At 38.3% G+C, this 144,179-nt stretch overlaps 2 protein-coding genes, 1 long non-coding RNA gene and 1 pseudogene across 3 annotated transcripts; 1 reads left to right on the top strand and 3 right to left on the bottom strand.

Moving 5' to 3' along the window:
• Window positions 1-62,222: 62,222 nt before the first annotated feature.
• LOC145080620 (U6 spliceosomal RNA) lies at window positions 62,223-62,331 on the bottom strand (annotated as a pseudogene).
• A 603-nt stretch (window positions 62,332-62,934) lies between these two features.
• LOC145049091 (serine carboxypeptidase-like 16) lies at window positions 62,935-69,646 on the top strand. Its single transcript, XM_078997699.1, has 14 exons — window positions 62,935-63,119; window positions 63,201-63,346; window positions 64,665-64,741; window positions 64,855-64,977; window positions 65,067-65,169; window positions 66,082-66,119; window positions 66,225-66,326; window positions 66,415-66,507; window positions 66,594-66,662; window positions 66,754-66,825; window positions 66,994-67,142; window positions 68,216-68,329; window positions 68,475-68,529; window positions 69,276-69,646. The coding sequence occupies exons 1-14, from the start codon at window positions 62,989-62,991 to the stop codon at window positions 69,369-69,371; spliced, it is 1,368 nt and encodes a 455-aa protein (XP_078853825.1). The 5' UTR covers window positions 62,935-62,988; the 3' UTR covers window positions 69,372-69,646.
• Window positions 69,647-74,718: 5,072 nt separating this feature from the next.
• Window positions 74,719-75,905, bottom strand: LOC145072473 (uncharacterized). Its single transcript, XR_013691036.1, has 3 exons — window positions 75,841-75,905; window positions 75,103-75,270; window positions 74,719-75,020 (listed from the first exon to the last, which is right to left on the bottom strand). It is a non-coding gene; the product is annotated as an uncharacterized LOC145072473 (long non-coding RNA).
• Window positions 75,906-88,194: 12,289 nt separating this feature from the next.
• LOC145049059 (serine carboxypeptidase-like 13) lies at window positions 88,195-92,531 on the bottom strand. The gene is made up of 14 exons (XM_078997697.1): window positions 92,301-92,531; window positions 92,084-92,229; window positions 91,284-91,360; window positions 91,049-91,171; window positions 90,859-90,961; window positions 90,372-90,409; window positions 90,175-90,276; window positions 89,993-90,079; window positions 89,844-89,918; window positions 89,680-89,751; window positions 89,349-89,497; window positions 88,971-89,084; window positions 88,755-88,809; window positions 88,195-88,409 (listed from the first exon to the last, which is right to left on the bottom strand). The coding sequence occupies exons 1-14, from the start codon at window positions 92,528-92,530 to the stop codon at window positions 88,314-88,316; spliced, it is 1,467 nt and encodes a 488-aa protein (XP_078853823.1). The 5' UTR covers window position 92,531; the 3' UTR covers window positions 88,195-88,313.
• Between the last annotated feature and the right edge of the window lie 51,648 nt (window positions 92,532-144,179).

Raw genomic sequence — 144,179 nt, forward strand, 5'->3', positions numbered from 1 at the left:
GCCCAAGGCACGAGATGTAGAAGTTTGAGCATGAGCTTTGGAATCTAAAGAGGAAAGGTTCCGACATTACCTCCTATATAGGTAGATTCTGTGATCTGGCTCTTCTCTGTCCGAGAATGGTCACCCCGTAAAGCAAAAAGATAGAGAGATACATTTGGGGATTGATGCCCCCCAAATCAAGGGAATGTGTTGGTTGCTAAGCCTACCACTTTTTACAGCTCCAAGTGCCTGGCGCAGACCCTGATAGATCACGTGGTTGATCTTAACGAAGTGGCAGCTGCACCTAAACCACCAAAGGAAAGTGGTGGGAAGAGAAAGTTCTGGAACAAGCGGAAGGGCCATTCTTCGCATGAGCCCTCCAAGAAACAGCAAGTAGTGGCATTTCATGTTGCTACCACTCCTGCCACTGTTCCTACAACTCAAGCATCTTCCAGCAGATATGTTTGTTCCGACAAGTGCAATTATCATAATCACGGACCATTTCGTGAAACGTTGTGCAACAGTTGTGGCAAGAAGAGGCACACAACTCGAGTTTGCAAGACACCAGTCCAACCAACCAATCAGGCTCCTAGAGCAGGTGTTGGTCAAGTCTGTTATGGCTGTGGGGAAGTCGGGTACTACAAGAGAAATTGCCCCAAGGCAACAACAGCTGGAAACACAGGGAGAGTGCTATCAATGGGCCAAGAAGAGGCAGTTGCTGATCCCACCGTTGTTACGGGTACGTTCCTCCTTGAAAACTCTTATGCACGCAGTCTTTTCGATTCTGGTGCGGAGAAAAGTTTTGTTAGTAATGCATTCAAGCATCTTCTCAAACATAAACCCGAACCCTTAACCAAAACATTCACTATTGAGATGGAAAATAGAAAGAAAGAGAGCACTAACGACGCATTCATCGGTTGTACCCTTACCCTAAAAGACCATTCATTTCGAATCGATCTCATGCCAGTTTCCATAAAAATCTTCGATGTCATCATCGACATGGATTGGTTAAGCCTCAATCGCACTGATATCCTTTGTTATGAAAAATCTGTTCACCTCAACCTTCCCTCTGGCGAAGCCCTCATGATTTCTAGCGATAAACTTAGCTCAAACCTCCGTATCATTTCATGCATCAAAGCTCAGAAATATCTGCGAAAGGAATGCCATGTATTCCTAGCCCATGTCATTAATGAGCAGTAGTAAGTTAAAGACCTCGAGAGCATCCCCGAAGTCTGCAACTTTCCAGATGTCATTCCCGAAGAGCATTCGGGAATCCCTCCTGAGCGCCAAGTCGAGTTCCGCATCGACTTAATCCCTGGAGCTACCCCCGTAGCTAAATCCCCCTACCGTCTAGCGCCAGCAGAAATGCAAGAGCAATCCAGCCAGCTCAATGATATACTCAACAAAGGATTCATCAGACCAAGTTCCTCACCCTGGGGATCCCCGGTCTTATTTGTGAAAAAGAAGGATCGATCTTTTCGGATGTGTATCGACTATCGCGAATTGAACAAGCTTACCGTTAAAAATCGTTACCCTCTTCCTCAAATCGACAAACTCTTCGATCAACTTCAAGTAGCCAACTACTTCTCGCAAATAGACCTAAGACCAGGGTACAATCAACTAAGAGTCTGTGAGGGTGATGTTCCTAAGACATCATTTCACACTCGATATGGTCACTACAAGTTTGTAGTAATGTCCTTTGGTCTAACCAACGCACCGACGGTATTCATGGATCTGATGAACCGGGTGTGCCGCCCTTTCCTAGACAAGTTCATGATAGTGTTCACTGATGATATACTTTTCTATTCTCAAAGCGAGGAAGATCATAGGAAGCACTTGAGGATAGTGTTGGAAACTCTAAGGGCGGAAAATCTATATGCAAAATTCTCTAAGTGCGAATTCTGGATTCGAAAGTTAACTTTCCTTGATCACGTGGTAAGAGATAAAGGCATACATGTGGACCCTTCCAAGATCAAAGTGATTTGGGGTTGTTTAGCACCGGAGACTCCCATAGAAATCCGTCAATTCTTGGGTCTCGCTTGCTACTATCGCAAGTTTATCCATAACTTCTCCAGGATTCCTAAGCCTCTGACCACCCTGACCCAGAAAGGTGTACCCTTTTGTTGGGAAGAAAAGCAAGACACTACATTCCAAACATTAAAGCAGGCCCTATGCAGCACACCTATCCTGTCTTTGCCCGAAGGGACGAAGGACTTCGATGTCTACTGTGATGCATCCAATCAGGGCCTAGGCTGTATGGTCATGCAGTGAGGAAAAGTCATTACTTATGCGTCAACGCAGCTGAAAGAACACGAAGTCAACTATACAACTCATGATTTAGAGCTGGGAGTAGTGGTCTTCGCATTAAAGATATGGAGACATTATCTCTACGGAACCAAGTGCACTGTCTTCACTGACCATAAAAGCTTACAACACATTTTCGACCAGAAGGAGTTGAACATGAGGCAATGGCGATAGGTGGCGCTACTCAGTGATTATGAGTGAAAAATACGTTATCATCCTGGAAAAGCCAATGTGGTGGCAGATTCCCTCAGCCGGAAGGAGTACTCGGGTCGTAGAGTGAAGGCACTAACGATGACCATACATTCCAATTTATCCACGCAAATCAAAGAGGCTTAGATGGAAGCCTTAAAACCAGAGAACATGTCAGATGAAGCCTTGAGAGGAATGGAGAAGAATTTAGAAATCAAGGGAGATGGAGTTTATTATTTCATGGACCGGATCTAGACCCCAAAGTTCGGTTGTTACAGGGTGGTTGTCATGAACGAAGCTCATGAGACCAGATACTCCATTCATCCAGGTTCAGATAAGATGTATCTGGATCTCAAGAAGTTATATTGGTGGCCAAACATGAAAGCAGAGATCACTACCTTCGTGGGCAAGTGTCTACTTGCGCCAAGGTGAAGGTCGAATATCAAAAGCCCTCAGGTTTGCTTCAGTAGCTGGAAATACCTGAGTGGAAGTGGGAGAGGATTACTATGGATTTTATCACTAAATTTCCCAAATCTCCGAATGAGTACGATACCATATGGGTAATTGTCGACCGATTGACCAAATCTGCCCACTTCCTGCCTAGGGGTGATCGCGGTTCAGTTTGAAACCGTGAAACCGGCCAAACCGTTCATTAGTTTGGTTTTATGGTTTGTATTTTTATTTATGGTTTGGCTTGCGGTTTTGAACTTTTCAAACCGTAGTGAACGGTTTGGCTTACGGTTTTTAAGATTTCAAACCGTCTTAAAACCGGACCGGACCATAAGATTTATATATATTATTTTTTATATGTAATTGTATTTTATTATATTATATGTTAATTTTTATTATAAATAATAAAATTTAAACCCACAACATTTAATATTTTAATTGCAACAGCCCAATACTAGTTTAACTCAAATTGAAAAATGAGAAGTGCCTATTTCCTAATCCCAGAGTCCAGTCCAGACAAAATTAGGTTGTTTGATTGTTTCTCCCTTTCTCTTACCCAATCACAAACCACGCAGCCTCATTCCTCAGATAGAAGACTCAAAGTCATTTCCTTATCGTTGTTCATCACTTCTTCTTCACTTATCTAAGATGTAAACTGATTGCGTATAATTACATACCTCCGATTGCATCTCAACTCCTCCGTTGCAGTAACTCCGACTACACCTCAACACCTTGCTTGCTGTAAGTCCGCCCCCGGCTCCGTTTGCAGGACCGCTTCTCGTAATTCCTTTCTGAACAAATCCTTCGATTTTTTTAATTTTAATCTTAGCTCTAACTTCTGATCAAAAGTAATTTTGATAATCTGATTAATACTCAAATAGATACAAGTTTGCGCCAAATCAACTGTCGACTAATATGAAAGATAAATCAATTAGGGTTCAGACAGAGTTAGTTGTAAATCAGGCTAAGAAATTAACAGTGTCCTATTGTAGAATCCACTTAGGTGATCCCGATATGTTCGCCGATTCCTAAAGAGATAAATTGAATGTTTCTCCATTTTTGCCTTTGATTTTCTCTGAAGTTTCTAGTTCAATCGATACTTTTGGTAGTGGAAACGATCTTGAAGCAGTTGTATGAGGATTTAAGAGGGACTGTGGTTAAGTGCTCATATCCAAGGCTCATCTTCAACAAAAAATGCATCAAAGGGCTCATATCCAGATAAAAAAACTTTTTAGACCATAAAGGCATAATTTATCTATCCAGGTGAAAGTTTTATTAATATTGGATAATTTGTGATTGGTGATAGGTTGATCATATGTCTTCTGCAAGTTCAGGCATGTTTGTGAACCTTAGTGTTGTTACGCTTTGATTGTGCAAGTAAGATACTCTTATCTCTTTTGGATTTCAAGTAAGATACTCAAGAAACAACAAGTTCTAGTCAGCCAAGTCACTGGTCTTTTTCTTTAGCAGGATGATTTTATGAACTTGATTATCATGTTCATGGCAAGTCTAGAGTACATAAGGAACACTTTCTTAAGAGCCAAAATGTGTGAAGTCTTTAATTTTTGGATGCCTCATAGGTATTTATCAACTTATTTGTTAATTCTGTCATCTTATGTTATTTGCTTACAAAGGGTATTTACGTCTTTTTACTTGTGTGTGTGTGCAGTTGCTCATCTTCTGCTACCAATATACTTTTTTAGGGGCACCAACTCTCTGTTTAGTATATTGTGAAGAATCTTTTGAAACTCTATGTTGATATCGAGTTCACAGGATCCCACACTTAGGTGATTGTTTTGTTTCCCAGATTTAACTGTTAATCTATTGATGAAATTCGTTTTTATTGATTGATAGTTCTGATCAAATTTGATATTTATTCTAATTAAATTCGTTATTTATTTTGATTGATTTATTTTTATCAGATTCACAGATTCACGGTTTCACAGCTCCATCACATATTCACGGTTACACAGTTTCATAGAGATTTACAGTTTGGAATGTTTGATGTAATGGTTGCGTGTATTAGTCTAATCTTTAATGTAATGAAACAATATTTGATGTTTTCATTTACTGCTTTTTATTTACTCTTTTGGTAGTTTTTTAGTTGTTTTGACAGCTTTAATATTGCAGTTTTTTTAACAGTTTTTGGCAGAATTGTAGCTGTTTTAATAGTTTTAATTATGCAGTTTTTTTTACTAAATGAGTTAAATAATGGACTCAACTAAAATGGGCCTAAAAAGCCCAAACTGTGAAACCAAACCGGAGCCAAACCTTTAGTAACGGTTTGGTTTGGTTCGGTTTTAAATTTTCAATGGTTCAGCTTCGGTTTTTGCTTAACAAAAACCGTTACTAACGGTTTGGCTTGGGTTTGACCTAAAAACCGAAAAAACCGGACCATGAACACCCCTATTCCTGCCAATCAAAGAAACATTCAAGATGGAAAGACTTACATGAATCTACATCCAAGAGTTAGTTCGTCTGCATGGTGTGCCTGTGTCCCTTATCTCCGATCGGGATAGCAGATTTACCTTGAGAATTTTGGTAATCACTGCAAAAAGTTCTTGGAACTAAGTTGGATATGAGCACAGCTTACCATCCCCAAACAGACGGGCAGAGTGATAGGACCATTCAGACCTTGGAAGAAATGTTGCGAGCATGTGTCATAGATTTTGGTAAGTCGTGGGATACCCATTTGCTCTTGGCTGAGTTCTCCTACAACAATAGTTATCACACCAGTATCAAGGTTGTGACGTTTGAAGCCATGTATGGCCGTAAGTGCAGATCCCCTCTGTACTGGGCTGAGGTCGGTGACACATAGCTAGCCAAGGGGCAAGTCCCTAACAACACTCCCATAGTCCCAGAAATCACCCGTGAAACCACAAAAAAGATCGTAGAAATCTGGGAACGACTAAAAGCTTCGAGAGATAGATAAAAGAGCTACGCCGATAAGAGAAGAAAACCCTTGGAGTTCCAGGTTGGAGACCATTTTTTATTGAAGGTCTCACCCTGGAAAGGCATGATACGCTTTGGAAAGCGTGGAAACCTAAATCCAAGATACATAGGACCATTTGAGATCCTTGTTAGGATTGGTCCCATAGCATACAAACTCCGTTTACCACAAGAACATAGCAACGTACATCTAGTATTCCACGTGTCGAACCTAAAGAAGTGTCTATCCGATGAAACCCTTGTGACCCCTCTCGACGAGATCGAGATCAACTAAAACCTTAACTTCGTGGAAGAACCAGTCGAAAACATGGATCGGGAGATCAAACGAACGAAACAAAGTCTCATGCCAATAGTGAAGGCTCGCTGGAATGCCAAGCAGGGACCGGAATTCACTTGGGAGCGCGAAGATCAGATGAAACAGAAATATCTGCATCTCTTTCCGAGTCCATGATTTGTATTCTATGTTTGAATTTCGAGACGAAAGTTCCCTCTAATGGGGGATGATGTGACAACCCGAAACTTATTCCGTTATCTTTAACAGATTTCCGTTAATAAAAATTTGATTTTTATTGGAATTCCATCAACCTCCTTGTTTTGGAAGAATTATATACGAGTCGGAACCCAAAGTCAATTGAAAAACCTGAAAAGTCCCAAAATCAAATAGTTTTTGGCCCAGGTGGGTGTACGGGTGTATACCTGTTTACGGCCGTATACTTGTTTATGGCCGTAAACCCATTTGCGGTTGGGCCTGGTGGACCCCACCACCGACCATGCCCCCAGCCTAGAATTACAGGACCCCCAACTTCATTTGAACCTTCTTGGCCAAAAACTCTCGCATTCTCTCTCTAAGACCTCTGACCGTAAACACCTAAAACACATATTTTCTTCCGAAAACATCAAAAATCGTCATTTGGGGTCGATTGGGAATATCTGGAACACGTTTTCATCGAAATCAAACATCCTTGTTTTTGAGTTTACGACCGTACACCCATCAAATCTGCTCGGGCCGTATACCCTCGAAAGAGGAGTTCACGGCCGTAAACTGCCTGTTGGCCGTTAACTACTCTTCACAACCGTAAACCCTTATTCACGGCCGTACACGCCTCCTAAGTGGTGAAAAGCATGTTCCCTCGATTCAATTAAGTCCCGGTAACATTCCTTAAGCGAAAATAAGTGTTCTTCTAACACTTTATCTAACGAAATCGCTAATTTAGATACATATATGTATTTATTTGATATTAGGATTCCGTTAAGTGCCACGTACAACAACTCGAGGATCTTCCAGTTCAACATTTACACCCGACAAATTGTGAGTTCACACCCCTACGCTTTTATGATTTTTTACGTTTTTATGGGGGGGGGGGGGGAATACAAGCAAAACTCAAATATCTTTGTGAACTAAAACAAAAGGGATTTCAACAAGATTAAAACTTATGCAATTAATACAGTCTAATGAGTTTCATAAGATATATAGATATTGTATCCTTTTTGTATTATGCAGAGCATAAGGGACATTTTCTAAACATAATTGCATAGTTTTCAGAACCATTCACGAACATAACATTTCAGTCAAACATTAGTAGGTATAGTCTGGGGAATTCATAACCAGTTTTATCGATACACACTACTTACTTAGTCAATCATATAAACTATAACATATTTAGTTTATGATATTCATTACTACGTTCAGATAACACGAGTATAACACTAAACAATTATTTTACGTATAATTATTTATACTCTACCAAGTATACAAACAATTTCAATTATGAGGACACGATACAGAACAACACGTAAACTAGTTAATACGGGATTGTGGGACATCTCTTCATTTGTACCCTTCGGGGTACTGGGAAAATCCTCTAGATTTAGTATAGCCAGAGGCTCCTGGAGGGAGAGCGTGAGATTTGTGAATAGATCTATTCGGGACTGACAATGCTACACCTAAACTGCTAGCTAGAGTAAAGCAGGCATATCTGGGGTGACAAATATCATATCGTACGACACCTGAAGAAACGTCGCTGAGGTCACTAGTCATATCAAGCATGGTTATACGAACTCATAATAGTATAAATTAACCTTTGTTTAAGTGATTTCATTCTTCATTAGTTTTATTTTAATTAATAAAACTACCATACATTACACTGGAGGATTCCAGGGATACGTTACTCGGTTTTATTTCAATTAATAAAACTACTATACATACCGGTGGTATCCAGGGTTTTCAAACCGAGCATACACTAAATACTGGTGGTATCCAAGGTTTTCAAACAGAGCATACACTACACACTGGTGGTAGACAGGGTTTTCAAACAGAACATGTACTACATAGTAGTGGTAGCCAGGGTTTTCAAACAGAACATACAATTCAAACTGGTGATACTAAAGGTTTTTAGACATAACATACTATACATACAATAACGAACAAACATGTTAGAAAATATTGGATTTTATTGGGAAGCATGTATACATTTTTCATAACTCGATAACATGGTTTTCACTACAAAACAATCTTAGGAACTCACCAACTTTATGCTGATACGTTTTAAAAAATCTCTTGTATTCTCAGGACGACAGTAGACAGGCACTCTTGCTGACTTTTGAGAAGATGAAACATTCGAAGTCTCCTCTTTATTATTTTGCTACTTTTCATGTATACAAACAATGAGACAAACAGATGTAAATATTCATATTATATTGTAATGGTTGTGTTTACTTTGATTATTATGATGCAATTATTGTGATACTACACATGATGTCCTCCACCCCCAAACGTTTCCGCCATTATTCGGTTTGGAGGTGTGACAAGTCATGAAGCCTTGACGGACTCCATGATCTACTACAGAATGTGCCAATTGTTTAGCACTGTCGAACGTAACAGAGTTTGAAGCTAACACACTCCCTTCAAATTGAGGTGATAGTCCCCAGATATATCTTTCGATTTTCTTGCTCTCGAAAGCAACCATTCCAGGACATAGGATCACCAGATCATTGAATCTATCGGTGTAAGTTGCTATGTCTGTACCTTTCATGGTAAGGCCCCAAAGCTCTTGCTCGAGCTTTTGTATTTCTCCCCTCGGGCAGTACTCTTGCATCATCATCAATTTCAAATTCTCCTAGCCCATTGAGTTAACCACTATAAGAGTCAATGACTTAACATGACTGTTCCACCATGTGAGAGCTTGGTCAGAAAAGGTGTAGGCAGAAAATTTCACTTTGCTCCCTTCCGGGCACGAGTAGATTTCAAAGACTGCTTCAATTTTCTCAATCCATTGAGTTAGAGCCATGACTCCCCCAGTCCTATTAAAGATTCTAGGTTTTCCATTTGTAAAATCCTTATAAGTACACTCATGTGGGTGTCCGTGACTTTCACCATGATTGGAGGGATAAGCACCACTCCTTGTTCATCATTACGTGCAACTCAACGAACTAACACAGGGAGGGCTCTATCTGCTGAGCCTCTTTCATTAAGGTTGTAGAAGATTCAATCTCCATTGTAAGGATGGTCCTGACCCTGCTCATGACTCCACCTATCTGAGTTCACTGCCCACTGAGGCGTCGGACCTTGGATGTTCTGACGAGGATTGAGGTTTTAGGCAACTTGAGTTGGATTATAGACTTCTGGTTCTGATTCAGAGTCTTGTTGAATGTTCTCTTCATCTTCAAATCAGCCACCATTTTCTGGATTGGGAAAGTACGGGTCTCCCGGTAGATGAAATCCAGCCATGTTATCTATGCGAGAAAAGGGATATAAGAGACATTTAATAGATTTAGTAAAGACAAGTAAAAAATTTCAAGTTTCCATATAAGAAACTTATAATTCATCAGTTAATGTATTTTGTGATGGGTTTTGAGCATTCTAACACTCCTATGATGTATATGCAACCCTAGAAACCTTGGATCTATGTTTTACTATGATACATGCAAATTTGATTTTTCCAAGGTTTATAACCTATCTATCATTCATGGGGAACTTTTAACCATAAAAGTGATGGGTTTTGAGCATTCTAACACTTCCTAAGTGTACATGCAACCCTAATAACCTTGGATCTATGTTTGTCTAATTATCATGCAAAGTTCATTTCCAAGGCTATGATCCTATCTAGCATACATGGGGAACAATTTTAACTTAAATAATAGATAGAATTACATACCTTGTTGTTGTAAATGTTCCTTGAAACCTTGTGAGCCTAGCACCCCAAGTGTGATGCGTCAAATGCTTCACACAACACCAAATGCTATGGAGTAAACTTGGAGAGAAAGTATAACACACTAAAATCGGCCAAGCCCTCTTGTTTCACTACTAGTCCGATTTTAGGAGAACACATGAGCTTTATATAGTGTTGACATATCTAGGGTTACACCATGTAAACCCTAATGTGTCATGACTTTTCATTTCCATGACCCATGGGTTTATAACTCCCATGAAGCATCCAATGGGTTTAACCCAACTTGATTATCCATGGCGCCTCTTAGCCCACTATATAAATTATGGATGATTTACATAATCAACCCATACGTTTAATTAGTTATCTTTTGATCCCTTAATTAATTCTATGATTAATTCTTGATCAAACTAATTAAATAATATTATTAATATATTAGAACTTATAATATATTAATAACCACAAGTGTTATTTCTCTCATTTAGTCTATCCAATTGCATGGTGCCATGCAACCCAAATGGACCATGTCGGGTCGGGTCAAGTACATACCAGAAATAGTTATGGACTTAGACACCTTATCCAACAGTCTCCCACTTGGATAAGTCTAATAACTATAACTGCAAGTATGACTTCAGGAACCGATCGGCAATCATATCTCTTTCAAGGTTTCTCGGAACTGAGAAGATGATGGTACGCCATTTCAGATAAGGGATCATATAATCCTCTGTTCTAGATATCAGCCGGACAAACACATGGAACATAGTCTTGCTTATTGCCCAACAGTTTGTTTCCCGATTTCTGATTTGTTTGACAAAGAACTTAATTGAACACATCAACTTAGTTCTGACCGGGCCCGGTACGTGGGTCAAAACAAAATCATCGAGGGGCCCAAATATCAGCTTCTAATCCAAGAAGGAACAGATAAACTTCGACTCATATGCTTGTTCTACTACTTGTTAAATTACACACAAACGCACGTTTTATAACATCGAGCTACCAATGCGGTTTCGCACGTTCAATGTATAACTAACTCATAGTTAACAAGTCATATCTCTAGGTTTGAAGACTTATATGATATTACCGTCTCGCGATCACTCGAGATAAATTCCATGAAGTGATACCAGCAAGCGTGGGTTGAATCTAATACTCAGAACTTATGAGCACTCATGAGTGTTGAGGCCATGTCCAACATCTTAGACCTCTACAACCAACTCATGACAGTCTTACTTCATATCTACTTCCAACATATGACTGACTGTGGATAATTTGAATAATATGTAACACAACATAAATATTCTGGAAGTCAAAACATGCAAAAGAAATAATAGTAAACGATTGACAAAAGATAGTAACACTTTACTCATAAATAAACACAACTTTTATTCATCATCAAATGTCAATTACATTTTACAAATTTCAAAGTTATCTAACTACTAAAACTAATATCATCCTTCAGCCCTATGCTCCTAGCATGCTGAAGATGTGATGAGATTAAAACTTAATCTGAAGATCGATTAGATCTTAAACAGGTAAGTAAAGATTAAACAGCAAGAACACGAAAATAATGAACAACTCAAGAATGAATCAAACGTGTCGAATGATTATAAAACAACCCTCAGAAGAGCTCGATCAAGAACATCAACTGTAGAGGGTTAAAAGGTTTACAGGAACGATAAAGAAAATCAAAGCTATCGTAATGCTCTATCTTGTATTCTAGATCGTTAACCTAATATGCATGCAAGCACATTATTAAATAGTAAACCTAACAGGCTCACGGTTAGACAGGCCCAAACCGGAGTACAAAATAATTGGACTAATAACCGAGCCCAATGACGCAATACTTGAACGTATCTTCAACCCAACAATCTCCCCCTTTGCGTCAATTGGAGCGAGATCTTCACTTCTTACTTGGGCCAGCAGCAGCAGCCGGTACCTTCTTCTTTACAGTCTGAAACAGACGAGTGATAAGAGCAAGTATCGTTTGTCTGAATCTGATGTACCATTGGATCATATCGTGGAAGTATTTGACATCGTCCGCTGCATTCTCTTTACACCGACGGATAATCGATAGCACATGCTCAAGACAAGCAGTGGTATAAAGATGTTTATCCGCTAAAGCAAAGAGACATTTCTGTCCTTCTGCTCTAGTGAACATGACCGAATTACGCTTCGGGTCAATCTTGCCCATCTTCATTTGATTGAGATCACTGGCCGATCCAAGAGGAGATATCTTCGGTTTCTTCTTGAAGACAGTGGCTACCTCCTGATCCATCAATGCTACCTCCATGATATAACATACCAACATCCTTTTGAGATGGTCAATAATCGGACCATATTCAGCTTCATTCGTCAAGAGGATGTTATGCAGAACAATCCAGTCATGGGGGTTGAGGTTCGGTAGATCTGCTAAAGATATGTGATGTTCGGTTCTTGCAGACCCTCGGATCACCCTGAACCGAACGTTGATGAATCTCCCTTCGGTATACGGCTTTAAAACCCGAACATTAACGATCTTTTGAGCGTTCCATGTTTGGTACTGTGGTTGAGCGGCCTTCAGATAGAATTCGATTAACTCCCTATCAACCTCAGGATTAGGATGAGGGACTTCAAAAATGCTGGAGAAGGCGTGGAAGATAAACGCCTTTTGGGTCAAGGGCATATCGAACTGCGAATCGACAGAATTGTAGCAGTCGAAGGAGATCACCGGTTCGAGCCATAGGATGCTAGGAGTATCTATGGACTCCTTTATCATTCTCTCTCGAGTCCAAGCAGGGAAAAGAGTCTTCCTGCTCTTGAGGAGATCGTGGGCTTCTTTTTGTCTGCGTTCAGCTTCTTCAGCTTCTCACGCCACACGAATGTTATCATTATCAACATTGCGACTGTTTTTGCGTTTAAGCAAGTCAGCAATGGTTTCTTTATCATCTTCATCTTCTTCCTCAGCTATTTTCTTTCCTTTATCCTTCACACCCGAACCCGAAGTTTGACCAGTCGGAGATGGTTCGGTTGTGTGAGCAGCTGTTGAGGAAGGAGGTGGTTTCGATCCGGACTTCACTTCTCCCCCTTGTTTCGGATCGGACACGAAACTAGGTAGCCCTTCAATTTTGCTAAGGAGGTCCAGGGCAGGAGCAAGTTTTTCAGCAAGGGTTCGCCTCACCGAATGATTGAGAATTGGATCGTGTGCTTCCAGGATGTTGGATAGGGCAGAGTGTACATCCGAAACACATGTTTTGATAACCTCCCGTTCGGATCGAAGAGCGTCAAGTTGTTGCTGAGAGTTGGAAAGCTGAGCGCTCTTGACCTTGAGCGCGGTGGTTTTGCTTGCAAGGGCATCCATCAACGAGTTTTCTGCAGCGAGATCCTCTTGGAGTTTAGAGAGGCGCTCGTCAATGGAGGCACGAAGGGCCGAGTTGTCGTCACTAAGTGATTGGCGAAGGGTAGCGAACGACTTCAACTCCGTGGAGACGAACGTGGCCAATTGTTGAACGATTGGTTCCAACGTTGTCTTTGTAGCATCAGCGCTCTCCTGTAAGGACTTCAACAGGGAAGAGGCTTCAGAGAATAGTTTATCGACTTTTGCGGTCGCAGCCTCACAAGCTTTTGTGGAGGCGTCAATTGCTGCAGTGGCTGAAGCGACGGAATCATGCTGAGCCCTGGAAAAGGCATCAATAATCTTCTGAAGAGCGGCTTCAGAGAGAGAGGACTGAGTGTTGGAGGATGAAGCAAGAAGCAAGTCAACCTTCTCGTTTAGCTCCTTAAAATGTTTCTTTCTAACTGGAGCATCATCCTCGTCGTCACTTTGAACCTGAAACGGACTAAAGTAGACCGAATCGAAGGTCATATTTTCCCCTCCAAGGAAAGGGTTATCTCCGTCAGAGGCATGACCAGGAGATGGGGGTAATGGTGAAGCTGGTGGTGTAGTGGTGTGAGTGGGTTCAGGTTGAGTTTGAGAAGGGGTAGGTTCGGTTGGTGTTGGAGTGGTAGTAGGTTCGGGTGGTTGTTGGGTTTCGGTTGTGTGTATGGGTTCGGTTACTGGTGGTGGTTCGGTTGCATCGGTATGAACCCCCGTATCAGATACGTTGGTTAGAACCTTTGCAGTAGCAGTTGTTGCATCGGTGAAAATGGGTGGTGGTATAGGGAAAGAGGTTTTAGGAATGTTGGTAGTGGGGATTATGGTGGGAATGGAAGTGGGGATTGTGTGAGTAGGTGAGGGAATTGGTGAGACATGGATATCCATGTCTGGGGTAGGAGATCGGGGTGGGGTGTTGCCTCTGGGAGGGGTTTCGCCTCTTTGAGAGCCGTCCGAACCCGAACTCTCGCCTTCTGAGTCACTCGAAGAGGAAGCGAGTACAAGCTTTCGCTTCGGTTGAGTCTTCCGTCTCTTCGGCTGTGGGGACTGTGCAGCTTTGGTTGGTTTCCTCTTCCTAGGAGAAGGACCTTTAGCAGCTTTGGTCACTTGCTTCCCTTTATCCGCCTTTTTGCCCCTATGAACAGGCTTGTCAGCATCATGGATGGACTTGAGCATTTCCTGTGTGAGTTCCCTCGGTCCAGACGTCTTGAACTCCTTAATCGTCCAGATGAGCCTGCTGTCAGATGGAACATCGCCGTACATTGTCGCTGGAATTGAGCCAATGAAAGAAAACTTGGATGCATCAGAGATGATGATCTTCGTGGTATGAAAAGTACCAATCGAAGACATCGATGCACCGGCAGCAGTTGGAATATCAAATTTATCCATCGCCCATTTTGTGATGAGAGTCCAGAACTGGGCATACGACACCTCAGAGTGTCGTGAAGAAGAAGAGAGGCTTTGGATGAGTTGTTGCCAGAGAACAAACCCATAGTCAAGATTGACTCCGTTGTAGACGCCATACATAATCGACAAGAACAGTCGACTAGAACCATCAGATCCTGAGCTCCGTTCAGATAAGCCCTTGAAGAGGACTGTAAAGATGCCGTTCCATTGTGGCGGCAAGCAGGATTTTTTAAACTTCGCGACGAAGGGGAGCGCCTCCGTGTACCCCATATTGTAAAACATGTTGTACAGATGCCCAATCGGAATCGTCTCCAGATTAATTCTTGAAGGGTCAGCAGCCAACCCTAGCAGTGTGCCAAATCGTTGTCTAGAAATGGAGGTCTTGTGATCAGAAACTTCGAAGAACACCCTATCAACTGCTTTATCGTAATGTGCAGTCGCATACACCTGCGATAGGAGCTCCATGGGCACAGACTCAACCCTAGAAAGTGCAGGAGCGATTTGTGAGTACTTCAGGCACTCGATGATCGGAGACATATAGGAATCGTACGCCAGAGGGGTTAGGTCAATCACCAAACACTGTTGAGGGCGAATGGGAAGAATGTGGGAGGTGGCATGGACTGAGGATGATTCTGCCATTGTTGAAGGTAGGAATAAGAAGATGAACAGGAAAGCTTTAGGGAATTTTTGCTCTCTTGGAAATTCGGATGCAGTAAAGAGGTAAATGGGAGTGTAGACTGCCTTTTATAGTGGGTGAAAGGAGAGAGAAAAATCGGTTCAAATCTTCTATGGAAATACGAAAAGGTTTTCCGGAATGACAGATGCGTGATAGCTAAGGCATGCGATGATCATGTAGGAGAGAGAGTGTCAGATTCCTAGGAACACGCCGCCCAACAAGCGCCGTTTCAGAACAAACCGTTTCAAATCCACACGCGCCTTTAAGTGCCAGAGAGGAACCACTTAAAATTCGCACACGCGTCCATTATGTCAGTAAAAGAATGGGCGTTTCAAATTCGCACGCATCCCTTTTTAACCGTTGTTTGAAATTTAATCCTTTGATCTCCCGCCTGAGTCAGCAACCCTTAATCTTATTTTTGAAATGGCATCTTTTGAGTTAATTTCCCACGTTGATTATTTTTTACCACAACTTGTAAATAACCTCCAATTCAGTAAAACAGCCTGTAATTATTAGTACTAGAATTGTGGAAAATCAGAGATTTTCGTGCTAAGCGTGTAAAAAAGAAAAGAAATAAAGCAACTCTTTTTAGGAATAAATGTGATGTCAATAATGACACGAAACAAATGATCCCGGGCACGAATCTCTTCCTTCAAAGTCAAGAGAGACCTTAAAGTGTTAGTGTGGTGTCCCGTTGAATTACGATCAAACACTTATTAAGAAGTGTTGAAAGGCTTCTTTTAATTAGGCTCCTTAGGGTGGCTTTAGCTTTGATTCAACAGTTCTAATCTTGAAATAAGATAGAAAGTGAACAAAATACTTGTGAGACCGGTGTAGTCTGTTGAACAAGTAGGTAGGAATTAATTTTAAAGTGGCTTGGAAAATAGAAAATCTCAAAAAAAATTAAAAACTGGATCACAAGGGAAGAAATGTTAGGGTGTTTAACAATTTCATAGGAACCACACAAAAATAAAAATTTGAGATTTCAGTAAGATACATCCGTCAATTCTTTGGTGAAAACTTGAGCAAATTTATTGTTCACCGTCAATTCAGATTTGGTGTTGAATTTTGGGTTTCACTCAGCTCGTAGTGGCACGAAACTGAGATCATAAACACAGTTGTTGTGTAACCATAAACCTCAGTGGTAATTTCTGAGAGTCTCAAGGGTTACGTTGATGAAACGAATGTAATGGAGAAATGTAATGGAGATGGTGTAAGAAATTAAAGTACCTCTGCTGCGAAAATAAGGACCAAGCAGAAAACTCTTATCTCATGTGAGAAGAGAGTGAGGTAGCTCATGATTAGAATAAATATGATAGCCTAATTGGGAAGACAAGGTTTGTGTATACCATGTCATTAAGGCTATTATTCAGAATCTTATGAGGCTTGGGGCACATACAGCAGCATGCTTCTAGGGACACTTAACTAATCAAGCAATTTTTATCCCCATAGACGAACGAACACACAAATAAAATAAAAAAAATATTTTTGGAGTTTTTGATATATAAAAAAAAATTAAATTAAAATAAAAAAAACAAGCAAGAAGAAAAAAATAAGATTTAGAAAGATTAAAAAAAACTTTGGAAAATTTGGTAACCGAACCCGAACGTTCGGTTGGTTTCGGTTGAGAAAATTTTTGAATAACCGAACCCGAGCATTCGGTTGGTTTCGGTTTTGAAAAATTTTGAAAAACCGAACCCGAGCGTTCGGATGGTTTCGGTTTTGAAAAATTTTGAAAAACCGAACCCGAACCTTCGGATGGTTTCGGTTTTGAAAAATTTTGAAAAACTGAACCCGAGCGTTCGGTTGGTTTCGGTTTTGAAAATTTTTGAAAAACCGAACCCGAACCTTCGGTAGGTTTCGGTTTTGAAAAATTTTAGAAACCAAGGAATTTTGACATTCAAGTAGGTAATATTTTAGACGAATAGATAAACAACTTTGTACAAGAAATTTACAACCAAGAAAACTACCTTTGAAATGATGAGCGAGTGCAGATGATGCAACCGAACCCGAACGTTCGGTCAATTTCGCTTCTTACGTTTGAGATCGAGAGGTAGTTTGTGGTACTGATTCTGATTCCATCATACCTAGCCCTTGTAGAATTTTGTTGAATGAGGCTTCGGGAAGAGCTTTGGTAAAGACATCAGCCAGTTGATCAGTGGTTCTAACAAAGTGAACTTCAACATTTCCATCTTCCACATGATCTTTGATGAAGTGATACCTCAGTGCTATGTGTTTGGTTTTGGAGTGTTGCACTGGGTTATGACAGATCCTAATTGCACTTTCAGAGTCGTAATATAGTGGGATCTTTTTCATATTGAGTCCATAATCTCTGAGTTGACTCTGGATCCAAATCACTTGAGAGGTGCAGGATGCAGCTGCAATGTATTCAGCTTCTGCAGTGGACAAAGACACACACGTTTGTTTCTTTGACTGCCAGCTAACCAACTTCCCGTCAAGGAATTGGCAGCCACCAGTTGTGCTTTTTCTGTCGAGTCCACAACCTCCAAGGTCCGCATCTGAATAGGCTTGAACGAAGAAGCCTGACTTGGAAGGATACCATAGACCTAGAGAGGTGGTTCTCTTAAGATAGCGTAGAATGTTCTTCACTGCAAGCATGTGAGGTTCGCGTGGGTTTGCCTGAAATCGAGCACAGTAACACACAGAAAACATAATGTCAGGCCTACTAGCAGTGAGATACATCAGTGACCCTATCATTTGTCGATAGAGCGTGATATCAACAGCCAGTTTGTCCAGGGATGGGGTGAGCTTGGTGCTGAATGCCATCGGGACTTTGACTTTGGAGTCTCCCATCATACCAAACTTTGCTAGGAGAGTCTTCGTGTAAGCTTCCTGATTGATAAAGATGCCTTCGGGTCCCTGTCTAATATTTAAGCCAAGGAAAAAGTTAATAGGACCCATAGAGCTCATTTCAAATTTAGTCTCCATCAACTTTCTGAATTCAGCTATTAGGCTGGGATTCGTTGAGCCAAAGATGATATCATCGACATAAATTTGAACGATCATAAGGTGGTTACCTTCCTTTTTGCGAAAGAAGGTTGGGTCAACCGAACCTTGTTTGAATTTAGACATCTTTAGGAATTTAGTTAGCATTTCATACCAGGCTCTCGGAGCTTGTTTCAATCCGTATACAGCTTTATCCAGAATGTAGCAATGATTTGGATATTTTTCGTTCACGAACCCAGGAGGTTGCTCCACATACACTGTTTCTTCGAGTTCTCCATTAAGAAATGCACACTTTACGTCCATTTGGAAAACTTCAAAGTTTTTGTGGGCAGCATAGGCTAGAAATATTCTTACAGATTCCAGCCTTGCTACGGGAGAGAACGTTTCTTCATAATCAATCCCTTCCTCCTGACAGTAGCCTTTCATGACCAGACGATCTTTGTTACGAATTACGTTTCCTTCCTTGTCCATTTTGTTCCTAAAGACCCATTTAAGACCAACAACCGAGGCATCTGGAGGAGTTGGAATAAGACGCCAGACTTTGTTCCTTTCAAATTCGTTCAGTTCGTCTTGCATTGCTTGAACCCAATCAGAGTGATCAAGAGCAGTGTTAACTGTCTTTGGTTCAACTTTTGATACGAATGAGTTAAACATGCAAAATTCAACTTTGGAAAATAAGGATGTTTGTTTCGCCTTGAGTTGTGATCGGGTTAGAACCTTTTCAGAAACATCACCAACAACTTGAGAAATAGGATGATCCCTGGTCCATTTGGTGAGAGGAGGGTAGTTTGGATCAAAGGTTGGATCTAATTCAGCGTTTATCATTTCTTCTGGTTCGGAATGGCTTTCATCGTCGTAAGACATGTCAGCATGCTCCCCCTTGAAAGATGAGCTTTCAGGAATGTTTTGAGCTTCAGAGGTTTCTTGAGGTGTGGAGCTTTCAGGCGTTGATGCACCGTCGGATGGTGTGGCACTTTCGGTTGGTGAAGTTCTTTCGGTTGGAAAAGTGCTTGGCTCCCCCTCAACTTGTGAGGTCGGCTGAGTTGACGATGGTTGATCCTCCCCCTCGACTGAAGTATTATGTGATGGAGGTTCGTCAGAGATTGATCCTCCTTCATTTATTCTCCTTGTAGCTTCTTCAACAATTTGCCTCATGTGATCTACTTTATTATCTGCTGCGCCTGCTTCTGAGAGAGTGGCTTTCTCTGGTTCGTCGAATAGCTCCAGAAACTTCTCGTATAGATTAGCGATCGAGACCGTAACCTGGCCAGTTAGAGGAAAGATTTCCCCTGCAGTGTTTTCACTGGCCTTTAGCTTTTTGACATAACTATCATCGAAGGTTACGTAGTAAGTCTCTTCGATTTTCCTCGAACGCTTGTTTAATACCCTGTACGCCTTAGAAGAGAGAGAATATCCCAGAAATATCCCTTCGTCGGCTTTGACATCGAACTTGTTTCGATGTTCTTTGGAATTGAAAATGAAACACCTAGAACCGAACACATGGAAAAACTTTACATTGGGCTTCCTGTTGTTGAGAATCTCATAAGGAGTGAGCGAGAATCGCTTGTTGAGATATGACCTGTTCTGTGTAAAACAACCAGCAGAAATAGCATCAGCCCAAAAATAAAGAGGTAAGGAAGCAAAACTTAGCATGGTTCGGGCGGCTTCACACAAAGATCGGTTTCGCCTTTCGACAATCCTGTTTTGTTGAGGAGTGTAAGGAGCTGAGAAGTTGTGACTTATTCCCTTTTCTGCCAGGAATTCTTCGAATTCTCTATTTTTGAATTCCAGACCATTGTCGCTCCTGATGTTGCGAACGACCTTCTTGAGCTGTACTTCAATCTGCTTGATGAACACTTTCAGCTTATGAGTCGCTTCAGATTTGAGCTTTAGAAAGAACACCCATGTAAATCGTGAAAAGTCATCAACAATAACAAGAATATACTTGTTACCACCGATGCTTTCGATAGATGATGGACCACACAAATCAATATGAAGTAATTCGAGTGGTTCAACAACTTTCGTGTTAATTATAGATGGATGACTTTGACGACTCTGCTTCCCCATTTCACATGCAGCACACAAATGATCTCTATCGAAGTTGAGCAATGGAAGACCTCGAACATGACCTCCAGTAACAAGTTTGTTGATATCTTTAAAGTTGAGATGAGAGAGTCTTCGGTGCCACAACCAGCTTTCGTCAGATTGTGCTTTTGATAACAGGCATATAGTTGGGTTTCCTTTGATGGGTTTGAGGTTTAGAGGAAACATTTCACCCTTACGCTCTGATTTGAGAATTACTTTCTTCATCTTCTTCTCAATAATTTCAGAACCTTCATCGTCGAATGAGACTTTGAGACCTGTACCTCCAACAAGCTGAGATACACTGATGAGGTTGTGTTGTAGCCCTTCCACGTATGCAACCTTCCTTATCGTTAAATCACCGTTAGTAATCATTCCATATCCTTTTATGGTGCCGAAGGAGTTGTTCCCGAACTTGACGTTTCCACCATTTGAAAGAGACCTGTATTCCCTTAGTTCTTCTTTCCTCCCTATCATGTGACGCGTGCAGCCACTATCAATGTACCATTCTTCGTCAAACTGCTCGTCACTTATAACCTGCAAAATTAAGCAGATTTAGGAACCGAAAGTTTCTTGGGTCCTCGTGAGCCTTTCACAGGAACAGGAATAGTAAGAGAGATGTCAACAAGATATGTTCGTTTAATTAGAGTTGTTTCATCTTTCTTTTTGATGGTAAAAACTTTAATTTTATTAGGATTTGGTTCTTTTGGTTTTGACTCTGGTTCAAACACTGAAACCTTCTGTTTTCCCTTTTGTTCTGCTGACGATTGAGATTTTTGAGAAAGAGCAGAATGGGATTTAGAATGAGGTGAAGAAGAGTTGGAAGAATTAGTAGAATTAGATGAGTGAGATTGAGAGGGCTTAGATTGAGATGACTTCTTGGCTGGAGACTCTAGGTGACCCTTTTGCTTTTGATCATTTGTGGGACTGACCTTAGAGTTTTGATCTCTTTTGATTTCAGAACCGAACCTTTGCTTTCGGTTGGTTTCCTTCTCTGAACCGAACCTTTGCTTTCGGTTGGAGTTATTCTCAGAACCGAACCTTTGCTTTCGGTTGGTTTCCTTCTCTGAACCGAACCTTTGCTTTCGGTTGTTGTGGCTCTCGTGCATTTCAACAGGATTTTTCTCATACTTCAGGTTCTTGTCTTGATGAGAGAAATAAGCATTCTGGGATTGACAGAACTGTTTTCTTTCAGAGAGATTCTTCCTGTATCTCTGATTCCTTTGACGTTTCTGATTTCTCATTTGCTTCAGTTGATGATGGATATTAGCTTTCGGTTTCGGTTTTTCTATGGCTGGTTCACTCTGAACTAAGGAAGTTTCACTTGAAGTTGTGACTTCTTTTGCTGGAATTCCTTTTTCTTGAGGAATGTCTTTCGTACCGCTTGTGCTTGGCACATCGAAGTTATCAGGTTTATTCAAGGGTTCTGGTACGTATCTCCCTTTGCTTTTCCATGAGGTCCTTTCAAACAAACCTACTGTTTCATCAGCATTATCGATTGGGGCTGACCAGAAGAACTCATCGCAGCCATCAGCATTGTCTTCGTTTACAATAGCTGTGAGTTCAGCAGTTTGATGTTCGGTTACTCCTGTGACCTTGTACACTTGATTTGGAGTGGTCCTAACCTTTTGAGATACAACGGCTTTTTCTGCTAAGATCGGCGACTTTTGTTGGGACAATCGGGCGAATTCCACTGAATTTTCTGAAATTAAATTCTTGTGGTTTTCTGGTTCGCTTTTCACAAATTCTGAGCAGTCAACCGTGTCCTCTACAGAAATTTCACTCATACTGTCGTCCTCATTAAGCTCAGATGCATTTTCAACATCAATTTTTTTTCTAAGCTCAAGTTGGAGTTTAAAGAGTCAAATTTTTGTATGGTTTCGGTTCTCAATTTAAGTCTATCATTTTCATCCAAAAGGTTTTTAAGCATGTCCTTATGGTCCTTGGATTTAATGAAAGATTCTATTTTGTCCAGTCCATACATATAGGTCGGATTGACATCATTAGATGATATCACACTCTCACAATTGTAAGCTTCAGCATCAATTTCATCCTCCTTAAACTCAAGGAAGGGCAAAATCATGCGATGAATCTTTTGTCCTATTTCACAATCCAAGTGAAGCTGAGTAATATTAGTGTAAAGACGTTTGGCAATTAAACAAAATTCTCTGTTTCAACAACTTTAAATTGTCTCTTTGCAAATAAATGTTTTCATCTTTTATTTTGACTAATTCTGACTCCTTCAATTCGATCCACATGCGCCGTTCCTCACTCTTCGAAGACACCCTGCTTAATTGATCAGTTAGGTTAGAATTGGTGACTCGAGTTTGAGTTAAACTACTATCTAGATGAGAAATTCTTGAATTAAAGCTTTTTAGTTCTTTTTCATATGAGCATTGTGGGACTTTAAATGAAACAAACACCGATTGTACCTTCTTGATGACTTCATCGAGCTCGTTGAACTGCACGTTGAGCGGTTTGGCTGTAAAGCACATATCCTGCTGCTCCTTCAGTTCATTGCTTCCACCATCAGTGTTGTATCCCCTCATATGAGATACTTCAGACACCATCAAGCATCTTCCTCCACTGTTTTCCTCTTTTGCCACACAAGCCTTTCCATGAGAAGGCTTCCTCACTTCATCGTCTTCAGAATCGGTTGACCAAACCTCCACGCCACCGAACTCGTCATCAGCAACCGAACCCTGCACAATTAGAGCGTTCATAGAAGGGTTAGTGGTAGATTTCTTCTTCCTTATTTCATCAAGCTTTTTCTGCAACAAAGCTTCTTCATCCTTTTCCTCATCCTTTTCAGCCATCTTTTTGAGGACACAATCCTTAGCATAGTGGTTTTTCCCTCCACAGTAGTAACAGCTTACTCCAGAATCACCTTCTGCCTTCGGTTCCTTCTTAGACTCATCAACCTTCGGTTCATCTTTAACCTTTTCTGAGCTATAACTCCCCTGCCAGTTTCGGTTTTTGTTGTTGGAGAATCTCTTCTTGATGAACCTCTTGGGGTTAGATACCATCATAGCATAATCATCAGACGTGAGATCATAATCCTCAAAGTTGAGGTCTTCGTCCTCCATTACAGCTTTACTTTTGGACAAGAGGGCTAACGAACCTAGGCTTGAAACCACATTCTTCTCCTGCAACACAATCTTCTCCTGAGATTTGAGAATGCCCACCAGTTTCGCCAAGGAATATGATTTAAATTGCTCGTGGGCTTTAACTGTGGACACGACTGCCCTCCACTCTGATCTTAGACCATTTAAGAACGTAACCTTCTGCTCAATAAGCTTTCTTTCGATGTCATGTTTGATCATCTTGCTAAGAAGATGATTGAAGCGATCGAACGTTTGGGTCACGGTTTCTTCGGCTCCTTGCCTGAATTCTCCAAACTCAGACAAGAGTAGGGTTTGGATAGAGTGTTCAAGATCTTCGTCTGTAGAGTACAGTTCACGTAACCTGTCCCATATTTCTTTTGCCGTCTTGCATGAACTTACCAGCCTGAAAGTGTCGGACTGAAGGGCGAATCTGATCAATCTTAACGCCTTGATATTGCACTGAAATTTATCCTTTTCATCTTGCGCAATATCTTTAACATCTTTCAGAAGATCATTATACTCCTTTTGAGTTTTAATAATCCTTGAAGTTGCAGAATGAGAAAACGGTCCATTAATGATTGCTTCCTAGATGAGGTATCCATTATCCTCAGATCCTATAACATAATCTTCAAAGTGATGCGCCCAGACTTCATAATCATGGGTGTACAGGATGGGAATTTTCGTGGTAGATCCAATGCTGTTTGAAATATTGATGGGATTTGATTGCGACTCGTCCATAATGATCGAATAACCTGTTTAAAGATCAGACTTGTAATAAATTAGATTAGGGCAAAACAATAAATATCAAGATACGTCAATAATGAGATGACGGCTCAATAAATATCAGTAATTGCGGAAAACCCTAATTGAAACCTTTTTCACAGAAAAGAAGTGTATCGATTACATAGCCTCCTGCTCTGATACCAATTGATGAGATTAAAACTTAATCTGAAGATCGATTAGATCTTAAACAGGTAAGTAAAGATTAAACAGCAAGAACACGAAAATAATGAACAACTCAAGAATGAATCAAACGTGTCGAATGATTATAAAAAAACCCTCAGAAGAGCTCGATCAAGAACATCAACTGTAGAGGGTTAAAAGGTTTACAGGAACGATAAAGAAAATCAAAGCTATCGTAATGCTCTATCTTGTATTCTAGATCGTTAACCTAATATGCATGCAAGCACATTATTAAATAGTAAACCTAACAGGCTCACGGTTGGACAGGCCCAAACCGGAGTACAAAATAATTGGACTAATAACCGAGCCCAATGACGCAATACTTGAACGTATCTTCAACCCAACAAGATGCTTAACCCTACCCAGTCCCTTCGTGAGGGGATCTGCCGGGTTCTCATCCGATGATACCCTCTATGCCACGAGAAGTCCTTCTTCTATACGATTTCTGATGAAATGATATTTTCTATCAATGTGTCTGGATCTCCCATGATCCCTTGGCTCCTTTGCTAAGGCAACTGCACTTTCACTGTCACATAAAATCTCTATAGGCTTCGATATAGCTGGTACAACTCCAAGGTCTCCAATGAAGTTCTTTAGCCACATAGCCTCTTTTGCCGCTTCTCTTGCCGCTATATACTCTGATTCGCAAGTTGAATCAGCCACTGTCTCCTGCTTGGAACTCTTCCAAGAAATTGCTCCTCCGTTTAAGGTAAAGACCCAGCACGACTGAGAGCGGAAATTATCCCTATCAGTCTGGAAGCTAGCATCACTATACCCTACAACTCTCAAGTCATCACTCCCACCGAGGGTAAGGACCCAGTCCATAGTCCTCCGCAGGTACTTGAGAATGTTCTTTACCGCTGTCCAGTGAGCCTTACCAGGATTCCCCTGATACCTGCTAACCATGCTTAAAGAAAAGGCTACATCAAGACGAGTACAGGTCATAGCATACATGATCGAGCCTACTGCTGAAGCATAAGGTATCCAACTCATTTCTGCTATCTCATCCTCAGTACTCGGGCTCTGAGTCTTACTCAGTCTGGTGTTACTCTGGATGGGTAACTCTCCTTTCTTGGAATCTTGCATGCTGAATCTCTTCAGCACCTTATCCAAGTATGTACTCTGACTAAGTCCAATTAGTCTTTTACTCTGGTTTCTCAAAATCCTTATCTCTAGAATATAGGCAGCTTCTCCTAGGTCCTTCATAGAGAAACACTTCCCAAGCCAGGACTTAACTTCCTGCAGAGTTGGGATGTCATTTCCTATGAGTAGTATGTCATCCACATACAGTACCAAAAAGCTAACTATACTCCCACTAGCCTTTACATATACACGAGATTCATCTTCACTCCTACAAAATCCAAATTCCTTGACGTTCTCATCAAAGCAAAGATTCCATCTGCGAGGTGCTTGCTTTAATCCATAGATGGATTTCTCAAGCTTACACACTCTATTAGGGTACTCTGTGCTGACAAAACCCTCTGGCTGATTCATGTAAACATCCTCAGCCAATTTTCCGTTAAGGAAATCGGTTTTGACTTCCATTTGCCATATTTCATAGTCATGAAATGCAGCTATGTCTAGCAATACCCTAATAGACTTAATCTTGGCTACTGGTGAAAAGGTCTCATCATAATCAACTCCAGGAGTTTGAGAGAAGCCCTTTGCTACCAGTCGTGCCTTATAAGTGTGTACATTACCATCCATGTCGGTCTTCTTCTTGAAGGTCCATTTGCACCCTACAGTCTTACGACCTGGTACACTCTCAACCAAGTCCCAGACCTGATTGTCATACATGGATTGTATCTCGCTATCCATTGCCTCTTTCCATTTAGCAGACTTAGGGCATGCCATGGCTTCCGCATAGGTGTTAGGTTCATCCAGACCTACTAGTGTCTCATCAATAATAAGTGTCTCACCTTCCGCAGTAATATGGAAACCATAGTAATGCTCAGGTACATTCCTAACCCTTGTGGAACGCCTCAGAGGTACAATTGGAGGTATAATTGGATCAACAGGAGGTTCCTCCTCAAGTTGACTGCTAGGGTTTGAGGTTCCTTCACCACTTGACTCTTAAAGTTCTTCAAGGTTAATTAGCCTCCCACTGTCTCCTTGGCTTATGAACTCTCTCTCTCTCTCTCTCGAAAGACAGCCCTCCTTGCTACAAAGACCACATTCTCACTCGGTCTGTAGAAGAGGTAACCAAAGGATTTTTGTGGGTAGCCGATGAAAATATACTTCTCACTTCGAGGTTCGAGCTTGTCATGAGTCTCACGTCTCACGAAAGCCTCGCAACCCCAAACTTTGATGTGGGCTAGACTAGGAACTTTTCCAGTCCACATCTCGTGAGGTGTTTTGGCAACCTTCTTTATAGGGACCAAATTAAGGATATGGGTGAAAGTCTCTAAGGCATACCCCCAAAATGAGATTGGTAGTGTAGCTCGACTCATCATGGAACGAACCATGTCGAACAAGGTTCGATTACGCCTCTCAGCTACACCATTCAATTGTGGTGTCCTGGGAGGTTTCAATTGTGAGACAATCCCACATTCCCTAAGATAGTCGAGGAACTCAGAACTAAGATACTCACCACCTCGATCGGATCGAAGGATCTTAATGTTACTGCCCAATTGATTCTCGACTTCCTATTTAAATTCCGTAAACTTTTCGAAGGTCTCTGACTTATGCTTGATTAAGTAGACATGTCCATATCTACTATAATCATCCGTAAAAGTCACGTAATAACGATTAGCATCCCTTGTGGCATGTTTGAAGGGTCCACACACATCCGTGTGTACAAGATCCAACAAACCTTCACCCCTCTCACACGAACCAGTGAAGGGTGACTTTGTCATTTTTCCAAGTAAACATGATTCGCAACTATCATCTGACCTTAGGTCAAATGACTCCAAGACTCCATCCTTTTGGAATTGGCCTATGCGTTTCTTGCTTATATGTCCAAGACGACAATGCCATAATGATGCTTTATCCAAGTTATTATTATTAGTAGAATCAATACACAATACATTATTTCCTAAGTTATCTACAACAGACACAGCGTCATACACACCATCACAAGGTAATGCTTTAAAATAAAACACATTATTAAAGAAAGCATTTATTCCACCAGTTTCATTATCAAAAGAAAAGGTAAAACCTTGTTTATACAAAGCATGAAAGGAAATAACATTTCTTGCCATTCTGGCAAGTAACAACATTTATTCAAATCTAAAGTAAATCCACTACTAAGCAACAAAGTATAAACTCCAATCTTGGTGACAGGTGAAACTTTCCTATTCCCCATGATTAAGTTTATCTTTCCATGCTCCACATTCTCACTTCTTCTTAGTCTTGCATTTCAGAACAAATATGAATACCGCAACCGGTATCAAGGACCCAAGAGTTAGAATATAGTAAATTATTAGATGAGATAATGTAAATACCTGCATGGTTGGGTTTAACTTTCCCATCCTTCAAATCTTGCTGGTACTTTGGGCAGTTACGCTTCCAGTGCGCCTTTTCATGGCAGTAGAAGCATTCAGCCTCTTTGGGATCAGAAGAAGGTGTAACGAAACCTTTCTTGGTTCCGCTAGAAGAGGAGCCATCAAGGGTCTTACCCTTGGTACCCTTCGAAGGGTTCTTTCTCTTCTTCCCTCTACCTTTCCCGATTGCCAGGACAGGTGTTGAGTTTGGAGTAGTAGCAGGAGTGGTCACAACCGACTTACCTTTAAGACCTGATTATGCGGTCTTTAGGAGTCCCTGGAGTTTGCTAAGCGTAACTTCCTCCTTATTCATGTGGTATGTCATGCGGAATTGATCATAACACGAAGGTAAGGAATGCAAAATAATATCTATTTCTAACTCCTCAGGGAAGTTCATATTCAACTTCATCAATCGAGCCACATACCTTTGCATTTTCTGCATGTGGCTTGTGATGGGTTTGCCATCTTTCATTCAGGTTGTGATCATAGAGGAGATGATTTCATATCGCTCTTGCCGAGCACTTTGATGGTAGCGGTCCATAAAATCCTGGTGCATCTCAAAAGGATAGTAGTCCTCATAGGACTTTTGGAGCTCGGCTATCAAGGTGGCCATCATGATACATGCCACTTTGGTAGCATCTCTTTCATGTGCCTCATATTCAGCAAACTCCTCAGGAGTAGCAGTTGGCTCAGGCACCTTGAGCTCCTTGTCAAGAACATATTCCTTGTTCTAGTAACGAGTGACCATCCTGATGTCTCTGATCCAATCACTAAAGTTAGATCCATCAAAGATGACTCTCCCACAAAGGTTCATGAGAGAGAAGGAACCTATAGGGTTTGAGCCAGGAGTAGCATTTTTGGAAGACATCTGAAAAGAAGGAAAAGGTTTAGTTTAGATATTGGGATAGTCCTTAATAAAACACCCAAATGTAGAATTAAGGCTAGGATCCAATCAAAATATATTATAACCTAGAAGAGGGATGCCGTAATCCAAGTTATAACATATTTGAAAGGTAGGTGGATGACGATTCACCAATTTCCACCATGAAAACGAAATATTAATTATTAGGTTTTATTTGGTTTTTTAGAAATTCCTAGATTCTTTGAGATTCATTGAACTTTTCAATGGCATGTTTCAATCTCGAGTGTGCCCTTCAAGTTTTGTGACTGGGATACCAAGGATCACAAAACAACGTGTGAAGTAACCATGCAAATTACTTGGTACCCTTAATGTTTTTCACTTAATCGTAGTGCCGGTAAACCACACGCGCTCCTTCCGACCTCATGAAAAACTTAAGTCACCCTTTGCCTTCCTTGTTAAGTCCAAGTTAGTGTGTCGGTAAACCACACACACTCCACCAACGACTTAGACAAGGTGCAAAGTGTAATTTTATGGATTAGCACCTTATTCAAATTTTCCTAAAGTAACTAAGATTGGGAATTTATAACACATTTAGTTACTTTATAATAATCATTATACTTTTAATGAGAATTTATAAGTCCTTGTCTTACCCGTTCGGCTAACGACCCTCCACCAATGAAGCAAGCGGTGGGTGAGAGTGGACACCCATTAAGTTGCCATTTTATAGGCAACAACCTTATACCCACCTTATAGACCGACTTCGTGAATGAGGCGTACTAGCGGTAAAACGACTTTAATCTTATACATATATATATTATTAATAACTTTATAATATTATAAGTATAAGGGTAGAATTTTAACTTTTAAAAATCTAAGGGTTGGAACTAAAGTTTTAATCAAGACATTACTTGTTCAAAAACTTGAGGGCAAGTTTTGTAAACTTTCAAAACTTTTCATTTCTTGTAACTTATGAGTTAAATAAAGTAATAAAAATGAAGACTCTTCATTTTTCTAACTCTTGTGTTCTTTTAATGGTTTTAATTCAAGTGTGGCTCTTGGTTTTCCATAACTTGAGGACAAGTTATGGACTCCATTTAAACACATTATGATCAAATATTAAACTACCAACTAGGTTACAAGTAATTCCTATGATCATCTAAATTCATAAGATCAAGAACAAGAATATTCATATCAAAGTTTCAAGACCATATGAACACATATAATCATGAAAAATTGATATTTGCCATTGTAAATGGATTAGAATAAACATTACACCATCTAAAACAAGTTTTATAACACCAAAACAGTTTAGGGTAATGTTTCTAGTCCATTTCCAGCAGCAAAGGTCAAAAATCTGCACTCTGTCGCTGCTACTCGCCGAGTGCATGAACCTACTCGACGAGTAGGTTGAAGATACACATGAACTCGGCGAGTCCCCCCATGGACTCGGCGAGTTCATCAGGCAGACAACAAGTTTTTCGACTTTTTTCAACTTTTTAGCACAAATAACAAACAAACAAGCCTAGGCTCTGATACCACTGATGGGTTTTGAGCATTCTAACACTTCCTAAGTGTACATGCAACCCTAATAACCTTGGATCTATGTTTGTCTAATTATCATGCAAAGTTGATTTCCAAGGCTATGATCCTATCTAGCATACACGGGGAACAATTTTAACTTAAATAATAGATAGAATTACATACCTTGTTGTTGTAAATGTTCCTTGAAACCTTGTGAGCCTAGCACCCCAAGTGTGATGCCTCAAATGCTTCACATAACACCAAATGTTATGGAGTAAACTTGGAGAGAAAGTATAACACACTAAAATCGGCCAAGCCCTCTTGTTTCACTAGTAGTCCGATTTTGGGAGAACACATGAGCTTTATATAGTGTTGACATATCTAGGGTTACACCATGTAAACCCTAATGTGTCATGACTTTTCATTTCCATGACCCATGGGTTTGTAACTCCCATGGAGCCTCCATGGAGCATCCAATGGGTTTAATCCTACTTGATTATCCATGGAGCCTCTTAGCCCACTATATAAATTATGGATGATTTACATAATTAACCCATATATTTAATTAGTTATCTTTTGATCACTTAATTAATTCTAAGATTAATTCTTGATCAAACTAATTAAATAATACTATTAATATATTAGAACTTATAATATATTACTAACCACAAGTGTTATTTCTCTCATTTATTCTATCCAATTGCATGGTGCCATGCAACCCAAATGGACCATGCCGGGTCGGGTGTAGTACATACCAGAAATAGTTATGGACTTAGACACCTTATCCAACAAAAAGCTAGTAAGAAAAACATACCTTTTGTTGCTTGAATTCCTTTGAGATCCTTGTGAACCTAACACCCCAAATGTGATGCCTCAAATGCTTCACACAACACCAAATACACTTAGAATAACTTAGAGAGAAATGCACACACTTAGAAAATCGGCTAGCCCTCACTTGTTTCACTTAATCGTCGATTTTGGTCTACGATATGATGCTTATATAGGGTGTCACAATTAGGGTTACACCGTGTAAACCCTAATTGACATGGCTTTTCATTTATTGGATCCATGGGTTCAAAAACACCATGGATCATCCATGGAGCATCTTATGGGTTTTAGCTCTACTTGATAAACCATGCAACATTAGCCCACTATATAAGAATAGATGATTTACACAATCAACCCATATATTTAATTAGTCTCCTTTTGATCGCAAAATCAGTTCTAAATTAGTTCTTGATCAATACTAATTAAATAATATTATTAATATATTAGAACTTATAATATATTAATAAACCATAAGTGTCATTTCTCTCATTTTAGTCTACCCAAGGGCATGATGCCATGCAACCCAAATAGGCCATGCCAAACCGGGTCAAGTACATACCATAAATAGTTATGGACTTAGACACCTTATCAAAGAGTCTCCCACTTGGATAATTCTAATAACTATTACTGTAAGTATGACTTCAGTAACCGATTAACAGTCGTAGCTCTTTCAAGGTCTCTCGGAACTGAGATGAGGATGTTACACCATTTAAGATAAGTGATCATAAAATCCTCTGCTCTCAAGATATCATCCGGACAAATACATGGAATAATGTCGTACTTATTGTCCAGCAGTTTGTTTCCCGATTTCCAATTTTTGTGACATAGAACTTAATCGAACACATCAATTTAGTTCTGACCGGGACCGGTACATAGGTCAAAACAAAATCATCGAGGGGCCCAGATATCACTTCTAATCCAAGAAGGAACAGATAAACTTCGACTCATATGCTTGTTCTACTACTTGTTGAATTATACACAAAAGCACGTTTTATAACATCGAGTTACCAATGCAATTTCGTACAATCAATGTATAACCAAATCATAGTCAAAAACTCATATCTCTAGGTTTGAAGACTTATATGATATTGCCATCTCATGATCACTCGAGATAAATTTCATAAAGTGATACAAGTGAGTGTGGGTTAAATCCAATATTCAGAACTTATGAGTACTCATTAATGTTGTAGCAACTGTTTGCTATGTCCAACACCTTGGACATCTACAAGCCAACTTCATGATAGTCTTGATTCATATCTACTTACAACATATGATCGACTATGGAGATTTTGAATAAGGTAATTATTCTGGAAGTCAAAACATGCAAAGCTGAAACAATAGTAAATAATTGACAAAGATAGCAATACTTTACTCATAAATAAACAACAACTTTTATTCATCATCAAATGTCAATTACATTTTACAAGTTTCAAAAATACCTATCTAATCTGTAAAACTAATATCATCCTTCAGCCCGATGTGCCTCGCATGCTGTAAATGCTTAACCCTACTCAGTCCCTTCGTGAGGGGATCTGCTAGGTTCTCATCCGATGATACCCTCTTTGCCACGAGGGAGTCCTTCTTCTATTTGACGTCTGATAAAATGGTATTTTCTATCAATGTGTTTGGATCTCCCGTGATCCCTTGGTTCCTTTGCTAAGGCAACTGCACTTTCACTATCACATAAACTTTTCATATGCTCCTTTATAACTGGTACAACTCCAAGGTCTCCAATGAATTTTTTCAGCCATATTGCCTCCTTCCCTGCTTCACTCCATGCTATGTACTCTGATTCACAAGTCAAATCAGCTACCGTCTCCTGCTTGGAACTTTTCCAAGTAATTGCTCCGCCGTTTAAGGTAAAGACCCAGCCTGACTCAGAGCGGAAATTATCCCTATCAGTCTGGAAGCTAGCATCACTATACCCAACCACTCTCAAGTCATCACTCCCACCGAAGGCAAGGACCCAGTACTTAGTCCTTTGAAGACACTTGAGAATGTTCTTTACTGCAGTCCAGTGAGCCTTGCCAGGGTTCATGTCACACCCCCGAACCAGACGGCGGAAACGTCTGAGGGCTATTGTGACTCAATTGAATACCATCACAATGAATATACATGAAACATAACATCATTCATCACCATGCATTGAAATATTACAACCGGTATTGTTTACATTTAGTACATTGTTTCAAAACATTGCATTTCCAAAACGTAAATTGTTCGATACTAATTAAACAAACAACATGACATCACTGGGTACATTTTTCCTTCGATTTACCTGTTACCTGAGAATACAAGTATTTTGGAAAAACGTCAACATATGAAATGTTGGTGAGTTCATAAGTAAGGTTTGAAAAGAAATGATTTGAGAAAATCCGATATTTTCTAAAAAGAAATGTTGTACATAAGAAAAAGTGTGAAGATCCGAAAGTATGCTTGTTGATTATTATGAATGTGAATAATTGTTAAACTTTGTATATATCACATAGTTAAGAGCGTTGAATTTCCCAGGAAAACCCGATGTTTTCCCAATACATTAAATTACGTAACTGAGTTAGTATTATTCCGATACGACGTTGTTTTCGACAATTCCAGGTGACATTGGATTAATTACGGGTTGTGAGTCGTTATAATCACGCATTAACGAAAATGACTAGTTTACAACTATACAAACGATCCCCTAGGCGTCGTCCGTACTACTCACTTAATCCAACCACCCTGACTTCTCATAGCCCCACAACCGAGGAGAAAAGAGGGTACGAAGCCCCCGTTATTTCCATGAGTCGTTCAAGGCTATCGTGAATGCGAAAGGCCCTTGGCCCGACTCGCATTTGACTTCTTGACTTTGCTAGCAGTACCAAAGGACCCTTGGGGCCCAACAGCACAATAAAGCTATTGAAAGTCCTTTTACACAAAACTAGGTCATATAAGGCCCAATAACATGTAAGCGTGTTCCGTTCGGGCCTAAAGATCATGTCATTGGGCTAGCTAGGCCCAACAAGCACGATTTGAAACTTTTGAGCCCAAAGATGGTGTATTGACTTCTCGTGAATTTTCCGCGTGTGTATTGAAGTACCATCGTTTATTGATTTTTGATTCGTTATTGATTCGAGACCGAATCAATTCGTTTGATAATGATTTTGATGTTGAAGGTGTATTTATTATTACGTTTCGCCGGTAGACGTAGTACTAGTATTTTTATCTTAAGGGATTTGTTGTTTTAAGAATTAGAGTTTATCTTTTTAAGCCCTTTCTTGGATAAAATTTACACTTTTAACCCTTTGTGTATAAAAGAATTTCCATTTTAGTCCTTAAACTATTTTTCTTGACACTTTAGTATCAAAACTTGTTGGAAAGACATTTTTAGCACAAATTTACTTGATAAACAGCTTAAGTCCTTCAAAAATGAAATTTTCTCGGTTGAAACCTCCATTTTCGCAACTTTTACAATTTTGGCCCAAAAAGGAAAATTTTTGCATCTTTGGTCCCTTTTAAATTTGAAAAGCATTTTTGACCCTTGAAATGGACTTGGTACACTAGAAATCCCCTGTTTTACAGAAATGTGCAGTTTCAGCCCCTCTAAATACAAAATTTTGCAATTTGGGGCTTTATTGGGCCGAAAAGCCCATTTTGGCCCATTATGTTTAAAATTCATATTTTTAACCCCTCAAAAGTGTTGATATTCACAAAATACACATTAGAAACTGTTTAGACTCATCTCAACCTTCAGAATTCATATATTGTTGTTTTGGGCCCTTTAGTTTTGTATTTTTAGCATTTTGAGCCCAAAAATGGGTTTTAAGTCCAAAAAATGTTCATATTAACCAACTTGGTTATTTTTCTAGACTTGATTAGTGTGAAATGGTATAAGTTATACTTATTTCATTCATCATATTGTAGATCTCGATTTTTAGGTTCTTTTTGGCTAGTATAAACATCACAATCACATAAGATCATACATATAAGCATAAAAATCATACAAGGCATACATATACTCATAGATCTACACATTTGCTTGTATTCTCCCCCACAAAACTTATAAAAACCGAAAAAGAGGGGGGGTATGAAGCTCACCTTTGGGTGTGGTTTCGGTTTTTGGGAGAAAATGAGAAGAAGACTCGACCTTAGCAACCTTCCTTGGAGATCTCGAACTTAGAGGGTTTCTAAGAGAGTGATCATGATTTTTACATGGATTAGAAGGAGATTTTGATAAAACAAAGAATCTATATCATAGATCAAAACTTTATCTTACCTTAGATGAAGTACTTGTGTAAGAATCCCCTTGAATCCTTCTTAGATTTCGTAAATATGGAGGAGATATGAGGGAGTTTTCTTGAGAGAAAAATGAGTGAAATGTGTGTGTGTGTGTGTGTGTGCTTGAACTCGGCCGAGAGCAAGAGAGATAGAGAGAAGGAGAAAAGAGTGGCTAAGCTTGGAAGTATGTGAGTGCATGGATGTTTGAGTTCTCATGCATGCATGTCCCATGAATAATGGTGAAGTGTCACTCACAAAGTCAACTCCTCTTTCTCTTGGGCTTGGGCCGAGAATGGGGAGGGTGAGAGGAGGTTTTTGGGCTTTTTGCCCTTAAGCCCATGTTATAGTTAGGTTGAATGATTTTTGGCCCTATAAAAATATAAATGTGATTTTTATGCTTTATTAGGCTAGATTAGGTTAATTATGGTCCAAAATGGTTCATATAATTAATCTATTTCATTCTAGGCCCAATATGGCCCAAAATATTGAATTAAATGGAAATGGGTCCAATTGGAGCCCATTTAAGAGTTCTAAGCCCAAGGTAGTCAAATTGGAAGCTTATTGGTCCATTGGGCCCAATAAGGAAGTCCTAGTCCATAATGGACTTAAACAAGAACTTCTAGGGTTTCCAATTGCTTAATGACTACATTGAAATGCTTGTATGAGGTGTTTGATTGAAATTATGTTGTTATAGAGTATGCATCATACATGCTCTCATGTCTTTGATTCATAATTTGGCTTAAGTGTTGTAGTTACAAGGCACAAAAATTTCTAGTTGTGACATCATCCCCCCGTTAGAGGGAATTTCGTCCCGAAATTCTTTTTGAAAGCTAGATTTGAGAATGCTAGAATAGATGAGGGTACTTTTGCTTCATTTGGTCTTTGCGTTCCCACGTGAATTCTGGCCCACGCTTCGCATTCCACCATACTTTAACGATCGGGATGCGACTTTGCTTAGTATGCATCACCTCCCTGTCCATGATTTCGACTGGTTCTTCAACGAACAGGAGATTCTCGTTGATTTGAATCTCGTCAAGGGGAATGACGAGTGTTTCATCTGATAGGCACTTCTTTAGATTGGAGACATGGAACACGGGGTGTACACTGTTTAGCTCCGCGGGTAGCTGCAATTTGTACGCTACTGGACCTATTCGGGCCACGATCTCAAAAGGTCCAATTTATCGTGGGTTCAGTTTTCCCTGTTTTCCGAAACGAATGACTCCTTTCCAAGGTGAGACTTTTAACAGCACTCGATCCCCAACCTGAAACTCTAAGGGCTTTCGTCGTTTATCGGCGTAGCTCTTTTTCGGTCGCGTGATGCTTGTAATCGAGCTCTGATTTGAACTATCTTTTCCGTGGTTTCACGAATGATCTCCGGTCCCGTTAGCGCCTTGTCCGATGCTAGTGTCTTTGCTAGCTGGGTGTCGACCACCTCAGCCCAACACAACGGTGATCTACACTTACGTCCATATAGTGCTTCGAAAGGAGCGACTTTGATGCTCGAATGGTAACTGTTGTTATAAGAGAATTCAACTAAGAGTAAGTGGATGTCCCAAGACTTCCCAAAGTCTATCACACATGCGCGAAGCATGTCTTCGAGCATCTGAATGGTTCGTTCGCTTTGACCGTCCGTTTGTGGCTGATAAGCGGTGCTCATGTCGAGATGGGTTCCAAGTGCTTTCTGAAGTGATTGCCAAAAACGTGAAGTGAATCTACTGTCTCTATCTGAGATGATAGACACTGGTATTCCATGAAGTCTCACGATTTCTCGAATGTATAAACGCGTCAGTCTCTCCATCTTGTAGGATTCTTTTATTGGCAGGAAATGGGCGGATTTCGTCAGTCGGTCAACTATTACCCATATAGTGTCTAATCCGTCCGGCGTCTTGGGTAGCTTGGTCACAAAATCCATAGAAATCCCATCCCATTTCCACTCAGGGATCACCGGTTACTGTAATAACCCCAAGGGCTTCTGGTACTCTATCTTTACTTTGGCACAAGTAAGGCATTTACTGACATAGGTGGTAATTTCTGCCTTCATGTTAGGCCACCAATAGTGTTGTTTAATATCCAAATACATCTTGTCCGAGCCAGGATGGATAGAGTATCGCGTCTTGTGAGCTTCATCCATGAATACCTCCCTAAATCCTCTGAGTTTAGGGACCCAAATACGGTTCATGAAATAGTATACTCCGTTCTCCTTTACCTCTAGATTCTTCTCCATCCCGCGTAATGCTTCGCTTGCTCTGTTTTCCATTTTCATGGCCTCTGACTGGGCTACCCTGATCTGAGTGTTTAGGTGAGATTGGATGGTTATTGAGAGAGTTTTCACACGACGATTAGAGTACTCCTTCCGACTCAATGCATCAGCTACCATGTTGGCCTTGCCCGGGTGGTACTTGATTTTACACTCGTAATCATTTAATAATTCAACCCATCTTCGTTGCCTCATATTCAGCTCTTTCTGATTCAAGATATGCTGGAGACTTTTGTGTTACGTGAAGATGGTGCACTTCGTACCATAAAGGTAATGCCTCCAAATCTTCAGATCAAAGACCACCGCTCCCAATTCCAGATCATGGGTTGTATAATTCACTTCGTGTGTCTTTAGTTGGCGGGATGCGTAAGCTATCACCCTTCCACGCTGCATGAGAACGCAACCTAAACCCTGATTTGACGCGTCACAGTAGACCACGAAATCTTCCGTTCCCTCTGGTAGAGATAGTACCGGGGCGCTGCAGAGCATCTGCTTCAGGGTTCGGAATGCAACTTCTTGTTTGTCCATCCATTTGAATAGTACGCCCTTTTGTGTAAGTGAGGTAAGTGGCTTGGCGATCTTAGAGAAATTTTGAATGAACCTCCTATAGTAGCCCGCTAGGCCTAAGAATTGACGAATTTATGTGGGTGTTGTCGGAACGGCCCATCCTTCAACGGCTTTGACCTTAGAGGGATCCACATGAATTCCATCTTGGCTAACAACATGACCTAGGAAGTTCACGCTACGGATCCAGAACTCACACTTGGAGAGTTTTGCGTATAGCTTTTCTGATCGCAGAGTTTCTAGGATTTGTCGGAGATGTTGGCCATGCTCTTCCTCGTTTCGGGAATAAACGAGAATGTCGTCAATGAAGAGGATAACAAAGTTGTCGAGGAATGGTCGACAGATTCGGTTCATCAGATCCATAAATGCGGCAGGGGCATTTGTTAGACCGAAGGGCATTACGACAAATTCATAATGTCTGTAACGAGTTCGGAAAGCCGTTTTAGGAATATCCTCTTCCTGGACTTTGAGTTGATGGTATCCGGACTGTAGATCTATCTTAGAGAAGTAACTAGCTCCTTGGAGCTGGTCAAATAGATCGTCGATTCGTGGGAGTGGATAGCGATTTTTGACAGTGAGTTTATTTACCTCCCTGTAATCGATGCACATTCTAAAAGATCCGTCCTTCTTTTTGACAAAGAGGACCGGAGCTCCCCATGGCGAGTAGCTGGGTCGAATGAATCCCTTGCCCAGGAGTTCGCTGAGTTGGCTGGACAATTCCTGCATTTCAGCAGGGGCTAGCCGGTAGGGCGATTTAGCGAGAGGGGTTGCTCCTGGAACGAGGTCAATTCAGAACTCAACTTGTCTCTCTGGGGGTACTCTAGGAAGATCTTCAGGAAATACGTCTGGGAATTCACGTGCTACGGGAATGTCTTGAATGTTAACCTCTTCCTTGGTTTTATCCACTATGTGAGCTAGAAACGTCAAATCATTCTTTCGTAGATGCTTCTGTGCCTGGATGCATGAGATGAGGCGAAGGTTCGTGCTAGGTTTGTCTCCGTAAATAACTAGGGTTTCGTGATTGGGGAGGTGAAGGTGAACGGTCTTCTCGTGACACATAATTTCAGCATGGTGGGGGCTTAACCAGTCCATGCCAATAATCACATCGAAACTCCTAATGGAAACAGGCATTAAGTCTATTTGAAAGACGTGTTGATTTAAGGTTAGCGTACATCCGGTGTAGATTTCCCCAGTGGATTCGGTTTTCCCATTGGCCATTTCCACCGTAAAGGTTTCATTGAGCTTCTGGGGTTGTTGTTTTAATAAATGTTTAAACTTATTGCTCACAAAACTTCGCTCAGCTCCGGTGTCAAATATGATGCATGCATAAGTGTGGTTTAGGGGAAACGTACCGGTAACAACAACGGGATCCTGAATCGCCTCCCCCTGACCCATAGCCAGCACCCTTCTCGTTCCTCCATTTCCGGGATTGTTGTTGTTAGGGAAATCGTGACGAAAATGCCCAGTCCTTCCGCACCCATAGCAGGTGTGGCTAGGTCCGGCATTGTTGCCGCCAGCATTGATGTTGTTGTTGTTGCGGTTGTTGTTGTTGTTGCTTCCCTGTTGTTGATTCTGAGGAGGGTAAGTCCTGCAGTACCTTGCCGTGTGCCCCTTCCGATTGCAACTAGTGCACTGCAGCTCCTTGCATTCTCCATTGTGATGGAAACCACATTTGTTGCACTTGGGAAGATTACCGGAATAAGGTCTGGAAGCATTTGGAGCAGCTGAGGCTAGAGCATGTGGTGTGGCCGGAACTTGTGCGGTGGCAGCATTAACTGCCACTGTCTGCTGCTTCTTAGAAGTCTTGGGGCCTTGACGCCCCTTCCTCTTGTTGTTCTTCCCCTTCTTGCCATCACCTTCCTTCTTGCCTTCAGCCTCCGCTGGCTTCTCACCCTTCTTGTTGTTGTGGTCATACAGCTTCTTTTCCAATCTCTTAGCACTGTCGAAAGTTTCGGGGTTTGCAGCTATCACGTTTCCTTGGATCGGAGAGGTTAGTCCCCAGATGAATCGCTCAATCTTCTTTCCTTCCGAGGTGATCATGCCCGTACATAACAGAGATAGTTCACTAAATCTGGATATGTAGGCATCGATATCAGCATTCCATACAGTGAGGTTCCACAGCTCTTGCTCCATTTTCTGAATCTCACCACGAGGGCAGTATTCGGCCATCAGCATTTCCTTCATTTCTGTCCATGGCATGGAATTGGCTACGGGGAGTGTCATGGCTTCCACGTGCCCGTTCCACCAAGTGAGCGCTTGGTCAACAAAAGTGCATGCAACAAACTTTACTTTCATCTCTTCAGGGCAATCGCATATCTCGAACACCGATTCCACCTTCTCGATCCATCGTTTCAGGGTGATCACTCCTCCGGTGCTGTTAAAGGTTCGTGGTTTGGCGTTCGTGAAGTCCTTGTAGGTACAGGTTTTGGTGGGTCCTTGATTCATTCCATTGTTCGAACTCCCGACCCTTGCCCGTTGCCTCCTCCGTTGTTCCCTTGGTGAATTTGTGCCATAGTTGCGGTGACCGCAGCAGATACGACTGCCTGGAATGCAGTGGAGTCAACTTTGGGTGGGGTTGGTCCAGGTTTTCCGCAAGTAGGTCGGCGAGGCATCTTTCTGTCATGAAACGGAAAGATGTTGAGTGTTTGTGGGTTCTGTGAGGTTGTGATCCTACTGACTAGGTGCATGGTACGAACTTAAGTACTTCTACAAATTAGCATACAATCATGGATTCGCAACACATAGCAATTTGTAATGTCATAATAAAACACGTAAAAGTTCACTAATATTATCCGCATTTGATACATGAAAATTTTGCTCAAAGATCATACATAAGTGATATTAGTTCGGCAGCATAACGGCTCTATGAGTAGTGTAGTCACTTAAACATAGAGTCGGGGTACATAGCATAGATCCTAATGGCCTAGTCAGATAAGCCTATCCCTAACACTCCGTGGTGCGTCCTATATAGTGGCGGGGTCATATGCCAAAGTGTTGAGCCAGCAACTGAGCCATCTCAGTCATGTCTCCAATAACCTCATCCCTCTCATGCTCAGCTTGCACTGTACGTGCTTCCATGGCGTACAGTTGTTGCCTCAGGGCGGCGATCTCAGCTTCGGGAGAGCGGTTCTCCCTTGGGGGGGGTTCACTGGTGGGGCGAGGTGGTCTGGTTGCGCCTCATCTACAGGTGGTGTGGTGTTATCCCTGCCCGAGTTTTGCCCTTCTTCCATGTCATCATCACTCTCCTCAAACTCGTAGTCGGTGTCTGTGTATTCTTCAGGTCCGACGTCGTGTGCTCCCTCTTGATTCCCTTCTGGTTCCTCTTCAAGCATTCCGTGAGCCACTAGGACTTGATGAAACTGGATACCCTGCTGCTCTCCCTCCATGAAGACTGGGGGAAGGTATAAACTATCGTTACTCCTATGACTCTACAACTATGGTATAGACTAAACAGACGTTCTCTTTTTGGAGATAAAGGGGTATGTTTTTAGGTTCTCTAGCTATCACGATCTCCTCAGGACGTGTGGTAGTGATACCCTCGTAAGAATGTAGTTGATCAAGCTACATCCGTTCCTTGATACAACTAAGAATAGTCCTGGATTAACCGAGATACTAGTATTATCTTGTTTGATTCGGTCTTAGGTTCTCGTTCCTAATACAAGCAAGGGTGTTTTATTGTTGTGTTTTACTTGTTTTGTTCAGAGTTGTGTTAGTCCCTCTTTTGGTTTATAGTTGCATATCAATGTGTGGCTAGATATGCTAGTTCACTATAAACAGAGCTCTAATACCAACCTGTCACACCCCCGAACCAGACGGCGGAAACGTCCGAGGGCTATTGTGACTCAATTGAATACCATCACAATGAATATACACGAAACATAACATCATTCATCACCATGCATTGAAATATTACAACCGGTATTGTTTACATTTAGTACATTGTTTCAAAACATTACATTTCCAAAACGTAAATTGTTCGATACTAATTAAACAAACAACATGACATCACTGGGTACATTTTTCCTTCGATTTACCTGTTACGTGAGAATACAAGTATTTTCGAAAAACGTCAACATATGAAATGTTGGTGAGTTCATAAGTAAGGTTTGAAAATAAATGATTTGTATAATTTTGAAAACCACAGAAAATCCGATATTTTCTAAAAAGAAATGTTGTATATAAGAAAAAGTGTGAAGATACGTAAGTATGCTTGTTGATTATTATGAATGTGAATAATTGTTAAACTTTGTATATATCACATAGTTAAGAGCGTTGAATTTCCCAGGAAAATTACGTAACTGAGTTAGTATTATTCCGATACAACGTTGTTTTCGACAATTCCAGGTGACATTGGATTAATTACGGGTTGTGAGTCGTTATAATCACGCATTAATGAAAATGACTAGTTTACAACTATACAAACGATCCCTTAGGCGTCGTCCGTACTAAAAACTTAATCCAACCACCCTGACTTCTCATAGCCCCACAACCGAGGAGAAAAGAGGGTACGAAGCCCCCGTTATTTGCATGAGTCGTTCAAGGCTATCGTGAATGCGAAAGGCCCTTGGCCCGACTCGCATTTGACTTCTTGACTTTGCTAGCAGTACCAAAGGACCCTTGGGGCCCAACAGCACAATAAAGCTATTGAAAGTCCTTTTACACGAAACTAGGTCATATAAGGCCCAATAACATGTAAGCGCATTCCCTTCGGGCCTGAAGATCATGTCATTGGGCTAGCTAGGCCCAACAAGCACGATTTGAAACTTTTGAGCCCAAAGATGGTGTATTGACTTCTCGTGAATTTTCCGCGTGTGTATTGAAGTACCATCGTTTATTGATTTTTGATTCGTTATTGATTCGAGACCGAATCAATTCGTTTGATAACGATTTTGATGTTGAAGGTGTATTTATTATTACGTTTCGCCGGTAGACGTAGTACTAGTATTTTTATCTTAAGGGATTTGTTGTTTTAAGAATTAGAGTTTATCTTTTTAAGCCCTTTCTTGGATAAAATTTACACTTTTAACCCTTTGTGTATAAAAGAATTTCCATTTTAGTCCTTAAACTATTTGTCTTGACACTTTAGTATCAAAACTTGTTGGAAAGACATTTTTAGCACAAATTTACTTGATAAACAGCTTAAGTCCTTCAAAAATGAAATTTTCTCGGTTGAAACCTCCATTTTCGCAACTTTTACAAATTTGGCCCAAAAAGGAAAATTTTTGCATCTTTGGTCCCTTTTTAATTTGAAAAGAATTTTTGACCCTTGAAATGGACTTGGTACACTAGAAATCCCCTGTTTTACAGAAATGTGCAGTTTCAGCCCCTCCAAATACAAAATTTCGCAATTTGGGGCTTTATTGGGCCGAAAAGCCCATTTTGGCCCATTATGTTTAAAATTCATATTTTTAACCCCTAAAAAGTGTTGATATTCAGAAAATACACATTAGAAACTGTTTAGACTCATCTCAACCTTCAGAATTCATATATTGTCGTTTTGGGCCCCTTAGTTTTGTATTTTTAGCATTTTGAGCCCAAAAATGGGTTTTAAGTCCAAAAATGTTCATATTAACCAACTTGGTTATTTTTCTAGACTTGATTAGTGTGAAATGGTATAAGTTATACTTATATCATTCATCATATTGTAGATCTCGATTTTTAGGTTCTTTTTGGCTAGTATAAACATGACAATCACATAAGATCATACATATAAGCATAAAAATCATACAAGGCATACATATACTCATAGATCTACACATTTGCTTGTATTCTCCCCCACAAAACTTATAAAAACCGAAAAAGAGGGGGTATGAAGCTCACCTTTGGGTGTGGTTTCGGTTTTTGGGAGAAAATGAGAAGAAGATTCGACCTTAGCAACCTTCCTTGGAGATCTCGAACTTAGAGGGTTTCTAAGAGAGTGATCATGATTTTTACATGGATTAGAAGGATATTTTGATAAAACAAAGAACCTATATCATAGATCAAAACTTTATCTTACCTTAGATGAAGTACTTGTGTAAGAATCCCCTTGAATCCTTCTTAGATTTCGAAAATATGGAGGAGATATGACGGAGTTTTCTTGAGAGAAAAATGAGTGAAATGTGTGTGTGTGTGTGTGTGCTTGAACTCGGCCGAGAGCAAGAGATAGAGAGGAGGAGAAAAGAGTGGCTAAGCTTGGAAGTTTGTGAGTGCATGGATGTTTGAGTTCTCATGCATGGATGTCCCATGAATAAATGTGAGGTGTAACTCACAAATTCAACTCCTCTTTCTCTTGGGCTTGGGCCGAGAATGGGGAGGGTGAGAGGAGGTTTTTGGGCTTTTTCCCTTAAGCCCATGTTATAGTTAGGTCGAATGATTTTTGGCCCTATAAAAATATAAATGTGATTTTTATGCTTTATTAGGCTAGATTAGGTTAATTATGGTCCAAAATGGTTCATATAATTAATCTATTTCATTCTAGGCCCAATATGGCCCAAAATATTGAATTAAATGGAAATGGGTCCAATTGGAGCCCATTTAAGAGTTCTAAGCCCAAGGTAGTCAAATTGGAAGCTTATTGGTCCATTGGGCCCAATAAGGAAGTCCTAGTCCATAATGGACTTAAACAAGAACTTCTAGGGTTTCCAATTGCTTAATGACTACATTGAAATGCTTGTATGAGGTGTTTGATTGAAATTATGTTGTTATAGAGTATGCATCATACATGCTCTCATGTCTTTGATTCATAATTTTGCTTAAGTGTTGTAGTTACAAGGCACAAAAATTTCTAGTTGTGACAGTTCCCCTGATATCTGCTGACCATGCTTAAAGCAAAAGCCACATCAGGACATGTACAAGTCATAACATACATGATCGAGCCTACATCGGAAGCATACGATACTCAACTCATTTCAGATATCTCAGCCTCTGTACTCGGGCTCTGAGTCTTACTCAGCTTGACGTTACTCTAGATCGGTAAATCTCCTTTCTTGGAGTCCTACATGCTGAACCTATTCAGCACCTTATCCAAGTAAGTACTCTAACTAAGTCCAATTAGTCTTTTACTCCTTTCTCTTAATATACTTATCCCTAGCATATAGGCAGCTTCTCCAAGATCCTTCATAGCAAAGCACTTCCCAAGCCAGGACTTCACCTCCTACAGAGTTGGGATGTCATTTCCTATAAGTAGTATGTTATCCACATACAATACCAAAAAACTAACTATACTCCTACTAGCTCTGACATATAAGCAGGACTCATCTTCGCTTCTCGATAAACCAAACTCTTTGACCTTTTCATCGAAACAAAGAATCCAGCTGCGAGATGCTTGTTTCAATCCATAAATGGATTTCTCAAGCTTACACACTCTCTTTGTTTCAATCCAGCTGCGAGAGGGTTTGGTTTCGCTTCTCGAGAAACCAAAACCTCTGGCTGACTCATGTAAATTTCCTCAGCTAACTTTTCATTAAGGAAAGCGGTTTTGACATCCATTTGCCATATTTCATAATCATGAAATGTAGTAATGGCTAGCATGACCCTAATAGACTTTATCTTTGCTACTGTTGAGAAGGTCTCATTATAATCAATACCCTGAGTTTGAGTAAAACCCTTCGAAACCAGTCGCGCCTTATAAGTATGCATTTTACCATCCATGTCGGTCTTCTTCTTGAAGATCCACTTGCAACCGACTGTCGTACGGCCGAGTACATTATCAACCAAGTTCCAAACTTGATTGTCATACACGGACTATATCTCGTTGTCCATGGCCTCCTTCCATTTAGCAGACTTCGGGCCTGCCATGGCTTCCTTAAAGCTGTTACATTCATCCAAATTTACCAGTGTACTATCACTAATAAATGTATCTCCTTCCGCAGTAATATGGAAACCATAATAATGCTCAGGCAGATTTCTAACTCTAGTGGAACGCCTCAGAGGTACAGACTCGTCAATTGGCTCAACAGGAGTTTCCTCCTCAGTTTTATTGCTAGTGTCTGAGGTTCCTTCACCGCTTGAATCCTGAATTTCTTCAAGGTCAATTTGCCTCCCACTGTTTCCTTGGCTTATAAATTCTCTCTCATGAAAGACTCCTCTCCTTGCCACAAAGACCACATTCTCACTGGGTTTGTAGAAGAGGTAACCAAAGGATTTCAATGGGTAGCTGATGAAAATACACCGCTCACTAGGAGGTTCGAGCTTATCGTGAGTCTCGCGCCTCATGAAAGCCTCGTAACTCCAAATCTCTATGTGGTCCAAATTGGGAACTTTCCCAGTCCACATCTCATGAGGTGTTTTGGTAACCTTCTTTGTAGGTACTAGATTAAGGATATAGGTGGCAGTCTCTAAGGCATACCCCCAAAAATAGATTGGTAGTGAAGCTCGACTCATCATGGAGTGAACCATGTCCAACAAAGTCCAATTATGCCTCTCAGCCACACCATTCAACTATGGTGTCCTGGGAGATGTCAATTGTGAGACAATCCCATACTCCTTAAGATAGTCGAGGAACTCTGTACTAAGATACTCACCTCCATGATCGGATTGAAGCATCTTAATGCTCCTGCCCAATTGATTCTCTACTTCATGTTTAAACTCTTTAAACCTTTCAAAAGTCTCTGACTTATGCTTGATTAAGTATACATAACCATATCTACTAAAATCATTAGTAAAAGTCACATAATAGCGATTAGCATCCCTTGTGGCGGTTTTGAAGGGTCCAAATACATCAGAATGTATAAGGTCCAACAAACCCTCACCCCTTGCACAAGTACTAGTGAAGGGTGATTTTGTCATTTTCCCAAGCAAATAAGATTCACAACTATCATCTGAATTTAGGTCAAATGACTCCAAGACTCCATCCTTTTGGAGTTGGCCTATGCATTTCTTGCTTACATGAACAAGAAGACAATGGCATAATGATGCCTTATCCAAGCTAGTAGAAGAATCAATACACAACACATTATTTCCTAGGTTATCTAAAACCGACACGGTTTCATACACACCATCACAAGGTAATGCTTTAAAATAAAGAACATTATTAAAGAAAGCATTAATACGACCACATTCATTATCAAAAGAGAAGATAAACCCTTGTTTGTACAAACGTTGAAAAAGAAATAATATTTCTCGTTATTTCAGACGAGTAAACACATTTATTCAAATCTAACTTTAACCCACTACTTAGCAACAAAGTATAAACTCTAATCTTGGTAACAGGTGAAGCCTTCCTATTCCCCATGATTAGGTTTATCTTTCCGTGCTCCACATCCTCACTTCTTCTTAGGCCCTGCAAATCAAAACATATGTGAATACCACAACTTGTATCAAGGACCCAAGAGTTAGAATATGGTGAGTTATTAGACAATATATTGTAAATACCTGCATGGGATGGTTTCACTTTCCCATCCTTGACATCCTGCAAGTATTTTGGGTAGTTTCGCTTCCAATGCCTCTTATTTTGGCAATAGAAGCATCCAGCCTCTTTAGGTTTGGTGGAAGAAGTGATAGAACCACTTTTGGTTCCAGATGAGGAGCCTTCAAGAGACTTTCCCTTGGTACCCTTTGAAGGGGTCTTCCTCTTCTTCCCTTTGCCTTGCCCGATAGCCAAAACAGAGGTAGTTGTAGGAGTAGGAGTAGAAATAACAACCGACTTACCTTTAAGACCACTTTCTGCGGTCTTCAAAAGTCCCTGAAGTTTGCTGAGAGTAACTTACTCCTTGTTCATGTGGTATGTAATTCGAAATTGGTCATAACAAGAAGGTAAGGAGTGCAAAATGATGTCAATTGCCAACTCCTCAGGAAAGTTAACATTTAGTTTCAACAAACGGTCCACATTCCTTTTGCATCTTTTGCATGTGGCCTGTGATGGGTTCACAATCCTTCATTCGGGTTGTGATCATGGAGGAGATTATTTCATACCGCTCTTGACGAGCTCTTTAATGGTACCTTTCCATCAAATCCCGGTGCGTCTCAAAAGGGTAATAGTCCTCATGGGACTTTTGGAGCTCGGCTGACATCGTAGCCATCATGATACATGCCACTTTAGTGGCATCTCTCTCATGTGTCCTGAATTTAGAGATCTCCTCAGGAGTAGCTGTAGACTCATCGAGTTCCTTAAGCTCCTTGTCGAGGACATATTCCTTGTCCTCGTAACGAGTGACCATCCTGATGTTACAGATCCAATCCATAAAGTTTGTACCATCGAATATGACTCTCCCACAAAGGTTCATGAGAGAGAAGGAGTCGGTAGGGTTAGAGCCCGAAGCATTGTTGTTGGAAGACATATGAAAAGAAGAAAACAAGTTTAGATTAGATATATAGAGTCCTTAATAAAACACCCAAATGTAATATTAAGCCTAGGACCCAACACAATATATTATAACTTAGAAGAGGAATGTCGTAATCTAAGCCATAACATATTTGAAGGTAGGTGAATGATGATTCACCAATTCCCACCACAAAAATGAAATAAATTATTAGCTTTTAATTGGTTTTGAAATTCCTAGGTTCTTTTGAGATTCATTGAACTTTTCAATGACATGTTTCAATCTCGAATGTCCCCTTGAAGTTTTGTGACTGGGATGTCGAGGATCACAAAAACAAGGTGTGAATAACCATGCAAATTCACTTGGTACCCTTAATATTATCACCTAATCAATGTGCCTGTTACCCACACGTGCTCCACCGATCTATGATAAACATTAAGTCACCCTTTGTTATCCTTACTAGTCCAAGTTATTGTGTCGGTTACCCACACACGCTCCACCAACAACTTGGTAAGGTACAAAGTGTGAATTTCATGGGTTAGCACCATATTCACATTTTCTTAAAGTAACTAAGATTGGGAATTATAAAACATTTAGTTACTTTATAATAATCATTATACTTTTAATGAGAACTAAAGTCATTGTCCTACCCGTTCGGCTAACGACCCTCCAACGATCAAGGAAGCGGTGGGTGAGAATGGACACGCATTAAGCTGCCATTTTATAGGCAACAACCTTATACCCCCCTTATAGACCGGCGTGAATGAGTCCGACAAACGGTAAAACGACTTGGTCTTATATATATATATATATATATATATATATATATATATATATATATATATATATAATTAACCATTAATGTTATAATAGTATAAGGGTTGAATTTTAACTTTTAAAACTCTAAGGGTTTGGAATTAAAGTATTCTTAAATGTGTGCAACTTTACAAATTCCAAAACTTGAGGACAAATCTTGAAACTATTCAAAACTCTTCATTTCATAACTTATGAGTTAATAGTTCATAAAAGTGAAGACTCTTCATTTTTATGTAACTTATGTGTTTTAAATGGACATTAAAAGAAAGTGAATTTTGGTTATCCATAACTTGAGGACAAGTTATGGATCCCATTAAACACATAATTGATCAAGAATTAATCATTAAACAATTTAGCAAGTAATTCCTATGATCTAACAATAACTCATAAGAACATGAACATTCATATCAAAACTTCAAGAATCATATGAACACATATAAACATGGAATTTTGATATTAGCCATTATAAATGGATTAGCATAACCATTACACCATCTAAAACAAGTTTTCAAAAACCAAAACAATTTAGGGTAATGTTTCTAGTCCATTTCCAACATTAAAAGTGAAAAATTGTAGTCAGAGCCTCCTACTCGTCGAGTGCAAGAACCTACTCGACGAGTAGGATGATTTTTCCCTTGGACTGGTTGAGTCCCCCCATGGACTCGGCGAATCTACTGTCCAAACAGCAAATTTTTTGAGTTTTTCAACAAGTTTGCATCAAATATCAAGAAAACAAGCCTAGGCTCTGATACCATTGATGAGTTTTGAGCATTCTAACACTCCTATGGAGTACATGCAACCATAGAAACCTTGGATCTATGTTTTACTATGATACATGCAAATTTGATTTTCCCAAGGTTCATAGCCTATCTAGCATGCATGGGGAACTTTTAACCATAAAAGCTAGTAAGAAAAACATACCTTTTGTTGCTTGAATTCCTTTGAGATCCTTGTGAGGCTAGCACCCCAAATGTGATGCCTCAAATGCTTTACATAACACCAAAGACACTTGGAATAACTTAGAGATAAATTCACACACTTAGAAGATCGGCTAGCCCTCACTTGTCTCACTTAGTCGCCGATTTTGGTCCACAATATGATGCTTATATAGTGTGTCACAATTAGGGTTACACCATGTAAACCCTAAGTTACAATGCTTTTCATTTCTTGGATCCATGGGTTCAAAAACACCATGGAGCATCTTATGGGTTTTAGCCCAAATTGAAAAACCATGCAACATTAGCCCACTATACAAGAATAGATGATTTACACAATCAACCCATATATTTAATTAGTCTCCTTTTGATCACAAAATCAATTCTAAATTAATTATTGATCAATACTAATTAAATAATATTATTAATATATTAGAACTTTTAATATATTAATAAACCATAAGTGTCCTTTCTCTCATTTTAGTCTACCCAAGTGCATGATGCCATGCAACCCAAATGGACCATGCCAAACTGGGTCAAGTACATACCAGAAATAGTTATGGACTTAGACACCTTATCCAACATTTTGTATGGTATGACTCATACTGGGTCCTTCTATAACCACAAAGTGTATACCAATTACATATAACTTGGGTCGAATAGACCTTCGAATAAACGATCTTACTCTATATCCACATCCAAAAAAGGAAAAGTAGGTAAAGCTAAACCACACATTCTAAGTCTATAAAACCTTAATTATATATAACCGTAATATATACACTTAGTACTTATAGATCTACTAGCAAGGGTCCTTTGATTTCTCATAGTTAATTCTTAGTATTATAATGCCTAAAATACTCATATAATATTTTAACTTTATGTTCAATTCTAGATTTCTTTTGTATATGTAGAGTTGGTAAGTTTTAGACTTGTCGCAACACTACCATCACTCTCAAACACATGTTGGTCATATCTCAAATAAATATAGTTGACCAGGCTATATTTACCCCATATATGATTGCATAATTGTCCAGGTTTAACTGCAGTGTCCAACATCCAAATACTTTTATGTTGTCACTCACTGTGATGTTGTTCTTGTATGTATGAGTGTTAGTATACCTCTTATAAAATACTTATATTTTAAAAAGTATACTCATAATCAGAGCTCTTTAGCCCCAATGTATTTATAGTTGTATAGCTTTTATGAATTGATATACTGAGTTCACTATAAACAATGCTCTGATACCAATCTGTCACACTCCCAAACCGGAGTGACGAAAACGTCCGGGGGTGGATGACTTCATGTTAAGTATCACAACACATGCATCATAGTAATCAAAGTACAACAACCATTGCATTTATAATGTATAATTTTTTATATGTGTGTTAAATCATTGTATATTGTCACCAAAAAGTTATATACAACAAAAGATAGAAGACAAGACTCTATACTGCTCCGTCTTCTCAAAATCCTAGGAATGTACTTGTCTACTGGTGTGACAATCCGAAAAATTTTCCGTCACGGTATCCCGTTCCCGTCAATAAAACCGTTTGTCTTGCAATTTTTCCGTTAACATTTTGGATTAGGTCATTTAATTTAAGACTTTTATTATCACCTCGTGAGTATCCAAACCCGTTAGAAACACGTGAAAACGCCCCAAATAATTATTTGGAAAATTTTTTAGTTTTATTCCGTCGGGCTACAAACAATTAAATCGGGTACGACCAAAAGCCTCGTTTAACGTCAATATCAGGTAGAATTCCACCGGGCCTCAAACTCAAACCATATTTGAAGTTGAGTGGACCTCATTTGAGGCTTTTCCACTCTCTACTCTCTCTCATCAAATCCAAGTTTTGATCCAAAATCATCCATTTCAAGCTCCAATTTGGTAAGTGATCCATCCTAGCTCATAGATTAGCATGTTCAGCTTTCAAAATAGTGTCAAAATCATCCTAATGTGTGAAAGACTTGTGTTTACGGCCCTGGAGCACTCCAAAACCGTAAACACACATAAATGGGGTTTTGGAGCCCCAAATCCCTTCCAAACCACTTCTGGAGCTTAGATATGACTTAGGGGCTTACAAGATTGGACTTAGAACACCAAAACCTTAACATTTGAGGGGTAAACATGAGTTTACGGCCCAAGAACATGCTTGGACCGTAAACACCCTTTCATAGGCCGTAAACACCTTTTAAGGTGTTAAGATGCCCCTTAAACACCTGTTAAGCCTTAGAAAAATGTCTAGAACCATCCACCAATGTGTTAAGGGCCTTCAACTTGAAAGAAACCATCCCCTTAGGAGTTCATGGCCGTAAACCCCCCCAAGGAATGGTTGATGGGCCGTAAACTCCTATAAGATGGTCAAATGGTGCCCTAACTTCCTTCCATGGCTTGTATATTGAACTAGAATCACATGTGATTAACCTAGGACCATCAAAACACATAAGGAGAGAGTACTTGAGAGTTTACGGCTGTAAACTCCTTAAATGGTCCATATGTTGATCAAGTCCCCTTCCAATGCCCTAGAACTGAACCTAGCATCATCCCTCAAGTGTTATAAGACCATTTAGCAACCAAGAACCCACCACCCATGAGTTTACGGCCGTAAACTCGTGGGGATATGGTCTTAGGGCCGTAATCTCCATATGGAGTATACTCTTGAAGAGCAAACTCCATGTCTAAGCCATACACCCCCTTAGATGCTACCCAGATCGCTCCTAACACTTGAAATGAAGTGTTTTCGTGCCTCAGAGTGTATATTCTATTCTAAATAGTAGTTCAAAGTCTAATTACATACAATTATGTATCTCTTCATATTACATAGGAACCTCGCGTGTTTTCAAGCCCCGAACTGACACTTAACATCCTAGCCGACACATTTCTCGACTGGTGAGTTCATACCCTATACCTTTTTCCGTGTTTTTCAATGTTCTTAGGGGGGGGAATACAAGCAAAAGTACAAGGAGATCTTGTACTCAAACTTATTATTTCATTTTAAAAGTTTTCATATTCCTTATGCTTTTAACACTGAAACCGTATTGACCAACCGTTTAACTTGCAGAGTTAGCTTTCAGATTAATTGTAGATCTCTTTATAAAATGTTATAATCTATGTTACATTTTATAATTTACGAAGGATTCATGCTAATCATAAATTAGGATTATTACTAATAAAATACGCCTTTGGATAGTACCGGAACTTCGAAAATACAACTAGTGTACGTCTTTGAGTGTCACCAGAGTTTCGGAAATAATTTGAAAGTACGCCTTTGGATATCGACAAAGTTTCGAAAATACATCTAATATACGCCTTTGGATATCGACAGAGCTTCGGAAATACGTCTAAAACACGCCTTTGGATGTCACCAGAACTTCGAATATAAAGCTAGTGTACGTCTCTGAGTGTCTCCAAAGATTCGAAATTTCGGATAAGTATAGTAGATATTCAACATTCATGTATAGGATAACCAGAATTTCAGAATACTTATCTAATACTACAAGTATGGTAGATACTAGTACATTGCATTCCGAACCAAGAACTAACCAAGACTTTTAGGAAAATAAGGGTTTTTCCTGTGATAACATAACTGCTCTTAACCACACTGTGTAACAAATGGATAACTAAACTTTCCTTATAAGAAAATATGGGATTTTCTTGGATAACGACTTTTTCAGAAAACCAAAGGAAACTTGTTATTTTACGAAAACAAACCGCTTATGAACTCACCAGCTTTATGCTGATTTTCAAACTGTTTGTATTCTCAGGTCCACATTAGACAGGTACCCTGCGATCTTTTGGAGAAGACGGAGCGTATAGAAGACTCGTCTTAGCTTTTATTCATATGATATATATGTATAACACTTGTAACACTTTGTTTTCAGACAATGTAAATATTTCTATGCAATGTAATGGTTGTTTTTGCTACGCTTACTATGTACATTGGTTGCGATACTACATGACGTCCTCTGCCCCAGAACGTTTCTGCCATCGGTTTCCGGGTGTGACAACTGGTTCCCTAAGAATACAAGTATTTTGAAAAAGAGAGTATCACCATTTAAGTTGGTAAGTGCATAAGTATTCATGTTTAAAAGCTTGTTTTCTGTTTCCTTGAAATAATGACTATGTTTATTGTTCTAGAAAATCCAATATTTTCTATTGTAACTAAAAATTAGTTTTAATATCATAAAATCGTTCTGTATAAGTGGTGTTGTACTATAAAATAGTATGACATAGTTTTAGTTCACAATAAAACTATAAAAAGAATGTTTTCTGTATTGTTTATGTTTTCCAAGTTCTGTAATTGTACTATTTGAAAACCCTGTAAAAGTGAGTATGTCTGGCTCCACCAGTTGTAATTGTAAATCGTAATGTAATACTGTGAATCGTATTATTGTAAAACCAGTACTTTGTATTCATACTCTTTGGTTTAATTAATCATACACTAATCGTATTTTTTTCATATCTTTTTGTGAGTTATTATAACCATGTTATGACTACATGGTCTGATATGACACTTTGTAGGCACCAGAACTGTTAACGACATTTGTCACTCATAGGCATACCAGCCCAACTGTAGCGAAATAGTCTGAGTGTGGAATTGTCAATCCCGTATAGATCTATACATATTTGTCTCGCTCTCTGTCTGGATATTCTGGTTATAATATCAGGACTTGAATAGTATTGCCTAAATGAATAAGAAACTTAACGTTGTCTCACAAAAACCATATTGACGATTATGTATATAATAAATGATGAAAGTCATTTTGAAATAAATGTCTGATAGTATGATCTTTCTCTAGTATACTTGAATGTAAAGTATTTGTATGAGAGTATACGGTTAAACTTTGTATACCTAATTATTGAAAATAGTTTGAAAGTTCCATAAATTACACCTATTATAATTTATAGTTTGATAAGTGATATTCATGAAAGTATCCCCTTTGCTCAACATGTTACAAAGGGAATATAAATCTGATTGAAATCACTTTTATATTCATATATATATATATATATATATATATATATATATATATATATATATATATATATATATATATATATATGTATGTATGTATGTATAATTAAATTTAAAACGACATTCAGACAAATAATTCTACTCTAAGCCCACATCCAAACAAAGAAAAGGAAATAAAGCGAATTATTAGTCCAAAGTCCTTTAAATCTTATATATATATATATATATATATATATATATATATATATATATATATATATATATATATATATATATGATTTTGGCAAAATATAAGTTTAAAAGAGTTCGACAATATTTAAAAGAGTTTCAGTAATTTAAAGTCGTTATAAAAATGTTTAGAAATAATTTGATTGTAAACACAATATTCTTGTGTTAGACTTGTATCCCCCCCCCCCCTTAAAACAGTGGAAAATAGTAAAAATACAGGGGTATGAACTCATCTTGTATGTGAGTTCCTGGTTGGTTTCGATGTGGTTGCGATGATTCCCGATATAGAATACGTGTGATTAATCACAGCCTAATTATATTTTACACATAATTACATGTATAAATTAGATAACTAGTATTTTACAAGGTAAATGATATTAGTTCATATGGATTACTTACAAATAGTGAAGAAATTATGGATGCAGATACGAAGTGTTCTTGAGAGTTTGAAGTTTAACTGGGTAGATACTTGAGAGCATATGAAGTGAATAAGGTTTGAAAATTTAAGAGAGAATGAAGGTCTTTATGTTTGTTGAATGTGCAAATGAATTCATTTGTTCCTTAAGTATGAAGGATACTCCTAAGGCGGTGAATGAAATGTTTACGGTGTAATCACATTGGGAAATCAACTTTGGATAAGATTATGAATATATTTAATGAGGGTTTACGGTTATACACTTCCAAAATGAAGTGTTTACGGCCTAGACATCAAATGGAATTAGAGTTTTCAAATCTTAAAGTCAAGGAAGAGGGGTTTACAGTCAAAGATCTTCTAGAAGAAGGGTGTTTATGGATTTGAGTCAATAGAATAAGGGTTTACGGCTTGAATTTCACCCCTTAGGGGTTTACAGATTTGATTCCACCTTTAAGGTGTTCACGGTTTGGGGTTTACACCCCTTTAGGGTGTTCATGGTTGCTTTTCCTTCAAAAAGCAAGTGTTCATGGTTTGGGTGACCCCAAATCCGTAAACACATTTCAACCCCTTTAAAATTTTAATTAATTCAAGTTTAGCCCCTTAACTTGCACTAGTGAAAGTTTGATTTGTTTAGGAATAATTTTATGTTAAGTATGAAGTTTATACTGCCCTATTTCAACATGGTTTTTACTATAATCATGCATATATGTTAAATAAACATACATGTAGTTTAGAGTTTTTTTTAAAAGGAAATAACGGGGTGTCACATCAACCCTAAGAAGTGTCTGATTGTTGAATCTCTTGTAGTCCCACTCGACGAAATCCAGGTAAACGAAAACATACACCCCAAAGAGGAACATGTGGGGATCATGGATATGGAAAACAAAAGAATGAAACAAAGTCTGATACCAATAGCGAAGATCCGCTGAAATGCCAAGTAAGGACCCAAGGTTCACTTGGAAACACAAATCAGATGAAATGAAAATACCCCCAACCTATCCCTAGGAGTGCCAAGAACCCACTCGAGATGCTAATTTCGGGATGAAATTCCCTCTAACGGGGGGGGGGGGGGGGGGGGATAATGTTACAACCTGAAAGATTTTGGATCAAGCAAGGTCTAAACCTAAACCATATACAAATGAATTCACAAATAACCTGATGCCCTATAATATTGAAAGCCATGAAGGGCATGTTTTATATAAGTTATTATACAATTATACTTTAAAAACCATATGGTAAATAACCTCTCGAAAGTAAACATGTTTTAACAAAACAAGACTACTCAAATAGTGGGAATAAAAATCATGAAATTTGAACATTGTTGTATAATATCTAGCCTAGTACCCCACCCACCCTAAAACACCTCATGACCGAAATCACCAAACTAGGATATCTTAGGACAGAAATCTCCTATATAGGGTATCCTAGGACCGAAAACACAATTGCCTAAGTCCATCATCGCCAAAAACTCCATGAAAAGCCCACTAAGGCCGAAATCATACTAGTGTGGGGGTGTTAGGACCAAAATCACCAAGAGAATGGGGTGATTTCGGTCAAGCAAATAAGTTTTAAAGGGTTTTCAGCCAATTAAAGTAATTTCCAGTGGGGATTTTCTATTAGATATTATGTAAGTCAAGATCTACCTTGGAAGGAAAAATTCAGCTTTACACGATTTTACCCAACGAACAACCATGCACCACACTCCCTTACCTTCCAAATAATCATGCACAACACTCAATTATCTATCAAATATCCATACCCATTCCTTTCATTTAAACCACGTCCAGAAGGCATATTCTTCACCATTTCCTTTCACTATTTTACCTCTCTTCACCTTCATTCTTCACAAGAAATTCTCTCAAGAACAAGTTAGGTTCTCTTCAAAAATCATCATCATCTAAGTGGTCCTAGAGTATTTTGTAAGCCATTTCGAAAACCCCTAGTGTTTTTACACATTATTTTGTTAATTTCATCTCATTTAAACATATTTTTCATGTGTTAAATCCCTAGGACACCAACCTTTCCAAGAAGCACTTCAAAGTCCATCACCTTGATTCTAGGCTCTAAATCTTCCCCATCATCCTTCCTACCACTCACGAAAATAACCAAGGTGAGTTCATACCCCCACGTTTTCAAGTTTTTTCATGTTTTAGGGGGGAATACAGGTAAAACTTTGTTTATCCCACAAATAATTACATGTTTTCATCTTTATGTTAAAGAAAAGCTATTATTTGCATAAGTTATGGTTTATACTAGTTTTGGTATAAATATTTGCGATATACATATTGTTAAAACAAGCATAATCTATGTTATAAAATCATAAGAAAATTTATTGTAGTAAAACTACATGGTTTTTGGAAACTTTTTCTAAAAGATAGCTTTTCTAGCAAAAATGATTACATTATAGCCATTTACTAATTTAGTGGGTGTTAACCCAAAATATTATGTTTTGATTTCATATTTTCATACTAAACGAAAATACACATTTATATTTATATAAAAGATTATATAAATAGTTTCAAACAAACAAGATAAACTATAATTGGTATAATTTGGAAGACACCAGCCACACCTTCATTTTAGAAGATACATATAATTGTTCAAAGATATACTTATTTCATTTTACAAGAAAAAGGAGTCATAGTTCACGTAAATCAGTTAATGCTCTTATGAGACATTCTCGTCACTGTACCTACCTAGCATACACTTTAAGTCCTGCATTATAACCCGAGTCTCTTGGAGGGAGAGCGAGATAGTTGTGTATAGATCTGTACGGGATTGACAACCCCACACCTGAGTTGTTCGCTATAGCTAGACGGGCCATTCTAGGGTGAAAAATATTTTACCGATTCCGACGCCTGAAGAACGTCGTACATGTATAACAGTCACATTAGCATGACTATAATAACTCACATAGGGATTAACGATACTATCTCAGTTTACAGGAAGCTTACACTTCATTAGTTTTATATAAAGATATAACTACATGCTATTGTTCAGTATAATAATACTCATACATTTTTGGTCTTAGGGTTTAAGACTACAGTTCACATTTAAGAAAATAATGACTTTCTGGAATCATACATCATCATTTTATAAGGAAAGATACAATAGAAACACATAAGTATACAACTCATTTAAGAAAATGTTGGATTTTTTGTGAACATACTTTATCATTCTACAAGGAAAGATACAAAAGAAATACATACATCTACAACTCATTTAAGAAAATATTGGATTTTCTAGAAACATACATCATTATTTAACATGGAAAATATGCAAAGGAAATTCTTATATTTATAGTTCATATTAAAGAAAATATTAGATTTTCTAGAAGTATACAAATCATTTTATCCGAAAACGTTACAAATCATTCTCACACAAAAATGCTTATGAACTCAACAACTTAATTATTGACACTTTTCAAAATCACTTGTATTCTCAGGGAATCAGTACACAGGTATTCACAACATTTTGAGGCCCTATGTCGCTGCATTATGTTTTCTACTTTTGTTATTCGTATTTAAGTGTTGAATAAAACAAAGTTGTAAACGATGTAAACTTGTATTATCAATGTATGAATGTTTGAGTTGCTCTGTTTCATTACTATTCAATTATACATGAAGTCACTCCATCCGCCCCCAGTCGTTTCTGCCCTCCTGGTTTGGGGGTGTGACACGACTCGTTGAGGCTTTGGGTTAATGGTTCGTAGGGGGGGGGGTTATTTTGTGGTGCAATATGGGGTTGGATTTGGATTTGTTGCGCAAGATGAGGTTTGCTTCGCAAAACATGATCCAAAAAATTCATGAAGTTGTTGATCATTTTTGGGGTAATATTTGGCATAGTGATGATACAGTATTGTTAAACATTTTGATATTGAAATTGTTAGGGGTGAATAAGGGGGCGTCTAATTAGGGACGATAAACTGGAACTGACAAATTAAAATGAAAAATATTTATAGTAAGTGTCGTTGAACTAGAAGCACGAGAGATTCTTTGATCAGATTTTGGTGTAGTGTTGTTGAAATCTGTTTTGTTATAAAAATGAATGACAGAGAGAAGATTGCGTAAGATTGAAGGTTAAAATTGGTTGGTATTTATAGTGGTAAGTAGTTAAAGAAAGTGATATTTAAAATTTTTATCATCAATTCAAAATAATAAGAGTTTAAAGTTGTTGGAGGAGAAAAGAGAAGAAAGAGAGGAGAGGGCTGAGATGTATCTCATTTGTCCGGTTTGTCAGTGTGGTTACATCACAATGACGATTTAGTGTTCCCCTATACGATGAAATGGCCAGACCCCACCGCACCATGTGGTAGAGGTATACCCTACGGTTTAGTGGCGGAGCCAGAACAAAATACTAAGGGTAGCACACGTAAAATTTTAGGGATAACATGCCAGAAAAATAAAATACATCGAAAAACATTTCAAAACGTTTCCATTACGCATAAATTTATGGACCACAAACTTCTTAGTAGATCCGCCAGTGTGACGGTCTAACCATAAATTTTGTCGAACTCATTAAAAAAACTTAATTCGAAAAAAACTTCGCTATAACTTGTTAAAATCATAAGAGTTTTCTATTTGAAAAATCTTTATCCGAATTCTAAGGGAGTGTTCAAGATTGCTTAATTGAAGTTCTTATTCATTTATTCCGGTTTGAAACCGGTAATAAGGAGTTTATGATAAGTTGTTTTACCATTACATGTAAATTAAGAGTTTCTAAACAGTAAAAAATAACTTACCAATTTGTTTTGTTTTGAAACCGAACAAACTAATATAAACATTTTTTCAAAAGCTCGTATTAAACTAATAAACACTTTTACAATTGTTTCAAATAAACGATCCTTATATATATATATATATATATATATATATATATATATATATATATATATATATATATATATATATAATAAACACTTTCACAAATTAAGATAACTTGATTTTGACACCAAATAAACTAATAACCATTATATGTTTTTACGGAAACTAGTAATATCTATGCTAAAACATATAAAATTTACTTTTTTATTTCTCATAATATACTCTTTCCGTCCCAAAATTATAATCCATCTTTCCTTTTTGGTTTGTCCCAAAATAATAGTCCACTTCTAAAAATAAATAACATTTTTATCAAAATATCCCTTCATTATTACTTAACCAACTAAACATTTAATGGAACATTAAATGCAGTGTGAGGAGAAAACTGTCATTTTATTATATAAAGTTAGTGGTAATTAATATTTTTCTTAATCTGTGTGCTTTTTGTCTGTGGACAATAATATTGGGACGGAAGGAGTATAATTTTTTACCGATAATATTTAGTTCTTTTAAGAGATAATGACTTAGGAGGGTAATAAAGTTTCCAGTTTGTCCGTATTAGGTCACTAAGGTTTTCTTTTGTGCGTATTAGACCAATATGGTTATTATTAACGTTTAAAAATAGTCATTTTTACCAGTTAAAACCAGTAAAAATGACTATTTCTAAACGGTAATAACAATCATATTGGAAAATACGCACAAAAAAAACCTTAGTGACCTAATACGGACAAACTGAAAACCTTATTACCCTCCTAAGTAATTAACCCTAATTATTTAGAAAACATGCTTACTAATCAATGTGACTGGCTTGTTTGACTGGAAATAGTTGCTTCCATTTAAACTTATCTCACAACCCTTCTAGAACTTCGAAGTCCAAAAACTCATATAATTGATGATCTTCATTACATAAATATGCAACATTTTATCAATAACTTATTTTTTGTCATTTAAATGTTTACATGAACACATCCATATGTACAAATACAATCTCACTTTGATACCTCCCATCAATGTCTACATGTGATAACGAATGGAAATGTAAAACCAACAATGACTTGCAGAGGATGTCTATTATCAATTATTTTATAAAAAGCAAAACCACAACATGAACTAAGAAACTGAAGTTGCAAAATTAATCGAAAATCAGCACATAAACAAACACATACAGACTATATACAACACATAAACAGAAGTTTATAAAGCATGAAACTTAATGACAGGAAAAGTAAAAAACTTAAAGGAAACTTTATAAAAAGAAAGATCACCCTTACTTGCCACAAATGGTTGAAGACATCAACAAGAAGATCAATCTGACCATGGAATCCACATGTTTTCTGATCACGACTTCTATAGATGAACTACCGAAACGTAAGAATTGCAATTGAACTCTATTAGCATTTGAAAATGGAATTAGGGTTCCAGAGAAGACGACGAAGGGTTTAAAATTTTTTTTGGGACCATTTCTCGATTTGTGTGTGTCATCCTTGCGCAGGGGCCATGTTAATCTTCTCTGTATCGTTCCAATTTTATCGGATGTCCCCAAAGGGACGACCATAGATGAAGAGCTTCGCCATATAGAGGAGTAGCATGTTATATGGGACGACGCGAGTTCTAAACGAACTAGTTTACTGTTGATGGTTATATATTCTCAATGTCTTTAAATTTAGGGTTAATGACTTAGGAGGGTAATTAGGTTTCTAGTTTGTCCATATTAAGGTTTTTTTTGTGCATATTAGACCAATATGGTTGTTATTACCGTTTACAAATAGTCATTTTTACCGGTTAAAACCCGTAAAAATGACTATTTGTAAACGGTAATAACAACCATATTGGTTTAATACGCACAAAAAAAAAAAAAAAAAACTTTAGTGACCTACAGGACAAACTGGAAACCTAATTGCCTCCTAAATCATTATCCCTTCTTTTAATGATAATATTATCTTTTAGATACAGTTAAGTATTTGTACCCCTACTTATATTATCTTTTAGGTACAGTTAAGTATTTGTACCCCTACTTGTAGCACATTTTGTGGTCCAGCCAAGGTTTCAATGCACATAAACAATACACTTATTACACTGACGGGTTGACCCCATCTCTCTCGTCTCGTGCATTCCAAACCACCACCGCATATCTACATATTACTATATTATATATTACACCTGCTTCTCACACGTCTTGTTTCATCGAAAGAAAACACTTCGTGTAATGGAATCAAAACACATTGCGGTTTTCTTTTTGTTCACTCTTGCAGCTTTCATAACTGCATCAAACTCAAAGTCAATCATCAAGAGACTTCCAGGTTTCGATGGCGATCTTCCTTTCACTCTGGAAACCGGGTATGTGTCTATTTTCATCGTTTTCACTGTTTTAGAGTTCAGTCAACTCATAGAGACAAACTTGTTTTGATTTCTTAAAAGATACATCGGAGTTGGAGAAGATGAAGCTGTTCAGATCTTTTATTACTTCGTTGAGTCTGAAAGAAACCCTTCGGAAGACCCTCTTCTTATTTACCTCACCGGTGGCCCTGGCACTTCGGTTCTTTATTCCATGATGTATCAAATAGGTAATTAATTAATCTTCTTATTTACATTTTTTAATTACTGTTATTGTTGATTGGAAAAAGTATACCCCATATACTAATATTTTCGATAATATTAGCTAGCATAATAGTGAAAAGGAAAGTTCTGACTTTGACACATTGTGTCGGTGGTTGGATTTTGTTTAAATAAAGTTTTAACAATCTAAAAAATGTCTCATTTTTATATGATTCATCGATAAAACCAATTAGGAAGCCTTAGTTATCAAGAATTTGAATGTATTTTAGAAAACTTGATATGATTGTAAAAGCCTTGGTTATCAGTTTATTAAAGGTTTATTGTTGTGGGAAACAGAGAGGGAGGGAGTGAGGGCCAAAGGGTGGTGATGGGAATTGGTGGCAGGAGGCTGAGGACGGTTGTGGGTGGTGGCAGACGACAGTAGACGGTGGCATAAGGCAATAGATGTTAACCTTATAAATATGATATCATATTAGACTTTTAGTGGGTAATATTCATATTGAAATTGGATCAAAGCCTTAGGTTACAAGTTCAATGTGTAGGGTCTAGTGGAAAAAGATACACACAAACGATGAAAATATCTACAAAAGGAATCTTAAATATTAATCCTATATAAAGGGTTAGGTAGGTTACATTTTATATATGTAGACTTTTATTAATAAAGATGCACACATAAAAGATGAAGATAAATACATAAGGATGAGCCTAATAGGCTAATCCTATATAAGCACTAACATGAGTTAATAGTTGGGATCATTAATGGAAGTTGACATTTATACCAATCACTTTTTACCAAATAGATAAAGATAATAAGTATTTAATCGAAATCAAAAGGACTTTGGCCTAATGAGGGTTCAAGTCTTGCTTGGGAGTTGGGACCAAAGATGATCCCAAAAAACGCTCAAAGTCAAGAAACTTTAGTTAGCAAGTGAAAAGTCAAAAATACCCTTGTTTCACTTAAACCCTTAAGCTGGCCGATTAGTAACTCACTTTCATACTCACCCCATGGATTCCCTTATAAAATCCCCTGTATTGAAATTTGAAACTTTAGTGACAACGAGGCAATGATGAAATAAGGTCAAGAAGCAATCAAAGTTCACAACATAGCATTTTGGCCCAACATTCGTTAGTTTGGTTACATGGTTTTGAATTTTGAGAATTTGTTACCATGCATGCAAAAAACAAAACTATTTGGATAAATACATGCATTTGTTTGTATCATAATATTAATTATCTCTAATACCACGTACAAACATAAAAACCGACCTTACATTCATTAGTATCAAACACAATTTATGAACATTAGTTAATAATCATCATTTTCAGGTCCACTTAATTTCGATACTGAAACCTCATGGGGGAATAACATTACATTGAAGCTGAATCCGTATTCATGGTCAAAGGTTTACATTCTCACACTGTGAAACTCGGATCCTAAAATTTTATATGCTATATAGAAATTTTATGTATATGTATATGTATAATACGATAACATATAATCCTGTAAATTTTGTAGATTGCTAATGTGATATACATTGACGCACCAGCTGGTGCTGGGTTTGCATATGCTACAACATATGAAGCATCGATGAGCAGTGATTCTATGCTAGCTTCAGATGCTTATGATTTTCTACGAAAGGTTTGTTAACTTCTATTAATTGATTTAATTCATGTATTATATTCTTGTTTATTGTACAAATGGTTTTATTGTACATTTTATACGTACAGTGGTTTTTGGAGCACCCTGAATTTCTCAGCAATCCCTTGTACATATCTGGGATTTCATACATGGGGATTATTTTACCAAACGTTGCTCTACATGTATACAATGGTAAGAGATCTATCTATTTAAGTATTTCACATGGTTTTTAAATAGAGAAATTAAATATTCTCCTATTTTTTGTCCCTACAAATCCTCTTACCCAATTAAATGTTGACATGTGTAACATTCAAATCTCATTTAATGAAATTTAATGATATTCTAGTATATTAATGTGGAGAAATTAAATATCCTTCTATTTTTTGTTCCTACATATAGAGACATAACATATCCTCCTACCCAATGAAATGGTGACATTTATAACATTTAATACTCATTTAATGAGATTTTAGGATACTAATATTACAAATGTCATCATTTAAATGGGTAGGAGGATTGGTAGGATCAAATGGTAGGAGGATATTTAGTTACTCATTAATGTGACACATGTCATCATTTAAATGGGCAGGAGGATTGATAGGAACAAAAAATAGGAGGATATTACATTTATTGTTAACGGGTTACATTTACGTCATTCGGGTTATATAAGACATAATATGACCATGCTATGGAATAAAAAATCTATGTGAACAACATATATAACTTCAATGATATAAATTTCAGTTACGTAAATTCACTCATTATTATGTATCTGATGCTTTAATAAACAAGATGAATAATGATCGCTTGCTTGTAGCAATGTTTGAATCCATTATGTACATAACATATAATGATGTATAATCTATATATATGATATGATGTGTTCTTCCATCTAATTCTAATCCTTGAACTTTGGTGTAAGAAAAGAAAATGGCATCACGAGATATAAAATATGTGATAACCATGACATTTATAGTTGATTACAATTTACATGTAATGTTATTGTGTATCAAAGATATAAAATATATGAAAATAATTATAGTGTTGTTCTCTAAAAGTATTCATTTTTCTAACATTTTATTCGTGATTTCCTGTACTTTGTAGGTAATGAACGTGGAGATCAACCACAAATGAATATTAAAGTACATATCTTACTACGTAAACTTTATTATAACCTATTTACAAATATTGTTGAATAAAACCAAGTATAGAACACGATCTTAACTAATCTTTTCTCCATTATATAGGGAGTCATTAGTGTTTCTCCTTTAACCGATAAGTTTGGTGATTTTAATTCAAGATTTGAGTTTGCTCATCGGCTATCATTAATATCAGATGATATTTATGAGGTAATGAAAAACATTAATTCCAGAATTATGACCATTTACTAGACCACCATTAGTTTTGTCCATTAATCGTAATTGTTTTATATTTCAGTCCACAAAAGAAACATGTGTTGGTAACTATCTATCTATATACGATCATTCAGATAACATCCTTTGTTCAAATAATCTCCAATGGGTGGATGAGGTATATATGCATACACCTATCATTTTAGTAAGATCTTATAGAGTTTTATGTAGCATGATTTAACCCAAATTAATTCCCAACTGCAGTGTACAAGCAAGATTAACTTAGAGAATATATTGGAACCATTGTGTGATCCAACAGACCCAGCTTGTCGAGTAATTTTTCTTTTTTCAAATATGTAGATACATATAGTTTTTCCAAATATGATTCTTTTACAAACTTAAACTTTCATGTTATTTTGTTTAGGAAGCTACTTTTGGACTTGTAGTAATTTGGGCAAACAATAAAGAAGTTCAGAAAGCTCTCAATGTTCGTGAGGTATGTCATATACAACCTCACATCACATACAAACTTTTACATTTTACCTTACTTAGCTCTACAACTTGATGCATACAAAACTTGCTATTACATCAACAAGAAGTGTGACCTCATTTCATAATATGTGTGTGTGCATATGAAGTTGAATGCCTTTCTTTTCATGTATAGGGAACAATAGGAACGTGGGAGTGGCAAAATTCGACTATTCATTATGATTTGGGGAAAAATGACACACTAATTTATTCCTACGATGTGTTCAGCACTGTCCCAATGCACAAGCAACTTCTAGCCAAGAAATGCCAATATTTGATCATATGGTAATACTAATACTCTTTGGGGATCAATTCTCGTTTCATTAATTCAAAGAAAAAAAATCACTTTAATATTTTTCTACTTATATGTCGAATTCTAACACATAAATTTGATTCCCGAGTTGCCATTATTTTTAATGATAAAAAAGGCATTCGAAATGAAATTTTGCTAAAAAGTAGGAGAAACAATGTGGACAATCAATTGAAAAAGGCACCATAATTGAAAGGGATTTTCTACATCATATACGAAACATTAATAATATAAAATGCAATATTATCATAATTAAATATGAAATTTATTAATAATCTCCTTAATAGTTGCATTTTACATTTAATTAATGCTTATTATATGCCATTATCGCATATATTATAAAATACCTTAATTGAAAACTGGCATGGTCGTCAATTTCTTTTTTTTTTTTGAACCGGAAAATCTAATCTACTCCTAAGCTAACAACACCTATTTCATCTATGTCCACAACGGGATTTGAACCCTCAACCTCAAAGAGGGAGAACACCATCTGATACCGCTGTGCTACAAGCCCTTTAATAACAAAACTTATCCACTTATAAAGTAGACTTTATTTTTTCGAAATAAATAAATAGATACTCAAGCTTATACTTTTTCCTTCTAAAATTAGACACAACTGTTGAGATAATGGTTCATTTTAATTGGATCACAAATATATTCAATCTAAAACATCAATGAGTCATGAATATATTCATATTCTAATAGTTTAATCAATCATGGCTTTCACTATAATATTGTAATAAATCAACTCTTATATTAATGATATATTTTAAATAAATGAAACATGATTCGTTTAAAAATAACTGAAGCCCCATAAAAGAATTTTGAAGTTTACATAAACAAATACAACCTGTAAATTAAAAAATAAACCAACCAACCAACAAGTGACATGTAGTGTGTGGCTTTCAACCAATACACAATCTTAGGAGGTGTTTAAATAAATAAATAAATAAAAATACCTTATAGTTGCCATTGATTTATCTCTTATTCTAATCAAGATTTACCATGGTAATATCATATATGTTTATTAAAAAAAATCAATTTGCAGTGGTGATCATGACATGGTATTTCCACATGTGGGCACGGAGGCGTGGATAAGAAGTCTCAATCTTCCGGTTGAGAAGCGATGGGAACCATGGTTTGTTAATGACCAGATTGCAGGGTGAGCTCTAAATTTACAAATCTTTTAACAATACACTCATATAATGCTTCATTTCCGTTCTTATATTTTAAAACTCATTTTATTTCATGAAATGATACATTATTGAGAACTAATCATGCAAAGTGGTCAATCAATGTTTTTGTAGGTATCAGGTGACATATGCACAAAATGATTACTTGTTAACATATTCAACTATTAAGGTAAGAAACATAACCAAATTTCCTCTATTGACATGCCTCTTATAATTCACTCCACAACCTATTGATGCAATGTATCACACATGATAGAGCTCTTAGACCATCTCCAATCCTTAACACTTTTTTTACACTATACTTATACTTTTAATGTAAAATATAGTATATACACTAAAGTCCTCCAACCCATTACACTATATTTAACATTAAAAAGAATATTCTTTGTATATTGTTCTTTATTCAACACAATATTTAGTGTTACACTATATAGTGTTAGGTATAGTGTAGGGTTGGAGTATTATAGTGTAATTTATAGTGTAAAAATAGTTTTTTAGTGTACGGTTGGACATGTCCTTAGTGTTTAACTCACTCACCTAACACAATCCCAATTTTTTAGAAACACTTTTGTAGTGTGGGCGCTTGGCTAAGTGTTTTTATGTAATTTGTCTTCACAAAATTAGAAGAAAAAAAGACAAATCTAACCATATTGACACATGTTTTGCCACAAAATGCCCCAAAATTAAAAGAAAAATACATTTTTATTGTTTTTTATATTTTTAATAATTTTTGGACGATACATAAAGGCAAATTGCACAGCAAAATGTTGAATTTCACGGGCTATTGCAAAATTGGCTGTTATTTGTGAAAAAGTAAAAAACAAAGGCTATATTGTGGCATATATGCAAGTAACCCATTACCATTAATATTTGTTTTTGTCTTGAAAAAAAATTCTTGGGTCTTCTCTTAAACAGGGTGCAGGTCATGGAATCGCATTGTACAAGCCTGAAGAAGCTTTGGCCATGGTGGATGGATGGCTTGATTCTCGTACTTATTTAAGTGACATTTAAGCACAATATTGGATTAGATATATATATATATATATATATATATATATTTCCAATGTAACGATTTTTTCTTGTGCCTCACGTATTTGGCATTAATAGGCATTAATATGTTATCTTTCGGAAATATCAAGATGAGATCGTATTCTATTATGATTGTCAAGAGAGCATTGAAGTGAAGTTTGAGGAGAAGGTTTCATAGGCCTTTTTTTAACTTCGTTTTAGCTATATCTAGATCGCTATTAATTTATCAATTAAATAAGCATTAGGTTGTTTATGAATTTACTACGTGCCATTACTTCCCATGATAAATTAAATTACCTCCTACCTTTTATGTCTATAATTATTCCTACCTAATGAAATATTGACAAATCATCATTCAATTTAATTTTATTTGAAATATTCCTAATATAGCCTTAATGAGTTAGTTAAAAAAATATGGAATGATGATATTTGTCATAACTTGATGTGACAAACTTGATTGGGTAGGAACATTTATAGGCATAAAATAGGAAGCAAATTAATTTCTCATAATATGCCATTTCACTATATGAAGCAAATGATATGACAATGTGTGTATGTGTGAACTCCCAAGATTGTGTATTTTCCGTCAATAAATTAGTAAAAAGAAGTATAACCTTACCATATAAGATGGAAAGTGTTTCCCTTTTTCCATCATAAACTCCACTAAACAAAGAAGTATAAACCTTACCAATAGAAATAGTACATCAATCTTAAGCTCTAGCATATCATGAAAGAATTAAAAACAAGTTTAAAGAAATTATGGATTTTTTTTGTCTAAGATCTGCTTAGATTTTAATATAACCACGATTTGTAAGTTGTAACTAAATTACTCAACAAATTATGGATTTTTTTCGGGCCCAAACAAAGAAACTTGGGAAATAATTTATCTTTTTGTAGGCCCAAAAAAGAAGTTCTTAAATGGAGCCTATTTTTACATTACTTGACAAATATCACAAAAAAAATATTCTTTAACAACAATGGTGACTTTATTTTTTCTACAACATCATTATTTTGGGTGGCTGAGAACAAAACGTCAATTTGATTATTTTATATTGACTTTTGAGTTTATTTATTTGTTTGTTTTATATACAATTTCTTTAAGGTATTATTTATATTTTGTGTTAAACCTCATTAGAGAATAGTTTTTTTTAACAATTATTGAAATAAATAATCAGATGATCAAAATAGATAGAGTTAGCAAAACATACAAACAAATTTTAGTATAATCATACAAGATGCTCATTCACCTACAACAACATGGGTATTTGGGATAATTTTGATGAACCTATCATTAGTACATGTCTCCAACCATTAAGAGTTGTCTGTTTTATATACAATTTCTTTAAGGCATTATTTATATTTTGTGTTAAACCTCATTAGAAAGTAGTTTTTTTTAACAATTATTGAAATAAATGATCAGATGATCAATATAGATACAGTTAGCAAAACATACAAACAAATTTTAGTATAATCATACAAGATGCTCATTCACCTACAACAATATGAGTATTTGGGATAATTTTGATGAACCTATCATTACTACATGTCTCCAACCATTAAGAGTTGTCTGTTTTATATACAATTTCTTTAAGGAATTATTTATATTTTGTGTTAAACCTCATTAGAAAGTAGTTTTTTTTAACAATTATTGAAATAAATGACCAGATGATCAATATAGATACAGTTAGCAAAACATACAAACAAATTTTAGTATAATCATACAAGATGCTCATTCACCTACAACAACATGGGTATTTGGGATAATTTTGATGAACCTATCATTAGTAGATGTCTCCAACCATTAAGAGTTGTATGTTTTATATATAATTTTTTTAAGGCATTATTTATATTTTGTGTTAAACCTCATTAGAAAGTAGTTTTTTTAACAATTATTGAAATAAATGACCAGATGATCAATATAGATACAGTTAGCAAAACATACAAACAAATTTTAGTATAATCATACAAGATGCTCATTCACCTACAACAATATGGGTATTTGGGATAATTTTGATGAACCTATCATTAGTACATGTCTCCAACCATTAAGAGTTGTCTGTTTTATATACAATTTCTTTAAGGCATTATTTATATTTTGTGTTAAACCTCATTAGAAAGTAGTTTTTTTTTTAACAATTATTGAAATAAATGACCAGATGATCAATATAGATACAGTTAGCAAAACATACAAACAAATTTTAGTATAATCATACAAGATGCTCATTCACCTACAACAACATGGGTATTTGGGATAATTTTGATGAACCTATCATTAGTAGATGTCTCCAACCATTAAGAGTTGTATGTTTTATATATAATTTTTTTAAGGCATTATTTATATTTTGTGTTAAACCTTATTAGAAAGTAGTTTTTTTTAACAATTATTGAAATAAATGACCAGATGATCAATATAGATACAGTTAGCAAAACATACAAACAAATTTTAGTATAATCATACAAGATGCTCATTCACCTACAACAATATGGGTATTTGGGATAATTTTGATGAACCTATCATTAGTACATGTCTCCAACCATTAAGAGTTGTCTGTTTTATATACAATTTCTTTAAGGCATTATTTATATTTTGTGTTAAACCTCATTAGAAAGTAGTTTTTTTTTAACAATTATTGAAATAAATGACCAGATGATCAATATAGATACAGTTAGCAAAACATACAAACAAATTTTAGTATAATCATACAAGATGCTCATTCACCTACAACAACATGGGTATTTGGGATAATTTTGATGAACCTATCATTAGTAGATGTCTCCAACCATTAAGAGTTGTATGTTTTATATATAATTTTTTTAAGGCATTATTTATATTTTGTGTTAAACCTCATTAGAAAGTAGTTTTTTTTAACAATTATTGAAATAAATGACCAGATGATCAATATAGATACAGTTAGCAAAACATACAAACAAATTTTAGTATAATCATACAAGATGCTCATTCACCTACAACATGGGTATTTGGGATAATTTTGATGAACCTATCATTAGTACGTGTCTCCAACCATTAAGAGTTGTCTGTTTTATATACAATTTCTTTAAGGCATTATTTATATTTTGTGTTAAACCTCATTAGAAAGTAGTTTTTTTTTAACATATTGAAATAACTGACAAGATGATCAATATAGATAGAGTTAGCAAAACATACAAACAAATTTGAGTATAATCATACAAGATGCTCATTCACCTACAACAACATGGGTATTTGGGATAATTTTGATGAACCTATCATTAGTACATGTCTCCAACCATTAAGAGTTGTTTGTTCACCTACTCACACACATTAAGGTAACTCTCTGAAGGAAATTGATTCTTTGACTTTTAATGCATCTTCACATTTTCCTGTCATAGTGATTTCAACTGATTTTCAATAGGTAAAATGACGTGAATTAGTTCTCTAGACACACTACAAGGTTTCATTATGAAGTTTGAACATTTTGTGAAACACTTGTTGCTACTATTCGTTTTACCGGATGAAAAACCAATCCTTAAACAATACAAAATAAGAGACTTTAAAAGATGGTTACTTTACTACAAAATTATATACATGCTTATGGATAAAATTTTATTACATTAGAAAGTTATAAATTTAAAATAGAAATAAAGAAAAAGAAGAATAACCTTTAGAAGTAATTAGGGATGACAATTCTCGACACGACACGCGACACGACACGAAATAAATGGGTTTGGGTTGAGTTTTTCAACCCGTCAACCCGTTTATTAAACGGGTCATATATGGGTTTCTCAAAAAATAAACGGGTTGACCCGCCAACCCGTTTATATTCTTAATAAAAAAATTATTTTATTTTTAAAAAAAATTATTTTATTTTTTAATGTATTTATGTATCAACTATTAATAGTTAATAAGTATTATATAATATATACAATTTATTCATAAACCATTTGACTGTTTTGACATTATAACTCGTGGTGGATGGTCTAAGGTCATAAGTCGTAACCTATAAGGCTAAGTCTGTAACATATTTCTATGAATGTTTTTAATTTTCATTTGGATGTTTAAGACTTAAATATCTAAAATTCGGACCCACGAACCCAAATCTGACCCATGAACCCGCTAACTTGTGAACTCGTATAGATAAATGGGTTGATGGGTCATATATGGGTTTATGTTCAAAACCCGCCAACCCGTGACCTGTATATTTAAATGGTTCGTGTTTGGGTTGACATATTTTGACCTGCTAACCTGCCAACCCGCGACACGCCAACCTGAACACGACACGATTGTCAGGCCTAGAAGTAATATCTATAACTTTTTCATAGAAGCAATTTGAATGGCTCAAGGTATCTCACCAAGTGATCCGCTTTCCTATTTTACCCCTTCTGTTTTACTCTCCCATGTAGCTCCCTCCTTGTAATAAGCACTCGACGTATTAGAAACATTTTTAATACAATATGTACCCGATGCAAGCAAAGATGATGTGGAAAAATGTATTAATATATAGATAATAATAAAAAATTATGAAAACGGTAACAAAAACTATATTCATTTTAGTACCATCAAATTTGGTTTGAGCCATAATTTTTCAGGCTTATAGGCAGGACCGGTCCTAAAGATTTAAATGCCCAGGACGAACCGTAGAAAAAAAGGCCCTTATGTTCAAACATGTAATGAATTAATTATATAAACTAAAGTTTTTTTTTTTAAATGACGATGAACTTTATAGTAATAAGCATAGAAAAATAATAGTATTTTAACAAGTAATAACATGTCGTAAGATCTAACCGGCAACCAAAAATGAAAATGGGCCATATATATATATATATATATATATATATATATATATATATATATATATATATATATATATATATATATGGGGCCCATTTTCATTTTTGGTTGCCGGTTAGATCTTACGACATGTTATTACTTGTTAAAATACTATTATTTAATATATATATATATATATATATATATATATATATATATATATATATATATATATATATATATATATATATAAGTTGAAGGACTAAATATAGAATTTTTGGAAATTGATTTAGTAATTGTAACTTGGAATATTTAACATATAAGCATAATAGTCAAATGATATCAACCTATAATGGAAACTAGGTGAGTGACCCCGCGTTGCAGGGACATATGTGAGATATTTTTTGTTCGGTTTATTCTCTGTAGATATTCTTTTATGAACTATTTGTTTATAGTTTGAATATGACATTAGGTTAAAGAGGGTGTTATTGTTTGAACCTCGTTCTGAAAGTTGTAACAACCCAAATATAGCATTAAGAGAATGCTATAATAAACAAATTAATGAAAGTACATTATTATTTCTTGCATATAGGCTTACATAGAGAACAATTGCAACCCAATATTGGATTTATTTTTCAAAATTTTCAAATTTGTAAATTGTGTTAAATGACCAGAATATATTATGTCAAAGGATGTGTGTTTTTTGGTGCTTGTTACATGTTCCAGCACACCAATCACATACATTATAGCGTGAAATAGCATTGTACTTTTGTCCCTTCGGAATTTTTAGAGTGAGATCGTTCTGTAATATGATTTCTATGGACACAAATGGCATGAAGTGTTTTTCTTTCTCCAACTTATCCTTGGGCACAAGTAACACAAAGCTACAGAAAAGAAAAAAACATAACTTTAATCAATCAAAAGTAGTAAAAAAAAATAGATTACTCTAGAAATATGAATATTTACCTTATTGTTGATGTTATTGAATGTCCCTGAAATCATGTGTAGTGTATCTATATTTAGCATCATGAAGAGAAAAAGAAAATCAAAGGATTCGAACCAATCTGACAAATTGTTTCATCTTATCGAACATTATTTAGTCTTTCAATCAAAAGTTCTTCTGTAAGCGAAAACCTGTCATTTGAGATTGCAAATTATGTAATACTATCAGCAACAACAGAAGAAACAAAAAAATGGGAATAGAAATATTGCATCATTTACATACAAAAGAAATGCTAAAATCATGAAACTACTAAATGAAAAAGTGGAAGAAACAAAACAAATATAGTGATTTTGATGGGTTCCAATCTTTTGTACTAAAATGACCATTTTGTCATTCATCTTGAATAAATAGAGTATATTTGCAAAACACATTAAATCATAATTTTTTTCCATATCTTACGTATAAACTATCTCATAATATATGTAGAGGTGGTTAATTACCGTATTGTCCCTATGGGATGAGGCAAGTATTTGGTCTTTTTTTGTTATATTCTATCATCATAAGGTATATATATATATAATTAATACACCATGATCCATAGTTAACTATGATGATTCCATTCAATGTTATGTACGAATTGTTTCAGAACCTAAAATGCATAAATGAATTCCAAAGCTAAATTGTTAACTGTGAACAAATATATTCTTTGTAGGATACTAAGAGTGATTAAACTGATATCATTAGGGTATGGCAAAAAATACCTTTTCGTGTTTTGTTTGACCTCCATTAATAAGAAAACTTTATAGATTCTCAGTTGTCAAAAAAGCACTACAAGAAAAAGACCCTTTTACGACGCGCAAACCACGACACGCAATGATTTATGTTACGCAAATAAGAGTGACCTTAAAAGAGTGTCATCTCTTCAAAAATTTTAAGGATTTAAGTCACGCACTATTGCGTGCCCTTAAATTAGTGTCCCAAGAAAAAATTAAAAAAACACGGAGGGCGCTTTATTTTAATCGCGCGTCCTCTGTGACTGTCGCTTTATAATTTTAATGAAACGCGCTTCTCCTATCAACGGGGGGAAATGAAATCTCCAAAATTTTGAAGACCCGCCTTCTTCTTTTCTACCTTCTTTCTATCTTTCATCTTCCCAATGATCGTGAGCATTCCATTCTTGATTTCCCTAACTCTTTCTCATTTTTTGATTGAAACTTGAAAGAATCGACATAAATCTAAGCTTCCCATCAGAATCACACTAATTTTCTTACTCTTAGAGAACCGGTGATTTAGGGCATTACTATATGAGTTCTCTCTACAAAGTCTGAGGAGTTCGGATTCAACCCACCTCGTACGGATTAAGGTATGTTTTCTTTCTTCTCTCATCCCAATATTTTATAATCTTCTATCAATCTTGATTTTACTTATACAACAGAAACAAGAAGAAGAACGATACGGTGCCTTTTTCTCGTCTCTTCCCTTCTATGGGTTCTCCTTCTTGGCAGTGTCGTTTCTCCCGATGTTGCCGTCCTGCTTACTTCTACACGCCTCCATCATGTAGTATGATAGTTTCCTGGTTGCTTCAGGTCATCTTGACCTCATGTCGATTCTGGAGATTTCAAAATTAAAGGAGTGTATTTCATTTGCGTAGTAGGCATATTACGAAGGTAATTCTTCTTTTTTCAACCACAGTTACCTATTTCATGTACAACTGGTCCTTCTTTTTGGACGATTTTTGTGCCCTTCTACCCTTTCTCAAATCTTTTCATGGAATTATTGATATGTTATGATATAAGTACCTGATTTTTTTATGCACACCAGGTGTTTGACTAAATGTTTGAACCAAAATATATATTATTATAATCAGTAAGTTAGTTAAATCTTGGAATCCATTGCACACCCAATCTTTCTTTACATGTATCTAGTAAAGTAGAGAGTAAACTAAAGCTAGGGTTCTTTTGTTGATATCAAATGATCACTTCTTGAATTTCCCCAAAATTTGTTGTTTTAAACTCGTGATTCAGCTAGAGACAGAGAGTTATGGAAGTGGAACAATCAAATCATTCATTGACCTTCCACGAGCCTTCCATGGAACAGAGCATTAGCTTCATTACAGAACTTCAGGTTTTAATTTTCAATTCAGTTAAAATTTCCTTTTTTTTTTAACTTCACATCAGATCTGAGTTTTTGGTATATAGTTATATATGTCAATGATGAAAATATGTGCGATATGTTTGAATTTTGTTGTGATACTTTCACTATTTGATCTCTCTTTTTTGTAATAGTATTTTTGTCTTATTTTTGCAGGGATTCTCTATTATGCCTCTCCATATCCACAAATGTTGCAACCAGCATATCTTCAAAGGCCACTTGGAGCAGTGGGAGTCATTCCATCATTAGCATGCCCACCAATGATGGCTATGCGGGGTCCAGTGGTCCCTACAATCATTAGGCGACCCATCAATACAATAACTCCAGCTGAAAAGCCAATAACCACAGTTTATGTTGGCAAGATAGCATCATCAGTGGACAATGAGTTCATGCTCTCCCTTTTTGTAGGTAAGTTCCTCTTTTTCTCACATCTTTACTAGAAATAGATCTTATTGCCCAATGTTCATGGACTTATTACATATTTATGTCTTCTGAAGCTCTGTGGGCCTGTTAAAAGTTGGAAACATGTACCAGATCCCACTACTGGGGCTTTGAAGGGCTTTGGTTTTTGTGAATTTAGGAATGTTGAAAGAGTTCTGCGTGCTTTAAGGCTTCTGAGTAAATTAAGTATTGGTGGTCAGGAGCTCATGGTATGGTTTCCGCATTCTCTATCTTTCTTTTTTGTGTATATTCATGTAAATCATGCTCTATCTGATTTGAACATTTTTTTTAATTTTGAGTTTACAATTGAATTTTGATAATGTAGATAATAGTAGCACTATTCTTTTATAAATGCCCGTTTCTTTTTGACTTGAATACATTTAGCATCATGTAGCTAATAGTAGCACTATTTTTTTCTTTATCAATGTTGTAATGGGTGTCACTCACTCTATGAATTAAGATGTTGCATTTTCCTGTTCTACCCATGTTTCTATTAGATTTAGTAGTTTTGCAAATACAAGGGTAAAATGGTCATTCACTTTCTTAAGTATGACAGCATACAGATTAAGTGTTCTCTGGAATGGATAAATAATAATAGTATTTAAAAAAAACTTATCCTGTTTCTTTTCTTTTCCTAAATAATAACGATTCTTAACAATTCTCAACACTAAACTTTTATAAATGTGTACAAATTTACTACTAAACTATTATTTATGTTTCTTTATAGGTGCAAGGTGGGACAATGAAGGATAGAATTAACTGTATCAGGGGTATGAATCAACCTAGCATCCCATCCCACATTTCATGTATTTTTCCCTGTGAAATAGAATTGTTAGCAATTCCTTGGTTATGGCTGCCATTCTGGAAGTTGGAGAGAACATGGAACACAATCATACTTTGATTTCTTTTCGAAAAACACCGATGAAAAACTTATGGTAAGTTCTAAAATTACAATATTTTGTTTTAGAAAATAAAAAAAATAAAATAATAAGAGGTATTGATTGATGTGTGGCAGGAAATTGAAGAGGCTGAAATTGAATTGGATCTAATATAGAAAGAGCAGTCTGTTGAGGAGTCATCTAATGATGTCACGGATTGGAGAAAGCTTCCTTTTCTAGCCAGTAACATTTTTTTTTTGAATTATCAGTTTTTTTTTTTTGAAAATCCATGGTTTTTGTTTGGCGTTTCTTATGCTGGAGCTCTTAGTGCATGGTTTTGTTTGTAGTTCCCTCATCTCACATGTGGGAGTCTTGCAAGTTCTGTTGCATGGTTTCATTTTTTCATCACGTCTTGTAGAGGATAAACGGTTTTTTCTTCTTCCGATTAGCTTAGATATGGTTCAGGGGATTAATTTATCCGTTGTGAAGGTTAATTCTTCACCTATTCCTTCGTATAGCTACTACAGGACGTCTCTCTCAAGGTCATTGGTCCAGCTTAGGGAATCGGTAGTGTACCTATTCCTCTTGCAAATCTCCTTGGAATGTACCAAATTAAGGTAGATTTTAGATTATATAAAAGAGTTCCTTTTTTTTATTGGTATCACTTCTTTGTGAACATAATTTTCTTTGCAGTCTGAGCTTGAGAATTTTGCCCTTCATTCTAATTGGTTTTAAGCTCCTTCTCTAATTCATTTACACATTTTTTTCACAGATGAAAGACTATATTGTTTTTCGTTTACACCTTGTAGATCAGTTATTCATTCAGGTACCACATCATTTTGTATGTTTTTTAGTTAGAAAATTACATATTATTTGTGTTTAGATTGTATTTTCTCTTTAGGAATAATACAGAAAAAAAACGCTTGTACTTTCAACATTTTATTGATTTAACACTTCACTCTGTTTAGTACTGATTAAACCATTATACTTTTTGACCACATAAAAAAACACCATTTTCCTGTTACATGGTTTTCATATAACCAAGTGATCAAGGATCAGGACCGGGTAAGTACCTCTATATATGCTGGAATCAAAATAAAACTTTTTGTTTTGTCTAGTTCTACTTTGTTTTTTTTTTTCTTCCAATAATGGGGTACTTTGGTCTTTTAATAAAAAAAAGAATGGAATTGTTGAGTAGCTTTCAAGAATATGAAGGGAATTGTGTTCATTTTCAACCAAGCATGAAACTGAATAGAATCTCACATGAATTTGTGGTGTTTTTATAGCATAATATATTGGGCATGGAAGGTCGAAAAGGAGACAGGGAGAAACCAAGTAATGTTTTGGTAATATGAAAGGTGGATAAATCATAGCTACCTGTTGGATTCTTTTTTTGCTTTAAGATTCTACAACTTCTTGAGAGAACAAAACTAGTGTTTTTCAGCATCTAATCAAGGCTATCCCCCATTATTTATCTTTATATAATAAGAATATTTATTTATGTTGTTCAAGGTCCTTGATTCCAGGTTTCAATCTAGCAAATAGTAGGATATGCTATAATTATAAGAAACAACATTTTGTAGTTTATATAGGGTTAACTCTAAAAAATAGCAACACCCGTATTTATTTGTTTGTTATAGTTTCTTACCTCTTTCTCCCTATTATAGCTTTGTGCTTTTACTTTTCTGCTGTTTTTTAATTTTTTTCACTTGCATAATTTGAAGTTGGGGTGCAAACTCAAACAGTTAAACTTTATCTATGGATATGACAATGCAGTTATCTGAAGGAAGAGTGGAAATAGAGGAAACACAAGGCATCTGATGACATATGCCAAGATTTGATAATTTGAGATTTATTTCACTAGAGGTAAGATGTGAATTTAGCCCTTTTCGTAATTCATTTAGGTTTATCATGTATTTTTAATGTTAAATTCGGATTTTGATTAGTATGTTTTATGCAGGTTGTCATTCGGTTATCTAGTTCTTTCCTTTAACTCATCTTCACAAAATCAAGAACATGCAACAGATTCAGGTAATATATTCCTTTTTCTTCCATAGTATCCTTAAAATTTAAGATGTCTCTAGTTACATTCAGTTTGATTTAACTGTTGGTTAACTTTATTAACTCTGGGCTGCTTGTTGAATATTCAACTGTCTTGCAGGAATCCGAGACAGCAACACTTGTATTGATAGTATGTGCTTTATGCTTTGTGGTAAGTATCTCTCTTTACTTTGACATGAATAATTATTAATACACCATTGTGGACAAAAAAAAGTTCCTGACTAATCTGGGACAATAGGTATAGTTTTTTGGAGTTTTTCCGACTTTACCCCTATTATAAATTCAATGGCATGTTGATTATTTTGTATCGTAGATAGATAAAATCAGATGAATACTAGGATATTTGTGTCTAGGATTGAACTGCACATGCACTCTTCTGGTAGAATTTACTAGAATTATATGTACAATATATAACAGTCTCCCATTTGGTAATGAATTGTTGCTTCCAAAACAAAAAAAAACTATCATAACATGTCAAAATCAATTGCTAAAGCAACCATGTGTAAGTTTTACTTGCAAACACAGTTTATTAGACCACAAGAGTAAGCTTCAAATTGATCATAAAGTTGAGTAATGTATAGTAGTCTCCCATTTGACTTTTCTTAGATTCTTTATGATTTGTATTTAGTTTAATTTTCTATCCAAACCAAATTATTCTTGAAAGGAGTTATTAATGATCATCATTTTTGGCGCATCTTATGAAATTGTTCATAACTGGGCTGTTAATGTTCTTGTTTGTTTTCATTTATGCAGGTAACAATCTTGTTGAAAGGACTTATGAATCAGATGTTAATGGTAACAAGTTTAACACTCGAGTCCATACGATTAAATGTTAATGGTAACAAGTTTAACACATGTGTCTTTGTTATACATACATATTAAATGCAATGAATTATATTTTTTGTATATGGTATTTTATTTTATATTATGCAATGGATTGTATTTTTTGTATATGGTATTTTATTTCTATTATGAGAGATTAAATGCAAATTTAATTTATAAATTAATAAATATATAAATATATATATTTTTTTTAAAAAAAAATTAAAATTACGATACGCAAAAATGTGTGTCGTCTTCATTTATGACATGGCCTTTCTTGACTGGGGCTTCCTTGATACGCATTGCGTGTCATAAACACGCGCGTCGTAAGGTTACGACACGCAAATGCGTGTTGTCTTCCTTTATGACAGGGCCTTCCTTGATACGCATTGCGTGTCATAACCGCGCGTCGTAAATGCGCGTCATAAATGCGCGTCGTAAATGCGCGTCGTCTCTCTTTATGACAGGGCCTTCCTTGACGCGCATTTGCGCGTCGTCTGAGCGTTTTACGACGCGCAATGAGCGTCGTAAAAGGCCTTTTTTCTAGTAGTGAAGAAAACCCTGAGTAAACACAAAGGAGAACATAAACACAGTTAAAGAAGTTAAAAGCTATGATAGACCCTTATGACCTTACCACCGACCTCACTTTGATTAACACACACAAAAAATGCCCATCCACCCACCCTTACTTTGATAGCGTCATAACCCAATTTAACACACACCAAACACATGCTATATACCCCGGTCCCTTACCCCTTACCATAGTTGAAGATATAGGAATCATAAACCTGATTATACGACCTGTGAAACACTAGAAGTAAATAATTAGTTAATAAAATCGGAATTTGAAGGATCATTAACTTGATAGAAGGAATACATGTATGAAGATTAGTGTCCTAATTAGATAACAACTGATCAAATTTGTAATACTGGTCCTCACATGGAAGAATGAGAGGATCGATAAGTGTCTCCAAATCACGATAATTGACAAAACCGACCGAAGTTGGAGTCGGAGAATGATAGAATGAAATTGGAAGAATCGGAAAGAAACACCCCCAAACCGGAAAAACTTTTGGAGTATGACTGACCTAACTTATAGTGCAGCAACGTCGGCAACAAACAACAAAAGGAGTGGATGGAATTTAGGAGAGCGAGGTTTAAGAAGGAATTGAGATGAGAGGAATCGATTTGGAAAAGAAAAAAGGAAAAGGAGGTGGAAGAATCTGGAATTTCTGAGAGAAAGATGGACCAGTGAGAGCAGTTGTCGACATAGTGATCTTTGTAGTGGAAGCCAAAAGGTTTATGAGAGAAAGTATTCGGGGTGGATGGGAGAAAAAGGCGGTGGGAGATAACTGAAAGTATTCTATTTGACAAAAAAAAACGGTGAAGCAACGGAGACAAACACGTATCAATTTAAAAAAAAAAAAAAAAAAAGTGGGTCAATTATGACCTGGAAAAGAAATAAGAAAAAAAGACCATATTTAAATCCGGCAACCTACTATGAGGAATAAAAAAAATAAGAGTTACAAGGGTCAAATTGTATTTCCCAATAAGAAGTGGACCAATTTTGCCAACTCCTTAAGAATTTATTGGGCCAAGTTCACTATTCAGTTTGAGCAAAAGGTCAAATAACGCCCTAAAGACAATCCATTCCAAAATAAGAAACACCGGTAGAAGCCGAGGACCATTTGTGACAAAAAAACACGATGTTCACTATTCCTTAGCATTGTCCAACTTTTATATATATATATATATATATATATATATATATATATATATATATATATATATATATATATATATATATATATAATTCGAATAAACCAACATTAAATAAAAATAAGCATGAATTTGAAAAGAATCGAACCCACGTGCCTCTTGTATTTAAAAACACACTGCTTTAACCGACTGACCTACAGTACATTTGTGTTAAAAATCTGAAAACATAATATATAATAAAAACATAATTATATAATTTTGCAAAATTAGACCCTTTTTTTTCAGGGCCCTTGTGCGGCTGCACATAGAGATGAGCATATAGACCGAGGAACCGGCCAGAACCGGTCCCGGAATCGGAACCGGAACCCGATGGAACCGGTCGGATTGGGACTAATACTATAATTTCATCAATTTTTGGAACCGGGACCTGGTAAGAACCGATTGTTGGATCCGGCCCAAAACCGGGAATCGGACTGAATAACTGACTCAAATTTGGAAAGTTGCATAACTCATTCACTTTAACTTTGTTTGACATGAATTTTTTTCCTACATGTAGATTATGATTTGTAGTTAATTTTAGACTATAAAAATGCTTGATTTGGTTAAAACATGAATGAGTTATAAGCTCCACAAGGAAGCGTGTCAAATCAGAATTTTTTTATTTTTAGCAATTAAATGTAATCTGAATTTGTTGTTCAAATGTGCATAACTCACTCAATTTAACATGTTTTGACCTGAATCTTTTTCCTACATGTAGATTAGGATTTTTAGTTAATTTTAGACTATAAAACACTTGCTTTGGTTAAAAATTGAATGAGTTACAAGCCCCCCCAAAGAAGGGTGTCAAATCAAAATATTTTTATGTTTCAGCAATTAAACGTAATCTGACTTTGTTGCTCAAATGTGAATAACTCAGTCAATTTAACTTGTTTTGACCTGAATCTTTCTCCTACATGTAGATTAGAATTTTTAGTTAAGTTTGACTATAAATACAATTGATTCGGTTAACAATTGTATGGGTTACAAGCCCTGCAAGGAAGGGTAAATCAGAATTTTTTTATGTTGCAGCAATTAAACGTAATCTGATTTTGTTGTTCAAATGTGCATAAGTCACTCAATTAACTTTTTTTGACCTGAATCTTTTTCCTACATGTAGATTATGATTTTTAGTTAAGTTTAGACTATAAAAACGCTTGATTTGGTTAAAAATTGAATGAGCTATAAGCCCCACAAGGAAGCATGTCAAATCAGACTGGTTCCTAAATCGAAAATCCAGTAAAAACCGGAACCGGTAGAACCGTCGGGCCGGTTCGGTTCTTGATTTTGGCCGAAGCCGGTTCTTGGGTCGGGCCGGTTCCGGTCGGTTCGATCCGTATGCTCATGCCTAACTGCACATATTGCCCCCTTAGAGCCGGGCATGCTTATAGGTGATGTTTATATATATATATATATATATATATATATATATATATATATATATATATATATATATATATATATATATATATATATATTAATTAATTAATCAAGTTTTAAATTTATTAAACTAATTTTATCTCAAACGGACTAATAAACACTCTAGTCAGTATACTTAGTCGTGGTAAGACCAGGTATCAAACACAAAGAAAACGATGGTGAATAAAATTAGAATTCTTGATTATAAGTTACACATAAAAGCAATTAGAAAGGTTTTATTAAATACTCACATAACACTTAACATCAAATATCGATAAACTAACTTGAAGACAAACTTATTTAGGTACTTTGGTCTTAGATAAATTACATCTTAAAATAACGGCTAATTATTGATACAATGGTTATTTATTCATTATTCATCGATTCCTAATATAACTAGTATCATAGTCACGCTACTAATCCTTTGATTTCAACACAACTATTAATTCATTGATCAAGTGAATAAACAATCATACAAATCTGTATCTAGTTCGTATTAAGCAAGATTTGATCTTATTTAACTCCGATGGTAATAGGAGTTACATCATGCATAGAATGGCCATCCTACACATGCATACACATTAAAGTTCACAACTTAATTTCCTAACCCTATGTTTTGGTCAAAACACTAGTCATAATTACCAATGGTCACTGGAAAACTATGATTCAAATTAACACAGTCAGATGGTCTTCTAAACTCTATCAATTCAACAATATGGAACAAAGTAACAATATTTAACACATATGGATCTTCAATTAAAATTGTCAAAATAAATTAAATAAGAATAAACAATCCAAATGAGAATTATACCATAAATTCAAAGATTCATTCAATCATAAACACAAAGTAAAAAGTTTTAACACCTAAATCAGAAAGTATCTTTTGCTTCATTTCTGATCTAGCAACAATATACCTATAAAATACAAGTTTAAGCATTATAAGTATCTTTTAGCTCTAAATAGCAATAATTAAGGGTAAAATATTAAGATATGATATATATATATATATATATATATATATATATATATATATATATATATATATATACACACGCGCGTGCGCATATCAAAATACCCTACACTTAACCTTTGCTTGCCCCCAAGTAAACTGATTTTTAACTTACCAATACTGCATAAGCCAATCCATTTAAAACCCAACCATTATCCCAAGACCGCAATGCATGTACGTGTGTCTATGATTCCTAAAAACTTCTCATTCCTAAATACTCACAATCGTTATGAACCTTCACCCATTAGCTTATACGACACTCATTTTGCAACCCTTCGAATCCATCCCCAGACATCTTTCTTAATCTCAAGGTATTTTTGGTTAAACTACCAAGCATATATAAATTCTAGAAAGAATTAAAACTTTGATACCATAATAGAACTCTTTGGAATTCATTTCTTCTTTGATATTTGCTTTTCAATTTCTTTGAATTCACCACATTCTTGTTTGAATTTTGGTATCTTCAACTTTTTGATTCTTCAGAATTTTTGATATTTTGATCTTCATACTTTGATAACTTCAAAATTCTTTCAACTTTTGCAATTTCTCTCCTTTTTTTACACAAGGAGGCCTCCAAACTTCTTAGCTAGCTACGCCCTGCATAGCTACAAGCTACACCCCGCGTAAGGACAAAGATTGAAAATTTTTTAATATATCAAACCAAAAATGTAAATATATGGAGACACAGGTGTGACAAGAATTCTTATATTCCATTAGCAGAGTTCTCCTACAAAAAATAGTTTTCATGCTAGGAGTGGGCAAGGTTTTCCAAAGAGAGGCAAGTTGGGCCCTACATATATTGATCATTTTCTTATCATTGCTCGTGTGGGCAAGGTTTTCTTTTGATTGGAGTTACCTGAGAAGCTCAATCAGATCCACATCACTTTTCATGTTTCTCAATTGAGAAATTCTTCACATATGAGTAAGTAGTTGTAACCTTATGGGATATTCAGGTGGATAAGCACTTGAATTATGTAGAGATTCCAGTTAAAGTTTTAGACAGGAAAATGAAGACCATATGCAACATGGTGATTGGGCTAGTAACGGTGTAGTGGCAACACCAGAAGGGTTGTGAACAGATGTGAGCGTCTGAGTAAGAGATTCGTGAGCACTACCCACATTTATTTGTAGTTGTGGATTTCAATGATGAAATCTAATTCGAATAGGGAGAGCTGTAACATTCGATTTCCACATATGTATTTTATTTTTAAGTTATTTGATTTTAGGAGAAAGTATGTTTTGTTATAGGCACGCTATGTTCATTGTTGGGCGTGACACGCTTTCCATGAGTCAGGCGTGGAGTGCATTAACAGAAATAGGCGGTGCGCCCGCCGCAAACACAAAACCCAAGATCTATATCTTAAGCCCTATTTCAGGAAGCTAAAATTAGGGTATGATGTATTCTAAGCTTCCATCCTCACAGAATGAAACCAAAGCTTTATGTATGTATGTTTGAAGATCTTGAGCCTCCTGAGTGTCCTTTTACGAAGAAGGTGGCATTTGGTGCTTATAATGGTAGTTCCACCTTTATGACTATCTAGTTCATATTTCATGCTTTGGGTCCGTTTTGGTCTCTTGGAAAAATGTTTATAGTGTTTGAACAACTCTAGAACTCTAGAATGGTATTGTGTTAGTTCTTAAACTTAGAATGGTGGGAAAAGGTGTAAGAATGGGCTCCTTTTAAGTTATGCACAAGTTTTTGGCCTTGTTAGACCACTTAGGAATTAGGTTTTGTGTTTAGGTTTTACTAAGTCATGGAAATGAATAAATTTGAAAACTTTATCCATTAAGTCACTTAGAAAAATCAGATTTGAGAGTTATAGCTCTTGGTTGAAAGGGTGAAGTACTTAACGAAAAAGTGTTAATCTAATGAGCACAACTCACCTTTAGATTGTTTTAAAAATTATTGTCATTCTTTCTAACGTTCATTGTTTTGGAAATGTAATAGGGATGGAAGGAACTAAGAAGTTCTATGAAAGCTTCACCTCAAGGCTCAAACATCAAAGATCTCCACAATTGTTAAAAAAATGTAGATGTGTTATTTCTAAAGGTGGAATTGGTACGATAGTGGACATTATTTCGTTGAACCATGTGTTGCCAATAAATTTGATTGGTCCATGTTGATAATGGTATATAGGAACATAAGTGTTTTGTGAATAAAGATTTTCATATTCTTGAACATTATGAAATGTAAATGGGGCTTTTGTGAATGATATTTTTGTGAGTGGTGGAGACAAGAATTATTTTATTAATTTCTAACATGAGTTTAAAATTTGAAGTAGTAAAGTAAATGGAACACGCAAACATAAGTTTAAAAACTTTCATAATATGGTAGATGGTAATATCAAAGGTCTTAATATATACACACATTAAAATTGAATTGGTTGGTATAGTAATACCATGTATTTTAAACTTTATACCATTATCTTACCATATTTACTCAATTTATACGGTACTACCAACCAAACATATTGACCACCAAACATATTAGTTGCCAACAATATTTATTTGGTTGGTAACATGTTGATTGGTTTTTCGTGGGACATAATCCTAGCTATTTCATTAGGTTGTAAGCGAACTTTTAAAGGCAAAATCACGAGGCATCATTTCAATGCTTTGGAAATAAAAATCCTAGTGCAAAATTACAGGGCATCACTGAAGCATTGATAGTGGCAATAAACTTATACAAATATTGTGCTCAAGAGTCACTTGAATAAGTTTGAGAAGCAAGCCACCCATCCACCATAGTCAAAGCTTCTTCAGGCTTGTACAATGCCACTCCGTGACCTGCACCCTAATAACACCAGACCCCAAAAGAATTATGATTGGAGACAGAAACAAAGATTTATGCGATTAAATTACAAAAAATTCCTTAAAATTTTATTATTGTTATTATTCATAGATAAATTACATACGTTTGCATTATCTATGTTGTTATTATTGATTAAAAGGAAAAGCTTTTATATATAAAGGGGACAAATTACTAAAAACACTTAACCAAATGCCCACACTTCCCTAGTAATCAAAGTGTGCTTAAAATAGTCAAAGGGCTCTGTTATTTCAATCTTACATCATGATGTTGTCAACAGAATAATAAGATGCATACCAATAGAGTAAGTTTAAATGTCATGTTTCTTACCTTAATAGTTGCGTATTTTAACGAGTATTCTCTCTGTACATATGTTCTCTGATATCTACAAAAGACATTGAATGAAACGATTGCATGATTAGTTCCCAAGGAAAAAATGTTTCATTTTAATGAAATTAATTAGTAAATGGATTTCAAGATAAAACAAAACAGATGAAAATAATATGAAGGTATTTTTATTAATATATTCTAAAATTTTCAGCTCACCCTGCGATCTGGTCATTAACAAACCATGGTTCCCATTGCTTCTCTACCGGAAGATTAAGATTACTAATCCACTTCTCTGTGCCCACATGTGGAAATGTCATGTCATGATCACCACTGTGCATTTGAATTTTTCAAGAAAGACACATATAAGATATATAGCAATTACCAAAACAAAAATGGCCATTGATTTATTAAATCAATGGTCATTAGAAGGCAACGTGGTGTTTAGAAAAATAATGACATTTTTAAAAGGATTTACTTTAATTCTGTTGCTATTACTTTTTTTTAATTAAAACCTCCTAAACAAATAAACATGCAAAAGTAACCTTTTTGTAATAATGAAACGAGAATATTATCTTTCTAGAGTATGAGTATTACCATATGATCAAATATTGACATTTCTTGGCAAGAAGTTGTTTGTGGGTAGGGATAGTACTGAACACATCGTATGAGTAACATTCTGTGTCCTTTTTCCCCATATCGTAATGAATACTTCCGTTTTTAATCACCCAATTTTCTATTGTTCCCTGTATATAAAAAGAAAGGCATTTGAGAGTTCTTAATTCTTAAGCATATTAGATTGTTGAAGTAATAGCATGTTTTGTGTGAATGAGTTGTAACACAAAGTAAGATCAAATCTAGCAGTTTGCAATTTGAGATATACATATATTTGCATTGATATATACACATACGATTATATATAACATACCTCACGGACATGGAGAGCATTCTGAACTTCCTTTTTGTTTGCCCAGATTCCTATAAATACATACCGAGCTTCCTAAACAAAGAAGAAATAACATTGATGTCAATAAAAGAATCATATATGGGAAAATTATGTGTTGATTTGAGTATTTGAAAAAGAAAAATTACTCGACAAGTTGGGTCCGTGTATGTTGTATCACACATTGGATCTAATATATTCTCTAAGTTGATCTTGCTTGTGGCCTACAAATGGAATTTTGAATTAAACTTGTGCTACATAAACTTGTATAAGATCATACAAAATGATATTTGTATACCTCTTCCACCTGTTGGAGATTATTCCAGCAAAGGACATTGTCTACATCATTGGATATATAGTTACCTTTACATGTTTGTTTTGTAGACTGAAATATGAAATAAATATAATCAAATGACCAAATAAATAGTGGTTACTTTGAGAAATAGATGGTCATGTTTTGGTGTTAATATTTTTCATTACCTCATAAATATCGGTTGATATTAGTGATAGCCGATAAGCAAACTCAAATCTTGAATTAAAATCATTGAACTTATCAGTTAAAGGGGAAACGCTAATGACTCCCTATATAATGCAAAAAAAAAGAGGTGAATATGACATTCTATATTTCCTTTTATACAATAATATTTGTAAATAGCGTTATAAAGTTTGCATATTACTTTCATATTTAGTTGTGGTTGATTTCCACGTTCATTGCCTACAAAGTACCCGACATCACAAACATAATGTTAGAAAAATCAAGCCTTTTCGCAATTAACAACTACGAAATTAATGACAAAATCTAACGCACAATAGGAGTACATGTAATAAATAAACAAATGAATAACTTATATAAGAAATTGTTATTCAGTTTTCTGGATTATCTAGTTCTCATTTTAATAAAACGGTTTTGGTGTAAAACAATCAAAAAATTCGAATATCCAAACCATATAGTCCAACCAAATTGTCCAATTAAACAAATTTTAGTTTCTTGTTATTCTTCTTTCTTTTTAAAATAATCTTTCGCCTTTAAAAAGAATTCCAATTTGGGCAACTTATGACCAATTCTATTACACTCGAAGAGAAGTGGAAATGAGTAAACTCATCATCATGATCAACAAGAGCAACCCCTAAAGATTGAATTAAAACCATAGTTAGAGATATTACCTTTATATACATTTAAAGCAACATTTGGTATGATAATCCCCATGTATGAAATCCCTGATACGTAAAACGGATTGCTGAGAAACCTAGGGTGATCCGTAAACCACTGTATAATTAACATGTACAACAAAATCATTTTAAGATTAAATAACAAGTCAATAAATTAATGAATTAATAGAAGAAATTACAAAACCTTTCGTAGAAAATCATAAGCATATGAAGCTAGAAGGGAATCACTGCAAATCGTTCCTTCGTATGTCGTAGAATATGAGAACCCTGCTCCCGCTGGTGCATCTATGAATAACATATTAGCAACCTACAAAATTACACGATTAATTGTATGTAAAAAATCATTCATGTAGAACATAAAATCCATAGGTTTATAACATTAATTTTTAGAAAAATGTTTCGAGTGAGAGAATGTGAACCTTATTCCATGGATATGGATTCAACTTCAATGTAATGTTATCCTCCGTTGAAGTTTCCAAATTGAAATTGAGTGGACCTACAAAAGAAAATGGTTAGTTAATTTTAATGAATTGTGTGTAAATAAATAATGACATGTTTGGTCAAAAATGCTAAAATTCAATTTGGTATTACTTATTAAAGTAACTTAATAATAGACTTCAATGCCTTTAAAATTGGAAACAAATGTCCTTAAAGTAAGTTTTAATTTTGGCATGTTTGGTAAAAAAATGCTAAAATTCAAAACCATGTTAAAATTAAAAATAATTGACAATCATAACCAAAGAATATATCACGTGATTGACACAAAAGTCGGATCAAACCACTAAAATAATGTAAGTAAACTTTTTGAATAGTTACCAAATTTGTTCCTCATCTAATAAATGTTATCCAGACAAAAAATTCATCGAACATTGATTATCTCATATGTTAGCAACAAACTGGAAAATTGGTCTTGAAATTAGATTCTTGTAACCATGAACATGAGGAACGTAGTCATATAGTTTAGGAGACATCCCGACCACAGGGATCAACAAGAAACAAGATCAGACTCCGGTGAAGTCAACGCCGGTGGAAGCTAGGTTTCCGGCGAGGGTTTCTGGGAAGGTGGATCTGTGTTGCGATGTGAACAAGCTCCGGCGAAGTCACTGCCGGAGATTGTTTATTCTAGTGTGTGTGTGTGTGTTTGTATGTAATTAATATGGTTGTTTAATGCAATAGATAAATGAATTAGATGCAGACAAGAATTTAGATACACGATTACCTATTTGATACATCATGGAATAAAGTACAGAAGTCCCGGGCCCACCGGTGAGGTAAAGAAGAAGAGGGTCTTCGGAGGGATTTCTTTCGGACTCAACGAAGTAGTAAAAGATCTGCACTGCTTCATCTTTTCCAACTCCAATGTATCTTTCGAGAAAAACAAAAGACTAATTTAAGAGTCGTCTGAAACAGTAAAGACAATGAAAACAGACACATACCCGGTTTCCAGACTGAAAGGAAGATCACCATCAAAACCGGGGAGTCTCTTGACGATTGACTTTGAGTTTGATGCACTTATGGAAAGTGCAAAGATTATTAGAAGGGAAACCAGAGTGTGTTTTGATTCCATTTCGAGAGTTTTCTGCATAAGTAGTAGGTGTAATGTGTTTATGTAGACATGTGTAAGAAGTAGGTGTAAGTGTGGATATGTGGAGATGTGATGTGCCATGGTGGTTAGGTGTGCAAAAAGAGGAGAGATGGGGTCGTCTGTGTAATTTTATAAGCTCACTGTAAGATCGATCGTCGACCAGGGATGCTCGAGTTTTTTTTTTTATCACAACAGCGTTATTCAAAAAAAATATTTAGTGTAGTTTGGAAAAAATATTTTTAACCAATGTTTTTTTATTAGGGGTGAGACCAGACGGATTAATTAAAATAAAAGTTTAATTGTTAAAAAAACTAAAAATTGTATTAAATCAAAATCGATTATAATCAATTACATTGAATAAATCAATTATAGAGAGTTACTTTAAATTTGTTTGAGATTGTAATTAATTCTTATTCTATCTAAACTATTTAAGACGTTGCACTTAAATTTCAAATGACTTTTTATCCATATAAATTGACTTTTATGATTTAAGTTAAAGTTTGACTTTGAAGCATCCACTCAATATGTCAAGAAATTTGTATAAGTTTGGTATAAGAAAGAGGATATTATTTTGAAAGTATATATTTTGGAAATTATATATACGATTAGTTTAGAATTTGAGGTGAAACAATCAAAATTGGATGTGTATTTATGATATCATATGAAAAAAGGTATATATAGCATTTACAATTTTTATTTTTGAAATTAATAGAATAAATACACTAATTAATTAATTAATCTCATTTAATACAAAGCAACCACAAAATGACATGTGAAATTAATTTATTAAAAAAAACCACAAACTCTTAAAAATTAGACAAGAGGCAAAAAAAACTTTCACATGATTTTCAATTTTTCTTATTTTTTTTTTTTATTTTAAATATCCATTTTTTTACTTTTATTTTTTATTTCAATTTTTTAGTATCTTTCTTACTTTTGTAAATATTAGTTTTTTTTTTCTTACAATTTTTTTTTAGCTTTTTTAAATATACATTTAAAATAATGCTTTGACATTAAGGTTTAAAAATTCGACCAGAGACCATACCGGCCGACATACCAAATCGTTCAATTGGTCTAACCGGTTGTACCGATCTGAAAAACTGAAAAAAATGGATAATATCATAATTACATTATTATTAATTTTAATTATATACAAAATACAAAAAATGAAAAAAAAATATTTTTTAAAATTTCTTTTTTAACCGGTTTAACCCGTTTTCACTGGTTCACATGATAAATAGTTTTTTTGGTTTCTAAGAACCGGTTTTCAAAACATGGGACATTATTTATACAAATTATAGAAATCATTTTGAAAATCAAATTTTAGTCATCTTAAATTAAATTTGTCATTATATATCTTTCCTATTTAATAAAGCGTATTGGTCACAACCACAATTTAGTGAAGTGAATCCAAATTTAGAACAAATAGGAAATTGAAACGACTGTCGTTCAACAAGACTAAGAAATGTTACTTAGTACCAACTTAGATTAATAGTCGTTTTAACAACAATTAATAATCAATTGCTTTATAGTCAAGGTCCTTGAGGCAGCGGCAGTACTAGGATCAAAATAAAGGGGTATCTAATTTTTTTTAGGGTAGCATAATTTTTTTTTACGGGGTACTTGGGTTTTCCGGTTCGATTTTAAACCCAAACATTAATCAAATCTTTAGCTAGCCTCAAGTCTTGTTATATAAACAGGGTTGTGAACACACACACACACACACACATATATATATATATATATATATATATATATATATATGTAACACCGAAAATTTCAAACAATTTTTCATTTAAAAATAATCGTTTAATTCTTAGAAACACTTTTTTAAAATCTCATTCATAATCGGATTACAAAAAAAAAAACATGACTCCATTTCACTTGTATAGAAAACCAGGATCCTCAAAACATGACCCTTTCTCTGGTGTGTACAATCAAGTCGGTGCCGTCCCATGATACTGAAAGAAACCTGCAACAAAACATAAAACAAAACACTGTAAGCACGAAGCTTAGTGAGTTCCCCAAAATACCACACACAACACACATTAGCCACTCGAGGCTATAACTCTGTGGGTCCGTGGACCCTGCTCTTTGAACCCTCTGGTTCTAACTCTATGAACCTTCCGGTTCTAACTCTAGGAACCCTCCGGTTCCAGCTCTGAAAACATGCACAACATAAATCACATAGAAATAATGCAGTACAACACATAACATACATAGCATACAATTACTCTGTCACATAACTCTGGTTACCTACTCAAGGTAAAGTATAGTGAGAAGACTCACCTGGCAAGCAGAAAGCAGATATCCCCACACTTGAATCTCGAACTCGCCGCTGCCTAACACGTAAGGCATATACTCTCATGAATATAACTCTCGATACTAGAATCAACCCTCTCATGGCACCCTCTTAAGGGTAAAAGACCATTTTACCCCTCTCTTGGCCCAAAGGCCACATCGCTGACCAAGCCCTAAAAGTCAACGGTCAACTCTTGGTCAAAGTCAAAGTCCTCAGTCCAAGCCAACCCTCCTGGTTGACCCTGCTCGCCGAGTCAACCCGTCGACTCGTCGAGTCCCCATGCTCAGAACTTCCCCAATCTGCGACTCAACTCGCCGAGTCACCCCGAGACTCGCCGAGTTCCACAACTCTGAGTCCACTCGCACACAACTCACCGAGTCATCCCTTGACTCGCCGATTCTCAACTCGACCAGAAGATATTGGGACTCTTCGACAAGACTCGCCGAGTCCAACAACAGACTCGCCGAGTCTAAGGCTATCTTCAACCTACTCGCCGAGTTGTTCATACAACTCGCCGAGTTCCAGACCATCTTCATCCAACTCGCCGAGTTCGAGCTCATCTTCAAGCAACTCGTCGAGTCCACTCATGTGACTCGCCGAGTACCACCGGTCTAAATCCAAACAGAAGCACTCCAGGCCATGCAATTGATCCAAAACATAGATCTAACCTCCTACAACTCATCCATCACGTAAAGTGGCAAACTTTACATGAATCCAAAGAGATCTATGCATTTTCACTCTAGGGTTTGGGTTTGGGACAAAATAGCTCCATCAACCACTCATAAATAGGGACTTTCATGCATTCCAACCCTTCTCCATTCCAGATCTGAGGTAGCAACCTCAGATCTGACCTCTAAACTCCAATACATCCAAGGACATGGTCTTTAACACTCCCAAAATGATGCATCTAAGAAATAGCAGCTCAAAAACGAGATGTTACCTCAAAGGAACGCCCCAATCTGCAATGAAACTCAATTCCAAGCAAAGCCCCTTGCTCCAAGCCTCTTCTTCTGTAAGATCTCTTCAACAACCACCTCTCCAAGCTCCAATTTGCTCAACAATGGGGTTTCTCCACGAAATTAGGGTTTCTGGGACTCAAGGGGTGATAAAGAGGCTGAGAAGGAAACATAATGTTCTTTATATAGGGCTCAACCCCGAGAATTAGGTTTTTCTCCACTCAGCGCCTACTCGCCGAGTCCATCTCATTGACTCGCCGAGTCGGCTACTTAACACGCGACCAAATCGCGACTCTACTCGCCGGGTCCATCCATGGACTCGCCGAGTCACTCTTTCCCAAATTACTCTTTTAGCCCTTCAACTCTACTCTTGATATTTCGGGTTGTTACAATTCTCCCCCACTTAAATTAGGCTTCGTCCTCGAAGCCTATGGTAACTCGACTCCAAAATACTCCCACAACGCGCCACCTGGCCCTAACTGGACCAGGTTCCTCAAAGCATAACCATCGAACTCGAACTCACTTCCTCTTTCCTTGCGGTGTCCTGACCACCGTCTCAAACCGGGCACCGGCTGTACCCTCTGATAATCACACTCAACAATCGAGAATTACCCGAGATGCATCACTGCTCCAAATCTCAACAATCGCTCGACCCATAAGGGCTAGAAAGCCATGAACCATCGGATCCCCGATCCGAATCCCACTCTATCCATTCCGTGCTGACAGAAAGACCCACTCTTCAATCTCAGAGCAACTCCCACGAGTTCTCCTCTTGCAATCACATACGCATGCTGAACTTGCCCAGCACCCTCAGGTTGGGAAAAACCCGACGCACTGATGATATCCTCCAACATCCCCCGGGATGAACCACTAGCACATATCCAATACCCTGATCAGAATCAAGCTGGGAGTCCCAGACTCCCTCCCTGCATCCATCCTGAGACTCTTGGCTCTACACCCGCGGAACGCCTTCCGCGTCCTCAGCAGACATCCCATCATGATGTCATTCCATACCACTGTCACAGACACAGTGTTCAACCACCATACTCCAAATCATCCACTCTCACTACTACTTTCACTTCCGTGAACCAACACTCCCCAACAAATGAGGGTCCGACACCTCCTCCCACACAACAGCTCAAAGGGTGGCATACCAATGCACTACTGATGGCTGTTGATATAGGATAACTTAACCAAGGATAAATACGTGCCGCAACTCCCTCCGAGATCTAATACACATGCCCGAAGCATTTTTTCGAGCGTCTGAATCGCTCGCTCGCTCTGAAGTGTCCTCAGACATCATCATGATAAGCTCTAGCTCATTTCTCATATCCCTCTTCGAGACTGAGCACCAGGTCAGCTTTTGACTCCACAGCTGAGCCTCCAAAGGTCACCCATATCATGATCCAAATAACCCACTAACTTCCTCCCCGTGACCACTATCCCGGCCCAGGGACACGCAAGTCACAAAATTCTCTTTTCCTCATGCGAGAAAATACAATCCAACCGAGGATCGCCTCAACTTTGATCTCTGGTTTCTGCTGTGCATATCCCTTGCGCATCTCGCCGCATCTCCCGACAGAGACGGAGACCCCAGTCTCGCCCCCGGTTCAACACCCAGGCTCCAGAACTCAATACTAGGGCTACTCAAGCCCAAAACTCTTCCACATCATACACTGATCGGAGAACATTCCATCATCACATTCTCTTGCCATCTAGTGAGTACTACGGCTCCCCGCAGTATCACAACACCCTCTGACTAGTGAGTACCACGGCTCCCCGCAGTATCACAACACCCTCTGACTAGTGAATACTACGGCTCCCCGCAGTATCACAACACCCTCTGACTAGTGAGTACTACGGCTCCCCGCAGTATCACAACACCCTCTAACTAGTGAGTACTACGGCTCCCCGCAGTACCACAACACCCTCTAACTAGTGAGTACTACGGCTCCCCGCAGTATCACAACACCCTCTAACTAGTGAGTACTACAGCTCCCCACAGTATCACAACACCCTCTAACTCCACTAGCTCATGCTCCGCAGACTATCACAGGCAGCTACCCATACTCGACTCGAATATGCATTCCAGACTTTGGAAGCAATCGACATATCAAAATGCCCACCCTTGCGAAGATCCACTCTCTTAATAATCTCCCTGGATGCCCATACTTGAAGGACTCCCACTAGATCTGTAGATACCTGATACACCACAAGTCGTTTCAACTCAAGATTCACGAGTAACTCCGAAATAAAGGTATCATACCCGGATACCTCGGAATATCCCAACAGAACATCACAAGATCCTGCCATAACCACTGATTCCCTTACTCCCAACACCATACACTCACGACAATACATTTCCTCTGAATCCCATAATAATTTCTGATATCACACGATGCGCAACTTCAGTGCATCCAAACATTCAATTGGAATACAAGGAAGGCGCTAACCCTTCAGAACACACTGATGATCCTCCGAAACCCTTTCCACTACTGCTCAAAATTCAAGCAAGAATACACATCCTACCCCGGGAATTGGCTACTCGATAATCTGCTACCCATATTTCAACCAAGAAGTTCTCAAATGCCCATACCATCATTATGAGCCTTCCACTCGAGGCGACTCTGACCACCATCAGATTCCTGATCATTGACCACCCGCCGTGGAGACACCCATCCTTCTCTTAGACATATATCACATGCATTATCTCGCCCTGCACCTTTCCTTAATCACCAATGACCCTGATCTCATGAATTCAAGCCGCAGGTTCTGCATCCAACCCCTAACCGCTCTTGCACAAATCTCTGGTTCTCTCAATAAACCACCCGTTTCTCCCCCACTTAGGGTTCGAACCATCACTATCTGACACATCAACAACCTCACGAACTATTTCCACCAGCAATAACGCACCTGCCCCTGGAAAGTGCTACGCAACACCCGATAATCCCCTTTAAGGAAATTAACCGATCTCATAACTCTGATCCTCAGATGAAATCCTCAAGAACTTCTTGTCACGACTGCCTCTAGTCATTCCAAGTCTCGTACCAATCCAATACCAACAACTCAACTGTCCAATAACATTACTGACTCATAGACTGGACCACGAAATCATCATATTCCCTACTTCGACTCATCAACCAACGTTCCAACACATGGATCATCCCAAGAACAGGGACCCACTCCCATATTCAATACCCAACATGGATAGAAAAACCACTACACTGATTAATTCGACTGGATTCCCCACTGATACCTCTACAATACGCCCTACTATACTCAAATAGGCGTAACGTGGTCCTTGACTATCTCAGTCCCAGCTGACTATCTGCTCATGGTAAATCACTGTCTCGCAGCACACATGCTACCTGATACTCTGATGGAAAATCATCATCAATGACAACCTGCAGGGTTTTACCCCCAAATCCGAAACTTAAACATCAGGCCTCTCATGTTCCGCACACGAACATAAATAGCACCACTCCGGTCATAGAAGGTGACCTCTCCTCTATCGACTGATTGCTCAAATCAGACCGAAATTCTCCCCTCCCTCTAACTCCTTACCAAAATACTCTGATAGGCTCTCGACTTCCCTCTCCAGGGACGCCTCTCCAAACTCAATCATGGCCTACAGGCCTAGAACCCATAGCGTCCAATCTCTACCTCATCAATCGTGACCGGATAACCAGAGAATCACAAGCCTCATTCACTACAAACCATGGTACTCATCCCATGACATCCCTTCTCGATATGCTCCTGTGTATGGTACCCGAACCATAACATCACTCCTCCATCTGTTTCGATGTATGGTACTCGAACGATAACATCACTCCTCGATCCGCTCCGATGCATGGTACTCGAACCATAACATCACTCCTCGATCCGCTCCGATGCATGGTACTCGAACCATAACATCATTTCTCAATCCGCTCATTAGAACCTTCAGAATACCCCCTGTATCAAGTATGGGTCCTCTGCTTTCAGTAGTACGGGCCCATACTACCTGCCACATCTACCCATACTTTCCACACGGACTATCCCGGAGCTCCTAAGTAGCTGCTCGACCTTTTCGTTCACCAATCTCCGTCGCGCGCTCTCTCCCCAGCGAAATTCTCTACCCTGCCAGCGCACTCATCTGGCTAAGGTTACTCCCTAGGCTCTTCCCAGATTCCCACACTTCTCTGCCATCAGCTGCTGAAGAGCTCCTAATGATGCCAGCCATCTACCTCCTGAATATCGTCATATTCGCTTGGTAGCTGACTCCCATCATCGAGAGTTCCACAAAGCACGAAGCAAGCAGCATTCGAGCATCGAAGAATATATATGACTCACTCTGGGTGATAACTCCGCTTGCTCTGCTCATTCTCGGAAGTACCACCGAACTCTGCAACTCTTCCCCTCGCGGGCTCTAACTATTCTTTCTCTAAGTACCACAGTACTCATCTAGGTATCTCCCCTAGATTACTCCTCTACTCAAATCCCCTATAGGATCCCAATCAAATATTCTCACTCATCACATACTCAAAAGCACATCGCATATCACAGCAATTCCTAGGCTAAGGCATCACAAATCAGGCCACTCTAGTCCTAAGATATGGAATACCTAGCCTGTCTCTAGCATGCAATAATATCTCATAAAGTGCATCATAAATATCTCATAACAAAAAAGTAAGGGTATTTTGGGAAATCACCGTTCGGGCTCTGGCTGATTGTACACACTGCTCTTTCTCGTTTTCTCTTTGAACTCTTATTTGCTTTAGAAAATTATTTCTTTGAAATCTTTTCTTACTTCCTCAGTTTGAGTCCAGAATTACCCGAAGGCGCATCCGAATCCCTCAAACCAAGGCTCTGATACCAACTTGTAACACCGAAAATTTCAAACAATTTTTCATTTAAAAATAATCGTTTAATTCTTAGAAACACTTTTTTAAAATCTCATTCATAATCGGATTACAAAAAAACATGACTCCATTTCACTTGTATAGAAAACCAGGATCCTCAAAACATGACTCTTTCTCTGGTGTGTACAATCAAGCCGGTGCCGTCCCGTGATATTGAAAGAAACCTGCAACACAACATAAAACAAAACACTGTAAGCACGAAGCTTAGTGAGTTCCCAAAAATACCACACACAACACACATTAGCCACTTGAGGCTATAACTCTGTGGGTCCATGGACCCTGCTCTTTGAACCCTCTGGTTCTAACTCTGTGAACCTTCCGGTTCTAACTCTAGGAACCCTCCGGTTCCAGCTCTAAAAACATGCACAACATAAATCACATAGAAATAATGCAGTACAACACATAACATACATAGCATACAATTACTCTGTCACATAACTCTGGTTACCTACTCAAGGTAAAGTATAGTGAGAAGACTCACCTGGCAAGCAGAAAGCAGATATCCCCACACTTGAATCTCGAACTCGCCGCTGCGTAACACGTAAGGCATATACTCTCATGAATATAACTCTCGAGACTAGAATCAACCCTCTCATGGCACCCTATTATGGGTAAAAGACCATTTTACCCCTCTCTTGGCCCAAAGGCCACATCGCTGACCAAGCCCTAAAAGTCAACGGTCAACTCTTGGTCAAAGTCAAAGTCCTCAGTCCAAGTCAACCCTCCTGGTTGACCTTGCTCGCCGAGTCAACCCGTCGACTCGTCGAGTCCCCATGCTCAGAACTTCCCCAATCCGCGACTCAACTCGCCGAGTCACCCCGAGACTCGCCGAGTTCCACAACTCTGAGTCCACTCGCACACAACTCACCGAGTCATCCCTTGACTCGCCGATTCTCAACTCGACCAGAAGATATTGGGACTCTTCGACAAGACTCGCCGAGTCCAACAACAGACTCGCCGAGTTTATGGCTATCTTCAACCTACTCGCCGAGTTGTTCATACAACTCGCCGAGTTCCAGACCATCTTCATCCAACTCGCCGAGTTGTTCTTCCAACTCGTCGAGTTCGAGCTCATCTTCAAGCAACTCGTCGAGTCCACTCATGTGACTCGCCGAGTACCACCGGTCTAAATCCAAACAGAAGCACTCCAGGCCATGCAATTGATCCAAAACATAAATCTAACCTCCTACAACTCATCCATCACGTAAAGTGGCAAACTTTACATGAATCCAAAGAGATCTATGCATTTTCACTCTAGGGTTTGGGTTTGGGACAAAATAGCTCCATCAACCACTCATAAACAGGGACTTTCATGCATTCCAACCCTTCTCCATTCCAGATCTGAGGTAGCAACCTCAGATCTGACCTCTAAACTTCAATACATCCAAGGACATGGTCTCTAACACTCCCAAAATGATGCATCTAAGAAATAGCAGCTCAAAAACGAGATGTTACCTCAAAGGAACGCCCCAATCTGCAATGAAACTCAATTCCAAGCAAAGCCCCTTGCTCCAAGCCTCTTCTTCTCTAAGATCTCTTCAACAACCACCTCTCCAAGCTCCAATTTGCTCAACAATGGGGTTTCTCCACGAAATTAGGGTTTCTGGGACTCAAGGGGTGATAAAGAGGCTGAGAAGGAAACATAATGTTCTTTATATAGGGCTCAACCCCGAGAATTAGGGTTTTCTCCACTCAGCGCCTACTCGCCGAGTCCATCTCATTGACTCGCCGAGTCGGCTACTTAACACGCGACCAAATCGCGACTCTACTCGCCGGGTCCATCCATGGACTCGCCGAGTCACTCTTTCCTAAATTACTCTTTTAGCCCTTCAACTCTACTCTTGATATTTCGGGATGTTACAATATATATATATATATATATATATATATATATATATATATATATATATATATATATATAGAGAGAGAGAGAGAGAGAGAGAGAGAGAGAGAGAAAAGTAAGTTCAAATAAAAACAGTAAATAGTGTGACAACATAAAAACACTATGTTTATATTGTTATTATGTACTGAATGATGTATATATGTATTGTTGAAGTAATTCTAATATGAATATTAACGTTGGATTAATCATATATTCATTAGAATGTTTTTATTCTGTTATAAATTTATATGTGTATAATTTTGTAGTAAATTCTAATTTTAGTTTTAACCTGTGGCTATTCATTTATTCACTATTCATTTATTCATTATTCATTGTAGAATAATAACATAAAAATAGTGTTTTTACGTTATCACACTATTTACTGTTTGTATTTGAACTATCTTTTATATATATATATATATATATATATATATATATATATATATATATATATATATATATATATATATATATATATAAACTAGTTCCCACAAGTTTAAATTAAATTTTGAAAACCAGATGTCAATGATAAACTTGAACCCGCACACTTTAATAAATTAAAATCTGTACCCAACTAGAATAGATAATATCAATATATGTTGTGTATGGTATGTATTTACATAAAGTTTTTATATAACATAAAATGGAAACAATGGTAGAATATGAAACAATCTGAAAAGTTTTGGGAAAAAAGATGTTGATTATTATTTGAAAATGCAATACCACCATTCTTTCCAAGATACCTAGTTAAAATTAAGAAAAAAAAAAGAAAAAAGCCTTGGCAAGTGTAACATTTCGACCACCACTGCTCGAGGTTGCAGTAGATGGTTCCCTAATTATTAGACAATAAATTACCTAAACATCTAATGTTATACTGAGTGGCACGCATTTGGGTTGGAAACCCTAATTAGGGTTTAGAAAACCCTAATGTTAAGAAACCCAAGTTTTGGAGTTGGTCGGGACCCGCGTTAAAGATGTTAATTAATAATGACCCTATTTGAGTTTTGGGTCTCGTTAAGTCATGAATGGGAATAAAGTTTCCAACTTTACATGTTACGTCACCATTTAGGATCAGATCTGAGAGTTTGGCTTGATGACTTATAAGATTAAGTGCTTAATGGATTGGGTTGGTTGTCTGCGGAGTACACATGGCGTACCCATCTCATACGTTGCGCTTACTGGCCCTCGAAGGAGTATGCTGAGCGTAAGTCTGAGTACACCTAGCATACACAGCAGTTTAACCATTGGTCGACTATCACGGGTTTATGCCATATTTTGGACTTTTAGGGTTTTGGCCTTTATTGGGCCATTGGACTTTTGATTTTGGGCCATTGCTAGGCTATGAGATTTCTTTGGATTAGGCCCATAATGGGTTTAGGAAGTTGGGCCATATTGTGCTTTGGGATGCCATTTAGGAATTTAGGCTTTTTGGGCAAATGGGTTGGGCCTTTGTTTTGGGCCAGGTATGAAAAGAGTAAAATGATCTTTTACCCTGTATGTTGGACAAGTAATTTAGATTCTTGAATATGGGTCGAGACCTAATTATTAATTTGATATTATTTGATGGTGTTAGCGTGTGGATTTTCCGAATCTGCAGAACGAGATTTTATTTGAGAGATTCAGCAGCTTGAGGTAAGTTTCCTCACTGTGTTTGGCGGGTCGAAGGCACCAATACTGACCCATGGTTTATTATGATTAGGATGCTAGTTGTCTGTGTGACTCTGCATGTATGTTTTTGTGATATGTTTATGGGGCAGGGCCCCATGCCGGGTGGGTCCTTGTGATTATATTTTATGATATTTATCTTTGTGATTCGTGTATGTGTTTTTGTGTTTGCATGTATATCGGGTGGGTCCTGATGACTGACAGATCTTTTCAAAGCAGGGCTCGATGCCGGGTGGAGCCTAATGCCATGTAGGGACTAATGTCGAGCGGGGCCCATTATGTAACATCCCAAAATACGCGCCAAAAATTTTCATTTTTAATTAAGTGAATTGCAAAAGATGGTAACAAAATATCATACGATCATATCATTTAATAAAACATGTCTCATGACTGTAAACCAAAATGTAAAACATAATAATGTCAGAGTACAAATCCCAAAATATATCATAGTGCGGAAAACGAAGAGCATGTGTGTGATGAGCCGCTACCGTGCCAGCTCCTTCCACTTGACTGAAGAGGTACCTGAAACAACAACTGAAAACCGTAAGCACGAAGCTTAGTGAGTTCCCCCCACTGTACCACATACCATATAACCACATAACATACATATATTGTCAGGCATATCTGGGTGCTCGACCTACCTCTTCGGTCCTCTCAACTGGATACTGACTAGCATATCTGGGTGCTGGCCTTCCCTTCGGTCCTCTCGAACGGATACGGACTAGCATATCTGGGTGTTGGTCTCCCCTTCGGTCCTCTCGACCAGATGCTGGGGACTATTTCACCCCCTACTACTACCACATAACACATATCACATAATCTATCTAGCATGGCTGGGCATGACCACCCCTTCGGCCCTATCGACCGGTAATCTGGGGACTATCTCCCCCTACTGTCACTAGCACATAGCATCATATCATACTAGCATATAAAAATATCACAGGTAGTAGCAACCCTAGATGAATATCACAAAGACAATCATCTAACATACAACTCCTACTGGTGAGCCGGCATTGTGGCCATAGACCCACCGCTACTGGAAGGTAACTCACCTCGAAAGTAGCTGCTGAAGTCTGCTTGCTAAGCGCCTGACTGCTGAATTGGAAATCCTCCAGCTATAAATCATAAACATAGGTTAGCCTCTCATACACACCCTTAGGTCAGATGACTGACCCACCCCTGGTCCAATGTCAACTCCTTGGTCAAGGTCAACTTCCAGTTGACTGGACTCGCCGAGTCCTTCTCCCACTAACCCGGTCCCATTCTACAAGTCCCTTTTTCCACTCATTGAGTCGCCCATAACTCACTAGTTGGGACAATAGAACCGGCTCGCGATCCGAATCGCCGAGTCCAAGAACAACTCACTGAGTCCATGCGAGCAGACCTCCCACTCGCTTCCAGATCCTCACTAGAGCATCCTTCATGAGGATTTGGGTTTCTGGGACTATTGTAACACGTTAGATTGCTAATTCTATGTGCAAACACGAAGGGTTGGACTTCCAACACTTAAACCCCTCGTACTCAGTAACAGTTCATACGACTCGCCGACTTTGAAGAACAACTTGTTGAGTACCAGGAAATCTTCATAGGACTCGTCGAGTTGTTCATCCAACTTGCCGAGTCTAAGGCCATCTTTATAGAACTCGCCGAGTTCCACTTTGGGAGTCGCCGAGTCCCTTGACCCATTTCCCATATAGGCCAAATCTGAGACATGCAACGCTTCAAAACCACAGATCTATGATCCTAGGGCATGCTTATCATGTAAAGTTGCAAACTTTACGTGCATGCATGGCCCTATAAGCTCAAAAAGGCTAATCCAAGCTCTTTAAGAGGTCATACACTCAATAGGGACCTCAATCACTTCAACCACATGAACTTTATGCTTCTAATACATTCATAAGGTCTAGATCTGAAGTCCTTTCGGATCATTAAGCACAAACACATGGAGTTTGGTGTTTTAGGGCTTGAAAACCACCAAATTTGGACAAAAATGGTATCTAATGACCTAAAGATCCAGGTAGGAACTTTTCTACCTGAATGGAAGCTTCTCCCAGTGTAGATTTCGGATCTACTCCCTTCCTTGCACTCTTTAACCTCCTCTTTCTTCTTCTAAGCTCCAAACTTCCTTCACCAAGCAAAACTCACTCACAAGAACAATATGGGGCTAGGGTCTCTCACTACAACTCTCTGGAAGTGTTAGGGACAAGGGAGGCCGAGTTAATGTGCTTAAATAGGGTGTCAATACTCGGGTTAGGGTTTTTTCCCAAACAGGGCCTACTCGCCGAGTCTAAGGCTCAGACCTCGCGTCTCATCCTGCTCCTACTCGGCGAGTCGGTCCTTCAACTCGCAGAGTCCAAGGAAAAAATGCATGAATTATGAATTTTTATTACAAGAAATATGTACCGGGAACTAGGTGCTACAAATCTACCCCACTTATTTTAGACTTCGTCCTCGAAGTTTGCTGCTCGATCCTGAAACAGCTCGGGGTAGTGCTCCATCATCTCTTCCACCGGCTCCCAAGTCCACTCTGATCCTTTCCGATGCTGCCATTGCACCTTTACGAGTTCCACCCTCTTGTTCCTTAGATCCTTCGACTTCCTATCGAGGATCGCCACAGGCCGCTCGATGTAATTCAGGCTGTCATCGACTTGAATATCCTCCAACGACACTACTGCCGAGTCGTCCACCAAACACTTCCGCAACTGAGAGACGTGGAAAGTGTTGTGGATCTGGCTGATTTCGGTTGGCAGATCCAACCTATATGCCACCTTGCCCACCCAGGCTACCACCCTGAATGGCCCGATGTACCTTGGGCCCAACTTGCCTTGCTTTTTGAACCGGATGACGCCTTTCCATGGCGACACCTTCAGAAGAACCATATCCCCGACTTGGAATTCCAAGTCTGAACGACGCTTGTCGGCATAACTATTATGCCGACTCTGTGCACTCTGAAGCCTGCTCCGAACCTGATGGATCCTCTTAGTAGTCTTGAGCACCACTTTGGTGCTCCCCATGACCCTCTAGCCCACTTCACCCCAACATATCGGGGTCCTGCACTTCCGTCCGTACAACATCTCGAATGGAGGACGGTCAATACTCGCGTGGTAGCTTTTGTTGTACGAGAACTCAACCAAGGGAAGATAGGTATCCCAACTACTACCGAAGTCTTGCACTGTCACACCCCAAAACCGGAACGGCAGAAACGTTCTGGGGTGGATGACGTCATCTCAAGTATCACAACACATGCATTATAGTAATCAAAGTACAACAAAACATTGCATTAATAGTAATAGTTTTACATAGTTTACATAATAGTACAACAAAGTAATACAGGTAATAATATAAGTGCAGCTTGGCACAAAATAGTCTTCAACAGAAGCTCCTGGATTGTACCTGTCTAATGCTGACCTGAGAATACAAGTTATTTGAAAAGCGAGTATCAACATTTTTACAAATGCTGGTGAGTTCATAAGCATTTAGTGGCATTTTATTCAAATAACTTTAATAAAAGTGGTAGTTTCAGTGTATCTATTACATTAGTGTCTTTTCCAGAAAATCCTATATTTTCTTTAATAAAAGCAGTCTTCTACCAAGACTGGACGAAGTTATGTGGTAAAAAGGTAGTCTTCCCTTAATCGCTATCATTATCAAAATACAGAATTTGATTATTAAGAAAGCAGGAGAATTCAGGGAAACAACATATGCCTCAGCAGTGAGGACTGCTGACTAAGGCAAGGGAATCATAAACTCCAGGAGAGTATCGAATGAACGACACGCCTAGCTCAATCTAACAGAAAGAGACACAGACCCCAGACGGTACCAAATGAAAAGTACATCTAGTAAGGTCTAAAACAGTGAACACAGACCCCAGACAATATCAACTGAATGATACGTCTAGCAAGGCCTAAAATAGTAAATACAGTGGATATTGTAAATACAGACCCCAGACAGTACCAAATGAATGATACGTCTAGCAAGTTCTAAAACAGTGTGACTCCGAGAGTGGGTTTCCAGCATACAGTGTAAATTACTGGTGAATTACCATTACCTTAAGGCCATGAATTATAAGGTAACCTGGGATACTCGTAACCATACTAACCGACACTAGAGTACCTGACGCCCTATAAGCGTCTATAAAATATGACATTTGTCACCCCTTGGCTTGGTGGGCTGTGGACTGTAGCTAGCAGTCAGGGTGCGGGGGTGTCAATCCCGTATAGATCTATACACACAATGTCCGCTCTCCCTACAGGAGACTCTAGTTACCAACTAGACGACGGAGAAGGCCGTCTCCCGAAGATGCATCCCAATTAGTGGGTAGTGGGTTTCATAGGTAAGTGCTGAACTAGAGGTAGAGACTCATAACTGGACTGACAAGAGTAAACCTATATGTCTATGCTCATATACATAACATATAACTAATGAATCAAACGACCTTCGGACGGCCATCCGATCCCACCAGACCACATCTCAACGAAGAAAAGGAAATAGGGCGGACAAGCCTTCCTAAGTCCTCCAATCATTGTTTATATGCACCTATACAAGCACGTACATACATCTAACTACGAATGAGTGTGTAACAAGTAGAAAAGTATCGTGATGTATAGCTGAATCGTGGTGTGTAAACGTACAGTGTGGAATAACCGAATTGTGGTGTGTAAACGTACAGTGTGGAATAACCGAATCGTGGTGTGTAAACGTACAGTGTGGAATAACCGAATCGTGGTGTGTAAACGTACAGTGTGGAATAATCGAATCGTGATGTATAACGTACAGTGTGGAATAACCGGATCTTGATGTATAAACGTACAGTGTGGAATAACCGAATCATAAGGTGTGAACGAATAGTGTGGAATAACCAAATCGTAAAGTGTAAACAAACAGTGTGGGATAATCGAATCGTGATGTATAAGTGTTACCAAATATAAGTGTATCACAAAGTGGAAACGTTATCAAGTAGGAGTTTAAACTAAGTAAAAGTGAAGCAACGACATCTAACAAGTAAGAGTATACAACATGAAAGAGAACTTTGATGAAAACCTTGGAAAACCTTTATACTTAAGAAATCACAGCTTGGTATTCTTTGGTAAAATAAGTTTGAAAACCTTTAGGAATTCTTTGGAAAACTTTCATAAACCAGTTTAAAATGAACTTTGATAAAACAATATAAGTAAGAGTTTTGAATCAAGTGAAAACCTTTTTGAAAACCATTTATAGTATCCTACTTGGTAAAACAGTTAACAGTGTGGTAAATCCTTATGAATGCGGGTTATCAATCACATGTAATTGATATGATAATTGGCATGTTTAACTTGTATTCCCCCCTATAAAACATGTAAAAACATTTAAAAGGTTCATTCAGGGGTATGAACTCACCTGGTGTAAGTGGATCTGACGCAGGTGCCGGTTGGGTGCTTGGTGTCAAGTGAAGACTTGGACACACTTAGTGACCTATTTAACATATGATAACATATGTTCACATACAATTAGTACATTTAATACTAATTTAACAAGTATACGCACCCTAAAGAGCGGAAAACACTTGGTTAAGTGTTTGGGGTGTCCCGGGTAACATTTAAAGGCTTGAATGACTTATGAATGGAGTTTACTCTCCAAGAGTAAACTCTATACTTAGTGTTTACGGCCCTGGGACAACTCCCATGAGTTTACGGCCGTAAACTCATGGTGAGTGGTTTCTAGGGTGTTTTAAGGCTTCATATTGATCGTGGAATTATACTAGGTCCAAATCTAAATTGTATGTTTGGATTTAAGGGGTTTAAAGGGACTACATGGGAGTTTACGGCCCATGAAACACCCTCTATGGGAGTTCACGGCCGTGAACTCCTATCTTTTGATTTTATGGAAGTTTAAAGTCCCTATTACACTTCTAGTATTTTATAATGCGGTATGAGGCCATTTGGGGGGGATTAAAAACAACATTTGACATGGTTTGGAGGTGTTTACGGCCTAGGCACTTGCTTGGGCCGTAAACTCCTTTTTACCCCATATTTACTTGTGTTTGAATGTCCTAAACCCGAAATAGCAAGTCCCTAATTTATGTATTAAGCCTACGGGTGGTTTGGAAGTGTTTTTGGGGCATTTTGACAAGTTTAAGAGGTGTTTACGGCCTAAGCATGTGCTTGGGCCATAAACTCTCTTTTATGCCCTAAAATCTTGTATTTTGATGATTAAACACTCCAAGAGAAATTCCTTAATTGGTTCCTAGGCTCAATGGGACAAGTTTGGGTCATTTTGGCCCCTTTTTGGGTGTTTACGGCCTAAGGAGGCTCTTAGGCCGTAAACTCCTTTTTCAAGTCTCAATCATGTGATTTTTAGGCTAAAAAGACAATAATGCACGCTTAGAACAAGTTAGGGTTGAAGGTCTTACAATTTGGAAGTGTTTGGTTGCGGATTTGAGGCGAAATTGGGCTTGTATGAGAGAGAGTATAGAGAGAGTGTGAAAATGGGTGGAATTAAGTCCATTCCCCCTTATATATGGGTTGGAGTTGGAGCTCAGTGGGATTCTACTCGATACTGCCATTAGACGGGGCTTTTGGTCGCACCCGATTTAGTGGTCGTAATAATAAAAACTAACTTTTTCCAATTAATTGGAAATGTGTATTATGTGTTTTTATTTATCTTATTACGAATTTAATGACATAAAACTATAAATATATAAAATATTTATTAATTTGGGCGATCTGTAGTTAACGGAACTTTTATAAAATGGGATATTCCGTTAACGGTAACGGGGTAATGTAACGGAATAACTTTGGGTTGTCACATCATCCCCCCGTTAGAGGGAATTTCGTCCCGAAATTCAGGTCTAGGCAAGGAAGTAGGTATGAATGACCGAGTAGAGGTAAGAGGGTACTTCCTATTCTGTTTGTCCTCACATTCCCGAGTGAACTCTGGTCTGTGTTTGCCTTTCCAACAGACCCTCACGCACGGGATGCGGATTCCGCCTCATGTAGTTAGTAGGTTCCGACTGGTGTATCTACGAGGTTAGGGTTCTCAATGGTTTCTATCAAGATGAGTGGGATACGAAAAGTGACATCGGGCAACCCTAATCAAGTCTAAGGAGTGGATCGGTCTAGGATGAAGCTTGTGGAATATCCTAAAGTAGTAGTGGTCTGACGAGGGTTGGACCAAATCTCCATGAGGATTCTCAGATGGTCCTAAGCTCTCGGGAGGGTAGAGCTTTTTAGTACTTAAAACGTAGTGTACTTCTATGGCAAGATCATCACTGGCGTGATCACCAGTCCGAAGTTCCTAACGTTCTCTCTCATACTGGTAGTGTAGTCATTTAGGTTGGTTCTTAGGAAGGTCGGGTTGTCCTTGGTTTCGCATTTCCTGTCAATTGGCTTTTAGAGACTTTCTAGATCATCGGAGGGGTTGCGTATCTACGAGTATCTGTTTGTTGTAGAGTGTCTATCTCAAGCTCGTGCAAAATGAACTTGCACTAACGATTCTTGAGACACGGAAACCCTCAGGGTCGGGGAGATAGGGTTTCACCAGACGAGTGTTGGACTATCTCAGGAGGTGGTTCTACTATTTCTGCGTGAGATAGTATTCGTGGAACACCTAGTAGTTCAATGAACCTCTAAGACTTTGGTTTATTCTAGTGCGGAAAGAGCGTGCTCCTGCATAACCCCTCGACTAACACCAAGGCTGGTGTCAAGTCTATAATGTCTTCGGGATTTGGGTCATGAGGCTTAACGCCACTACTTTCACACTTTGATCAAGGATTCTTGGCTGCGGAGGTTATCCTGTGGTTCTCGGTATTCTAGTGTTTACTTCGGAGAATGAAGTTTATCGTCTACAGGGCGACGACGGTTTCCTCCATGCGAGAGGGTGGAGGGTTATAGGCACTACTTGTCTGTAACAGGGTGGACGACGTGCCTGAGTAGTGCGGGCATCTACTGGAACTACTCTTCCTAAGGTTCTGAGTTTTCTCGGTCTAGGTCAAATCTAGTGAGTATAGGTTACATTACTCGGAACTTCAATCCCTTTACTAACTGAGGGTGTTAGCTACAATGTGGGCTTAACCGGTATGACCACAAATTTTGGATTTGTGGTCATTATAGTAGCTCAACCCACAGTGGTTCTCTTGACTCCAGCTCCTATTTTATGGAATAGGATGAAGGGATTTACTATGAGGTTCGTGGTAGAGCTCATACTTGGCTTAACCACTAATACTTGGTGTATGCAGGCCGTATATAATTGAGGTCGGCAGGATGTTCAGTTGTGCGGCTCCACCCCAGACTCGCAACCCAACTAGGAACAGGGAGTAGGGAGGAAGCACACATCTTAAATCTTTTTGATCTCAACTATATACCACCTTTATGCATATACCTGGTTATAGTGGTTAGTACCATGAGTTCTATCCTCTGGGTTCACGAACCTGATGTGTGAGGTGCGAAAGGTCTTTCTGGGGGATCCTACGAAGTATGCTTCGGATGGTTATTGTCTTCTGGAGTATCTTGTAGTGTCTTTCGCTTCGGTTCCCATATGACTAAGAGGGGTCGGTCAACAGCGCGCGGTACCCTTCTCTTGGGTACTTCGGAAGGTTTGAGATAAGAGGGAGGACTGACGGATCACATTAAGTTTAATCATTTGTGTTATGTTTTAGGTTCGGAAGAACCTTTATTTGCCGACATGGCTACGGAGAAAGTTCTTTTTACACAGCACTAAGGATGTACACATGGTTGCACTACGTCAAACCATGATCGATAGAGTCGTCGAAGTTGGCATACCTCGACATAATATAAAATGAGGATCGATAGAGTCATGCGCCGAACAGGCACATATGTTCTAGGCATCTCGAGTTTTGTCCTATGTACCATTGCCGCGGATACTTGGACCGATAGAGTTGACGCGGAACTATAGAGAGTCCTAAGTGTTTCCGAGTAGAGTATCTTTTCATGAATGGATTCTCACGAGGCATTTATATAATTGCCTAACATATACTAGTCATGTATAGTTAGGGTGGGGAGGACTGTTGACTGAGCGACTCCGCCCTAAATCCACAACCAAACGAGGAACAGGAAATGAGGCGGCATTCACTCACTCTAGGTCTATCCATCTTAACTATACATGGTCGTAACGTATATGTTTAGCCATTACAGTTTTACCTAATGAATTTTAAATTTTATAACAGTGCTGCGACTTTCGCCTTATTGGGGAAATATTTACATTTTGAATTAGTCTTTTAAATGTTTTCAGTTTAGTTATCTGAGATCGAGAGACGTACCAAAATCTACCAGGTTCCTTGATGCTTCTCTCTAAGCATTAGAGTTAGACTCCTCCTGAGTCTTTGTCTTTCCCTTCGGTTGGGCAGTCCTTCTTAAAGTGTCCCACTTCACCACATAGGTGGCAAACTGTACGGGTCGCCACATTGGTGGTTGATGTAATGAACTCAACCAGGGTTCTACAGACGCGAGCAGTATGCCCCAACATGTGGCACCTAGCACAATAGAGCTCCCGGCAGACACCATGATGATGGTAGCTGCACTTGCTGCAATGGGGAAGGTTTCCTAAGTATGGTCTCCTAGGTGTAGGGATGGAAGGGTTGGCAGGGAATTTGACCATCTCAGCTCGTCGCCCTTCGGAAGGTCCTTGAGCCGAGGTACTTCCCTCCTCGATCTTGATCTTTCTCTTCAGTGGGTTCGGTTGAGGTTCTTGGGTGACTGAATATGAAGGTGTTGGTTGCTGCTGTCCATTGCTAGGATCGGGAATCCCGATAGGGCCCTTGCGAACATTGGCATTGTTAGCATTCAGGTGAGCCATGACAGCTGCTACGGCTGCCGAGACTGCAACTTGGAACGTAGCTTCATCGAATAAGAGAGTAGGTTTCTTGCTTGTGGACTGGTTACGCTTCTTTGGTGGCATGGTTTCTCCTACACGGAAAGGAATACAAGATAATGAGAGACGATGGCTAACCCTGGACATATCTGTCCTGACTGTATTAGGCATAAATTTTTCCCGTGCCTCGGGTACTGGTTGTCTGAGTGTCGACCTACATCCCTATGATGTAGTCCTGGTATTCAAGGTAGGAGTATGAGTATCAGAAAAGGCCATAAGATGCGAGTCGTTCCTACTAAGTTACCTTTTATACTGGGAAAGGTTTCATTCTCCGACCTGGAGAGATTTGAGAACAGTTCGGAACGAAACCGCGGAAAGAGAGGCTCATGAAGGCTTATGGCTAAATACTCTCAATAGAGGTGCGGGGATCCGCTCTAATCGTGTGACTGGCAACGGGAAACGACGAATTACCTAACATATAGCGTGAGTAGTGTAACCACTAACTCACTAAATTGTATTATTTTAAGGGCATATTAGCGTGACGAACACGAGGAAAAGACAATTCTCGGGTTCCATGTACCGGCTCCCTCTGTCTTCCTTGTATCTTTGGCTTGTATCGGTGTTGGTTTCCTTCGGGTAGTTACCTAGGGTTCTCTTCTCGTATCGACACATTGAATCTCTACTCCGCCTTACTTCCGAATCCGACTCCGGGTGTCATCACTCCATGATGGATGACTAGAAATTTCGGAAGTTTAGGCGAATTTCTCACCGATGTCCCTAAAAAGATATAGGTACTTGGTGAATTCAATTGTCTCAACCCAGTTCATTTATTTCCGAACAGGAAATCTTATCAATGAACCTCCTCTGGGTCTGAATCAACTCTGCTGTCAAGCTCTGAAGTGGATAGGGTCTTATATGGGGTTCGTGCGGGAATGGAAATGTCTAAAGAATCCTAAGAGATTATTAACATTTCACTGGATGATCCATATCGAGTCCTGCTACGATTACATAGGGTATACAAATCATATATAGCTTAGATCCGATAGGCCTTCGAATATGTGATACTACTCTATATCCACATCCCAACGAGGAAAAGGAAGTAGAGCAAAACCACACATTCTTAGCCTATGGGATCCTTATTATATTTAACCTTAGGAGTATACCCTCTGTAGTTGTAGGTATATCAATAAGGATCTTTTTAGTTCTTCACACAAGGTTAGTTATGGATCCTAAAATACCCCTATGGTATTTTTATTCTTGTTTGATTCTTATCTCCTGATTATGATTCTGGGATTATTGTGAGTCTTTTAGTATTCCAAAATACTCCTATAGTATTTTAAACTTTATGTTTGGCTCTAGCATCCCTAGTTGGTAAGTTTCAGACCTGTTGCAACACCACTATCACTCGCAAGCACACGTTCATCGCATCTCGAATAAATGTAGTTGATCAGGTTACATTTATTCCAGCTTACGATTACATAACTGCCCAGGTTTGACGGTAATGCTAAACATCCGAAGACTTTTATTATCATTCTTCTTGTGATACTTGTGTTCGCGTGTTTAGGTTTTGGACGTTCTTATACTTTGGTAAAATATGGTTATATTTTAAAGTATAATTCTTGGTCAGAGTGTTTTATCCCTTTTGTATTTATAGGCTGTATATCTTTTATGAATTGATATACTTAGCTCACTATAAACAATGCTCTGATACGAATCTGTCACACCCTAAAACCGGAACGGCGGAAACGTTCTGGGGTGGATGACGTCATCTCAAGTATCACAACACATGCATTATAGTAATCAAAGTACAACAAAACATTGCATTAATAGTAATAGTTTTACATAGTTTACATAACAGTACAACAAAGTAATACAGGTAATAATATAAGTGCAGCTTGGCACAAAATAGTCTTCAACAGAAGCTCCTGGATTGTACCTGTCTAATGCTGACCTGAGAATACAAGTTATTTGAAAAGCGAGTATCAACATTTTTACAAATGCTGGTGAGTTCATAAGCATTTAGTGGCATTTTATTCAAATAACTTTAATAAAAGTGGTAGTTTCAGTGTATCTATTACATTAGTGTCTTTTCTAGAAAATCCTATATTTTCTTTAATAAAAGCAGTCTGCTACCAAGACTGGACGGAGTTATGTGGTAAAAAGGTAGTTTTCCCTTAATCGCTATCATTATCAAAATACAGAATTTGATTATTAAGAAAGCAGGAGAATTCAGGGAAACAACATATGCCTCAGCAGTGAGGACTGCTGACTAAGGCAAGGAAATCATAAACTCCAGGAGAGTATTGAATGAACGACACACCTGGCTCAATCTAACAAAAAGCGACACAGACCCCAGACGGTACCAAATGAAAAGTACATCTAGTAAGGTCTAAAACAGTGAACACAGACCCCAGACAATATCAACTGAATGATACGTCTAGCAAGGCCTAAAACAGTGAATACAGTGGATACAGTGAATACAGACCCCAAACAGTACCAAATGAATGATACGTCTAGCAAGGTCTAAAACAGTGTGACTCCGAGAGTGGGTTTCCAGCATACAGTGTAAATTGTTGGTGAATTACCATTACCTTAAGGCCATGAATTATAAGGTAACCTGGGATACTCGTAACCATACTAACCGACACTAGAGTACCTGACGCCCTACAAGCGTCTATAAAATATGACATTTGTCACCCCTTGGCTTGGTGGGCCGTGGATTGTAGCTAGCAGTCATGGTGCGGGGGTGTCAATCTCGTATAGATCTATACACACAATGTCCACTCTCCCTACAGGAGACTCTGCTTACCAACTAGACGACGGAGAAGGCCGTGTCCCGAAGATTCATCCCAATTAGTGGATAGTGGGTTTCATAGGTAAGTGCTGAACTAGAGGTAGAGACTCATAACTTGACTGACTAGAGTAAACCTATATGTCTATGCTCATATACATAACATATAACTAATGGATCGAACGACCTTCGGACGGCCATCCGATCCTACCAGACCACATCTCAACGAAGAAAAGGAAATACGGCGGACAAGCCTTCCTAAGTCCTCCAATCATTGTTTATATGCACCTATACGAGCACGGACATACATCTAACTACGACTGAGTGTGTAATTGTCACAACTAGAAATTTTGTGTCTTGTAATCACTACACTCAAGTAAAATGTAGAATGTAGAACTTAAGAGCATGTATGATGCTTACTTCATGACATTAAAATTTTCAATCAAATACACTATACAAGCATTTCAAATAGTCATCAAGCAATTGGAATCCCTAGAAGTTCTTGTTAGGTCCATTTTGGACTAGGACTTCCTTATTGGACTCAATGGGCCAATAAGCTTCCAATTTGACTATCATGGGATTAGAACCTTTAAATGGGCTCTAATTGGGTTCACATTCATTTATCTCAACATTTTGGGCCATATTGGGCCTAGAATGGAATAAATTAAATATTATGAACCATAATTAACCAAAACTAGCCTAACAAAGTATAAAAAAAAATCACACTTATATTTTAAAGGACCAACAATCATCCAAACTAACTATAATATGGGCTTAGGGGCATTAAAGCCCAAAAACCTCTTCTCCCCTCTCCAATCTCGGCCCAAGCCCAAAGAAAAGGGGAGAGTTGACCTTTGTTGCCACCTCATAATTATTCAAGGGACTTCCATGCATCTTATCCCATATATCCATGCATACATCACTTCAAAGTCTTTCTTCTTCCCTGTCTCTCTCTCTCATTCTCGGCCGATTCCAAACACACACACACACAATTCACTCACTTTTCTCTCAAGGAAACTCTCTCACAACTCATCCATATTTTGAGATATAAGAAGGAATCAAGGGGATTTTTATACAAAAATCATCATCTAAGGTAAGAAATCTCTTAGATCCTTAAACTAGCTACTTCATTTCATCCAAAAATCACCTCTTAATTCATTCAAACTCATGATCTAGCACCTAAGAAGCTTCTAAACTTGAGATCTTCAAGGAAAGGTTGCTAGGGCCGAAAATCACCTCATATCCTTCCATCTTTTCTCCAAAACCGAAACCACACCCAAAGGTGAGCTTCATACCCCCTTATTTTCGGTTTTTATAAGTTTTGTGGGGGGGGGGGGGAATACAAGCAAATGTGTAGATCTATGATTATATGTGTGCTTTGTATGATTTCTATGCTTATTTACATGTTTATATGTGATTATGGTGTTGAAACTAGTCAAAAAGTCCTAAAAATTGAGATTTGCATTAGGATGTATGAAACAAGTGTTAAACATATTATTACACACAAATCATTTCTAGAGAAATAACCAACTTGGTTGACATGAACTCATTGGGCTAAAAATCCCATTTTTGGACTCAAAATGTTGAAAATATAAAGTTAAAGGGCCCAAAATGACAAATTACAAATTATGATGGATGAAATGAGTCAAAACAGTTTCAATAAGGTATTTTCCAGAAACTTAGTCTTTGGAAGGATTAAAATGTGAATTTTTAGGCATAATGGGCCAAAAATGAACTTTTCGGCCCAATAAGGCCCAATATGCGAAAATTGTAAAGTTGACGGGCTAGAAATGCATTTTTCTGTAAAACAGGGGACTACTAGCGTCCCAAGTCCATTTCAAGGGTTAAAAATGCTTTTCATATTTAAAAGGGACCAAAAATGCAAAAATTTTCTATTTTGGGCCAAAAGTGTAAAAACTGCGAAAATGAGGGTTCTAGCCGAGAAAAATTTCATTTGGTGGACTAAAACTGTTTTCCAAATAATCTTTGAGCTGAAAAATAACTTTTCTATAAGTTTTGATACTAAAGTGTCCAGAAAAATGGTTCGAGGACTAAAATAGAAGTTTATTTTATACAAATGGTTAAATGTGTAATTATCCAAAAGAAAGGGGCTGAAATAAAGACACATCCTAATGTTTTAAATAATAAATCCGTCACGAGGAAATATTAGCATCTCGACTATCGGCAAATTATAATACAACTTCAACACCAAAATTCGATATCAAACGAATTGATTCGGTCTCGAATCAATAATGAATCCGAAATTACTAACACGACGAAACTTCAATACACACGCGGAAAATTTGGGAAGTCAATACACACGTGAGAATACACCAGACGTCGATACACCGTCTTTGGGCCCAAAAGTTTCAAATCATGGTTGTTGGGCCTAGCTAGCCCAATGGCGTGATCTTTAGGCCCGAAGGAAACTCGCTTACATGTAGTTGGGTCTTATATAACCTAATTTCATGTAAAACGACTTTTACAGGCTTTGTGCTGTTGGACCCCAAGGGCCTTCTGGTGCTGCTAGTAAAGTCGAGAATTCACCAAATGCGAGTCGGACTAAGGGTCCTTCGCATTCACGATAGCCTTGAACGACGTAGGGAAATACCGGGGTTTCGCACCCTCTTCTTTTCCCCTCGGTTGTGGGGCTACACGAGTCCGGGTGGTTGGGTTAAGTGAATAGTGCAAACGACGCCTAGGGGATCGTTTGTACGGTTGTCAACTGGTCGTTTTCATTAATGTACGTTTACAACAATTCACAATTCGCAATGAATCCAACGTCTCCGGAGCTCAACGAATACACTTGTCGTAACGAAGAAACAAAACATGAATTATTTAATGCAAAGTATTAGGGAAACGTCGGGTTTTCCTAGGGTTTTCAATTAATACACCTACAAATTACATACCGAGTTTTACAAATCGTACTCCTACATTTATAGAAACAAACAAGCACACTTACGAATCTTCACACTTTTTATACTAAGTTCTTTTCAGAAAATATCGGATTTTCTGGTGATTTTTAAAACAATACAAACCACTATATTTCAAACATTACTTATGAACTCACCAACATTTCACATGTTGACGTTTTTCAAAATACTTGTATTCTTAGGTAACAGGTAAACCGAAGGGAAAAATGTACTCAGTGATGTCTTGTTGTTTGTTTAACTAGTATTGAACAATCTACTTTTGAGAATGTAATGTTTTTGAAACTATGTACTGAATGTAAACGCTACCAGTTGTAATAATCTAATGCGTGGTATTGTATGATGTTATGTTTCATGTATATTCATTGTGATGGTATTCAATTGAGTCACAATAGCCCTCGGACGTTTCCGCCGTCTGGTTCGGGGGTGTGACAGGTTGGTATCAGAGCTCTGTTTATAGTGAACTAGCATATCGAACCATACATTGATATGCAACTATAAACCAAAAGAGGGACTAACATAACTCTGAACAAAACAAGTAAAATACAATGATAAAACACCTTTGCTTGCATTAGGGACAAAGAACATAACGCCGAACCAAACAAAATAATGCTAGTATCTCGGTTAATTCAGGACTGTTCTTAGTGGTACCAAGGAGTGGATGTAGCCTAATCAACTACGTTCTCTCCAAAGTAAAACTAACACATGTTCTGATGAGATCGTGATAGCTAGGGAACCTAAAACTGTACCCTTTATCACCAAAAAGAGAACGTCTGTTTAGTATATACCATAGCCATGGGAGTGACGATAGTTTATACTTTCCCCCAGTCGTCATGGAGGGAGATCAGCCGGGTATCCAGTTCCATCAAGTTCTAGTGGCTCACGGGATGCTTGAAGATGAACCAGAAGGGAATCCAGAGGAAGCACACGACGTCGGACCTGACGAATACATAGACATCGACTACGAATTTGGAGAGACCGACGACGACGCCGAGGAAGGTCAAGACGGGGACAAGGACCACATCCCGCCGTGTGAGAACGAGCCGCAACTAGACCACCCCGCTCCACCTGTGAACCCCCCAAGGGGGAACCGTTCCCCCGAAGCTGAGATCACCGCACTGCGACAACAGCTGTATGCTATGGAGGCTCGGGCAGTGCGAGCTGAGCATGAGAGGGATGAGGTTATTGGAGACATGACAGAGATGGCTCAGTTACTGGCGCAACATTTCGTCATATGATCCCGCCACTACGTAGGACGCGGATCGTCGTGGTTAGGGATATACTTATCTTAGTAGGTCATTAGGAACTATGCTATGTACCCCGACTCTATGTTTAAGTGACTACACTACTCATAGAGCCGTTATGCTGTCAGACTAGTGTCACCCGTGTATGCTCCTACGAGCAAAATTTTCATATATCAAATGCGGATAATATTAGTAAGCTTTTACGTCCCTTGTTATGATATTACAAATTGCTATGTGTTGAGAAATCTATGATTGTATGTTGAATGGTAGGAATGTTTTAGTACGCACAATTACACCTAGTCAGTAGGGTCACAACCTTCCAGAAACCCCAAACACTCAACATCTTTCCGTTTCATGACAGAAAGATGCCTCGCCGACCTACTCGCGGAAACCCTGGACCAACCCCACCCGAAGTTGACTCCACTGCATTCCAGGCAGCCGTGTCTGCTGCGGTCACCGCAGCTATGGCACAACTCCACCAGGGGAATAACGGAGGAGGCAACGGGCAAGGGGCAGGGAGTTCGAACAACGGGATGAATCAAGGACCTACTAAAACATGTACCTACAAAGACTTTACAAATGCTAAACCACGAACTTTTAACGGCACTGGAGGAGTGATCACTCTGAAGCGATGGATCGAGAAGGTGGAATCGGTATTCGAGATATGCGATTGTCCTGAGCAGATGAAAGTGAAGTTCACGGCCTGCACTTTTGTCGATCAAGCGCTCACCTGGTGGAACGGACATGTGGAAGCCATGACACTTCCAGTAGCCAACTCTATGCCGTGGGCGGAGATGAAAGAAATGCTGATGGCTGAATACTGCCCACGAGGTGAGATTCAGAAAATGGAGCAAGAGTTGTGGAACCTCACTGTGCAGAATGCGAATATCGATGCCTACATATCCAGATTTAGTGAACTGTCTCTGTTGTGCCCAGGAATGATCACCTCAGAAGGAAAGAAGATTGAGCGATTCATCTGGGGACTAACATCACCAATTCAAGGAAATGTGATAGCTGCAAACCCCGAAACATTTGACAGTGCAAAAAGATTGGAAAAGAAGCTGTATGACCATAACAACAAGAAGGGTGGGAAGCCAGCGGAGGCTGAGGGAAAGAAGGAAGGTGATGGCAAGAAGGGGAAGAACAATAAGAGGAAGGGGCGTCAGGGCCCCGAGACCTCTAAAAAGCATCAGACAGTGGCGGTTAACGCTGCACCGCACCGGTTCCAGCCACACCACATGCTCCAGCCTCAGCTGCTTCTAATGCTTCAAGACCTTATTCTGGTAATCTTCCCAAGTGCAACAAGTGCGGTTTCCATCACCATGGAGAATGCAAGGACTTACAGTGCACCAGTTGCAACCGAAAGGGACACACGGCGAAGTACTGCAGGACTTACCCTCCCCAGAACCAACAACAGGGAAACAACAACCACAACAACAATCGCAACAACAACAATGTCACCACCGGCGGCAACAATGCAGGGCCTAGCCATACCTGCTATGGGTGTGGGAGGACTGGACATTTCCATCGAGACTGCCCTAACAACAACAATCCAGGAAGCGGAGGAACAGGAAGGATGCTGACCATGGGTCAGGGAGAGGCGATTCAGGACCCCACTATTGTTACCGGTACGTTTCCCCTAAACCACACTTATGCATGCATCCTATTTGACACCGGAGCGGAGCGAAGTTTCGTAAACAATAAGTTTAAACATTTATTAAAACAACAACCCCAGAAGCTAAATGAAACCTTCACGGTGGAAATGGCCAATGGGAAAACCGAATCTACTGGGGAAATCTACATCGGATGTACCCTAACCCTCAATCAACACATATTTCGAATAGACTTGATGCCTGTATCAATTAGGAGTTTCGATGTGATTATTGGCATGGACTGGTTAAGCCCCCACCATGCTGAAATTATGTGTCACGAGAAGGCCGTTCGCCTTCGCCTTCCCAATCACGAAACCCTAGTAATTTACGGAGACAAACCTAGCATGAACCTTCGCCTCATCTCGTGCATCAAGGCACAAAAACATCTAAGAAAGAACAACTTAGCGTTCCTGGCTCACATAGTTGATAAAACCATGGAAGAGGTTAACGTTCAAGACATTCCCGTAGCATGTGAGTTCCCAGACGTGTTTCCTGAAGATCTTCCAGGAGTGCCCTCAGAGAGACAAGTGGAGTTTCGAATTGACCTCGTTCCAGGAGCAACTCCTCTTGCTAAGTCACCCTACCGGCTAGCTCCTGCTGAAATGCAGGAATTGTCCAGCCAACTCAGTGAGCTCTTGGACAAGGGATTCATCTGCCCTAGTTATTCGCCATGGGGAGCTCCAGTCCTTTTTTTCAAAAAGAAGGACAGATCTTTTAGAATGTGCATCGATTACAGAGAGTTAAATAAACTCACTGTTAAAAATCGCTATCCACTCCCGCGAATCGATGATCTATTTGACCAGCTCCAAGGAGCCAGTTATTTTTCTAAGATAGATCTACGGTCCGGATACCACCAACTCAAAGTCCAGGAAGAGGATATTCCAAAAACCGCTTTTCGAACTCACTACGGACATTATGAATTTGTCGTAATGCCCTTCGGTCTAACAAATGCCCCTGCTGCATTTATGGATCTAATGAACCGAATTTTTCGACCATTCCTCGACAACTTTGTCATTGTTTTTATCGACGACATCCTCGTCTATTCTCGAAGTAAAGAAGAGCATGGCCAACATCTCCGACAAGTCCTAGAAACTCTGCGATCGGAAAAGCTATACGCAAAGCTCTCCAAGTGTGAGTTCTGGCTCCGGAGTGTGAACTTCCTAGGTCATGTAGTTAGCCAAGATGGAATTCATGTGGATCCCTCAAAAGTCAAAGTTGTTGAAGGATGGGCAATTCCGACAACACCCACAGAAATCTGTCAATTCTTGGGTCTAGCAGGCTATTATAGGAGATTCATTCAAAACTTCTCTAAGATCGCCAAGCCACTTACCTCGCTTACACAAAAGGGCGTACCATTCAAATGGACGGACAAACAAGAAGCCGCATTCCGAACCCTGAAACAAGCTCTCTATAGCGCCCTGGTACTATCGCTACCGGAGGGAACGGAAGATTTCGTGGTCTACTGTGACGCGTCAAATCAGGGCTTAGGTTGCATTCTCATGCAGCGTGGAAGGGTGATAGCTTACGCATCTCGCCAACTAAAGATGCACGAAGTAAATTATACAACCCATGACCTGGAATTGGGAGCCGTGGTCTTCGCTCTGAAAATTTGGAGGCACTACCTGTATGGTACGAAGTGCACCATCTTCACGGACCACAAAAGTCTCCAGCACATCTTGAACCAGAAAGAGTTGAACATGAGGCAACGAAGATGGGTTGAATTGTTAAACGATTACGAGTGTGAAATCAAGTACCACCCGGGCAAGGCCAACATGGTAGCTGACGCATTAAGTCGGAAGGAGTACTCAAATCGTCGTACGAAAACTCTCTTTATAACCATTCAATCTCACCTAGTAACTCAAATTGCGGTAGCCCAATCGGAGGCCATGAAAGCAGAAAACAGGGCAAGCGAAGCGTTGCGCGGGATGGAGAAGAACCTAGAGGCAAAGGGGAATGGAGTATACTATTTCATGAACCGTATTTGGGTCCCTAAACTCGGAGGATGTAGGGAGGTAGTTATGAAGGAGGCCCACAAGACGCGATACTCCGTTCATCCTGGCTCAGACAAGATGTATTTGGATATTAAACAACACTATTGGTGGCCCAACATGAAGGCGGAAATTGCCACCTATGTTAGTAAGTGCCTTACGTGTGCCAAGGTAAAGGTGGAAAACCAGACCCCTCAGGGTTATTACAGCAACCGGTAATTCCTGAGTGGAAATGGGAGGGAATTTATATGGATTTCGTGACCAAGCTACCCAAAACGCCGGATGGACTAGACACCATATGGGTAGTAATCGACCGACTGACGAAATCTGCCCATTTCCTGCCAATAAAAGAGTCCTACAAGATGGAGAGATTGACACGTTTATACATTCGAGAAATCGTGAGACTCCACGGAGTGCCAATATCTATTATCTTGGATAGGGACAGTAGGTTCACTTCACGTTTTTGGCAATCACTCCATAGGGCATTGGGAACTCATCTCGACATGAGCACCGCTTATCATCCACAAACGGATGGTCAAAGCGAACGAACCATTCAAACGCTCGAAGACATGCTCCGCGCATGCGTGATTGACTTTGGGAAGTCTTGGGTTACCCACTTACCTTTAGTCGAATTCTCGTATAACAATAGTTATCATTCGAGCACCAAGGTCGCTCCTTTCGAAGCACTGTACGGACGTAAGTGTAGATCACCATTATGTTGGGCTGAGGTGGGCGATACTCAACTAGCAAAAACACATATGTCAGACAAGACGCTAACGGGACCCGAGATCATTCGTGAAACCACGGAAAAGATCGTCCAAATCAGAGCTCGATTACAAGCATCGCGCGACCGACAAAAGAGCTACGCCGATAATCGGCGAAAGCCCTTAGAATTTCAAACCGGTGATCAGGTACTGTTGAAAGTCTCACCCTGGAAAGGGGTTATTCGTTTCGGAAAACGGGGAAAACTGAACCCACGATACATCGGGCCTTTCAAGATCGTTGCCCGAATAGGTCCAGTGGCGTATAAGCTGCAGCTACCCGCAGAGCTAAACAGTGTTCACCCCGTGTTCCATGTATCTAACCTAAAGAAGTGCCTATCGGATGAAACACTCGTCATTCCCGTTGACGAAATCGAAATCAACGAGAATCTCCTGTTCGTGGAAGAACCGATTGAAATCATGGACAGGGAGGTGAAGCGTACTAAGCAAAGCCGCATCCCAATCGTGAAGGTACGGTGGAACGCGAAGCGTGGGCCAGAATTCACATGGGAATGCGATGACCAAATGAAGCAGAAGTACCCTCACCTATTCTAGTATTCTCAAATCTAGCTTTCAAAACAGAATTTCGAGACGAAATTCCCTTTAACGGGGGGATGATGTCACAACTAGAAATTTTGTGTCTTGTAATCACTACACTCAAGTAAAATGTAGAATCAAGAACTTAAGAGCATGTATGATGCTTACTTCATGACATTAAAATTTTCAATCAAATACACTATACAAGCATTTCAAATAGTCATCAAGCAATTGGAATCCCTAGAAGTTCTTGTTAGGTCCATTTTGGACTAGGACTTCCTTATTGGACTCAATGGGCCAATAAGCTTCCAATTTGACTATCATGGGATTAGAACCTTTAAATGGGCTCTAATTGGGTTCACATTCATTTATCTCAACATTTTGGGCCATATTGGGCCTAGAATGGAATAAATTAAATATTATGAACCGTAATTAACCAAAACTAACCTAACAAAGTATAAAAAAAAATCACACTTATATTTTAAAGGACCAACAATCATCCAAACTAACTATAATATAGGCTTAGGGGCATTAAAGCCCAAAAACCTCTTCTCCCCTCTCCAATCTCGACCCAAGCCCAAAGAAAAGGGGAGAGTTGACCTTTGTTGCCACCTCATAATTATTCAAGGGACTTCCATGCATCTTATCCCATATATCCATGCATACATCACTTCAAAGTCTTTCTTCTTCCCTGTCTCTCTCTCTCATTCTCGGCCGATTCCAAACACACACACACACACAATTCACTCACTTTTCTCTCAAGGAAACTCTCTCACAACTCATCCATATTTCGAGATCTAAGAAGGAATCAAGGGGATTTTTATACAAAAATCATCATCTAAGGTAAGAAATCTCTTAGATCCTTAAACTAGCTACTTCATTTCATCCAAAAATCACCTCTTAATTCATTCAAACTCATGATCTAGCACCTAAGAAGCTTCTAAACTCGAGATCTTCAAGGAAAGGTTGCTAGTGCCGAAAATCACCTCATTTCCTTCCATCTTTTCTCCAAAACCGAAACCACACCCAAAGGTGAGCTTCATACCCCCTTATTTTTGGTTTTTATAAGTTTTGTGGGGGGGGGGGGGGAATACAAGCAAATGTGTAGATCTATGATTATATGTGTGCTTTGTATGATTTCTATGCTTATTTACATGTTTATATGTGATTATGGTGTTGAAACTAGTCAAAAAGTCCTAAAAATCGAGATTTGCATTAGGATGTATGAAACAAGTGTTAAACATATTATTACACACAAATCATTTCTAGAGAAATAACCAACTTGGTTGACATGAACTCATTGGGCTAAAAATCCCATTTTTGGACTCAAAATGTTGAAAATATAAAGTTAAAGGGCCCAAAATGACAAATTACAAATTATGATGGATGAAATGAGTCAAAACAGTTTCAATAAGGTATTTTCCAGAAACTTAGTCTTTGGAAGGATTAAAATGTGAATTTTTAGGCATAATGGGTCAAAAATGAACTTTTCGGCCCAATAAGGCCCAATATGCGAAAATTGTAAAGTTGACGGGCTGGAAATGCATTTTTCTGTAAAACAGGGGACTACTAGCGTCCCAAGTCCATTTCAAGGGATAAAAATGCTTTTCATATTTAAAAGGGACCAAAAATGCAAAAATTTTCTATTTTGGGCCAAAAGTGTAAAAACTGCGAAAATGAGGGTTCTAGCCGAGAAAAATTTCATTTGGTGGACTAAAACTGTTTTCCAAATAATCTTTGAGCTGAAAAATAACTTTTCTAGAAGTTTTGATACTAAAGTGTCAAGAAAAATGGTTTGAGGACTAAAATAGAAGTTTATTTTATACAAAGGGTTAAATGTGTAATTATCCAAAAGAAAGGGGCTGAAATAAAGACACATCCTAATGTTTTAAATAATAAATCCGTCACGAGGAAATATTAACATCTCGACTATCGGCAAATTATAATACAACTTCAACACTAAAATTCGTTATCAAACGAATTGATTCGGTCTCGAATCAATAATGAATCCGAAATTACTAACACGACGAAACTTCAATACACACGCGGAAAATTTGGGAAGTCAATACACACGTGAGAATACACCAGACGTCGATACACCGTCTTTGGGCCCAAAAGTTTCAAATCATGGTTGTTGGGCCTAGCTAGCCCAATGGCGTGATCTTTAGGCCCGAAGGAAACTCGCTTACATGTAGTTGGGTCTTATATGACCTAATTTCGTGTAAAAGGACTTTTACAGGCTTTGTGCTGTTGGACCCCATGGGCCTTCTGGTGCTGCTAGTAAAGTCGAGAATTCACCAAATGCGAGTCGGACTAAGGGTCCTTCACATTCACGATAGCCTTGAACGACGTAGGGAAATACCGGGGTTTCGCACCCTCTTCTTTTCCCCTCGGTTGTGGGGCTACATGAGTCCGGGTGGTTGGGTTAAGTGAATAGTGCAAACGACGCCTAAGGGATCGTTTGTACGGTTGTCAACTAGTCGTTTTCATTAATGTACGTTTACAACAATTCACAATTCGCAATTAATCCAACGTCTCCGGAGCTCAACGAATACACCTGTCGTAACGAAGAAACAAAACATGAATTATTTAATGCAAAGTATTAGGGAAACGTCGGGTTTTCCTAGGGTTTTCAATTAATACACCTACAAATTACATACCGAGTTTTACAAATCGTACTCCTACATTTATAGAAACAAACAAGCATACTTACGGATCTTCACACTTTTTATACTAAGTTCTTTTCAGAAAATATCGGATTTTTTGGTGATTTTTAAAACAATACAAACCACTATATTTCAAACATTACTTATGAACTCACCAACATTTCACATGTTGACGTTTTTCAAAATACTTGTATTCTCAGGTAACAGGTAAACCGAAGGGAAAAATGTACTCAGTGATGTCTTGTTGTTTGTTTAACTAGTATTGAACAATCTACTTTTGAGAATGTAATGTTTTTGAAACTATGTACTGAATGTAAACGCTACCAGTTGTAATAATCCAATGCGTGGTATTGTATGATGTTATGTTTCATGTATATTCATTGTGATGGTATTCAATTGAGTCACAATAGCCCTCGGACGTTTCCGCCGTCTGGTTCGGGGGTGTGACAGTAACAAGTAGAAAAGTATCGTGATGTATAACCGAATCGTGGTGTGTAAACATACAGTGTGGAATAACCGAATCGTGGTGTGTAAACGTACAGTGTGGAATAACCGAATCGTGGTGTGTAAACGTACAGTGTTGAATAACCAAATCGTGGTGTGTAAACGTACAGTGTGGAATAATCGAATCGTGATGTATAACGTACAGTGTGGAATAACCGGATCTTGATGTATAAACGTACAGTGTGGAATAACCGAATCATAAGGTGTGAACGAATAGTGTGGAATAACCAAATCGTAAAGTGTAAACAAACAGTGTGGGATAGTCGAATCGTGATGTATAAGTGTTACCAAATATAAGTGTATCACAAAGTGGAAACGTTATCAAGTAGGAGTTTAAACTAAGTAAAAGCGAAGCAACGGCATCTAACAAGTAAGAGTATATGACATGAAAGAGAACTTTGATGAAAACCTTGGAAAACCTTTATACTTAAGAAATCACAGCTTGGTATTCTTTGGTAAAATAAGTTTGAAAACCTTTAGGAATTCTTTGGAAAACTTTCATAAACCAGTTTAAAATGAACTTTGATAAAACAATATAAGTAAGAGTTTTGAATCAAGTGAAAACCTTTTAGAAAACCATTTATAGTATCCTACTTGGTAAAACAGTTAACAGTGTGGTAAATCCTTGTGCATGCGGGTTATCTATCACATGTTATTGATATGATAACTGGCATGTTTAACTTGTATTCCCCCCTATAAAACATGTAAAAACATTTAAAAGGTTCATTCATGGGTATGAACTCACCTGGTGTAAGTGGATCTGACGCAGGTGCCGGTTGGGTGCTTGGTGTCAAGTGAAGACTTGGACACACTTAGTGACCTATTTAACATATGATAACATATGTTCACATACAATTAGTACATTTAATACTAATTTAACAAGTATACGCACCCTAAAGAGCGGAAAACACTTGGTTAAGTGTTTGGGGTGTCCCGGGTAACATTTAAAGGCTTGAATGACTTATGAATGGAGTTTACTCTCCAAGAGTAAACTCTATACTTAGTGTTTACGGCCCTGGGACAACTCCCATGAGTTTACGGCCGTAAACTCATGGTGAGTGGTTTCTAGGGTGTTTTAAGGCTTCATATTGATCGTGGAATTATACTAGGTCCAAATCTAAATTGTATGTTTGGATTTAAGGGGTTTAAAGGGACTACATGGGAGTTTACGGCCCATGAAACACCCTCTATGGGATTTCATGGCTGTGAACTCCTATCTTTTGATTTTATGGAAGTTTAAAGTCCCTATTACACTTCTAGTATTTTATAATGAGGTATGAGGCCATTTGGGGGGGATTAAAAACAACATTTGACATGGTTTGGAGGTGTTTACGGCCTAGGCACTTGCTTGGGCCATAAACTCATTTTTAACCCATATTTACTTGTGTTTGAATGTCCTAAACCCGAAATAGCAAGTCCCTAGTTTATGTATTAAGCCTACGGGTGGTTTGGAAGTTTTTTTGGGGCATTTTGACAAGTTTAAGAGGTGTTTACGGCCTAAGCATGTGCTTGGGCCGTAAACTCTCTTTTATGCACTAAAATCTTGTGTTTTGATGATTAAACACTCCTAGAGAAATTCCTTAATTGGTTCCTAGGCTCAACGGGACAAGTTTGGGTCATTTTGGCCCCCTTTTTGGGTGTTTACAGCCTAAGGAGGCTCTTAGGCTGTAAACTCCTTTTTCAAGTCTCAATCATGTGATTTTTAGGCTAAAAAGACAATAATGCACGCTTAGAACAAGTTAGGGTTGAAGGTCTTACAATTTGGAAGCGTTTGGTTGCGGATTTGAGGCGAAATCGGGCTTGTATGAGAGAGAGTATAGAGAGAGTGTGAAAAGGGGTGGAATGAAGTCCATTCCCCCTTATATATGGGTTGGAGTTGGAGCTCAGTGGGATTCTACCCGATACTGCCATTAGACGGGGCTTTTGGTCGCACCCGATTTAGTGGTCATAATAATAAAAACTAGCTTTTTCCAATTAATTGAAAATGTGTATTATGTGTTTTTATTTATCTTATTACGACTTTAACGACATAAAACTATAAATATATAAAACATTTATTAATTTGGGCGACCTCTAGTTAACGGAACTTTTATAAAATGGGATATTCCGTTAACGGTAACGGGGTAATGTAACGAAATAACTTTGGGTTGTCACAAGCACGCACGCCCGCAACATATCCTCCAGAGTCTGGATGGTCCGCTCGCTTCGACCATCCGTCTGCGGATGAAAGGCGATGCTAAAATGCAGACGAGTACCCAACTCATCATGAAACTTCTTCCAAAACCTGGAAGTGAAACGCACATCTCTGTCTGATATCACTGACACCGACACCCCGTGCCGTGCCACTATCTCCCGGATATAGATATCGGCCAACGTTTCGGCCGAGATACTCTCCTGGATTGGAATAAAATGGGCGCTCTTGGTCAATCACGATGACCCATATCGAATCTACTCCTTGCGCAGTCCTGGGAAGTTTTGTGATAAAATCCATCGTAATATCTTCCCATTTCCACAATGGGATATCCAACGGCTGCATCTTGCGGTGCGGTCTCTGGTGCTCGGCCTTGACCTTCCTGCTGGTCAAGCACTGCTCAACGTACCAAGCCACATCCCGCTTCATGCAGGGCCACCGATAGTCTAGACGAAGATCCCTATACATCTTCGTCGCCCTTGGATGAATAGAGAATCGGGATTTGTGCACCTCCTCCATCAAGATCTGACGTACACCCCCGTGATACGGTACCCACACCCTACGGTGTAGTGTCAATAATCCTCGACTATCATAATCGAAGGAGGCGATTTGACCCACTATCTGCTCGCTCTTCCAATGCTCCTCCTTCATAGCCTCCTGTTGAGCTTCCCGAATCTGCTCTAACAGTGGAGTCACCACCGTCATCCTCATACACACATCCCTGATCCGTGCCACCTTACAGCTAAGTGCATCAGCCACCACACTGGCCTTCCCCGGGTGGTAAAGGATGTCGCAATCATAATCCTTCACCACGTCCAACCACCGATGCTGTCTCATGTTCAGATTCGGCTGATCCATGTGGTACCTCAAACTCTTGTGGTTCGTGTAGATGGTACATCGAAACCCGTAGAGGTAATGTCGCCAAATCTTGAGGGCAAAGACCACCGCCCCCAACTCTAAATCATGCGTTGGGTAGTTCGCCTTGTGAGGCTTCAGCTGCCTCGAAGCGTAGGCAATGACATGCCCTCTCTGCATCAGTACCGCGCCCAACCCCGAAATAGACGCGTCACAGTATAACAAAAAATCCTCTACGCCCTCGGGCAGGGCTAAGATTGGCGCCTCGCACAATCTCTGTCTCAGAATCTCGAACGCTGCCTACTGCTCAGGCCCCCATTGAAATACCACGACTTTCTTAGTCATCCATGTCAGGGGTACGACTATCTTGGAGAAATCCTGAATGAATCTCTGATAGTAGCCCGCTAATCCTAGGAAACTCTGAATCTCGGATAGAGACTTTGGAACCTCCCATCTCATCACGGCCTCTATCTTGGCCGGGTCGACCAGTATACCCTTCTGAGAAAAAAGTGGACTCGACGAGTCACATGAGTGCACTCGGCGAGTCAGGTCAAACTTGGACTGTTGACTCGAGTTTGACTTTTGTTGACTTAGGGTTTGGTCAACATGAGTAATGGAGACCATGGAGGGGTAAAATGATCTTTTACGCATCCGAAGAGTTAGAGAGAAAGAGAGAACAACACTTGGTATATTTTGAACACGAAAAGAGTATTAGTTAGAGATAATTATCCTATGTGTTAGGCGGAGGCTAGTTCGAAATTTCTGAGTATGAGACTTTTACTTGCTTGCTTATGAGGACAGTCTTCTCACTATACATACCTAAAGTGGTAATACGAGTTATGTGACCAGAGGGTCTTAAGTGTTCATTTGAGTACTGTGATATCCTACATTATGTCTATGTGATTTATGCTATGTATTACCTGGAGTTACAGAGTTAGGACCGTAGGGTCCACAGAGTTCTAACCGGAGGGTCCACAGAGTTAAGACCGGAGGGTCCATCAGAGTTGTGGGACCGGAGGGTCCCACTGAGACACATTAACCAGAGGGTCTTACAGAGTTATAGCCTTGAGTGGCTAATGTGTTTTATGTAGTATTTTGGGGAACTCACTAAGCTTCGTGCTTACCGTGTTGTGTGTTATGTGTTTCAGGTTCTTTTCAGGATCGAGAGAAGGCGCCGAGTTGATTGTACATACCAGATAAAGAGTCATGTTTTGAGGATCCTGGATTATTTATTAAATAATTATGGAGTTGTGTTTTGTAAATTAAATGGGATTGTTGTGAAATGAGTTATGAGAATTATGTGATTTTTTAAATGAAAAATTTGTTTGAAAATTTACGGTGTTACAAGTTGGTATCAGAGCCTTGGTTTGAGGGATTCGGATGCACCTCCTGGTGTGTTTGGACTCAAACTGAGGTTTTGAGAAAAATTTTCAAAGGAGATAAATTTTTCTAAAATGAGAAAGAGTTTAAGAGAAAACGAGTTGGAGCAGTGTGTACAATCAGCCAGAGCCCAAACAGTGATTCCCAAAATACCCTTACTTTTGTGTATAATATATTTATGATATATTTTATGAGATATTATGCATGCTAGAGGGTAGGCTAGTTATTTAAGAGTGGCGTGATTTGTGATGCCTTAGCTTAGGAGTTGTTGCTTTTTGTGATGTGCTTTTGAGTATAAGTTGAGTAAGAGTATTTAATAGGAAACACCTAGAGAGAGTTCTAAGTTGAGTGATAATCTAGGAGATATACCTAGAAGTGCATTTGAGGAGTTTACTGAGAGTGTAGTGAGGTACCCACGAGAGGTAGGGTTGCCTGAGTGCAGTAATGCCTCTCAGATTTGCGAATATAGCAAGTGGAGTTGTGCACTAAAGTGATTTTATGTGTCAGTGAGGGTGATTCAATGTCCGAATGTTTCTTGCTTTGTGCTTTGTGGTAATCTTGATGATGGGCGACAACTACTAAGTAAATGTGACGATATTCAGGAGGTAGATGGCTGGAATCATAACCCAGATCCTCAGCAGCTGATGGCAGAGAAGTGTGAGAGCCTAGGAAGATCCTAGGAAGTGACTTGAGTCAGATGAGTACGCTGATAGAGGAGGGTATTCGTTGGAGGGTGAACATGTGTAACGAGACTGGTGCAGCTACTTAGGAAATCTGGGACGATCTGTGTGGAAAGTATGGGTAGATGTGGCAGGTAGTATGGGCCCGTACTATTGAAAACAGAGGACCCATACTCAAAACAGGGGGAATTCAAAAGGTTCTAAGCAGCAGATTGAGAAGAGAAAACATGGTTCGAGTACCATGATTCGTAGCAGATTAAGAAGAGAGAAAACATGGTTCGAGTACCATGATTCATAGCAGATCAAGAAGAGAGAACATGGTTCGAGTACCATGATACGCAGAAGATTGAGAAGAGTTAACATGGTTCGAGTACCATGATTCACAACAGATTAAGAAGAGATAACATGGTTCGGGTACCATGATTCGCAGCAGATTGATAAGAGATAACATGGCTCTAGCACCTTGATTCATAGCAGATTGTACTGCTAACTTTACCAATTGTCCCGTTGTGATTGTTTAGACTGAGGATGGATATGATAGAGTGTGAGGACAGAGGGCCATGTTGAACGAGTTTCAGTGGGGCATACCTGAAGAGGGAAATTAAGTTAGTTCTGGAGATACTTTTTTGTGAGGTACCAGTTGGAGTCACAAGACTCAGGGATGAGTAGACATGAGACTTTGTGGAGGATTGCAGCCTTAGCTGAGTAATCAGCCATTAGTTGAGATGTCAATTTTTAGTGACAAGAGTTGCGCTGTTCTTGTTTCCTGGGAGAAGCAAAAGAGATATCGAGCTTCCGGTTTTAGAGTTGGAGATAAACCCTATGGGGTAGCATATGGTTGCGACCTTTTCACCAGAGTATTTTAGCAGCATGTCTTCTACGAAGTATTTCCTATACTATGAGAGAGTCATTAGTGGGGACTGAGATGAAAGAGAGCAAGAAAGTACCTTCCTGGGTGAGGTATACTTTTTAGCAGCGGTTGCAGGTGATTAAGAGGAGTATACTAGGGCGGTGGCCCTGGTTGCTTATATTGTGTATCGACTATGAGAGTGAAGTCTCCTATTTCTATGATGATTCACATGATGGGACGTTGGATGAAGGATCAGAGATGAGGTGTTTGTTTGTGCATTATTTCCTTATTGAGAGTCGGGACTAATTCGGGACATTGGGGATATCCGACAGTGTGTCGGTCTGAGACTTCGAGATGACTAGAGGCACTCACGTTAGGAGAATTATGAGAATTTTGTCTGGGTTACGAGATACTTGGAGTTATCTGGTCATTATCCAGAAGATCATCAAGTGCTATGTGGTACATTCCAAGAGGCAGAGTTAGTACAACTAGTGAGCAAGTCTGTGGAGTAGACTGTGGTATGCCAATTGGTGACGGTTTGAGAACTGAGTGGGGGAGAACTAGGTATCTTATTGAGAGGATTGGAGATTTGTTCAAGTACGGTTAGAGAACTAGTTATAGAGATCTGCAGTACAGACGCATGGAACTTTGGTTATAGGTGGATGAGGTGAGGTGCAGAGCGAGATAAGGTATGTTGTATGTATTCAGAAGAAGATGAGGTTTCGGATTGTCGATAATGTGTTCTTAGTCATTGGCGATTCCTACGTGCTTCAAATTACGAATCGAGGTAATTCGAGATTACGAGATGTGCGAGAGGGAGATCAATGATCGTAGCATGACATCGTGAGATTTATGATGGTGTACCGAGGTATCCGAGTCTGATACCCTAAAAATTTTGGACTATTTTGAGACTCGATTTGTGAGATGGCAAGTGAAGTACCAAGTGACTATTGTTCCATTGGGAGCCCTTTAGCTAATTGTCACCAAACGAGATTATCCAGGAATATGAATTGTAGCAAGAGAAATTATTGGTCACAAGGGTGTCGTCAGGAGTAGGGATGCATAACTGGGGTAGGTGTGTGTACCTATCTATGTTGGACTGTGAAGTATTCGATAGTGAACTCAGTGTGGTGATGACTTGAGGATGAGAATACAGAGTGGTAAGAGAGTATCGTGACATTACGGAGAGCCGTAACATACATGAGTCAGAGAGAGAGAGAGAGAGTATCGTGTTACTAAGGAGAGCCATAGCATACGTGAGTCGGAGAGAGAGTATTGTATGACAGCGGGGAGCCGTAGCATACGTGAGTCGGAGAGAGTATTGGGTGACTGCATGTAGCAGTAGCCTACGTGAGTAAGAAAGAGAGTAGCGTGTGACTGCAGAGAGCCGTAGCATACGTGAGTCAGAGAGAGTATCGTGTGACTGTGGAGAGCTATAGCATACGTGACTCAGAGAGAGAGAGTATTATGTGACTGCGGAGAGTCATCGCATACGTGAGTCAGAGAGAGAGAGAGAGAGAGTATCGTGTGACTGCGGAGAGCTGTAGCATACGTGAGTCGGAGAGAGTATTGTGTGACTATGGAGAGCCGTAGCATACGTGAATCAGAGAGAGAGTATCGTGTGACTACGGAGAGCCGTAGTATTCGAGAGTCAGCGAGAGAGAGAGAGAGAGAGAGAGAGAGAGAGAGAGAGAGAGTAATGTAAGACTGCAGGAGCCATAGCATTAATGACCCAACAAAAGAGAGAGATGGAGAGAGAGAGAGAGAGAGAATATCGCAAGACTGGAGGGCCATAGCATTCACGAGGCAATGAGAGAGTGCGATAGGACTACGGGGAGCTGTAACACTTGTTAGTCAATGAGAGAGGGTGTTGTATAACTGCAGGGAGCCACAACCTTACTAGTCAGGGTGTGACGCAGAGTGGCTCTTAGGTCTGGGTAGCCTTACCAGAGGAGTCTGTGAAAACTTGGTGGCCGAACCAAGGGCGAGACCGGGGTCTCGTCAGTGATCGACAACAATTGTGTTTTGTGATTTAGAGGGGTTGTCGCGAATCGGATGGATCGAGGTGTAATGCATACGTATAATCGTGGAACTTGAGTCATGAGTTGAGTGCTAGATTGGGACGAGTGGTTCCAATTCTGTGCCAGACCTGATTCTGGTGGGTGAATCTGGTTCTATCTGTGTGGAGGATGAGCAGGTTGGGATTTTGTTTGGATCCCATTCTGAGAGGAAAGTGTTCCGTTTGATGTTTTAGACTTGAGTGGGGTAGTTCGTTGGTTTGGGAAACACCACGAGACACACAAAACTAGTGAGTAGTAGACGACAGAGGTCAGAAGTGAGGCGACTTCAGAAGCGGATTACGGTGTTCTCTTGAGTTAAGGCAAACTTCGTGACATCGTGTGTCACATGGTGGGATGAGATGGATATTGCGAGTAAGACTTTATAAGGTTGATTTGTTGGGTGTGAATTGAGTAATCATTGGAAGTTCGACTATTGGGTCGGGAGTTGACCTGGTGCTCAGTGTCGGAAGGAACATTTGAGAGGAACTACGACTCATGATTATAGAGGTCATAGGTGTTGGATAAGGTGTCTAAGTCCATAACTATTTCTAGTATGTACTTGACCCGACTCGACATGGTCCATTTGGGTTGCATGGCATCATGCATTTGGATAGACTAAATGAGAGAAATAACACTTGTGGTTTATTAATATATTATAAGTTCTAATATATTAATAGTGTTATTTAATTAGTATTGATCAAGAATTAATTTGGAATTAATTAAGTGATCAAAAGATAACTAATTAAATATATGGGCTGATTATGTAAATCATCTATAACTTGTATAGTGGGCTAAAAGACTCCATGGATTATCAAGTTGGGTTAAACCCATAAGATTCTCCATGGGAGTTACAAATCCATGGGTCATGGAAATGAAGAGTCATGACACATTAGGGTTTACATGGTGTAACCCTAGGTATGTCACCTTATATAAGGAACACCTTGTCCACCAAAATTGGCTACACAAGAACAAGAGAGGGCTAAGCCGATTTTTAGAGTGTTTGTATTCTCTCAAAAGTCATTCCAAAGGAATTTGGTATTGTGTGAAGCATTTGAGGCATCACACTTGGGCTGCTAGGCTCTAAAGGTTTTCAAGGAATCAAATCAACTACAAGGTATGTAATTCTAGCCAAATTTTTAGTTTAAAAGTTCCCTTGTATGCTAGATAGGATTATGAACCTTGGAAATCATATTTTGCATGTATTTAGACAAACATAGATCCAAGGTTTTCTAGGGTTGCATGTACACTTAGGAAGTGTTAGAATGCTCAAAACCCATTAATAGGATCGTTCCAAGTGGGCATGGTCACCTTCTTGTGTCTGAGGACAGAGTTTTGAGGTTCCTTCTTTAAAATGAGTTCTGATAGTTGTGTAGGTGGTGGGTCCTTGGTGGGAGGTGACCCGTCCGTTCCTTTTGAGATGATCTGGATCGATTGGTATATCCGATATGAGTGATTGGTAGCTAATTGTTGGTTAATGAATTGTTTCCATCATTCGGAACAAGAGAATCAGAGTTGAGCCAGATTCATAACACCTTCCACGTGTCTTAATAGAGGAAATGTGTCATCGATGAGATAGAAGTGGTACCATGAGAGGACATTCAGGTAGATGCGAGCCTGAAATACATCGAGAGGCTGATTGTGATCTTGGATCGAAAGGTGAAGATTCTGAGGTGCCCCTGGTTTAGGTCCAGTGGCAACATCAGAGAGGGTCCGAGTTGACTTAGGAATCGAAGTCTGAGATGCGAGAGAAGTCTCTAGAGTTATTTCCAGAGCATGACTTCGAGGGCGAAATCTGATTCTTGTGGGGGAGAATTGTGACATCCAGAATCCCAGGTATATGATTTAGTTATCTATTTTATAACTTTATTAAGCAACTCGATGAGTACGTGCTTCAACTCATCGAGTAGAGTCGGGCTTGGCCACGTGGGATTAACGATCTACTTTACGAGTTAGAGATTCGACTCGCCGAGTAGACGCTGTGAGGCAAAATCCTAAATCCCCGGGTTTAGGATCTATTTAAGGACACTTATAGCCTCATTTGAGGCTCACCAGCTGTTTACCTTCACTTAGAGAAACCTTAATTGCCCTTTGAGGTAATAGAGTGAGTGTTGAGCTAATATTGAGAATTTTGGTGCATCTTTGGAAGAGAAGAAAGGGATTCCAAGAAAGTAATGAGAAGAGGCTGCTAGATCTGTTTCTATTCATCCAAGAGCTTCTGTGAAAGGTGAAAAGTTCATACATTTCTCATTTTGTGGAGTAAATCTCATATTATTGGAGTTTAGGTCTTTTTCCATCTAATATTGGGACTTTGAGTGTATTAAGTATATATAGAGATTTGGACATCAGATCCGGACCTTGTGAGGTCCCTAGAGTCCAAAGGTCCCTGCTTTATTCAGCCATAATAGAGCCTTCGAGTGAAAAACCCTTAATAGAGCATGTTCTTGGCATTTCAAGCCTAGGTGCCATGCATGCGTGTAAAGCTCATGGATTTACGTGATAAACGAGCCTTGAGAGTTTAGATCTAGAGTGTGGGAGGGTTTTCTACCTTAAAATCGTCTGAATAAGAAATGAGTCCGAATGGAGTCGCTGAGTCGATGAGCCGACTCGACGAGTTGGTTAGGGTTTGTCCCGATGAGCTGTATCATGCAATGGCTCGGCGAGTTAGGGGTTAACTCGACGAGCTGAGTTGGAACTTCACGAAACTTCTAAGAAAAAAGTGGACTCGACGAGTCACGTGAGTGCACTCGGCGAGTTAGGTCAAACTTGGACTGTTGACTCGAGTTTGACTTCTGTTGACTTAGGGTTTGGGCAACATGAGTAATGGAGACCATGGAGGGGTAAAATGGTCTTTTACCCATCCCAAGAGTTAGAGAGAAAGAGAGAACAACCCTTGGTATATTTTGAGCATGAATAGAGTATTAATTTGAGATAATTATCCTATGTGTTAGGTGGAGGGTAGTTCGAGATTTCCAAGTACGAGACTTTTACTTGCTTGCTTACAAGGTGAGTCTTCTGACCATACATACCTAGAGTGGTAATCTGAGTTGTGTGACCGGAGGGTCTTAAGTGTTTATTTGAGTACTGTGATATCCTGCATTATGTTTATGTGATTTATGTTATGCACTACCCTGAGTTTATAGAGTTAGGACCGGAGGGTCCATAGAGTTCGGACCGGAGGGTCCACAGAGTTAGGACCGGAGGGTCCATCAGAGTTGTGGGATCGGAGGGTCCCACTGAGACAAATTAACCGGAGGGTCTTACAAAGTTATAGCCTTGAGTGGCTAACGAGTTGTATGTGGTATTTTGGGGAACTCACTAAGCTTCGTGCTTACTGTGTTATGTGTTATGTGTTTTAGGTTCTTTTCAGGATCATGGAAAGGCGTTGGGTTGATTGTACACACCAGAGAAAGAGTCATGTTTTGAGGATTCTTGATTATTAATTAAATAATTATGGAGTTTTGTTTTGTAAATTGAATGGGGTTGTTGTGAAATGCGTTATGAGAATTATGTGATCTTTTAAATGAAAATTTTGTTTGAAAATTTACTGTGTTATATTATCACTTCGTATCTATACAAGAACACACATTCGAGGTGAGTTCATACCCCTAAGTTTTCACTATTTTTCAATGTTTTTTTTTTTTTTTTTTTTGGGGGGGGGGGGGGGGGGATACAAGTAAAACACAAGGAATCTTGTGTTAAACATTCAAACTATTTTAAACTGTTTCAAGCTATACCAAATTATTTCAACCGTTACAACTGTTGTTTTCACCAATATATATATATATATATATATATATATATATATATATATATATATATATATATATATATATATATATAAGATTTAACAAGCTTAGGATTGGTGTTTTCGTCTTAACTCCTGTTCCTTGTTTGGTTATGGACTTAAGGTAGAACCACTTGTCCGACTTCCTTTTCAATCTCAATTATGTATGCCTTATATATATACGAGTATAAAACGTATTTAAGTAAAACTTTAACCTTTTTGTAACATGCCAAGCAAAGGGGTATTTTCAGAAATATTTTCATTACATGCAGAACATACTTATAAACTATGATAGGTATAGTTTATGGAACACACATACTACTTTCGTAGTTCGAGAAACAATACAAGAGCATACATATTAAACTATAATGGGTATAGTATATGGAACAATTACACTATTTTACTAAGTTCAAAGATACAATACAAAAACAATTATTTAAGTATAATTATTTTACACTACGAGTACACTACAAAAGGGGAATACATAGATTTACAAGAACAAGAGAACATTTTCACACTATACGTAAACTAGTTAATACATGATTGTGAGCCACTACTTCATCGTACATACTAGACTACACACTAATGTCCTGAATTATAACCAGAGTCTCCTTGAGGGAGAGATTGAATTTGTGTATAGATCTATATGGGACTGACTATCCCACACCTAAATTGTTAGCTATAGTTAGACCGTCAGGTCTGCGGTGACAAATGTCATAACATTCTGATGCTTGAAGAACGTCGTGCAGGTCACTAGTCATTTTAGCATGGTTATAACATCACTCACAATAATCATTAACTAGAAATTTTGGTTTACAAGACAAACATAACTTCAATGGTTTTATTTTAATAATAGAACAACATTACACTACTTTATGATACAACTGGTCAATTCCAGGCACATACATACAAAGGGTTTTTATACAAATACAACACAATACACCATTTTCCAACTACAATACAACATACATTTTCTGGAAAGCATTCATTTATATGGTTTTATTTAATAATAAGACTACAATATACTATTTCAGAGTACAATAACATACATTCATTTTGTTCTTAAGGCCTAAGACTACATTTCATTTTCAAATGAAAATATTGGATTTTCTGGGGGAAACACACTAACATTTTCCAAGAACAAAGAAAGACTTTTAATACAAAAATGCTTATGAACTCACCGACTTAAATGTTGATACACTTTCAAAACCACTTGTATTCTCAGGGAACCAATAGACAGGTACACTTACAGGTTTTGAGAAGACGGAGCATCATAATGTCATGTCTTACAGTTTTTGCTATACACTTTTGATGTTAGACAAAGAATGTTACAAACACAATGTAAACTCTATATTATCAATACAATGGTTTTTGTTACTTTGATTACTATTATTCAATTGTTGTGATACTATACATGATGTCATCCACCCCCGAATGTTTTCGCCGTTTCGGTTTGGGGGTGTAACTGAAGGGTTTTGAGCATTCTAACACTCCTATGGTCTACATGCTACCCTAAATACCTTGGATCTATGTTTTCTCTATTATACAGGCAAACTTAAAGTTTCCAAGGTATTACCCTAACTAGCATACAATCATTGATACTTGGGTAATATAAACAAGTTAGAAGACATACCTTTTCATGTAGCTTGATTCCATGGTGCTTAAGAGCCTAGTGCCTAAAGTGTGATACCTCAAATGGTCCGCACAACATCCCCAACATCTTGGAATAACCATGAGAGAAGAGTTCTTATGCTCCAAATTGGCTAGCCCTCACTTAGAATCCTTAGGGCCGATTTCTTGAGCTCATAGGTTCTTTATATAGTGTGCACCTTAGGGTTACACCATGTAACTCATGACTTTACCTATTCCTTATTATCTATGGGTTTTAACCTTCATGGAGTATCCATGGGTCACCACATGGGTTAAACTTAACATAAGGAATCATGGATAATAAGCCCACATATATAAGAATAAATGATTTACACAATCAATCCCCATATACTTAATTAGTCTCTTTTGATCACTAAATTAATTCTTGATAAATACTAATTAAATAATATGATTTCATATTAATATATTAGAACTTATAATATATTAATATGTCACAAATATCCTCTTCTCACAAAAGGTCTATCCAAATGTCCCGATGCCATGGAACCCAAATGGACCATGCCAATCGGGTCAAATACATACCAATTATAGTTATGGACTTGACATTAATCCAATAGTCTCCCATTTGGATAATTCTAAAACTATTACTGCATATGACTTCAAAACCTGACTAGCAATCGTAGCTCTTAAAAGCTGTTGTCGAACTCTGAACAAATCAATGACGCGTCCATTAGATAAGAGATCATATATTCCTCCATTTTAGATATCATATTGACTAAGACATGGATTATAATCATTGTCCTTGTCCATCTGTTGCTTCCTGATATTCGATTTATGATGACTGACTAATTTAACAAATCAAATCAGTCCAGGCTTGGCTAAGCAGTTCGGGGTGTCATCACTAAATCATCGAGGGGCCCACATATATCGCTTTTATCCCACCAAGGGTAAAAGGAACGGATAAACTTCAACTCATATGCTTGTTCTACTACATTTTGAATCATACACAAAGGCACATTTTATAACACCGAGTTACCAAATGTGTTTTCGTGCAATCAATGAATAACCAACTCATAGGCAACAACTCATATCTCTAGGTTTGAAGAATATAAGATATTATCGTCTCATGATCACTCGTGATCAAATCCATGAAGTGAGTCAAATGAGTGTGGGTTTAATCCAGTACTCAGAACTTATGAGCACTCATGAATGTTTCAGCAACTCTTGCTATGCCCACTACCTTGGACATCTACAAACCAGCTTCATGACAGTCTTCCTTAATACCTACCTCCAACGTATTATCGACTGTGGATGGTTTGAATAACTTAGTCATTCGGGAAGAATGACCTAGTTATTCTGGAAGCCAAAAACATGCAAAGTGAAACACAAGAGTAATCGAATCCAATATGGTCTCAGAATTTATGAATATAAATAGAACACCGTTTATTTATCACCATATTGATTACACATTATACATTTCATACTATTTCAAATTTATCAACTTAATACTTTAATTAAAAAACAGTTGTCCCATGCTTCAAGCATGTACACTATGTTTTTCTAAACACTAGTCATGCCGTACACCAAGTATGCACATTATGTTTATCCAAACATTAGTTATGTCGTACACCAAGTATGCACACTAAGTTTGACTATGATCTTTACTTTGTGAAATAGATCGACTGCACATAATTCCAATGATTCTTATTTCACAGTCCTAAATCCTTACCGCAAAT

The sequence above is a fragment of the Lactuca serriola genome, chromosome 1 (genome assembly GCF_051521515.1).
Source record: "Lactuca serriola cultivar US96UC23 chromosome 1, Lser_US96UC23_V15, whole genome shotgun sequence".
Lineage (NCBI taxonomy): Eukaryota > Viridiplantae > Streptophyta > Magnoliopsida > Asterales > Asteraceae > Lactuca > Lactuca serriola.

Excerpts from the sequence above, each read along its gene's own strand:
- LOC145049059 (XM_078997697.1), bottom strand. The coding sequence starts at position 92,530 with ATGGCACATCACATCTCCACATATCCACACTTACACCTACTTCTTACA. Across the intron at positions 92,230-92,300 it reads CCTTTCAGTCTGGAAACCGG|ATACATTGGAGTTGGAAAAG; the intron begins GTATGTGTCTGT and ends TTTTCTCGAAAG. Across the intron at positions 89,752-89,843 it reads ACACGGACCCAACTTGTCGA|GAAGCTCGGTATGTATTTAT; the intron begins GTAATTTTTCTT and ends TTCTTTGTTTAG.
- LOC145049091 (XM_078997699.1), top strand. The coding sequence starts at position 62,989 with ATGGAATCAAAACACATTGCGGTTTTCTTTTTGTTCACTCTTGCAGCT. Across the intron at positions 63,347-64,664 it reads TTCCATGATGTATCAAATAG|GTCCACTTAATTTCGATACT; the intron begins GTAATTAATTAA and ends CATCATTTTCAG. Across the intron at positions 66,508-66,593 it reads ATCTCCAATGGGTGGATGAG|TGTACAAGCAAGATTAACTT; the intron begins GTATATATGCAT and ends TCCCAACTGCAG.